The 144,179-nt window shown below is 42.4% G+C and overlaps 1 protein-coding gene across 2 annotated transcripts; it reads right to left on the bottom strand.

Annotated features, from left to right (window-relative positions):
• Nucleotides 1–34,455: 34,455 nt before the first annotated feature.
• fat4 (FAT atypical cadherin 4) lies at nt 34,456–131,295 on the bottom strand. Of its 2 annotated transcripts, XM_067518221.1 has the most exons (17): nt 125,701–131,295; nt 80,815–80,946; nt 75,920–76,181; nt 74,799–75,146; nt 70,916–71,838; nt 69,546–69,720; nt 56,793–56,973; nt 53,964–54,214; nt 49,475–53,824; nt 47,949–48,053; nt 47,305–47,612; nt 44,170–44,255; nt 42,444–42,623; nt 41,892–42,016; nt 40,905–41,122; nt 38,710–38,971; nt 34,456–36,766 (listed from the first exon to the last, which is right to left on the bottom strand). In XM_067518221.1, exons 1-17 carry the CDS (start codon nt 130,801–130,803, stop codon nt 34,860–34,862), a joined length of 14,916 nt encoding a protein of 4,971 aa, XP_067374322.1. In that variant the 5' UTR covers nt 130,804–131,295; the 3' UTR covers nt 34,456–34,859. The 2 variants fall into 2 exon arrangements, with proteins under 2 accessions (XP_067374322.1, XP_067374323.1); XM_067518222.1 differs by lacking the exon at nt 47,949–48,053.
• Nucleotides 131,296–144,179: the final 12,884 nt, after the last annotated feature.

Genomic DNA, 144,179 nt, shown 5'->3' with positions numbered 1-144,179 from the left:
GGATATTCTTTGTTTAAAGTCTTAATTTCATGTTTCAAATTTGAAAAGATACAGAAAACCATCCTCCAAAACTCTGGTCCTGCAGCATCTACAGTTCCAGGGTCGAGTTGGAGCACATCTGTTTCAGATGCAGAGCTAAAAGTATGGCAAATCATTGCTTGTTATGATTTAAATTAAATTTATAGTGAACCATATTTATTATGTATTCAGCATGTTTATTTCTATATCATAAATAAAATGTGAATTGTTCAACTCCAAAATAAATAAGGACTGAAAATGGCCCTGTTGTTATGCCTGTGAATATTGAGACACACACACACACACACACACACACACACTGCAGTGTTCATTTGCATATCAGAAAACCATTTTGTGTATTTTTGTCCCACAGCATAGTCTGCATTACATCAGCTAATTTCTAAATTGTAGCAGGCCATCTTAAAAAGGTTCTTAAAAATGGGGCACCTTCTCTAAAATAAAGTACAACTCTCTCTTAAACTTAAAGGTGACTTAAGGGAGAAACTTTTCAGTGAATGTAGTCATGTGCAGCCACACCAGCTTGTAATTTTGCAACAACGTGCATCTGTATTGCTTTGCTATGAAAAGTGGCCATAGTGGATTTGTTTGTTTTTTTATAACAATGGCTGACATGATAATGTGAAAACCCGACGCCGGATCAGACACTCAAAAGAGAATTATCCTCTAAATCTACGGCCTCTGATTGTACAGAGCTGTTTTAGAAACGCTAAGAAGCCCACAGTAAACTTACAGGGCAACGCTTTACAGGCAGCAGCAGCAACAGTGACAATCTGTCACTAGATCCTCAAATTACTGTATTTCAGGAAAAAACTCCCCCGCAAACATTTAACTGATGGGAAATGGAACAATTTGTTTCACATACCAACTTAAAGTGGATAAAATGCTAGAATTGTGTTTACAAGTACTCGACCGACTAAAGATGAATGGATGAGTTTTGTTATTGAAAAACTCCAGACTGATATTCAATGTTTAAGTCTGTCTCTCAATACCACCAATGCCCACTGCTTCCTACATTTCAAAACTAAATGTCTTCAATCAAAATAAACTGCAGCGCAAAGTTTGATTAGAACGGAACTTGCAGCACAGAGCACCAGTCTGATTTTCTTTCATTCTGAACGACAATAGAGCTCAGGCTAAATCAGGCTTTGGATACAGAAACATATTCGCTGAGGAGATCAACTTGTTTTCGTATTTTCATGGGATTTTGCTGAATTTTTCCAGACTTGTTTTTAAACTTGTATTAAAAGTCAGATGGTAATGAACAGGTGGTGTGGTAACCCGCAGTCTGCATCGCTTCCTCTTTGGTTCAGGCTGTTCAGTGTCACAGCAAAATAGCACAGCCAGTGCATGTGAATAATTCAGATGACTCATCTCCCATTTTATTTTTTTTCAGTCGCTAATTGGAAGAAGAAAAAGCCCTAAAATGTGTCGTTTATGAGTTCCAGTAGTGCAGACTTTAATTTCTGCCTAGTTGACACGTCTGTTTGAGTTAGACATCAGTGCACAGTTCAGAGGACATGCACAGTGGGACGGCTTGTGCCACAACAGAGCCCTGCCTTTGAAAGCATTAGGAACACTTCAGATGACACAAAGGGGGCAGGAAGTACAATGGTGATGTTAATGCTCTCCAATACTGTAATCCCATTGTCAATGTCAAAGATTAGCGTATTTTTCTTCATTATCAATGTTTAATATATGCATGTTTGCACAGTGAGTGCAGGAAGAGGTGTGCTGGCAGTTAATGGCTGAACCAAAACAAGAGGCCCACAGTCAATTACAGATCAGCCACTCTGAACTTGTGGCAGCACCCGTTGCTGTGTGGTTTTTGTAGCAACAACACTCTAAAAAAAAAGGGACACAACAGGGAAGTGCAGAACATTCGTTCTCAAGCATAGATAAGAGATCTTGTTTATATTGGATTCAAAATAATTCATCGTCATTTATTATAATGCAGGCCTGAGTTGATTGTAATACTTTTCTCCAAAAAATAGTGTCAAACCATGAAAAATAAATATGCAAATATGGATGCCATTAGATGTATAATGCAGTACATAGAATCCCTTTACAAATGGTCTGTGTAGAGGCCCACAGAAAGGGGGAAAGCTGACACTGAAACCAGGTCACACAAGGTCAGATTGCTGTCACAGTGCCACAGCTGGAGCAGAATCGTAAGGCAAAGCAAAGAAAGCAAGAAGAAGAAGAAATGCTCCAAAGTTTGGCCCTAAGCTGCTTTAAAAATACATTTCTTGCAATTTTCTTCCTGTTTGTGAAATGTAATCAATATCCTGCTATACTGCTTTAATCTCAATACTATTTGCTCAAATATTGTTTATACATGGTTTCTTGCAGTAGTTGGATTAATTTACAGTCATTTAGCTTTTAAAATCATATGAAAAGCAGCAAGAATATGCTTGGAACTTCTTCTTCATGGTCAGGTTTTTTTGGTCCACACCAGAGTTGGACTGAGATTTCACACCAACCCAAATGAACTTAATAATAATTGACTGTCCACAGACAGGAAATTATGGGATGAGAAAAGGGACATCACATGCAATAAGTGTCCTCAGCTGGACCCAAAGTGTGGACATTGCAGGAATATTGTCTTTCAGTAACCTTTACAGCACTACAACAACCCAATAATTGTGGTCAATTTCCCTAATTAAGGACCAAGGTATGAACGGTTAGGGACAAGAAATTGAACACAGAGCGTTTATCATCTAAGCAGTCACATACTGCATTTTCATTAACATTTTGCACAAACTAAAAACAAAACTAAAAAACACTCTTTGCTCTCTTTATCAGGTGGACACAAGCACAAATATTGTATTACTCCACAACTGTTGGATGTTTAGCTAACTCTAGTCCTATAAAGGCTGTACGGAAAAGGTTACTGTAACAAATTTGGTTTGGGATCTTAATGCAATTCTTAATAAACTAGATCACATACTGACTGACCACTTTATTAGGTACACCTGTACAATGTAATGCAGCCCAATACAGAAGCACTGCTATGAACTCTACTTTTACCATGTTATAATTTATCCATTTTTAAGTTTAAACTGGCACAAAGGTGATCATTCTACTATGTTTTATTATTTAGGTCAAGGTCGATGGTGGAATTGTGCTGTATTCTAAGAAGAGGGGGTTTCTAATGTTTTGCCCACCCCATTTAAAATTAAGGAGGTGGCCAAAGCTTTAGAACCCTTTAGTATTCTGATCATGTATTTGGTCAAGTGTTGAGATATACTAGTCCAACTAGTCCCCCCTTCATCAATTAAAACTATTCAAATTCAAAACGACAGTCTGCAAGCTTTTTATACACAAGCTCCTTCTTTAAAGTGACTGAGTCATTAGTTTGGCCAGCAGGTCAAAAGTCAAAAGTGTGAGAAAATAAAAAAATTCCAAACATAAAAAGGGTAAAATAACAGCAATTGTACGTAAGATGAAGCAGGTGAAAGAAAAATATATATACATTTTATTTCAATACATTTCTGGAACACTTTACTCCTATGGTAAAGAAATAGAGAAAGTCCTTCATGTTACAGTTGTATTCATCCTCTAATAATAGCTTTGGTTTCAAAGCTCAAGTAGCCAGTGATTATTCAGCGATTCAAGGGGGCTGGGAAATTATTGCCTGTGTGTGTGTGTCGGAGGGGGGGGAGAGAGAAGAGTTTGTTAAAGTGAACTTGCTATGATGAGCACTGCACAGATGAAAGAGGAGGGAAGTGTTGTCCTGAAATGAACAGGTGGAAACATTAACGGCAGGTTGTGCTAACAAGCCAGAGGGCATTTGTAAGCCTTCTGGGATGTGTGTGTCTGCACTATGGCTAATTAATCGCAGAGTACTGACACAGTTAAAATGAGGCAAATGACTGCGCTTCTCCAGGAACACAAAAATAAATGGGTGTGCGCGCTGTAATTGATTCCTCATTTTCACAGACTTCAAAAGCAATGGAGACTTTTAATCAGATTGCAGTTCTGGATGATTCCAAATTTAATGTGTTACATTTACTTCTGAGGATCACAGATTCTCCCATAGACAATGCTGAGAATATAATGACCTTGTGATAATAATACCCTTTAAAAAAAAAATTATAGAAAGACAGATAAAACACTCCCCTCAGGGTTTATATGTTCTTTTATGTCTTTGAGTTTGTTTCACATTTACCAAAAGTAACTTTTGGAGACTGGAATAGTCTCACTGAGTCATATAACAATAACCAAAAATTCAAAGACAGGATTATTTTAGAGCACATATTGAATGCCCACTTAATGTTTTCCACAGTAAGCATCTGACATCCATTTCAACTGCTTGGTTAACAGTGATTGAAGCCTAAACAAAGGCTGTTGTACAAAGATGGAGACTAGATGTCAAAGATAGTTTTGGATGTATGAACTACCAACCCTGTCTCCTAAAATTATTGCAATCAAAAGTCCGTATGTTAATGAACATAATTTCAACCTGATTACTTTTCTGTTAACATGATGAGAATATGTTAACAATCACGTGTATATAAAGGGCAGGAAACAAATACGCTGTTAAAGGGCATATTTAAATGTAGTGAAACAACAGATGAGTTTATTAGCAAAATTTGCTGTGCTTTAGGATATGAACTATCACTTTACTGCATTGAGGAGAGATGTACATTAAGCCTCAAATTCTCAAAAAACAAATAACAAAAAAAACTGCAGAAACATGCAATGTCCAGACAATATGGCCACAATGAATGAAATGCCCTAGAATCCTAATGAGTATAAGGGGCCAGTGTTCAATTTTCTAGAATATCTAATCTGCCAAACAAAAAAAAATTTTAGTTCAGTGAGTGAATGTTTATTCTTGAAATGCACATATGTTTTTATGTACACTATTATGTCCATGTCATTCTTAACAACTGGGATCCATCAAATCGACAACACGTCTTTAGCTAGGCTAATAATTACCAATAAGTAAATTCATGTTCGGGACATAGCTTTGAAATCTGAATAAGAATTTGTTTTTCCTTTGCAGCCAGTAATTTTGACCCTCTTGGCCACGGTTTGATCACTATGAGTGACAGGAGCTCCATGTTCACACATGTCAGCCATTGGGGATGGAGACACTGTAACCCTGCTGAACTTGGACTCCGAAATTCGTAATTTATATAATTTGTTTAGTCTCTCACACACACACACACTTTGCTCCCAGACCAATGATAACTAACAGGCTACATTAAGTGTTTCTCTTGGTGCCCACAAGCATCCGCACTAACATTGGAATGCGTTTTTAATCCAAAACAAAGAGGCAAACAAAGGTCCGTGTCTGATAAAACTGACACTTATTATGAGCTGTTTGATGGCTGCCTTAAGGCTTGAGATGAGGCTGTTAATTGAAATGCCAGGTGTTTGAACCCTCAGAATATGGACTCTGGAATGCTATACAGCTGACAGCCGTAATGAAACATCTTTACAGTCTGTACTTTCCTATTATCTGTGGTAAGTTTAACAACCACCAGGCCAACAGCAATTTGGTGGCTGTTCAAACGTAATTTTTGAGCTGAGTTCTATTTTTTTTTCCACCAAACATTTCTAGTGATTAAGTTCGGAATCCGAAAAGATCCAAAAGGCATAAAATAACCACATCATAAAATTTAAAAACTGCATAATATTCCATGTAAATTCAGTGTATTCCCATAAGAAAGTGGGATTACTGTAATAACACATATAGTACAACGTCTGTTAATGTCAGATGACATGATACTACTCATACTAAGTAATTCTGGAACTTTTGGCATTTATGTCTGCAGTTTCAGGGCCCAAGCACCCACAGCCTCCATTAAATCTAGAGCTCTAACCAGTTTACTGGAGCTAACTCATGGTAATTGTGAAGTAATGGGTAAGAATCAGCCCCGAGATGCTGAACATTTTGCAATTTAAAGACTGCACTGAATAAGATTACACATATAGATCTCTCCCTTCGGTTCCTCCAAGACTTGGTATCTGGTGCCAAGGTATGTTTGACAACACAACACAACAAAAAAAGTATCTGTCCCACTTATAATGTTATTGTCAAATTGCTCTGTCATTTCTTTGCTCTGTTGCTCACCTTCCGTAAAGTAATTGCTAACAAAATTACCGTACGGAGTGTGTGTGTGGGTATTTATATCCATCTATCTATCTATATAGATACATATGTACACATATATCTCTATATATCTATCTCTATATATCTATCTATATCTATCTATATATCTATTTTTTTTTCCAGTAGTTTTCCCTTTGCTAGTTTCAAGTAAAGTTATAGAGAATGGGAGATGGAGGGGGTATCTATAAATTATATTAAAAAGTGAGAATTTTTTTTCATTTGCTGTAAGATACTGTACATGCAGAACTTGCATTGTTATCACAACCAAGTAACCAAGTCGCCACAACATCTGAACCATTCAGAACAAATCAAATACTTTGAAAGTGTTCTGTGGATCATGAGCCACATTATGATCTTTAGTTAACAACTACATCCTTTAATGTTAATTTTGGGATACACTGATTGTTTAGACTTTAGATGGAACGATGAATCAGCTCTACAGCCACCAGTAGAACATGTGACTCTACCCAGGATACAGGAAATTTAAATGTGCAGTCTTTAATGACACAAGAGCTAGTTTGTATTAAAATCACACATCTACCAGAAACTATAGGAATAAGTTTTGGTCAGAAAGGTTACATTTACCAAAATAGAGCCCTGTATTTGCCCTACAAGTTTGATTTGAATGGTTAGGGGTTGATAGGCTATGATTCATAAATGGTCACACTGTACAGATGTTTCACATACAGTACAGCATGCAGACTGTACATTCTTTATACTCTATTCCTGCCAAGTGATACCACGTTTGGGTAAAAACCTCTCCCTTACACTAAGGAGCTCCTTCCCCTGGGCAAGATCTAATTATAACCCAGCTTGAGATCACTTCCACATCTAACATAAAACGTGGCTGCAGCCCAGTTACGATCATATCTTGCCCCTTTTTCCACAATTTTTTGCCATCATGAACCAATCTAAACCAAGCTGGGGAATGTTCGCTGGAATGACAATTAAACGAACAAAGAACAACCTACGCAATGAACCGAAACAAATGGAAAAAGCAAGTCATTGCCAAAATCTATAACTGTGTTGCAGCATTTCATGCACACAACAATGTCTCGGTTTAACATAATAGTAAAGGTTTTTTTTTTTTACTCTTTCATGATGCAATCCAATGTGACACTGTTGTGATTTCCCAAGATGAACAAACCTGTATCCTTCCCAACAGGTCAATCAGCAATGTGACAACCCAGTTCTTGTTTTGTCTCTAATATTGCTGAGACTTTAATGAAATAATCCAAATGGGATTAGTATGAAGGTCTTTGAAGTCCTGTGTTCTTTGCCTTTGGTGAAAAATTGAGACACGGTGCCTCATTTGATCAGTGCAATCAAAATCAACTTTGGAGTGGTCCCTGCTGTGCCGGATCCAGTCCAGGAACAGAAGCTCTGCATGGCTTCATTTCTGCTGTGGACACCAAGGACACCTTTATTTTCCAAAATATGTGTTATGTGCTTATAATTTAACTTATAATTTTAACATTAAAACTGTTCAGATGGTGCTACAGCACATGGAGTACTTTTTTTAATGACCACATTTAGGTGAATTAACTGAGGTAAATTTTTTTTGCAAAGCTTTTGTTAAAGCCTCCCTTCTTAGATCTTTAGGAACAACGTCTTATTTTCTCCATCGCCTAGGGTGCATCGGCGTGTGTACTTTTCTGGACATCTGAGCTAATTAGCACTTTCTTCCGGGGTGGGGGCTGTTCGGGTTCTCAATCTATGGCTCGATTCAGAAATTTCACCTCTGGGGCTGTCGTGTGTGAGAACCCGCGTTTGGAACTTGTTTTGAGGCAAGTTCAAAGTTATTGAGAGAAGACGGTCCTTTGTGTCTCTTTTCATTGCGCTGAAGAGACTGAAAGGAGTGAAAAGCGTCACCATGACGAGCGCAGTCATCTGTGAAAACAAGTGCCAGTGTATTTTCACTATAATTAACATGTAGCCTCATATTATGATGCAGTAAGGTATTTTAACAGGAGAGAATGATTCTCTAACTTTTTTAATTTTCTCAATATGTTTAAAAAAAAAAGTGTTTTAATAATAAATTAACTTGTGTATTTTCATGATTTAAGTGAAAAAGCCTAAGTGACATCTTCAAAAATCTTGTCTGTTCAACAGTTTAAAGCCCAAAAATATTCGTCTAATGATATGAAGCAGCACTTCTAACCTTTATATAGAAATAGGTTGCAAATGTGGACTAGTTGCTAATTTAAGGTGTTTATGTGCAATCTCATTGGGTGCTACACAACAGAATATACAGATTAACACCTTTGTCTGTCACTGTGTCAAACTTTTTCCACTCATTTAATTTTACTCCGTTTGGAAATAAGTGAGAATTCAGAACAGATGGGGACTGAAAGTATAGCAGTGTAACATAACATTTTGATTTTAGTTTTATGAAAGAAATGTCAGGCACAAAATGAAACAATAAAGAAATGACAAAGAGAACTCTGGTATAATGAAACACCATGGGCCTAATCAACTTTTATACAAGCACATGCCCAGGTTAAGTAATGAGCAATGCACTAAAATGAGACTAGAGTGCTCACACATGGTGGAGTAACTGCGGTAGTTTTTGATGTCCTGAACCCCTTAAAAGCTGATTAAACACAAGGCCTGTGAAACACTGGAGATGTCTCTCCAAAAACCAAGCAGCATGTGGTGTTGCAGTAATTAAGTTATTAAGTCCTTAGCTGAATATCCATCCTCTGTGCAAGCTGTTGCGAGGCAAATTTATGGCTCAAATTAGATCCACAGCTTATTACAGCCTGAGTAGTAAGGAGCCAATTTTGCATGGCAACTATGAAGTTGACCAGAATCTTCTCAACAAGTGTTTTTGTCCATATGGTGCTGTTTAAGAGTGAAATGTGTTCGTTACATAGCACTCACCGCTACAGTGCTCAGAGAGTTATGAATTAGCCTGTGACATGCAAACAGGTGCAGAAATATCCAGCGGCTAGGCTAACGTTTACTCTGAATGACGCATAATGATTATCATTCCACAACCTGTCCAAGGTTCCTCATACTGCATTAGTAACATCCATTACCGTGTCACACTATGTGTGTTGATGTCCAATCAGCTAATCTGAACAGCACCAAGATTTGTTGATCCCAGATGTGAGGAGAAAGAGGCTGAGGTTCTCGGTAAACAAGGTAGATTAAAATCTGAACTTCGTGGATTTTACCTCATCTTTGATTGTGTTCCTTTAGCACACTGTAAAAATTAAGCACCGCCTCTTATTTTGAGTAATCATTCATTTTTTGTCTTTATTGCTCAGGCAATTTGGGTCAAAACACGTTTTATAAATCAAACACAGGTGGTTGTAAAATACAATTGAGCAACGGTGCTTGCAAGAGACATTTCTTTCTGGCTCATCCTGTCATTTACTATTAAGACATCATTTGTTTGCACGGTAGAGAATTGGAAGGTTTCATTACTACAGCACTGCAGATTATGCTTATTTTTAAAAGTTAAAAAGCTGCATAGAATTTATTTTTCAGGAGTTGCCGTTAGGACTTGGACTGCATCCTTCATAAAAGGATGGTCACATGCACACTTACTTAGGTCACCCATGAACACACTGTTACTAACCTCTGTGCTGCATATTAATACAATGATTTGACTCTACTCACAATTAGTGTCCATCACCCAGCTACGTAGACTAGCTTATTCCTTTGTGCTGTTACGACCTCTGTTGTTGAAAAAAATAACAGCGCTTCACTTGTTTCTGTATTGCAAAATGGTTAGACTGACGATTAGCAACGTTTTTTAAACTTGTGACTTGATGCCTGCTCAATACAGCACTGAATTCTTGAATTTTTGAGTTTGAACAGTTTTCTGAATTGGTCAGACATTGTTAATTATTTTCTTAAAAGTCTATCATGGGGGATCAGAAAATAAGGTTTCACTATATGCAGATGACATGTTGCTGTTCATATCTGATCCCTTGCATTCTCTGCCAAAACTTTTGGAGCTACTAAAAGATTTTAGTGAGATATCTGGCTACAAAGTCAATCCTGCTTAAATGGAAAGAACCATATCTATCCCAGACGTGCCCTTGGTGTGACTTTAGCTACTGGTAAGATTTACCACAGCCGGAAACTGGCAAGAGCTTCCAGCTAAAAGACCAGATCACATCTCTCTAGTCAGAGAAAAATACAATGAGTGGTTATGAATTATTCTGAAAAGATAAGTACCTGAAAAGATTTTTCAGATATTTTGATAAATCATACATGTTAACATTGATAGGGGGCGGCAGTGGGTCAGTTGGTAGAGTGGCTGCCAACCAACCATAGGGTCGGAGGTTCGCTCCCCGCTCTTCCAGACGACATGCCCTCTGACCTCCAAACCTATGACCCCGGGCAAGACACTGAACCCCCAACAACCCATCCCAATCCACGAAGCCCCACAGCGTCGGTCCCAAGCCAAAGCCCCAAAACTGTGCCAAATCAACATGCGGACAAACGATCTGCTATGGCGACTCAGAACTCACAGGATAAGCCGAAAGGACAAAAAAAAAATTATAATTATAATTCATGTTTGATTCATTGATATTTTAAGACGACTTCAATTCTCTAGAGTGCTTGTATATTTAAACAGAAAACTAAATTCAGAAAAGAAAAAACACAAAAACTCCAGTTAGTGCTGGAAAAACAGCATTACATGTTCCAAAGATAATGTATGGATGCTTGAATATCCATCTGATCATAAAGGACCACATGCAAAAAAATGCTTCCATGTGTCTTACTATTTGCTTTTGACCTTATCTGTCATGGCAGCATCTTTATTCACTTCTGCACAGCTGGGGGAACTGTTTTTATTGCATAGTAGTACACAGCTTCCCTGGAGAGCTAGTCCAATATCGCTTTTCAACTGAAGTGAGAAAATCTGACTTAAAGATTTAGCTTTAATGCACAATTACTTGGTTGTCATACAGCAATTTGATATAATATGCTTCTGCTGCAGAGGAATGCAAGCAGCACTACTTTACCAGCTAGTTTTCTTGCAAGCCTAAATAATTTGGCACCACAAATGTGTTGTTGAGCTTCACGGGAGGGAAGTGAATTGTAAAATGCATGGAAATGAGGAAGTTACCATGATTTATTTTGACAAAGTCTGAGGTGGAATAGTCATAGAGGAATGTGAAACAAATACCGACTTAAGTGTCAAGAACATGTCAAAGTTTGAAGCCAGAGAGTGCACTGTAAGGGATCTATTATCTCTGCTGTCTGGTTCAGAGGGCAGAAGGTTAATCCACATCATGGAGTTTTAAAGATTGTTGTCCAAACATCAGCCTCTTAACCCGATTTGCTCTTTATCTTAAGGAATATCTGCCCACACAATCTGAGCCTTCACTCTGTGGTAAAACAAATAGTATTGTGGGGTATGTGCTGTATTTGTTCTTACACTTTGCATTCAATTCAACTACAAATGCATCATATTTATCTGAAATATAAAGTAATGTACTTCTGTGACTAAAACAGATGACTACTCATTTTTGCCGTCTTGCTGTACCTCCCCCCCTCCTCCTCCTTGCATGCTCTTCTAAGTAAAGTTACCCTTGACATTTTGGGGGAGGTAGTGAAGTTTTCATGGACTCCTGGGAAAGAGCCACACAGCACTGGACAGACAGGGCTTCTCCAATGTGAGGGACATAATGAGTTCTCCAGAAGTGATGAACTTTAAACTAAATAACAGAAATGCTGACATGCATTAGGAGCTACAACCGACTGCAGTTTACCTGTAAATTAACAGCATGAAAGTGAGATTTTAACTGCATGATATTTACATCTTTGTTCTTTACACCATTTTTTTTTTTTAAACTTTGAGTACTTTCTCTGCTACTGCAGTGACTCCATTCTCCCTTAGGTATAGTTTTTATTGTGACTGAACTCATCTGCAGATCTGTATAAAAAATAGTGCTTTATGTCAGCAGTCTACAGCCCAAACTCAAGTTAACTGTGTTATTCTGAACAGTATAAATGCAGTTTTCAAGGAAATTTAGCCCACACAAGATCTTAACAGTCCTAGAATAGGCTCTTCTTAACTTCTGCATGAAATATAGGAAATTTTCTGAGTGTTAATTTAACTTCTAGATGGCTGTTGTGTGGATGCTGAACTTTGCAACAGTGAACTATCATCAATATATGAACAGAAAGTCCTCAAAAGGAATACACTGACCTTTAATGGAATCACAAGTGAGGGTTTAGATGGATAGTAGTTACTTTAGCACAAAGGCTGGAAGCAGCAGCTAGACAGAACATGACCAAAAATCACAAACATTTTCAAATTTTAAAACCTTTTAAAACCACTACAGCTAATATGAACAGGGAGACAAGTAGGAGGGTAAAAGGCCAAACAAAGAGCATATGAGGACTTGTATGGACAGTAATGAGGGAATGGTGGATTTATACAGGGTGGCGTGGCAAAGAGATAGAGACACGAAGGATGTGCAGCAAGTTACTTTGAGTTGATGAATGAGGAAACTAAAAGAACAAACAGTCGAAGAGGTGACTGGTGTGGAGCAGGAAGTAGCAACGATTAGTAAGAGTGAAGTGAGGAGGACGTTTGAGAGGATAAAGATTGAAAAGGCAGATGACCACTTCCATACATCCACAGGAGGTATGGAAGTGTCTAGGAGAGGTGGCAATAGAGTTTCTGACTAGTTTGTTTAACAAGACCTTGGAGAGTGAGAGGATGCTGAGGACTGGAGGAGAAGTGTACTGGTGCCCATTTTTAAGAACAAGGGAGATGTGCAGAGCTGTGGCAACTACAGAGGAATAAGGCTGATGAGCCAAACAATAAAGTTATGGGAAAGAGCAGTGGAAGCTCAGCTGAGGGCAGAGGTGAACATTTGTGAGCAGCAGTATGGTTTCATGCCTAGAAAGAGTCCAACAGATACAGTATTTGTTTTGAGGATGCTGATGGAGAAGTACAGAGAAGGTCATAGGGAGTTGCAAATGTGTCTTTGTAGATTTAGAGAAAGCGTATGAAAGGGTGCAGAGAGAGGAACTGTGGTATTGTATGAGGACGTCTAGAGTGGCAGTGAGGTATGTTAGAGTGGTGCAGGACATGTGTGAGAGCTGTAAGACAGTGGTGAGGTGTGCTGTAGGTGTGACAGAGGAGTTCAAGGTGGTCTGCATCAAGGATAAACTCTGAGCCCCTTCTTGTTTCCTCCGTTGATGGACAGGCTGACAGATGAGGATAGACAGGAATCTCCATGGACTATGATGTTTGCAGATGACATTGTGATCTGTAGAGAGAGCAGGGAGAAGGTGGAGGGAAATCTAGAGAGGTGGAGGTCTGCTCTGGGAAGCAGATGAATGTGGAACGGTGAGGTTACAGGGAGCAGAGGTGAAGAAGGGGCAGGACGGAGAGTTTGGAAATTGAGAGTGTGGAAAAGATGAATGCAAGCAGGTTGGGAGAGGTGTGTTGTGCGATAGAAGAGTATCAGCAAGAATGAAAGGAAAGATTCAAGACGGTGGTGAGACCAGAGATGTTGTTCAGTTTAGAGACAGTGGCACTGAACAAAAGACGTTGAGGTTCTCTTTGGGAGGGACGAGGATGGACAGTATCAGGAATGAGGACATCAGAGGGACAGCTCATGTTAGATGTGTTGGAGATAAAGTCAGAGAGGCCCGATTGAGGTGGTTTGGACATGTTCAGAGGAGAAACTGTGAATATATCGGTAGAAAGATGCTGAGGTTGGAGCTGCCAGGCAGGAGGATGTAGTGAGAGAGGACATGAAGTTAGGTCGATATGAGAGAAGAGGACATCCAAAGCTGGATGTAATTGTGACAATTTCTGGTTCTAAGCTGACAACAAGTGGGGTCCCTCAAGGGAGTGTGCTTGGGTCCTTTCTTAAACTTTATATCAATGATCTAACACATGCCTGTGCATTTAGTCACTTTATGTGGCTAATGCTGCTGTTTGTGAAAAATATAGTTCTGGTTATACACTCTTTCACGTAATAACTGGGACTATTCCTTTTTACCTTTTTTTACTTGCAGTTAAGTTAGGTCAGCAACAACAGGTAAAATACAAAAGTCATTTAGGATCTCTCCCTCACCACAATGTCATTCAGATAGATAGATCGATCGATCTAGGATAGAGATCTCAAACATTTTAGTCAGTACACCAGAGGGAAAAAAAAAATCTGGTTGAGGCTTTAGGACAATGCCATTGTGACTATGCTGTTACCTTTTGGCACAGCAGCAACTCATTAAAAGGAGGCTGCAAACTGGCAAGTTAATTAGGGTAATATATACATTTCTCCTATAGTATTTCAAATTTAACATACTTCAAATTATTTATTTTTTCTTCTTCTTCAGATATTAAAATTTAATCTCACATTCGATAAATAAAGTTCCCCAGGACATTTAAAGCAACATTCAACCAAGAGGAGATTTAAGTTTTTGTTAAAGGACTGGTTGGTGTCTGAGCAAACTGGACAATAACCCAACAGCAGCACAGTAGCAAGTGTAATTTTTACATATGGTGTAAAATGTTATCAAGTAAAACTTTCAAAGATAAGACTAGTGCTGCTGTGGCAGTAATGAGACCTTATTTTAATTGTTAATTTTTGCCAATTTATTAAAAAAAAGGTAAAAATGCTCTACCTAAGTGCTGTTATTTCACCCACAAAAACAACAACATTCGCTTGTAAATTATCATTGATATCTTTTCCATGTTTCCATCAAGAATGACATTTGGGATGAAACAATAAATCCCCAGAACGTCTGTGAAAGTTCACAGCAGAAAGTGGTCAACATTATACAGTTCTGGCACCTATTATCTGCTATTGGAAGCTTCAGACCTGAGCTATCACTGTCAACATCAGCTTTCAAAAGTCATTGGTCACATAATAACACACGCTGGCTTGTAGAAACAACTTTCCTGGTATTCTAGTTAGTTCCATTATCACAGTTTGAATGTTGGAAAAAGAGTAGAGAAGCATATAAATCTTAGTGGCTGGTGGCAGAAAGACCTTGTTGACTGAGTTTTGCCACGATTTCAGCTTCCATTTATAGTGTGGCAGTGCTTCCTGCTATTGTGTGCCAGGAAAACCCAGGCCCTCTTGGCTGCTCTCTAATGTCCTGCCTCTGTTATCCAGCCTAGAACTCCTCACAGATGTATTAAAAAAAAAAAAAAAAGACGCACACATACACACAACCACACACACTCATGGTGAAGTGCCTCTTACCACTAAGCAGTGTGTGAAGAGGGCTCCTGCCTGGACACAGCTCACAAAATGTCAATAAAATCTGATGTTGAACTACTCAAAACCAAACCAGCAACCAAAGGACCTCCACGAGGAAAGGCTCTGGATCGAGGAGGTCACTTGAGACTATAATTGGGATTGGAAAGATTCTCAATTGGGAGAAATCCTGTCTCTGGATATCACAAACAGGCAGCGCTGTCAGACACACTATAGAGGAAGCATTTCATTGTTGCACCTCATCACTGAGCCGCACAGAGTGCAGATTACAGATGTAGACTCCAGGCTTCACTCCTTTGCAGCTTTATTCACATCTGATCCATCTAAGCGAATGGCAGCACAGACTGCTTTTGTCTCTGACGCCAGGGTCCTGGAGTTGGGAAAACCATCACAACACTGTAAATCATCTCAGAGGTTGAGCGTCAGCCAAAGTATCCTCAATTACTGGACCACATCTCTGTAGATCACAGTTGTGGTGGACCTCTAACTCTGCATGTCTTTTAACATCTCTCTCATGTATAGGTAGGAGGTTAGACTTCTCAGCTCGAAAATGTGTTTTTGGAGATGATCTAATCACTTTCTCAGACAGCTGATACTGACTGCAGAGTGAAAAGGAGCAATGGCTGAGATGACAGTGGACAGAGTCCTTAGCGTAGCTTGATAATAACTGCTGACAGAAAAAAAGACAAAGTATAGCTGAAATCCTAAATCACTTAAGTTGATCAACAGAAAACGTTTTACATTTCATAACTAATTCCCCATTTGGAACCCGTTTTCCAAATACCCGTGAAGGTATTTGCTTCATCACTTTGTCTTATGTGATGGAGAAATGGGTGTAGGATTGATGGTCAGACAAAACAAGATATTTGACGAGGTCATGTTGGACCACGGGGATGCGTTGTAGGTAGAGCGGTCGTCCACCTATCCCACAGTTGTTGGCTCAATCCCCGGCTCCTCCGGTCACTTTGAGCAAGAGTGTGTGCGACCGACTGCGAGTGCGAATAGGTGAATGAGTAGCAGTGTAAAGCGCTTTGATTACCAATAGGTAGAAAAGACCAGACCATTTACTTTAGACCCTTATTTCTGAAACTGCTCAAGTACATGTATTGTTGAGTTGAAATATTTCATACTGCTCCGATTTTGACCAAGGTCATCTTAATTACTCCCTTCCTTTCTGCAAAGAACCACAGTTGCCCTACACAGTTACAAAAATGGCCTAAATTCAAGCCATTAGTGGACACATTTCATTAGTTCAGGCAGTGTTTGCATCCACAGAGAGCTGCAAGTTGCCGTTTTGTGCAAAATTAAGTCCTCAGATCATTAAAACATCAAAGTAAAGCAGATGCTTGAGAGGATTACTATGGGATCAGACACCATGAACAGGTGCCGTTGCTTGGCTTTTTCCACATAATGTCCAGGACACATGAGAACTGCTAAAGCAGCAAAACATCTTTATGACCTCACAAAGCCACAGAAGGCCGAATTGCAAAGAAGCAACATTTCTGTTCCAAAATGGGAGACGTTAAGAAATAACCAGATTTAAGGGGTGAAACAACAAAAAGCTTGGGAGGCAGTAGCTACCCCAGACCACAGTGCTATTGTTGTTAACCCAGCAAAGGACTTGATAGTCCACAGCCAGCTGAGACATCTTAGCTACAGTATGAGCAGCATAAGGTCATTAGAATCCTGAGCACAAGTTTACATGATCCAAATACTTTTGAAGCATAAACAATTATGAAATGATTGTTAGAATGACAAGTGTACAAGAGCATCTTAGAATAAATCAAGTATACTCATCACGTACAACATCCCTAAAGCTATTAACAAATTAGACAGTAGACATCAGGTACATTTGCATAAATGCTCGAAAACGGCAACTGTGTGGGAATATGCAAAGGCTGCATAATCCAATTAATGCCAACTCAAAACCCAAAAGGCATCAAAATCCGGATCCCAACCACGAAGCAAGAGGAAAAAAAAAAATGGAGGACAGTTGGAAACAAGAGGACAGCACCTGCCAACAAGCTAATTTCAAGCTTCAACCACCTCAGGAGAGGACGGGAGCCCCGCAACCAACGTGTGTCAAAGGGTGCATTAGCATAAAATGGCAAACTTACCTTAAAGAAGTAGCATTTTAGCAGGGAACAATGTTAAGTCTACATCCTTTAGGTCCACCGGAAACTCTTGATCCCCATTTGAAGATGTGTCCAGCAACAGCAGTTAGAAAACAACCCTCCACAAGACCATCTGCAAGGAACACGACAAAATCTTTTAGCTAGCTAGCTAGCAGCGGCGGCTAACATTGGCAACTGATGCCTGCGCGCGAGCAGCACGGAACAACGTAATCGGGACAGGTGCGTTGGATTCGTGTCGAAACTGCTGGATTCTCATGTGGGTGGAGCAACGAACTCCCGGTTTATCATCATTACAAAAGCATGCAAAAGAAAAAATAAAATAAATAAATAAATGAACTGCTTTCTAAAGTAAAACTTTAGAGAAAAATTTAAATACCTTGGTTTTACATTTGTGCATTTTTTTTTCTGAGGTTATGAATGATATTTTGTGCTCTTCAAAATAGATTTTTAATCTAATTATACTTTTACAATATCAGTATATACAACATGTTGCTAGGCTGTAGGAAAAAACAAATATTATCAGTGAACAATCAGTGTTTTTGTGAATATTAATGCAGATGTCAACCACGTCACTCAAACTTGCATCCTTCCTAAAGGCAAAGTGAATAAAAAAAATAACATTTCTAAGTTCTAACCCTGTGTTCTGTTTCCTCAAATCAAATATAAAGAAAAATTGCAATTTCTACATCCTTATATCTGCGACTCCACAGGCTGTATTCCCATGTCCTGTATGCAGTAGACACCTGAAGTAGCATAGTGTACTTGGATTTGAAAAACAGCCTTATGTTTGGTAAGCATTCTAAAATGTCAGTCCAGAAGGAACTGCATGGTCCTTTTATTTTTGGCTTTGTAATCCATTCATTATCTATATCATTTATGTGACTGATGGTTTCTCCCGCTGAAACCATGTCTCCTCCCCTCTTTTAAATACAGCACTGTTTACTAAGACTGGGTTGATAGAAAGCCGGTTCCAGGTTGGAAATACATGGATCCAGACTTGTTGGTGAACACGGGCCATGCATGCTAAGCAAAACTCTTTTTGGATCAATGGTTATGGCTAAAAAAAAACGGTTCTGTCAGCTTGCTGGTTCTGCAGAATTTCAAGTTGTAATGCTGACTCCAGCACCTACGGTCTCCAACTTTGATTACTTGAAAATCTTCATGTCTCTGATAAATTATTTTGTTTTTGCCAGCAAAAGTAGCTTTCCATTCTTAAAGCCAGGGAGGACTTTGGAGGACCTGTAAACCTATCATGATCCATTAGATGTGCCCTTACTCAACGTATAGGCACGAAGTACGGGAATTTACTGCTATCTATTAACCTAGGAGCCATCTCCATTTGCGAAGTAGTAAAAAGCTAAATGCAGACCATCCTGACTGTGGGACAGATGGAAATTCAGGCCTGTGTTTTTGCATCTATAAGGCATCCATCTGATCAGATGATGTGCTTGCTGACACTGTTCAGCAAAGACAGGAACCATCTGAAGGACATTCGCTGCCTTAAGTCCTTTGAACCATGTCATAAAAGTACCCAGACAGCATCCAAGATTCACTTGTTCATATGTGGGTACCAAAAAAGCATTAAAAGATCCCATAATTGTTGCTAGATAGATTGTGCGGCTTCCCGTCTCATTCAGAACTTTTTAACAGTCCCCACCCTGCTGCCAATTCTCAATAAATCTTTTTTCCAAATTGCTCTGAAAGCCCTTTTCTCCACCTCCCCACGCCACCACCAAAGACAGTTTTTAAGTATCAGAGTGTATTTTATATCTCAAAGACCTGAAATCAAATAAGAGGAAGATGTGGTGTCCAAAGAAAGCAGATTGTGAGAATGGAATACAAACCAGGTGCAGAGCTTGGAGGGTCTTCACAAGACTCTCACCACTGAATTTAATCACCTCGAAATATTCAGACAAAGCCTGTTGAACTTTTAGATGCTTCCTCTGAAGCTCTGTTCTCAGAGCACTTGTGAGAATATCTGACATACATTTTGCACAGTAGAATTAAATTATGCTATTACTATGACTGCATACTCATGCACATAGTTTAAAATCAATCACAGAGCACATATAAATATTCAGCAGCGGTAAAAGAAACAATGTGCTGTGCTTTGTTTTTAGACAATAATAATGTTCTAATAATCACCTTCAGCTACAGTGTGCAACACATGTACAGCAATATGCAATACTCTGGCAAATACATCAGTGTGTAATTTTTTTAGATTTGACTGTCTCCAAAATTCCAAAATGTTCTGATTTACTGCTGTTATTGCAGCACACGTGCCTCAATTACAACTGTCAAACCTGTAGGAAAAACCCAACTTTTAGGGTATGGATGTTTTTGCTCAAAGGTCAAAGGTCAGATGAAAGGTAAAAGACACAACAGTGATACAGCAAAATAGTTGTGTCCGAACAATGACACTGTGTTCTCATATATATATATATATATATATATATATAATATATATATATATATATATATATATATATATATAAAATCCAGTTTCAGGTATATGCTTTCATATGTGTTGACATAACAGGGTTGAGTGGTTTAGAAATGTTTGGTATTAGAAAGCACCTCATTTAATTATTATCAAATTAAGTCTGCCACATAAAAAGTATGTTTATTTATGAATAACCACACCTTAATGAGCCTAGTGGCTCACAAAGAAACACAAGCTTCATAGATGTTAGAAAGGTTTGCACATACAGTACAGAGGGGTCCAGATTCTGCACTAGTAGTAAGTCAGAAATTCATTTTAAGTAAATAAGAGGCTTATTCATGTAAGTCAGTTGTTCAGAGGTTAAACTGTAGTTTTCCCGTAACGGAGAAACAACTAACAAAACTGATCAACTCTAAACCTGCTCAGGATTAAGTTAAAAGGATGGGACCTCAAAGGTTGTGCAGCTGTGTACATTAAAAGCAAGAAAAATCTCCTCAGCTCAATAGACTAAACCAACACAAAAAGAAGAAAAAAACACTAGAGGAGATGAATGTGTTACATTTCACTGCTTTCATATACAATATGTGTCCAACACAACATATTGGTAAAATAGTCACTTATATAGCACTTTTATCCAAAGTGCTTTACAATATCACCCATTCACACACTGATGGCAGTGGCTGCCATGCAAGGTGCTCATCTCACCCACTGGGTGGCAACTTGGGATTCAGTGTCTTGCCCAAGGACACTTCAACATGTAACCGGGAGCTGGGATTGAACCACTGACCCCTGTGGTCTATAGTCAACTGCCTTACCAACTGAGCTACAGCCGCCCAGTGCAGATGTGTCGCGAATACATATTAAATGGTTAATGGAGCACATTGTTATGCGCAGCACTTTACATTAGTTTAACAGTTGGGAGCAATTATGGAGTTCGGTATCCTGCTAAAGTACATTTGACATGTGGACAGCAGGATTCCTGTGATTAATGGACAATCCATCACAAGGGCCGTTTCACAGAAGATCACACAAAAAGTAAAACGACGCAACAATTGCACAGTAACATGAAAACCAAACGGACAAGGTAATTCCATTAAAAGAACTTCTATTTTTACTCCCCCAGGAACTGATGGGAACCACATGATCAATGAAGTCAAGCTTATTTTATTGTTTATGAAATGGGATAATGTGTCCTAATTACTCGGTTGTGTACATACCTCTGTCTCCCTCACCTGTTAACAGATGCTAGCAGAATATGTTGTTCAGCCGGTTTCCAAGAAAACATCTCATGGCTCATCAAATCAGCCTCCCAGAGCTGGATCACGTATCATGGTTTTGTTTACAACCTGAATGACTGTGTTGATTCTCAAACTATGGACGTAGCCATTGATTAAAACATTACTGCACAAGTACAACTTTTTGATTTATGGTTGACTAAACGTTGGAGGATGAATAGTATCTGGTTGCGGGATTTAAAGAGACTGGTGCCTTCTTCCAAATTGTAGAAAGTTGCATTATGTAGCTCTGGAGCATGAGACGGAGAATCAAGGAGGGAGGTTTTTTTTAATATGGATGTCATTTTATAGGTCTTTCCAAAAGCTTCCCCCGCTCGTGGAGTTTAGAGAAGTGAGCCTTCCCAGCTGGAGATATAAAAGGCTCAATCCGGCAGGACCTGCAGTATTTGAGCTAAAGCCGTTGTGGCAAACTGTGTGGGCTCGGAGTGGATGCTCAGCAGAGGTGAGTGTATCAGCGGAAAACCTGGGTGGTACACTGTGAAGGAAGAGGAGTGCTTGTTTAGCATGAATTCCATTAGTTATTGACTCTTCCCTCTCTTGCAGTATCACATGCAGGATAGCATTATCATCCCATGCATAAATAAGAGACCGAAAGCGAACCCTGAAGAGGCATCTGCTTACATTGGCAGTGAGTGCGAGACAGAGCCGAGGGGTTCAGTGGTGGGTCAGCCATGATAGGAGCTTTTGAAAAGCAGGCTGAACTTCAGCATCTGTTGAGACAGTGGAGAATATTTTCCCTCTGTATGCATGATTTCATGGTGGCTGATGTGAAGGGAGGGCAATGTTTGGTTTTCTTTGATTGATCAACATGGAGCGGTGGTCTGGATTCATCGTCCTAGACGCAGTTACAATTGACCTCCATACAAACTCTTACTCACAGTGACTTCAGTGTTGGGAAGCAGACAAAGACAACTCTCTGCCATTGTTTTCCATCTCACATAATGAAGGGAAACAGTTGTCCAAGGGTTAATCTAATCATGTGCACATTTGGGTGTTAATCGCTGCTAAAAGTGCTTCTGGCAAATGACTGAATACTTTAAACTCTGAAACCTTTTAATCATTGTATGGTTTTATCTTTTAGATATCGTCTTTAGACCTGGACTAATGTTATTCTCAGTCTAAAATGTCACAACATACACTAAAAGTACAGCAAACACAAAGTTCATCATAGTGCAGTGGTACGTAGCATCACATCCGTGGTCACAGACACATCAGAAAAAGTTGTGGGTTTGACGTACGGAGTTGGGTGCAAAAGTTTGCATCCCCATATGTTGAAAGAGCAAAAAGAGTTAATACAAAAGTTCCTTCATCAAAAGTAATGAATAGAATTTATTTAATGACTTTATCAAGGGCGAAGCAAACTGTTACACTGATATATCATTTTACCAAGTTTTTTTTAACACCATTTTTGTTATTTCTAATGATAAAGGGAATATTTTGGGGCCAGAAGTGCATTGTTCTTATGTTAGAGTTAGAGTTAACATACAGCACCATTTCATAATAAGTGGATGCAAACTTTTGCACCCAACTGTATTGATAGACATACAGTATGCTGAAATCAGAAAATCCAAGGAACCCGACTAAACGTGACAATTTTGGATCAAAATCAAATGTGGCCGCTCCACACATCAACAGTAGTGAAAGGTTTAGTAATGTATATTCTATATATTATTATTATTATTCATTACTACTGTAGACATAGTTCTGTCCAGCATTTATCTGTGGACACTGTGGACACAATGTGCAAAAAAGAAGGAGTGCATTACAATATAAACTGATTTTGCAAACCGTGGTTAGTTTGGTTTTGAGAAAAGCCCAGTTCTTGGTTCTATTTCTTGGTGTACTGCTTTATGATTGTAATTATTTACTGGGCTTGGTTGGTTGGGTTTTAATTACTCTCATCAACCCCAGATAAACCCACTGTGTCTCCCATTCAAAATCTTGATTTGTATTTGTTTAACAGCTAAATAAACTTTAAACCAAATGCAGTCACAGTCATTTTTAAAAAAGATTTTAGAGGGTTTTTTTGTTTGGATGAATCATTTTTTGTCTTTCCTGTTCGCTTATGCCTGAAAAGGTCCTTAAAACAGCATTTTTTTAACACAACCAAACCAGGCCGCACAACAGACATATACTTTTTCTATAACCGCATAACCTGCACCACCCAAGACAACCCCAAGCAGTAATCTATAGAGACACTTATTGGAAATCAGTGCGCTTTGCCTCCACAACTTGAATGGAAATTACAATTAAGTCATTCTTTGGCATTTTAAAAGCTCAATGACATCAATACTGACCAAGGAAAACATTCAAACTGGAGGGAAGTTTTTGGCTTATTATTGTAACCTTCTAAGCCTGAAACTGGCAATTAGAAATTGGCATTAGATGAATCAGAGCATGTAATAAAAACTGAACTAAAGACCACGAGAGAACAAAAGATGTCTCAAAGTCAAACGGCAGGACCGACCTCAGGCCCGACGTGTTGAAACTGCGTGGGAAAAGACAGCAGAGTATCACTGGGTGTTGAGGTTTTGAACACAGAGGTGACAAAGAAGGAGAAGAGGGTAGTGTTCGTGTTGCGTGGGAACACCATCTTTAAACCTCATTATGATCATGGTCTGCTGGTCGGAGAGACGAAACTGTAACCACCCAGGGCAGGTTTAATTCCCAGCAGGCAGCGCGCTGAATTCTTAGACACAAATGAAACACAGTAGATGTCTTAAATCTGAACTCGTTAAGGCGTACGGGGTGAGATCCTGGTTCATCTGGTCATAAACAGTGTTTCAGAAGATGCTGGGAAAGAACTAGGATCCAACCTGATCCTCACCGCATTGTTTCTGTATTCAGAAGTGACTTCATAACCCAAACCAGACAGGGCAGACAGGCTGCCCTTTATGAACAGCATCACACAGGAAGACTTGGAAACAGAACCCTTTCAGGCAGACGTGTGAAAGTAATTCTAGCCACTGTGTTTCAGAACTTTCCCTCAGTCTGTTTCTAATTTTAGAAAAAGCAAAATCAATTCTAATTTATTTGGCGGCTGCAAGTCAAAGGAGAGACTTGATGGCTACAAAACTGCTGACGTTCATTACGGTGACATCAGAGGTAAAGTCATTAATTTGACGTGTTGCAGATGCTGAGTTGACAGATTTGCGATACGGATCAAAACGCCGCTTTGTTGATATCAGGATCAGCTCGTATCTGAAGTAACAAAAAAAAACAACCAAAAAAAGCTTTGCTGCGCTTCCAAACAAAAGCACATGTGGAGCCTTCGCAAAAAGCAAATATTTATCCACCAGCTTTCATTAGCAGAGCAATTTCACTATGAAATTAAGCATCTCCATCATAACTCAAGCACTCGAACACACACACACACACACACACACACACACACACACACACACACACACACACACACACAACTCCACAAATTGAGAAGAAGAAATGATGTAAAAATAGCAACAATGTGGAAGCAATTGATGCTAATTAGGCGTTTTTTTATGGTGCAATAATTGGGCACATTTGAATTGTTGATGATGTTTTTTCTCCTTATTTGTCTCCCCCTTGTGCTCCCCCGTTGGACTCCCCTCTCAGAGAAGATCAAAGCTCGTGCACTTGAATCGACGGTAATGGTGCATGGCTGTCATCTCGGTCCTGAGTGGCTGAGATCTCTGTGGTGAAAGAAAAACAGCCCCACTTTGGAGTCGACGTGGACACAATTAGCACAATTTATGTGCGGCTTCCATGACAGTGCTGCTGTTTAACCCTGCAAGAACTGCTCAGCGATTCGTGTCATAAATATCATCATAATAACACCGCCCCCCCCCCCTTTTTTTCATTGCATCTGAGAACTATAGATCAAACTGTTGGCAGACGCAGCAGAAGCCCGCGAATTGAAAGTGAAACAAATTCAAAAATAACGTGCATGGATCGGAAGTGCTGCTGCACGACACGATGGGCTGTGGGATGAAATGTTGGCATGGAGAACTTGTATTTGTTTATTTGTTTCTAACACACCAGCGATCACATGCAACTCATCCGTCAGAACGTCCCGGCGACCGGCCCACCCACAGAAAATGTCCTCCAAAAGCAACAGCAAATCACTTTTTCTTTCTTTTGCTTTCGGTAGTTGCTTTGCTTTGCTTTGCATCGCTGTAGCCCGAGGCATTGCATTTACAGTCCTTCTCCCTCCTGAATTTGAATGAGCCAAAACGTCGCAGCTCAGACTTGAGCGGAGGAAACAAGGTGCATTATGTAGGTGGGAGGTAACCGTGCCATTGAGAGACAATTAGCATGAAGCCCAGACCTTTGGAAATGGTGCGGAGGCTGCCGAGAGTGGGCCTGACAGAATGAAAAGATTAAGACTTGAGAAAAGATAGCAGGGCATGGGAAAATCCAAAGGGAACCGGGCGACTGAAGTAGCCAATGAGCAATAAAGGGACAATAAGACAATGAGCATTTCCCTCTCTCTCTTTTTTTGGGGGGAAAATTAATGTGCACTCCCATCAGCTGCCAAGTGTGTGCACATTCCTCCGTACCTAAAAAGTGGCATTTGTTTGTACGTGACCTTTGTTTCCCGTAGCATATACGTGTGAGCCTGTCAGGAAAATGAAAGACATGCAAAGCGGAGGCTTTTGCAGCTATTCAGTGGCGAATTCCACCAGGTGTTCGCAGAAGCGGAATGTGTTATTGGATGTCAGCTAAATGCCCGTCATGTGCCACTGAGCTTCCCAGTGTGTTAACGGTTTTAATGAGTCGTCCTTTTCACACGTTGCTCCATTTTCTTTCTGGAATTCCAGCTTGGAGGACAGATAAATTCAATCTGGAGCATAATGACGGGAGCAGCTCCGTGGAAACGCTGCCAACTTCCAAGCTACCCAGCGCAGCCAATTTCAAATTTAGGAGACAGATTGTCCAAAGCTGGTATTTTTGCCTTTGCCATTTCCCACAGGCATCACGACTAATAACCATCCAGGGTTACAGCCAGTCAAACTGAGCAGTGAGACCAGGAACAGAGGAAGCAACAGAAAGGTCAAAAGGAGCTGTTCCAGTCTGTGTGCTGTTTGCTGCAGTGGAGGTGCCTACACCTGTCAGCGTCACGTTTCTCTTCACGCTTCGCATTCATTCACATTCACTGGCAGATTCCCTAAATCTGCAGGCTGCAGAGAAATATATGGGAATGACATATAGTGCAGAGCAGCTGTGCGTGTGTTTCAGAATAAGCTGTCGTGCCCACACTAATGAAAGCTCTACAAGCATGAGCAGTTTTCACAAAGTAGGAAAAAGGAAAGTTTGAAGCATAACTTTGTGACGCTCACTACCTTCACCTTGTACCGGACCCTTAGCTTCTCTTAGCTTGTCCTGTGTATTCATCTTGTAGGAATCTGTAACATTTGTACATAGTCAGCGTTTCCCGAATGATGAGCCGTGAGCCAAACTATTTGAAAACTTATTGCAAAATATAAATGTTGGAAAAGTTTTACCACAGGTCTTTGAATCTTTATAATCAGAGACTTCGATTTTAAAATCTGGGAAATAGTGTAAACTGGGTGGATTTAATAGTGGGGAGCGCGGTGGCGGAGTGGTTAGCACTGGTGCCTCGCTGTTAGAAGGTTGTCGGGTTGAATCCCTGGCTGGCTGCAGCCTTTCTGTGCAGAGTGTGCGTGTTTTCCCTGTGATTGTGTGGGTTTCCTGTGCTCCGGTTTCCTCCCACGGGCCAAAGACGTGCGTGTTAGGTTAATTGGTGACGTTAAATTGCCCGTAGGTGTGAATCTGAGTGGTTGTCCTGAGCGGTCCAGGGTGTCCCCCCCCGCCTCTTGACAAATAACAGCTGCGACTGACTCCAGCTTCCCACAACCCCGAATAGGATAAGCAGTTACAGATAATGGATCGATGACCAAATCCAAAGCTGCTGATTATCAGATTTGCCAAGTCCAGGTTTATTTTTCTCATCTACAGATTTTACAATCTGGCCCAGCTGCCTTCTCGATTTCCCCTGAAGATAACAGGATTCAGGAAGAAAAATACTAGCGGTAATTTACCTGATGACTGTAAGCCAAAGACAAACCCATATCTCTTTAGGGAACAAATGTTATTTTATTTCAGTGATATTAGCTGCATTCCACCATAGTTTTCACGATTTTCAGCTGCAGCGGTTAAAGTGTAACGCACAGTAACCGAAGAGGAGACGAGGAGGGAACTTGTTAAGCTGTGATCGCCTTAGAAAGTTTGAGGGTGTAAGGTTGGTAAGAAACTGCAGAGGATAATTCAGAGAGAGAGAACAACAACAGAAGAGGAGGAGGGAGAGTGTGTGTGTGTGTGTGTGTGTGTGTGTGTGTGGGAGCCAAGTGATAAATGTTATATATTTGTTTGCTCAGATAATAAGGAATAAAATTTTAACTTGTTTGCACTTTGATTTTTCCTGTAAACCATTCTAAACGTTTTTTAAGGACATTTATGGGGAAACACTTTTTTATTTTAACAGTAACTAATTGCAAACAATGCAGTTTAAAATAAATATTGCTAGAAACTCGTTCAACCCTAAAGGACGTCAGAAGTCAATAAAAACTCCACCGGGTCCCTTTAACAAGCAGCTGAATCCCTGCTCCCTCCTGCCACCGTGTTTCTGTGCTCGGATCCTCTTATTTTCGATTCCCCCTCATCGTCCCTCCGGGGAAAGACCTCCATGTAGCCAGATGCATAATATACCACGTCACTGTGAAGCAGCATCACAACAAAAAAAGAATTAATAATATCCAGGTGAATAGCTTAGAATAAACAAATCAAGGAAGTAAAACTGAACAAAGTTAAACATGTCTGAGGCAGGACGCATGTGTGCATTGTGAGCAACATGGCAGTTTGATTGTTTAGATGTTATTTCAATTTGAGGTGAGGTTTCTCAGCACTTCTTTGCTGCACATGTGCATTCTGATTGTGGTTTGGATCGAACAACAACAACCTCCCTCCTTTCATTGTGGACGTTTGTTTTGCTGAAGTAAGATCTTGGCAGCTGAAACAGCATTGTTTTCGGTTCTCAGTAATCTTCTCCTCAGCACAATAAAAAAAGCTACTGTCCTGACCAAATCCACACACACACACACACACACACACACACACACACACACACACACTGCACAGTAAGCCTCATAAATCTACAGGAAATGTGTGAAATCCAGGGGAGAAACACACAACTCCGCTTAAAGGTGGAGATGTACAGTTAATAATGGAGGATCATGTGGTGCTAATGTTATTCGACAGCAATAAAAGCTGGAGAATCGCTCCAGTGAAGAACTTTTATTTATTCTTCTAAAAACAAATCAAGTTGTTTCTGTTGCCCAAATAAAAAACCCCAACCAATTTCCTCAAAGACCAGTCCAACATATGAAAAATAAAATATCTGTAACCACAATTATGGGCCATAACTGTGCCCCTTAAATATTTAAAACATAATTACTGCCTGTTTTTTAAATAATACATATGCATAAATAACCAAAACAAGCACAAAAAAAGTGGGTTTTAGGACAAAGCTGTGGCTGGAGCAACAATAAACATTCAGATACTGCAGCCAGTCCACCCACAACAGGCACATTTGACCACATGGAGACTGTGTGTGTGTGTGTGTGTGTGTGTGTGTGTGTGTGTTACATTCTGGTCCTGGGGTTTGGATCTTGCCTGAGTGATGTGCTTGTTGACCATCATTTATGCAGTGTTTTTGTGTGGAAGCCACAGATCAGGACTGAGTCCTAGCAGACCCCCCTCACATCGATTGTTAGCTGAGTTGTGGTCTAACTGAACTCGAGTGTGATTAAAGAGCAGCAGCCACAGAATTCAAAACCTCGTTGAAGGCTAAATGAAAAATGTCCACCCTCATATGTAGCCATACACACACAAACACACACACACACTGTGCTGTCATGTGTCAAAACGGCATGTCTACTCTGCAGGGGAGTGAGGACTACGAGAAGAATAAAGCTACATCCCACCGTGTGTTGCAGAAGAACAAATAAATGCACAAGCCAAAGCAGTAAAATCACAGAAATGACTGAGACAATAGGACAAAGGAGAAAATTCGACTGAGCTGTGTGATGCTTCTCAGAGCATCTTTCTGAACGGCTCTGAAGACATTTTAGTCACATTAGTCAGTTGTGTGCAATAATCAAGCTTCACTAGTTACTGAAAAAGTGAAATGAGGAAATAAATGTTGCACAGTTGTGTCCAACTTCATCTGGTGCAGTGATGTTTCCAGCAGAAAAGCTCCTTCAGCTCCTTCAGGTCCCTTGCGGACAGAATGAATTGTGGGTTTTCTTTCCTCGTCTTAGTGGGGCTAAGCTTCATTCCTCTGTTTTTGATGTCGTCCACCTGAGAGCTTCTACCTACCTCTACCTAAGAATCAGGAGCCCAGCTAAACAAATGGAGTCCTTAGCAGGTTGATGGGGAAGCCAGTGAGTGTGTGTGTGTGTGTGTGTGTCAGACCTTGATTAGGTCAGTAAGGACAGCTGTGTGTACTGTACAAAGAGGGAGAGGAGAGAAAGAGGGCACATGCCAAAAACCAGCATAGAGTCTATGTTTGAAGGTTGACTGAGAACGAAGGTGAGAAGAGAAACCATCTGCTGAACCTACTGACATGATGTGTAGCAGGTCACCTACTGAACCATTTCACCATGGGGTGATATGAATGGACCCCAGCCCACTGGATGCTGTGAGTTGCCAAGCTGATCTCGGATCTTAATTGGTTTGTTTCCAGTCATTATATTGGGAGAAGAAACCTAAAACTAACCTAAATAACAGAGGGGTGTCAAACCTTTGGAGCCAGCTGGGTGAATCCTCTCTTGCTCTGCAGTGAAGGTTCTACCTGTTGCCAAACACACAGTAAGTGAAGCAGCCATTAAATCCGCATCAGAAAACAAAACAACTGCCAGAAATTGCTGAAGCAACAGATTGTCACACATGGGATTAAAAACAGATGCAAGCCTGACGGAGCGACTCCCTGGGCCGAGGGGTCCCACGATGACGATGTTGTCTGCTTAGCATCTCTCACACGCTTCTATAAATGTTCTCAAGCTTGTGGCAACCAGAGCCGCACTTAATCCGGGCCCCACGCTGCTGGAGTAAAACCGCAGAGCTCTGCTGCGTTCTCAAAGATGGGACAGGAACCGTCTTCCTCGCACACACAAAAAACACAAACATCCATCTTCCTGTTTCATTCCCAACAGCTCCGACTCCTCGCTGACGCTTTCATGTGTGTTGAAAGGCATCGGCTGGCTGCAGTACACAGGGCATTGAGGGACACTTAGGGAAGACGAGCCTCGCAGCTTGGACGCAGATGTGGAAACTAAGACCGGGCGATAATTTGTGGCACGTTAATGTTGTCGCACATATAAACCTTCGGCGGATGAACTGGTGATTTGTCTATCAAAGCTGCAGATCCATATGAAGCCTCAGCTAATGAGGGGAGACATAGCAGCTGGTCTGGTGGGAGCAGGATGTGTGCACTGTATATACTACAGGGCGGGAGGTGTGAAAGCGACAAGCACCGTTGGATGGTGGCGTTCGCGGCTCTTTGTGTATGTGCATGTGTCTAATGTTGAAAGAAGAGCTGGGAGGTTAACGAGGCCTTTAATGACGGCTTGTTGACAGCCGTGCAAAGAGATCAGTTTACTCATCATAAAAACAGTTGTGTACTTGAGTGCGTCTGGGAGAGACGTCTACACTTTAGGAAAGTTGAGGGAACTGAACTGGCAAAAGATGTCTGCAAACAGGTCACAGCTAATGTGTTGCACTGTGGGAAATGTAGGAGCCAGTGTTGAAGCCGTGCGCATCGCTGCACCTCCATAACCTCACGGACGCCGGATTTTGAACTGGGTGCTAATAACGTGCTTCTCCCTCTTTAACATGCAGGATGCAGCTTCCATGATTTTCAATCATATAACAAACTGAACATGATGGATTCCCACAATATTTTGCTATTTTGTGTTGAGAAATATTGTTGCCTGTCCCAACATTTTCGAGACATGTTGCTGTTTGAAGGACGCCTTTCTTTTAGTTCTAGTTTCCCTCCAGATAACATCGCTCGGAGGAACCTTCAGTTCAGATTAGGTCATCTCGAAATTTTAATACAGGGAAGTTGCTGGGAAGTTGAAAAGCATTAACGTACATTCACACTCTAAACTAAAGCCACCGAGAGCCGGTTAAAGATCGGTGAAGTCGCCCTTTAAAAGAACAACGAAATATATCTCAATATTTGATATGTTCCTTTTAGAATCAAAAATAGGTTTTAAATGTTTTGAAAAATTGCTTAGTCTTCATTGGCATTTTAGAGAAGGTGCCACGGGTCTGTAAATCTATCACGACAAGACAGAAAGTTAATCACCACCAGATTTTATAATATGGCAACTTTGAGGTCAGCATCATCATCACCAGACATTTACAGACATCCAATTTCCAGCAACTTCAGGATGTGGCTGGAAAATGGCAAGATGAGTTTAATCTGGGATTATTTTGTCAACAGAGGAAGGAACACTTTTCAATAAATAGCTGAAGTCATTTGTCATTATAATTGCCAACGTGTACTGGTCCTTTTCCCTATTTATGTCGTCTGAAGTTGACTCTGGGTGTCAGTAAAACAAACTGAGACGCTAACCACGAAGAAAATCATCAGCTGCTGTCCCAGTATAAATTCAAAATGAGAACTGTCCTGCTGCGAGTGCCCTACCTCCTCATAAATAATTCATAACAAAGATTAGAAAATGAGGAGCATGTTAAACCACAACCAGGATTTTAATCCTCCTTTCCCTGAAAATGATGATCAGTAAGAGTGATTTATGCTTTTTTTGTCTGAGCTATGAATGTGCTTTTAATTATGAGCCGAGCTCAGGGAGGCACTGAGGCTCCAAATAATCAATCTTTACAAACAAGCTTTTGGGGGGTATTTTTTATTATTTTATGTTTTAAGAAAGTGACTCGCAGCTTAGTGCCACATCCCTTCGTAAGTAGCGGGGAACCCTTAAGTCAACATGGAAATCATCTTAATGGGAATCATGTTTCGATGACATTTGTGGATTCATGGGGGGAAAAAACAGAGAGTCGGCTCCATGGAAAATCTAACGGAGCCTCTTTTACACCTTCAGTCAAGATGAATCCGTTTATTGTGCAGATCTGAAAAACACGTCAGGGCGGACTTGTTAGCACATTATTGGATATCATTTAGCTTCAGTTTGTGATTTCATGAGGCACACTGCAAACAGGATTGCGGTGCTGCACGGCTCTCCAACATGAGAAGCGCAATCGTGGCACATGGTCCTCGTATTATTGTCATTAGTAACAAATAGCTTATTGCTTGCTGAAAAAACAGCTGCTCCGGTGGACAGGAATAACACATGCTGTATTTATGTGAGGGGCCATGTCCTATAATGTAACATACAATGTTAACACTTTGGATATATACTGCAATTAATCCTTAAACACATCATAAACTCCTCTGCCAGTCAGAAAATCCAGCAGCCATCTGGATAGTATCCAAAAACAGCACTCGTGGAAGAAAAAAGGCAACACCCCACCGTCGCTACCCTGCCCCCAAGAAAATCAGGAAGACAGATTCATGTCAGTCCTCATGAGTGTTTTACATCTTACTATACCACAGAACAATGTGCCCTTTGTGTACACAAGCTTCTCCCGCTCACCTACTGGGAGGAGGAGGGAAAGTTTGCTGGTTCGGACGCCGCCATTCCACATCGGCGAGGCCCAGCCAAGTTGATTTGGATTCATCTACCATTTTATACTCCAGCCGCCCTCTCGTTTTCATTGTGAGTTTTTTTTTAATATCTCAGCATCAACGAGGTGTAGTCTTCCCAAAGAGGTTTCGGTCAACGGGGTTCTCTGCAGGACCGAGCCCCCTCAGCAAAGCATGTGGTAATTTACCCATATCCGAGCTGTCACTCTTCGCCGGGTTCATGGCTCCCTGCATTTTCTCTCGTGGCCTCTCTCCCCTTGATGACGGAGAAGATAAGCATGTTGCATACCGAATCACTGAGTTATGATAAGGGACGGGGGGGGGGGGGGGGGAGGGGGGGGGTTCAGATGTAAATAACTGGTGAAAGCAATATAGGGCCCTGCATTGCATGATGTTTTGCTTGGCTATGATTGAGGAGGCTCACTTTCATTTGGGTCCTGAAATGCCTTTTTAAATGTTTTGTTCAGGCTAAATAATATTTAAAGGCAGCACAGATTGAGCCCTGGATATGAAATACTTTACCACCCAAATGATTCGGGATGGGAGGGTTCCAACCTTGAAGAGGACTATTTTTAAAACCTGCCAACGCATACATGAATCTAAATGAGTTGCTTACCTCCGCAAGAAAGAAAAAAAAAGTCTCTAAAGCAGTATTTAAATAAATACTTTTTTTATTCTGTTATTGGCTTTTTACAGGTACAAAGCATACAACATGTTATAGTTTTATCAAAAGTGGAAAATACTGATGTTACATATGTAACAAATGTAAAAAATAAGTCTTCAATCTTACCTTCCCCGAAAGTAAGAACATACATTTCAGCATATGAAAATATCCATAAAAACACAGCTTACGTAATTTAAGTTAATAAACAGTACAAAAACGTAGAAACCATACATGTCAAAACGAGGGACAAAGACACCAACAACAAATGAGTGCATGATTTCTCATGAATTAAAAAAAATGTACACAAGTTCATAGCGTTTTAGTCGGGGTGATGTTCATAGGATCCGTAACATCATTATCATTGCCCAAAAATAATTGGCTGGTCAGAAAACAACACCATCCTTCCCAAAACCTCCCCTCATTCTGTACTTAGGCCAGAAAACCCGGAGAGGAAAAATCCTCCCCTGTACTGAAATCCTCAAATGTCTGCAAGGCAGGGAGACGTGATTTGTCCTCACGCTTGGAGTGTTTAACCAGCCTTTTGCGAGAAAACACCAGGGCAAAGACAGTCAGAGGGAAAAGGGACCCTAACATTGGTGGGGTCCTACAATACTGTGTGAGCAAATTGGTGTACTTACTTATCAGCCACAGGTGCAGTCAGATCAAACACACGTGCTTCCTTCTAAGTAAATTAAAAGTTGACCCCTGAAAAAGACAGACCGGGAGTTTTCTTTTGCTCCATGGCCCATTGGAATTCTCTTCCTGTTAGTGTTAATATTATCTACCCTCTTATCTCTCGGCTGCAAATGCGACAGAACTTTTTGGAAAGAGAGAGGGAATACTGGTAATAAAGAACAGAAACCTTTTTATCAAGATAACATGAATGGAGCTTTGCAGCCACTAAATTGAATTCAGACGTGGATTTCTTTCTTTTCTTTTTATTTGCCACTCAGTGTCAATGGATGCGTTATGATGAGTGCACAATTGTACATTTGAGTTAGGACATAGAAAGAGACTGGTAAACTATCCCAAGGTGGCTGATGACAAAATCTGTCGTGGTGTCATTTTCTGCCTTACTGCAGTGAGAGTCGTCTTACTGTTTTGAATAATAAAACACGAGCGAATAAAATCACGAGCGTTCTCTCAAAATATACAGACTTCCTTTAAAAAACAAAAGAAATGGAGATCATCATCATATTCTACAGCATCACAATAAATAGACTCATACATATTGCTCAGCCTCTCCTTCATGTAGAATGGTCACCGAGCCATCCCCACTGTTCATTTCAATGTCTTTTGCTGCCGCGTTCTCGGGAAGCAAGGCTAAGTCCTTGAACACGTCTACATAATGTCCAAAGCCAGGGCCCCAGTTCAACAGATTGTCCCAGTTAAAGCCCCCAGCTTGCTGGCCCAGTTTGTGGGGCAGGGTGTAGTGCTGGTCGGCGGGGGGGGCCTGGGCAATGCCAGGCCCCCCTTCTGCCCTTCGACTTGAGTACCGCCTTTGCTTGAGCCTCACACCGTACTCCTCATCGTCAGCATCTGACTCGTTGACTTGAGAGAGCTTTGGCACCCGAGAGCTGTAAGACACTGGTTTTTCCCGGTCATACTCCATCTCGGAGCAGGTGAAGGAGTCGTGTGAGTCGCTTTCTGACGAGGACTCTGGAGCTGGGATGCCATCAGCGGGGTTGCGGACCCTTGACAAAGGCCTGCGGCAGTCCTCCTCTGAGCTGGAGCGCCCGTGGTCAGCACTGCAGATGCTGGGGTTGCGTGGGCGCGGAGTGTTAAGGCGCTCCACTTCCTCGATGGACAACCCCACAGGAGGCCCCGTCTCTAGGGGGATCTGCTCGATAGGCTGCTTCAGCCGACTGCCGGGCCTAGAGGTGTGGCCATGGCTGGCCATAGTCTGTGGGCTCTTGCTGCGCCTCCCCAGCCGGGTGGCGTAGTTAAACATGGGTGGAGGCTGGCACGCGTCGTTGTGCAGGTCCAGCGGGCTACCCTCACGGCGAGCCAGGTTGAGTTCTCTCGTTGGCGTGTTTCGGTAGAATGAGGAGGGCTTCGTGAACGGGGCTGGGGAGTGTCTGGAGAGTGGATTTGGAGTGGGGCAGGCTGAGTGGGAGTGGCTGAGAGGTGTGGACCTCAGTGCTTGCGCGTACTGAGGCTGGTAGGTGTAGCTTGTTGCTCCGAGGGGTAAGGGGGACTGCCTGGCAAAGCCCAGTGGGCTGTGTCTCTGGATGGAGAATTTGGGCGTGTGGCTGCGGAACTGCTTGTAGTGCTGGATGATATCTGCATCTGAAGGGGCGATGCTGCTGGCATTGTCTATGTCGTAGTGCTCGATGTCTGCCTCCTGGCCATTACAGGGGGCACACGGAGCACTGGGGATGGTCTCATTGTTGTGGGGAATGTCTGTTTCGTCATATATGAGATAAGGGTTCTCCCGCTCGATGATGTCCGGTTTGGGGTTCCCTTCTGGTTGTTTCCGTACCGTCATGTCATCCCCATAAGGCGGGATGTTATCTGGGTCATCAAATGCAACATTCTCACTACCCTTCTTCTTTTTCTTCTTCTTTTCCTTGGGTTTCTTCTCCTTGGGTTCTTTTGGCACTTTGGTCTTGTTGCGGCCCTTGCAGTGGTTGCACAGGATCAAGCTGAGGACCACCAAGGCAAGGACGGTGGCACAACTGCCAACAATAGCCGGCACTGCCCAGATGGGAAGGACAATTGTCTCCGTTGTGGGGCTGGGACTGCAAACAAACCCGCCGTTGTTGGCTGTTTTGCAGACAGTACCCTGAGGGCACTGGACGCCTAGACAGGCCACCAAGGTCTCACAAGTTTTTCCTGTGTAGAACTCGGAGCAGACACAAGTGAAGCCTGAGCGGGGGTCTGGCACACAGCTGCCATGGTTCTGGCAGGGATTGGAGGCGCAGTCACCGGGCGGGACGCATTGGTATGTGTACCACTGGTTGACACACATCAGTCCATCCCAGCACGGGTTGCTCTCACAAAGGTTGGGACCCCTGCAGCCAATTTTGACGGATGAGCTGGTCGGGGTTAAGGTGACGAGGCCGTGCTCTCCGGTAAACGGCAGATTCTCCCCGTTGTACTTCACGTAGGCCAAGCAGCCATCGAAACCTGCAAATGAATCAGAGAGAAAACGGGTTAAGATAACAAGAAACAGCCATCAGCAACAAGAGAGCAACAAGGACATAACAGTTGCCTGGAGAGGAATAATTTCCGATTGCCATCAGACTGATGCGTTTTCAGAATGTCTGCTGATGCTGGAACGCTTCCTTGTAAATAACAGGAACTGGGAGCTATAATCAGAGCTGAAAGAATTTTGTTTAGATGGGTAATTGGTTCAAGCTTTGGATAAAAAAAAAAAAAAAAAGTGATATCTTTTTGTGGAAGGAAAAAAAAAAATTAAATAAAAGAAAAATCATATTTTAAAACTAAAAACTCCATCTGGCCAATTTGAGAAAAGAAATATGAAAGATTTTTTTTTATTTTATAGAGAATCCATCACTGGAGCTGTTTTAGCTTCAAGACATACATCTGGGTCGGGTGAATGTCTGTGTCTAATTCAATCTTTTGCTTTGTGTATTGCCTAACAGCGCTGCCTCACCGATCTAAATAGATTTTTATTGAATTTATCCCAGTGCAGATTAAATCCATTTGGGCCTTTTCATTAGCTCTGGAAAATCGAGTACACAACACAACGAGACTGTTCAGACACACATTGAGGTAAGGGGTCGGTGAACCGGCAGTCTGCCACAGACCTGCGTGCTCACAATCTGTTTGTTTTGAAATATGCCCCAGTCCCTGTGTAAAAGAGTTCAACAAATCATTCAAATTGCTCATTTTTACCATATTAGTCCATAGTATTAGGTTCGTTTTTCCCTCCCCTGAAATTCGGAAATTTACTACGTTGCATTACCTCCCCCCCCCCTGGAAACCCTCTGTTTCACCTTTTCCAAACTGTTCTCAGCTCACGCTCAAGGACATCTTATCAGTGATTTAAGTCTAAATTAGGACGAGAGCACATGGAAATAGGACAAAAACACTAAAAGTCCTTTAAGGCAGGTGCTCCAAGACAAAGTCAAATTAAATTAATATAGTTGTTTTTGTCCGTAAACGACGCTCCGATAAAGAAACATTTATTCAACCACCGTAAATTCGTAGCGGGTAAATCTCAGCAGTGTCAAATAAGAAAAGATTTCAGGCCAGGTTTCACAGGGTCTTGTTGGACAGCCACCAAACATGGACGGCAGTGTGATCAGCGGACCGTTTATTCATTTGGAGCAAAACGAAGTTTGCGCCGGATTTATTAGGGCTCACAAGCCCGTGACTGCTGTGCTGCACAAATCCACTCTGTGTGTAGGTGCACACACACTTGTGAGCATGTAGAGGAGGTTTTCATAATAATGTGAAAACACTCCCGCATTAGTAATTTACAGCTGCTGGAGAAAGGGTGAGCTGCTTGGTCGGGCGCCAGTTTCTGAGAGCTTCAGCGCGTAAATACACATTAGCACACCTCAATGTAAATATATCTACAACATCAGACTTGGCGTTTTCGGACTTAAAGTATGACGCAATCCTCGTCCAAACATTACAAGATATCCAGTGTTTTTCAGAAATCCAATAACTTGTTTTCCTGAAAGGGTAGAAAAGCTTCTGAGACACTAAACCTGTCTGATGAATATTATAATAGTGACGTTCTTTGGAGCTGGGTAGCAGCTAGCAGCTCCTTAAAAGGAATATGACCTGTTCCCATAACAAATATTAGGCACTGCTACGTTGCAAAATGACAGTGTGTGTATTTTGTGGAAAAGATTCTTTGGACTCTACATTAAAAATCTGATTTTGTGTCTGGAGCAGCTGGGGGTTAGTAGTCTAGTGGAAAACACGCTCCATCCCCAGATTTAACCTGAACCTCACAGATCCAACCAGGGATATTCCAGTCACAGGAAAAACAAGGCTTTTAACAACATATCAAAGTCAGAAATGACTTGATCTGATGACAGACTGTTTCCTTCATTCTGGACCCAAGCACAACAAACACACAGTCAAGCTTTTACCTGCTGCAGTTTTCTGCCGGGCAGATCCGGATGGGATCCCTCCCAGGGAAAAGGTTAAAACACCAACACCACCAAAGTCCTGAGTGGCATGCTGGATGACTCTGGTGTGGCTGCTGTCCACCTGGATCACCGTGGCGGAGCCATTTTTGACCAGCTGCAATGTGTGCCACTGGCCGTCCGACAGCACTGCGTCCCCCACGGTCCGCTCCACTTTTCCTCTCACGCCCGCATCTGAGATGTAATGGATGTTGCCATTCCTCAGCTGATGGAGAGAGCAGATATGGAGGTTCATTGCAACATATCATCTGCTGTAAAGTCATGCTAGCGTCGAGTTTCACCAATTCTTGTTAGCGGTTGTTAATTGAGGAGCGTCGACATATGACGTAATGTGCTGTTTTTCAGATTAATATCAGCATCATTAACAAGCAATGAGAGGAAATCATCTTCCCACAAAACCACCACCGCACTAATTTCAGAATCTGCTGCTGAAAACAAAAATAAATCATTTTCCCACAAGGACACGCTGCACTTAATCACGTTCTCACGACTTGTGTGTGTAGCTCATGTTGTTCAGCCAGATGCAGATCAGAAGCTAGCTCACATATAAAAGAAGAACTTCCACGACAACAAATCCAGGGAAAACACGCTCATTCAAACGCCCACTGGAGGAGACCCTTTCCGGAAAACAAAGGACACAGCGCGTCTTTGAAAGAAATTAATCAAGCTCACTTTGGCACGGACAACAAATTTGCGGCTTACAACGTGAATGGTAATCTCATATGTGTGCTCCCCACTTTTATGGGAAATTAATCCGTTCTCCTCCCTTTCAAAAACCCTAAAAATCAGCCATGATAAGTAGCTTCCGGAAGAGCTGATTTAAAATGGGAAAAGCGGAAAGTCCCTCAAGCCAAAGAATACTGAGTCTCCCTAACCTGGAAAACCAATCATGAAGTTTATCTATGAAACAGCGTGTTTTTCATATCTCAGTATATAAAACCCTCTCAATGTATGTTAAGCAGTATGTTATTCCCCTGCTACTGTTCTTATTTTAGGTTTCACAGTTCTTAAACTACTTTTCTGGGCTGTAAGAGAAGCTGAGATGGCAAATAATAATTTCGACAAAAGCTGCATCACAGCCGGAAAAAAAGGAATCATAAGAGATTTAAAAAAGAAAAAAAAAGAAAAAGGAAAAAAGAAAAAGTGGTGAGGGGTTGGTGGTGGTGGTGGTGGTGGTGCGGGAATGGTCTAAAAGGAAAACTGAAGAGGATGAATGAGTGCTCGGGCCTCTTTGGGCAGCTGGGAGTCGGAGGGAGGGTATCAGAGGAGAAAACAGAGACGGGAGAGACTAAAGGCACCAGGTTGAGAAATGTCCATGTAGTTTAGTTTACAGTAGGAGAAAGTGTGTGGATTGAAGCCTGGGGGTGTTAGGGGTGAGAGGAAGTCAGCATTTACACATGTTTGTATGCTATTTAATATACCTTACATCCATTTAAAGCTAAACTACACGTGTCCGGGGACCTTTCAGTGTGTGTGCACTGTATGTTGACATGCTCATAACTGCAAATGTGTTCAGTGATGCAACATGTCACCTTAGTCCGCCATACTGCAGGACTTGGACTCCGATGTGTCGAACCGGTGGATGAGCGGATTGCTGTGCAGACAGCGACTCTGCACTGAGCTCGGTTTTATAAAGAATGTGCACATCACATAGGCCTTAACACCTGCACAGATGACCTTTCAAACCCATTTAGATATTCAGCGGGATCAGCGACTTGACCTGACCAACATCTGAGTCACATGCAATGCACAGCACCAATGGCTGAAAGTACCAGCTCCTCCTCCTGCTGCTGGGGATAAATCCACTATGTCAACACGACAGCGTTTACTGTGTCACAGCATCGTAAATTTGGATTCAAATCTACCTTAACGGACTGATCACTTCACATTATTTGCACAAAGCTGATCCTCCACTAAACCTAAAATGATCTATGAGGATTAAAGAGGCAGAACATGGGCACGTTACTGTGTGCTGTGCACTGCTGTTCCGGTTAGAACATGTTGAAATGTGAATCATAGTGAATTTATCCAGTGAACATTCAGTCTCCACATTGCACAAAGCCTGATATTTGCATTTAAGGTTCCACGTGTCAGTTCACACACTACTCTCAGGAAATCTTTCCTTTACGTCCTCTCACCTTTACTGTGGTGTAGTTGCTACTCTCCTGCACGTGCAGCAGTGTACCGCTCTTGCCGCGAGTCCTGAACTTGACCTCCAGGCTGCTGGGAGTGGCAGGGTCAGAGGTCCCGCCCTGCAATAACTGTCTCAGCAAGGTGTCGCGTCTAGGGCCCTGCTTTATCGAGTAATCCAGGCGGCCGGTGCCATCCAGGGACAGGGCAGTGTCTGCTGTCATGTCTGGGCGAGTTAAGAAAAAGAAAAGAAATTTTAATGTCCATTCTGCAGCTGGCAGTTAGGTCTAAATTCTTTTTCTTATGGGGCTGCCATGCACACAGATTGGTCCACATTTTCTCACCAGTGGTTCCAAACTCCTTCCCAGACACTGAATTCCCACGTTTACTTTACGTAATCTTTTTAGAGCTGGATTAAAAATGTAAGAGCTGACTGACACTCCTATTATTGCTGTAATCCTTTTAACCCCCATTGCAAAAGGTTTCTGCCTCTTCATCATGTTTATTTACTCTTTGTTTCCCTGACATGATGCATTGGATGCTGAGAAAGTACATTTTATGTGCTTTTTTGTTTTTTAAAAAAAAGTGCTCTAAATTTTTTTGGTACCATTCAGCGCCGGATTTCCTACAAACTCAAAGCTGATGGGAACAGAGAGAAGACTGGAATCTTACTTGATCCCAGTTGTAATATGACGTGTTCAAATTAAACGTGGTGAAGGATATTGGTGAAGCTGCTAAATATATGGTTCCACCAAACACGGTGGCTCAAACCTTTCTTCTGTCGGAGTTCTCCAGCTTTGAATGTAAGTATTTATATATTTAAACACACAAACTCTTTCAAATGAAGCTCAGAATGTTGCAGCAGCACTGTGACCTATATTAAGTACGTGGTGCAGTTTGATTCACGAGGGGGAATCATAAATAATCATGATGGAATATTCCTCACTAAGTGCAACCTCAGCAAATAAAAAGACACTTCAAAGGCTTATACTTACATTTCTCACAGAACTTGCCGGTGAAGCCATCCACACACTGGCACTGCTGCCAAGACCAGTGGTCCAAACAGGTCCCGCCATGTCTGCAGGGGCTGGTGGTGCAGGCTCCTTCCAGTCTCGGACATCTACACACAAAGTAAGACAATCAGACAGCCCATTTGACAAGTTAGCTGCACAGTCAGCAACCGGGGGGGTCTTTCAAAAAAAAAAAAGGGGGCAGATGAGCTTTGGTTTCTTTCTCCATGTGCAGCAAGACAAAACCCCCCAAAAAGAACCCCAGAGAATTAGCATATTAAAAGATACGCCCTCGCTTCACTATTCACCAGCGATTCTCCAGAATTCTGCAATTGCTTGCTCTCATCAAAAATCTGCCATTCGCATTAAAAAAAAAACATCTTTTTAAAAACTCTTGAGAGGATTTGACAGTGAGAACAGATGTCCCGCAGCGAGAGTCAAGGAGGTTACAGAAGACGGACAGATGGGAAGAAGAGGACAGAGATTGAGAGGGGGTGAGTGCGGGAGTGCGAGGGCAGTGGGGTTGGGGCTGCAGACCTGTCAAGGATGCCACGCGATGCCAGAGCCTGACTGGGCTCCAGCGGGCGGCCGTTGACTGCGAACTCCATGATGCAGCCGACAAAGTCGTGGGTGGCGACCTGATCGCGCCGATGAAGGATAGGCTCTATTGACCTGACACCTCCCACCGAGAGCCTGTTGGGCTGTACGTCCAGGATCCTGCACACACACACACACACACACAAAATCATCAGCACACAAAGACAGCATTGCCTGAACACACAACAGTACGAACAGAAATGCATTCAAGTACTCTGTGGTATGCACACGCGCACACGCTCAGTCCAAAAGACACCGTGGTTCGGTGAGTTTCACAATAACACGCTTCTGAGAACCCTACAAAATAAACCTTTTCATCTGCCAGATCAATCTCTTGCGTGAACTCTTACACACAAACACACGCACAATCTCAAGTTTCACCTCATAAGACCCTTGCTCAGAGCTGCCTTTGCATCAACGCAGTGATCACAAAGTCACTGAACGAATTTTTACATCATTTGTTATCTATTTAATAACAATCCTTGAGTTTAACTTTTAATTTTTGCATTGAAAAAAATTCAAATGAGACCTGCCTATAATATTTTCATGCAATTTGCTTTCATCTAGATAGAAAAGCATTTCAGGCTTTACAAACATCTTCAGAGCAATTGTTAACCATAACTGGTTAACAGCTTAGGTTATTCTATTCGAAATGTTTTAGGTTCTCATATTGATTTTTGTTATAGTATGAGTCATCTAACCTGACTAATAAGATTTTTAAAAGCGGCTCTGGAAAGGTGCTAAAAGTAGAAGCTGACAGCTGTTAAACTCTGACTAAGAGAACTCACATCAAACTAAAGCCCAGTTCTTTGGCAACAGCAGTGACTGATCCATTCACTTTAGTTTGCGATGACTCTGAGGGGATGCCAAATGATTAATAAGGCAGGAAAATATTAAAAAAACATTTGTGATTACCCTAATCAGACATATCTCCTCTTAATCTTTGCTTTATGCTTACTCCTCTTAACACCTCTAGAGGAGTAAAGAAAACCCTGTTTGGTTTAACCTGTCAAATCCAGTAGACATGTCACAAGTGTTGACAGGTGACCAGCGGACGCTGCTCTGTTCTAAGTGGATCACAAGCCAAAAACGTCTGATACCTCTGGTCTAATGCCCGTAATGAGAAATATTGTACTCCATGTTTAATTAACCTCCAATCTGTTGGTCAGTGTTGATTCACTGCACAAAGGCTCAGGGTGCAGTCCAACAGCTGTATACAAGAATCACTTCTGTGTTATTTTCTTTTATTTTAGCAGACGTGGAACATTTCCAGGCCTCCGAACTAAAAGTGGCAACAGTGTTTTATTATGTGCATTTCCCCGGGGGAAACATTTTAAGGAACTCGGGTTCCCTAGCTGCTTCATCCTGGGCGCTGGGGGCTTCCACCCCTCTCTGACTGCTGCGGAACTTTCATGGAGGGGGCTGCAGCACTGGTGGGTCAACTGGTAGTTTGTGCCCACCAATAACCAGGATGCAAAAGCTAAAGTCAATGTGACATTTCTTCCTGAGGCTTTGGCCTTGTTGTAGAAATGTCAATTGACAGTCCTGGATATATTAGTGGGACATTCGTTCTGGTGAAATTGACCTGGTGTAAAAGCATCTAATGTGCACAGCTGGATCATAGAGACAGAAATGCAGTGTACTTTGTGTGTGTGTGTGTTCTTACCAGTCAGTGTGTACCGCCACATTGCTAACTGCACAGTAGCCTGGCTCCTGGTCATCCCCACACAGGTCCACAGTCAGGGATGCAGCCTGCACGAAGAGCAACGGTCGTAAGTTCACATTTTATCTGTTTTGGGGGGAAACTTCCAAAAACAACCACTTTCTTTATTCTATGCAGGTGTTTTGAGTTGACAAAATGTTATTTTGTTCAATTTCCTTTGAGGCATGTGAAAGCTCTAATGAATGGCTGTAATAAATCACTTCCTGTAACAGCAACAATGCAGGCCTGTGTAGTCTGCATCATCAACTCCAGTCCCTCCAGGTCCTCATCCTGCATGTTTTCGAACCCTTCCTGACCAACCCAGTGCTTCTAGCTTCTGAGCGACTGAACACGCCAAATCCAGGTGATCAGCAGTGGGTTAGGCAGGGACAGTTGGAAAACAAGCACTGCTGCACTGCAGCATTAGCTTCGACTCCAGGATTCTGGTTCCACCCATTCATTCCTCAGTGAGTATTTGTATAAGTATGTCCTGTTCAATAGACTGTGTGAGATTTGTTCACCACAAGGCCAATTATTTTTCATCATTCCATCACAGCGGTTGATGGGAGTGTGGCATAAAAGTGCATTACGGCAAGCATTTCCTTTTTTCCCGTTAATCGCAGTAAAGCTCTTGCCCAGATGTGGCTTATTCTCTTCCTTCTCTGTGCTCTAAGAGGGAACAACCCCGCCAGGAAGAAAAGAAATGGGCTGGTGAGGAAACTGCCCGGGAAAGTGTGTGAAAGTGTTGAAAAACCAAGGCAATCACGCTCCACCTCTCCTGGATCTTGAGTAAACAAGGACCACACTGGCCCAGATCTTTGACACAAATTATCCAGGAGAGCACGACCCCCACCCCCTCCCCCTCACCACCACCCACTTTCCCATCGAATCCATGCTCACACACTCTCTTTCAAGGCGCACACATGCTCTTTTCTTCTCTTCAGTACATTTGAGTCACACTTTGTACTCTGACACGTACAAAAAACAAAATCCGAGCAAACGCAAACACGGTGACAACAGCAAGGCGACGAACAACGTGACAAATTTGTATTGAACGCGTTCGTGACTTCTCTGACAACCACAAGCACATTTTATTCATCTCTTTTCCTGCAATCAAAGGCAGCACAGTCATTCCTTAAAATACACAGTTTTTACTTTAAAGTGTCTCACATTGTCTCAGAGGAAATATTTCTGTCAAGACTGCCCCCCCCCGCCCAGCCCCTTCTTGGAAATAATAATACCGAATGTAAGACGAAAAGATGAGGAGTTGGTTTTTGTTCGTGGCTGAAGGAAAACACTGCTGGAGATCACTGCTGTCCTCATGACTAATGTAACGGAGGGACCACAGCACTGCTTTCTGTTGTGGTGCAGGCACCGAGTAACTGATGCTGTTGTGTACTTGGGATCGAGGGTAAATCATTTCAGCTAATCAAAAACGTGATGATTAGCTGCTGGTGCTAAAACAAACTGACTAAACTGTTGCTTGGCAGTTCCTGCCCCTGATCTATTCCAGTCATTGACTTACTGTGGTGTCAAACGTATAGCCGTGATAACCATTACTGACTGATTTGGCATGTCAACTACCCTCATGTCAAACTATTATTCTTGTGTTCCTGTTTCTTTTTTTCCCCTCTGATACAAACACATGGCTGCAAACAGAGCAGAAAACGCAGCCGTATCCACTAATACGTAGGTCTCTGTAATCAAATCTCACCCACAATCAATTTCATCCATTTCAAATAAGTAATTTATGACAAGTTGGTGCAGATAAAAGACTTGTTTCCATCCGATTTGGAAAAGCTGCACGAACAAAGATCCAGGAAATACATATGAGATTAAGAATGAGAATTCAAAAATACTTCCTTACATACGGAGAATAACAGTTTTGGTAACTAATGACAACCACACATGAAAAATAGTGAAAACTATTTTTGAAAAATAAATCTGTTTTTTTTTTGTTTTTTTAAAGGCAAATGCGTGGTCTGTAAATTCTGTGTGTCAGAATTTATTAAAGTTATGTGCTGATGTCTCAAAAAAAAATGGTGATTGTTTATTTGAATCATACATTCAACCAATTTTGTGCCTTGTTGTTGGCAAAGAAAAGCATCGTTTGGACTGATATTGATGTCTCGTGGGATTCACTGGACCAACTGTGTTACATCTATTGTATTTGACAATTAAACTAACTCAAGGATTGTGATTGTAACAGTATCTGTGAACTTTCGGGCCCCTCTGATTACTTGGATCCATCACGATGAAGCAGTGCATGACCACGTCTGTGGTTTTCCGTCTGCTTTTGACATTGGCTCAGAATTCAGGCACAGAAACTGAGAGCAGACCTCAAGCCTGACCACTGAAATGACCCACAGCACCTTTTGCAAACAGTGAACAAGTTCATTTTACAGCACATAAGGGAGTTGGCACTTCAGGCACGACACATGCACGTTTTCCTCTCATTCTTCAGGAGTTCTAACATGGCCACCTTCACAGAAAATTCACTGGGCACTATAGGGGGACACAATCACAGTTCTCAATGTGTGCTGTATCCCTTTCCATCTTGTCATGTCACTCTGCGCCATCTCAAAACTGACAATTTAATGATTTTACCAGCTTCCTTTGAAAGTCCCAGTGCACGGCGGGAAATGACAGATTTGAAGTCCAGCAGGAGAGCTACATTATAGCAGCTTTGACAGGGCCCGGTTGGACTTTTTCCCTTTTTCCTTTGCCACTGCATTGCTGGCACAGAGAAGCCTCTCATTCAGAGCACAGCAGACAGAATTTCAGCCTACAAGGCCATTTTGGATCCTTGTATTGTGGATCTCAACGAGCAATAAAATATAATTAGAAACCATGAAAACCATAAGCTGAGCTACCAGTAGTGTGGGGGAGTTTAATTATCATCTGATGGTGCAAAAAAGAATATGAGGCCAAATTTGGATGCAGCATTTTGCTATAAAAGGCCATTTGCTATTCACTATGCAGCACATGTCCATAGCATGTGGAATGTTTCTGCTTTTCTGCAATGTTATTAGAAAAGCTTTTAGCGAATGCATGTACGTTATGCTGTACTACCCCCGAAAAAAGAAAAGAGATTCTTACCATGCCAGCCCTCCTGGCAATGACTGTGTGGAACTGCCCATCTGAAACTTTAATCATAGTCATCAATTTATAAGTTCCACTTCCCAAGTTGAAGGAGAAGCGCATCCGTCCCTCGAAGATCTCCAGAGCCAAGAACTCCGCCTTGTCTCCGGTCTGGTTATCGTGGTTGTACATAAGCAGTGCGTTGCTCTTCAGAGTAGCAAACTTGATATAAATGTAGTTATTGTTGGGTTCCAGAGATGGAAACTCCATGTAGGAGAGCTCTTCAAAACCATAGCTGTTCAGTTCACAGTGTTTGCCGAAAACCCCTTGAGACAAAAACAGAGCAAAAAAAAGAAGAAAGAAATGAGAGGAGAAACCAACGACTAAGTCATGGTGCAACTGTGATAGAAATATCCGCACTGAAGACTGATTATGATCTTTAAATCAAGCTTTTCAATCACCCAAATCACCAGCGCATTAATGACAGCGTCAATAAAAAACATTAAAAACTGAGACAAAATGAATATGGAGACACAAACTGATAAGTGCAGAATAAAACAAAACAAAACAAAACATTATTTCTTTTTGGATATTATACATCTGAAGCTTTTCATTCTACTAGCACTCGCAAACGCCCTACGAACGTTCCTGTGATCACTTACCAAATGGACAATGACAGTAATATCCATCCACTTGATTCTGGCAGGAGCCGCCATTAAAACATGGGTTACAATCACAGTGATTGATGATGGAATCACACGTTTTGCCTGGGTTCACAGAACAACACAAATTAAAATGGATGAGGTGGCAGACAACACAGGAAGGCAGTTCACTTTCCCCACAGGCCAAGCGATGCAGGCCTTTCAGAAATGCACTGCAAAAAACAAACCTAGTAATGAGTGTTAAATGGTTTTTTTTTTTTTTTTTACCTGCTTTAGTGCAGCTTCAGTTTCCTTTAAATAAGCAATGCTAGTTTGGAAAATTTTCAATATTTTGTCAAGAAGTGGCATCATTCAATGCAAAACAACATCTTAAAGTTTTCATAGTTCAAAAAAAAGAAAAGGAAAAGACCTCAGTTAACTGGATTCTTGTCACCGATAATAATCAGATTCAAACTCGATTTTTGGGATAAGGCTGTGTTTTTGCAGTACAGAAGACACAACGTGCAGAAAAACATTCAACCATTTTGGAACATCACGATGAGAAAACTGATAATACATATAATAGCAAATGAGCATGGCACAATACAAAAAGACAATGAACTTCTAAAACACTTGAACAAATCCGGAGACATGTTGCCTAATGGAGACAGATTCTGCTGCCAAAAACCCGGCAGGGAAAACAGGAAGTTGTGAGTTCACTATGAGGGCACGCAAACTACTGTAAGTCAATAGGTGCATTACTACAGGAGGCTCATTTATCTTGATGAAATGTAAAGATTGCTGGTCATTTTTTATCGTAATAATAAAAAGGGACAGTAATGACTTGACTTGAGGTAAATCGCCTGCTTTGAAAATGCCTTTCACATGCAAGAGTCAGCAGCTGGACGCACACACAATCCAAATGACTGCACTAAGTACTTCCACTTAAAGTCCGCTCCCCTTTTATCACCGGTAATAGTGTGGCGTATTCATTTCCAAACTAAAGACCTGATTGGATCCCTTATAAAGCTACTCATTTGTCATACAACTCAAAACAGAGCCGTATGAGAAATCCTTAATTGAAAAATCCTTCTGTACACAACCGGATTAGAAATGTATCTGTGTGTGGTCAGAGCTGCATGCACATGAAGGCACACAATGAAATATGATATGGGTGAACTGTGTGTGAAGTCTACACTCGAGGCCTGACTTGGGTCAGCTTCGCATCATCCTTTTTATTAAAGCAAACATGGCAGCCTGTTATGTATCAGAGCTGATACCCCACAACTAGTAATCCGAAAACCAAACTGTTTTTGGCAGCAATGCATGTATGCTATGGCTGGAACCCCTCTTGGAAACATTCAGAAGCAAATATTTTCCTTGGACTCAAAGCTGGATGTCTGAGTATATTATTATGTGAGTGTCAATCTGTGTATATGTGTGCCCCTACATGTCTCCCCCCCCCCCCCCCGCCCCCCCCCCCCCAAGTCTATAACAAGTTACTGTGTGGTCAGACATGAATAATGTGACTCCTGCATGTGTAGTACCTGCGAACCCAGCTTTGCAGAGGCAGTTGAAGCCACCGGGGAAGTTCTGGCACAGTGCCCCATTCTTGCAGGGATTGGAAAGACATTCATTGATATCTCTCTCACAGGCCATGCCGGTGAAGCCTTCAGGACAGGTGCAGGAGAAGCCCCCCACCAGATTGTGGCAGGTGCCTCCATTGTGGCAGGGCAATGGCTGGCACTCGTCAATGTCTGTTTCACACAGAGCCCCTGTGTATCCTGGCCTGCAGCTGCAGGCGTAGGGCTGCAGGGGGTAGTTAGAAACAAGGATCACTGGGACACTTTCTTCTGTCTTCATATCAGGCCCGACACTGAGACGCCGCTTGCAGCTGCCTCCGTTCAGGCATGGGTTACGTGTGCACGGATCATGGTCCACCGCATCTATTTGCACCCCGCTCTGTCTATATAAAATGTCTTTGATACTCTGGAAGAATGTGGCCACGCCGCTGGGGTTGACATATTGTCCGTGGCCCCGTTTCACAGCTGCCATCAGGAAAGTTTGATTGTTGAGCTCAAATGCTCCATAAAGCAACACCCCTGTGCCCAGTCCTGCTAGCTGAGAGTTGGCAATTCGTAAGAAGCTGAGGTAGTGGTTGGTAAGGAAGCTTTTGATTCCTTCAGAATTGAGTCGTATGAGTATGCTGTTGTCCACTGTAGCGTTTGTGAAACTCATGAAGAGGACTCTAGCTGTATTGCTGACAGAACCATGGACACCATCGTTGCTACGGATGGTCAGTTCAAAAGTTCCATCCGTTGAGCGGGACTTAGAGTTGAGGCTGCAAGTCCCAACTGGGATAGAAAATAGACCATTGGATGGAGGGATAAGGGAGCAGTGGAACCTGTCCTCAGTGTCAGGGTCTTGGGGTCTGACATCTCCCAAAGAACCTCCAGGAAACATGTTCCCAAAGTAGTGGACAAATATCTCCATGGACCTCGGCTCAGATGGGTTGTCGTTCTGATCGTTTACTTTGACGTGGATTGTTCCTGTGGAGGACATTTGAGGCACACCAGAGTCCTTAATCACAACAGAGAGGTAGAAGTCACTAATCTGTTCTCTATCAATCTCCCGACTGGTGGTTAACACTCCAGCTGGACTAAGACTAAAGTAGCTATTGGCAGAGCCAGAACTCAGGAGGCTGTATAAGAAAGGGCCTTGATTGGGTGGTAGGTCTGGGTCAGAAGCAGTTAGTGTTGTAACTGGAGTCCCGGCTCTCTTGTTCTCCATTACCTCAGCATAAGTGGTTGTCAACGTTGGACCGTTATCATTGATATCTTCCAGATTCACAACCACGGTCGTGCTTCCGGTTGCAGGAGGTGTCCCTGTATCCACAGCAAAAACTGTGAGAGTATACACGGGAGTATTTTCTCTATCTAGCTCTGCGGCCACAGACACTTGGCCAGTTTTTGCGTTGATAGTGAAAACATTTTTATCAAACTCGGGAGCAATGGAGTAAGAAAATCTGCTCCAGCTTGGCACGGAATCTGAGTCCTCAGCGCTCACAAATGTAACAAGACCACCTGCCGCAAGACCTTCACTAACCTGCACATCATAGAGTTCTTGGGTAAAAACAGGGGGATCGTTGGCGTCAAGAATTGTGATGTTCACAAACACCTCGTCAATATCTGCCCCACGGATGCTTCCTGCGTTCTTAGCCAACACCTTCAATGAAACCTTTTCCTCTTTCTCACGGTCTAGAGTACCTGTGACATAAATCTGACCTGTCTTCCTATTAATGCCAAAGCCCTTGTCTCTGCTTTTCCCAAAAATGAGGTAGTAAACCACTCCATCACCTCCTTGGTCTCGATCACTGGCGAACACTTCCCCCACCACTGTGCCTTTTGGAGCAGCTTCAGAGATTTCAAAGTAATACTGTTTTGAGACAAAGCGGGGTACGTATTCATTGGCTCCCTTTAGCTGAATGTTGACATTGGCGAAGCTGCAGCGCTCCTCATCTGGGACATTAAAGGCCTTGACTGTTAAATGGTAAACCTGTTTGGCCTCGTAATCCAAGAAGCCCTGGGTGGTGATGGTGCCCGTGTTCGGGTCAATAACAAAGAGATCACTGTCTGATGACTGTATCACATACGCCATGACAGCGTTAGCTCCCGAATCGCGGTCTGTGGCGTTCAACTTGACCACAGTGGTGCCACTGGGAACATTTTCCTGAACAAGGGGAAAATACTCCTCAGGATCAAACACAGGAGGGTTGTCGTTCACATCAGTCACATGTATTGTTACGGAAACATAACTTGTTTTTGCAATCCATCCGCCATCAGTGGCTGAAACTCTAAGCTCATGTTGTTGCTTTTCTTCAAAGTCCAAAGGTTGTGCTAGGGATAACACTCCAGTTTTACTATTAAGTGCAAACAGACCCTTGTCATTGCCTGAAGAAATATTGTATGTGATAAGGCCATTCATATCTTTATCTTTATCTCTGGCAGACAGGGTCCTTATTGCTGTTCCCACAGCAAGGCTTTCAGGTACAGTAGCTGAGATTTGGCTTTGTGAGAACTCAGGTGTGTGGTGGTTTTCCTCTGTGACCGCAATTCGCACAGATGTTCGCGCTGACAAAGGAGGATTTCCTCTGTCACTGGCTGTGATTTCAAGGTTGAAGTTTTTATTCATGTCAGATGTAAGGAAGGAGGCAACAGTGATCCATCCACTTGTCTTATCCAGTTTGAATTTACTTGAGCTGTTTCCACCTGTTATTAAATACTCAACCTCAGAATTAAGGCCAAAGTCTTTTTTGTCATGAGCTACAACCCTAAGAAGTCTAGTGCCAACTTTGACACTTTTAGTGACAGGAGTGAAGTAGCCGGGTGAGTCAAACTCGGGAGGATTATCATTGCTGTCTACAATATTAACTATTACTGTCGTCTCACTCATCAAAGGCTTGAGGGCACGGTCGGAGGCTGTGACAATAAAGCTGTGGCGATTTATATTTATGCTACTAGCAGCTGTTGAGTTCTGATATTTTAATTGCTGTTTCACGAAAATCTCTCCGGAGCTGGCATTAATTCTGAAATACTCCGATTGTGACCGAATAAAATAGAAGATTTTGCCATTGAAACCCTCATCGGGATCTGAGGCAGACACCTGTGTAACCAGGGAGCCCACTTCAGTGAGCTCAGGGTACTCCAGATAGTAAGAGGGACGACTAAATCTGGGGGGATTATCATTGACATCGGTTATGAATACGGTGACATCAGTGCTCACTGTCCAGCCAGAGTCATGGGCAGACACTTTGACAATGTAATGATCTGTGTCTTCCCTGTTCAGAGGCCTACTTATTGTTATATCCCCTGTATTTGGATTAATACTGAACGGAAGGCTGGTATCTGCAATTGAATATCGACTTATCGCATTTGAACCAGCATCTTCATCTGTGGTTGTGACTCGGGTGACGGTGTAGCCAACTGGGGCATTTTCAGCTACCGTGGCACTAAAGATCTTGGAAAATCTAGGGGCATTGTCATTCACATCCAGCACATTGATCAGTACTTTAACTGCTGTGCTTTTGGGTGGCAACCCTCGGTCAGTAGCTTTGACTTTCAAAATGTACTGAGCCACCTTCTCCCGGTCAAGCGGTCTGGTGGTTCGTATTTCACCAGTTGCTCGGTTAATGCTGAAACTGTTGTCCTTGTTGCCATCAATTATGGCATATTCCAGCTGTCCGTTAGGCCCACTGTCTAGATCAACAGCAGAGACCATCAGCACCCGCTGCGGTGAAAGATTTTCCAGTATCTCCGCATAAAAGGGATCCTTATCAAACACTGGGTGATTGTCATTTACATCAAGCACCGTTATTTCCACTTTTTCATATGAAGAATAAGGTGGGAAGCCCTGATCTCTGGCTTCGATCCAGAGAACATACTTCTGAATGTGTTCATAATCCAGCGGGTATCTGATTGACAGTTCACCCGATAACTGGTCAATATGAAAGGCATTATCAAGGTTGCCGCTGGCGATGTAATACGACAGCGGCCCACTTCTCATATAAGACCCAGTCACCATCGTAACAATGTGGTTTGTTGGCTGGCTCTCAGGGAATGTGAATGTGTGCTCCTTCAGCTTGATGATGGGAAAGTTCCCTCCAGTGACAAAGCGGACCGTCACAGTGGTCATATCCATTTTGGGGCTAGTTCCACCGTCTTTCACCCGAACAGTGAGTGTAACTTCTGAGCTTCCAGTTAGTTTCTCATTGGCAGTAATGGCACCTCGGATGGGGTCAATCTTGAACTTCTCTGAGTTGCGCCCCATTAGCGAGTAGTGCAGCTGGGCGTTGGACCCGGAGTCCTCATCAGTGACGGTAACGGCAAAGACGAGGGACCCTGAAGATGCAAATGGAAATAAATACGTTTACTTAAACGTATTTATGTAGACAATTCCAAAGTGTGTGTGCCCTGCTTTATCAAAACAGGACAGGCACATGTTTGAAACAACACTGGCACTTTCACAGCAAAAACTAACCTGCTCCAGTAGAGGCGGGGATGTGTGTAACATAGGGGTGGTGATGGAAGCGTGGAGGGTTATCATTGATGTCAGCCACCGTCACGGACACAGTCGCGGAGCTGGACAATCCCTCGGGCTGTCCTCCATCTGTTGCCACAACCAGCAGCTGGTAATTAGCCCTGTCTTCTCGGTCCAGTAGGGAGCTGGTGATAATCTGTCCTGTAGATGGGTTGATGGAGAACTGCCCGTGTCCTCCGGACAAGCTGTAACTATAGAGATATAAAGAAGGATAAGTTTCAAAGAAAGCTTTGCAATATTTCATGAACAAGGGACTGTGGTTAGGTCAGAGAATTAACTGTATTCATGTTGGATTGCTTATTATAATAGATATCCATTCGGTCGGAATTTTAAAAAGAATTATAATAATTAGATATAATACATTTTGCTTTTGATTCTTTTTTACCTTTAACTGCCCTAGACCTTATCTATCAATATGCAAAGACACTCACATCTACTACAAGTTAATATTCTCTCCACTACCTTCAGCAGTTGTTGTTTAAGTTCAAATCTGCCCTGACCTGTGCAGGAGCCACCAGTGCTTACACAAAAAGAAAATGAAGAACAGGTGACTAATAGTTTTGGGTTTTGCACATGTAGAAGTGTATTTTTGGTATTTCAAAAATTGCATTGCATTTTTAAAAGACTCTAAATCTATGAAATTAGACACAACCACTCTCTATTTCATAAAATTCTCCTGGTTACTACTCGGTGGCTATGGAGCTACTTCAATACACGCATCATGAACCCATCGCACATTACAGGGTGATGACTGTGTTATTAAAGCTGCTTCTTAATGTAAATACAGAGTGTCAAGTGTTAAATGAGTCATTCCCTTAGTTTCTTCACAGTGTTTGGTGCACTGCCAGTGAATTTTTCTATAATGTCACATGGTGATCTATAGAGGGCAGTGTTTAAACCAAGCAAGATTTTGAAGATTTGGAGAAAAACATGCAAAATACGCTCAGTAATGGTTCACCATATTGCACCCGCATGACATCAAATCAGTGGGTAACGTTGCTGAGGCATCCAACTTTACATTCTGTCTAATGCACCCAACTGTTTCTACTTCACTGCTCACAGAGAGCCCCTGTGTTTCAGGCTGTCCCCTCTGCTGCAGATGAAAAACAAAAATCCTTTATCTCAAATCTCTAACTCAGTATTTATGTTTCTATAATTATTGTGGAGGCAGAAAAAAAAAGAACATTCATTATTAATACAGTATCATTAGATCTGGGGGACACTCTCTGTGGCTTTCAAACAAGTATCACCTTCAAGTCCGTATCTTACGAGTCTCCAGCAGGATGCAGAACCAAATGTGAACTGACACATACATGTACATTCTCGTGCATATTTTTACAAGACTCTTAGAAAAAGCATCCCCCTCAAGTGATGCGATGACAAATTACAGAACAACTTGTGAAAGCAGAAAGGATGTTTGGACATAATTAATAACATTATCATTCCACAGATGCTTGTGGCATAAGCATAGCACAGATGCAAGTCCAGGTTTCAGGCTTACACTTAATCAGCTGTGAGAATCAGAACTGATATTCGAAGGTAACCCGTTCTGGTCTCCATTGAGGGCCCCTTGGAACCCCTGATGGGCACAACTCATACTGTCATAGACAATTAACATCCTCATTACCATGTTTTGGAAAACTGGAGCGCGCGGCTGTACCCCCCAGTGTGCACCCAGTGGGGTACTGAGGAGAGAGGAGGGGTCGGACTTGTGTCAGCGTCCGACTTGAGAGAGACCGACCAGAAGCTCTTACAAGCTCCCCCGCGGAGGGGGCTGTGAGTGTGAAAAAAGTTGCCGTCCAGCCTGAGAATAGCAGCCTAAACAATGACTTCGGGTGTTGATTAAAACTCCACACTCTCTGCCTAAATTCCTGTCATCAATTGCAACATCGGCCTGGAATTTCACAAAGCTGCAGATGAGGTAAAGTGGTTCACTGAAGCCAAAACCTGGTCCAGTATGGCCTCAAAGGCTATTTTCACACCGGGGAATCAAAGCAAACTAACACTGACCCGATTACTCACAGTAGTAACTGGAACTGTACACACGTCTCTTCTGGATTATAAAAAATGTCTTCATTAGTGTTATACATACAAAAGATTTTATTACAGCATTAATCTCTCATAAAAATACATTTTAAATAAACATTCAGGGCAACATATCTACTGTTTCCTAGAGAGGGGCCTAAAAAAAAATCCACCTCTGTAACTTGTCATTTGTGTATGATTTCTATCCTTATTGTATCTGCTTATTCTGCCCTCTGGTCATTTCAAGTGGAAGCAGGCATGAAATCTGAATGTATTTTTTCTTAAAATCTTTGGGATTAGCTTTTTTAAATGAAGGACAAAACAAAAAAAATGTACATTTTGGCAATTTTAAGATTTTGTTTCGGTGACTTCATCAATAGGTGACCGAAATAACTTATTATAGTTGATGTACTAGCTGAATTTAAAAGTCCATGTACATGTAATGTGGAGACAGGATGCCTGTAGAAGCTCCAAAATAGTGATCAGTACCCAGTTATTGTCAGCCTCAGTGTGTCCCAATTTCTCTTTCACCATAATTTAAATAAGGGAATAAAAGCAACTTGTATTTAAGATAATAATAATAATAATGTAACCAGATGAAAAGAAGACAACGAGCAGGTAAATCCTGCACAGTGAGGTTATAGTGAAGACTTACTGTGTGTATGAATGATTTAAAAATACTACAAATGATCCGAAAATTAGCTAAAAAGGCGCTGGAGAAGTGCAAAGCCTTTCCATCAATACCTTATAACACCATTGAGGCCCACATCTGCATCCGAGCTATTGACCAGTAGCACATCTGTCCCTGTCGGAGCGTCCTCCATAATGGTGGTGTGGAAGGTGGAAGAGCTGAAAACCGGGACATTATCATTCACGTCGTCCACCAGAACCGTCACCGTCCCCGTTCCACTTAGGGATGGAGAACCTGGAGATGGAGCGAGGAAAGGAAAAGAGAACCGTGAGCGACAATTGCCTGTTTAATATTCACCCTCAGGAAGCACATGGTAGGGAGAAAATACCCTCAATGGTTCGTCACACTGTTGGGGTTAGGAACCCGCTTGGATTCGCATCAGCGGGGACACAGTAACACGTGAGCACCCTTAAGATCTCTCATTTTGAAACATGCTAACTTAGTGAACAGGAGACATACACAGAACCGATCCACACTCCTGTGAGGGCTCAGTCACAGTATTGCTGCTGCATCTAATTCACGTAAATGTCTCTGGCCACTGGTTTAGGTTTCAATCGGCCGTCCTGCCACATCAACACACATCAGCGCAGAACACATCAAAAGGGCTCAATGTCTATGAAACCAAATCTTTCAGGCGTCCTTCCTGGGGTCTTGGACACTCGTAGATTTAATCTCCGCAGCGAGGTATCTATTTAAAGGTGCACGGCACTGAGCAAGTTAGTCTGTGGAATCTGAGTGAGGAGAAGTGCTATTTTCAGCAAAAATCCAACCGTTTCTCTCTCAGAGCGGGTGACGGAACGGGGCTCTCTGGGCCCCGGGGGATGGATTTTAATCAATAGCAGATGAAAACGAGCCGCAATGCAGAAAAACCTGAAGAGAAAAAAAGGGAGTCAGACATCTGTCTTGCTTGCGCTGCCCTTCAGAGTCTTTTAAATGCTATTTTGAACTGCATGCTCTTCATTCTTAACATAAACACAAAATTCAGCCTCATTACTGAAAGTCACAATATGGGATTTGGGGACATCTTTAAAGGCTTGTGTTTATCCTGAGCTTGTTAATGATTTGCATATGTCTACATTGTTTATAAGTACAGCAAGACATCCGAAGATTGAGAAAAGCTGAGATCTAAAGCTGTAAGAGCCACTTTCCCCCACCTCTAACATGTACTGGTTCCCCCTGCAGCTCTCTTCAGGAATCTATGTGAATGTGTCAATAAAAAAAAAAACCCCAAAAAACAATTAACACAATTCTGTGCTTGGGCCTTCTTTGCCATGTGTACTCAGCTGCTGCAAACATCAGATGCTTGCACCACAGGGGCCTGGATTAATACGAGATAATAAAAAACATTTGGACAGTGGCCACCAAAATTCTGTCTTGATGCGGAGCTGTGCAAAATCAAAACATAACAAATCTGAGAAAGGACGGTGCTGAGGGTCACTGGGACACCGTGGCTCTGTTGCTCAGCCAGCATGGATTTTCTTATAAATATGAAAATAATCGAAGCAATTCACATTATTTTGTGCCAATTGTTCTCATTTGGAAGTCAGATGAATTATCTTCCCCTCAGATCTCTCCTGAGATGATTCATAAGCAGTTCTGATAAAATAGCTTTCTTTTGTCCTTCCGGATGTCACAGAGAGATTACAAAAGAAGAAAAGTAACCTGATGATCACAAACAAACATACGTTTTGGGTTTTTTTTGCAGGTAATAGCAATATGCATAGTTAGTAGCTAGTGAATCCTTAAATCTGCATTACGTACCTTTTAAATATGTATTTAGCAGAAACACATTCCAAAGTATAACTTACAGTAGAGAGGGGGTGTCGAGAGGGGGACTTGTTGAATTTAAAGCATTTTGATTCAGAAGCTGTACATAATTCTTATTTATCGCGAACTACGAACTTTAGCGCTGAGTCGAGGCCTGACAGAGCGTAGCAGATTGTAGCAGAGCGGGAAAAGTGGCAGCCGGTCGAAGCAGAGTGGATTAACTTTGAGCCGCATGTGGTTAACTTAAGTTAAGCAATAACCCAATACTGTGGATGAAAATGAGGAGTATTGGTAACAGGATGCTTTGACATCATTAGGTTTTTTTGAGCATATTTACATTCGCACGAGCCTCAGCTGAACTTTGTGTTTACTGAGTGTGTTGCCATTGTATCCATGTTAGCATCATGTTTTCAGCATCAATCTCACAGCAGGCCTGTGACTAAGTACAGCCTCACAGAGCTACAAGTTTTGCACTCTAATTAGGATTTGATTGCTGGTAATGTAATACCTGAGTTTCTCTGGATTACATACATATTTCACTTCACTTAGCTAAAGAAACAAACTTTTGAAATGTTAACTTTTGCCTTAATAGCCGTATTTTGCCAGAGGAACGCGGCCCCCACTTTGAAGAATTCTAAAATAAATTAGGGACAATCTGACATACAGTATTTACATACAGTATGTGCCAACTGAATAGGAAGCCGGATTGAAGCCCCCCTCTCACGGGGTTGCACCAACTGAAGTGTCCTTGAGCAAGAAATAAAATCCCCTACAAGCTCTGCAGCTGCTGTTAAGTTGCTGACACGAAACTGTGACCTCCCTGTGGGCAGAGAGGAGAAAGAGAATTCCCTTACAAAGATCAACAAATTTAAACATCATTGTGGGCTTTGGAGGCCAACGCAGCTCATTTCTGGAGGGGCAGGGGATTCCGTACAAAATGAGGTTTGCAATAGTTTACTGCAAAATCACTTCACTGGCCCGGCTTTATGATAATAAACAGACATTCGACCTTAAGCTCGTCATGTACCCAGGTTTTTTGGTCAGAACAGAAGTGGCCAACATGCGAGTTTAGGATAAACACAGCTGAATTCCAGGAGCAAAATAAATGATACAAACAGAAGTAAAAGTAAACAATTTTTTACCCCAAAAGAGACCCAGAAACCATCGCAACACAAATCACCTTAGTGATTCATTACCAAAATGAGTCATGTCCTCTGCAGTTCCAGCTTCAGGAATTCTGTGTTTGTAACCAAATACAGGCAATTTTGCATTTTGAGGCGATTATGTGTTTCCACCTTTGCAAATATTTGTGATTAGGAGAATACTGCTAACAAACATAATACCCGAAAATCATTGGCAATTTATTTGTGGACAAAAAATGTTTTGTCAAATGCGAAGAGCTAACAGCGGCAGAGACGCGAGTTGAAACCGTAAATTGCGGGAGGCTATTTAGGCAGCATCCAGTCTATAGTGTATCAGGGGGCTATTATGTAACCAGAGTACTACATCGTGTGGCTAAGAGCCCAGACAAATCTAGTCAGCAGCATTACTCAATCAGCATCATACTTAACAGCAGCTGTCCAATCTGCCTACACTCGAACCTGCAGTGTCACACGTTCAAGTGCACGACACGACGAGCCTGACATGAGTCAGCGTTCAGGGGGTTGCCATGGCAACGGATTAAACCAGCTCCTGCTTACTCCTTGACCGATCCTCTTAATTGAGGAGTGTTCCAAGTCAGCAAGGTGTGTGGATCACTAAGTCAACCACTGCAGAGCTGGTGCTGCTGGTGCTGCCGGGCAAAGTATGTTTGACAGTCGGCAGCTCACTAAGACTGCTGTTGATCAAAGATGTTCTTTGAAGGCTGGAGCTGCTCGGCTGATAAGTGGCTTTGTCTACAAAAGCCATTAGCTTCCGGCGAGGGAGTGAGTGAATGAAGAAAATATTTGTGTTTGAATATCAGGCCAGCTGCTATATTTTTCTGAACTCGGTGCTATGCTCACTCTTATACACTGCGTGGCTGTTGTTTCATTTCAATAGCATTGTTTCCTCAATAACAACGGAAGCAGGCCAAGCTACGAGGCACCCGGTGTGTGTGTGTGTGTGTGTGTGTGTGTGTATGTGGAGCACACTGCCCTGCTTCCAGGCTTTTTATGTTTGGAGAGGATGTGATGTCACAACCTGTTTACTGCCTCGGTGGAATGAACAGTCTGCTCTGCCACCATTTGTGCGCTCTTTGACCTGCAATGCCTGTGCCACCGAATCCAGGAATAACTCACGTGACTCTGTTACCCCACCTAATCCTTGTTAAGCACAGAGAAAAGACACCCCAGCTGCTTTAGAGATGGCGTAATCTCAAATACTCCTAGATGTCCCGATGCTCCTCTGTGCGACCCTGAGAAAGTGTGCTAACTCCAATGCTGCCGCTGACAGGCCCGGGTTCCAGCAGAATATTTTTTACATCTTTTTTTGGTGTATCACGTCTCACACCATCGTGCATCTCTGCAGCTTCAGGACGTGCCGTCTAAGTCTCCTGGGGCTCACTGATATCACATATCCCCTGGCAGCTGTTTCGCCCAAATCCTGCTGTTCAATGTGTAAATAGTTCAGATCTATCTTGTTACATTGTGTGGGCTGACAGATTTAGTCATCAAGGAACACAATATCCTGGCAGGTATGCAAATGTATGTAAATGACAGTTGTAGTTAGGGTGAGACATTCCTAGTATCATAGCGGCCGCTGAATAATTGTGTCAGTGTTGCAGCTGAGTCTGTTTCCGATTCTTATATTTTCTCCAAATACCACACCTGTACTAGCATGAAATGTAATGCCAGAGAACTTTGTAATGCACAAAATAGCTTCCATCTCCTCCTTCTTTTTATGGACAGAGTGACTCAACGAGGGAAAAATGCTCTCCGAGACTGTTCACAAATGCCAGGATCTCCTTAAAACAGTCCTTGCTGGAATCTGGATAAGCTCAGGAAAGAGCGTCACGTTCGATGGTATTGATGATCGCAGCCGCGGCCGGTGTCACTTCGTGTGCCTGGCCTCAAGCTGAGGAAAGGGAGTTGGCGGGGTGGGGTGAGGGGCTTTGCGGATATGGCGACGACATATGCCTAAATCTGGCAGCATGCAATCGGCCTCACCGCTATATGACAAATGACATCATTTTGCCATGGAAAGAAGGCTGGTGGAACTTTGCAGCAGGAAGTCAGCTGCCTACTGGCGGCTGCCGTGCACCGTGGTTAGAAAAATATTCTTTCCATTCCTAAATCCTGTCCCCAGACAGATTTCTTTCTGCAGAAGTTGTGTAAATTCTGCACTTTTTATGAGGCTGCAATGCAGTCCTGTTTGTAGCCTATTTTTAGATTTATCCTTACACGTACCATTTTAAGGCACATCCCTCGTGTTATTATTCGCACTGAAATATAAAACCATATTCCAATTAACAACAGAAATCACTAAATAGGATCCCAATACATGTCCAAGTTAATGCTTGGGCATTTTCAACTAGCGGATTAGCATGAGAAACTAAACTCTTACCATTAAAGCACAAAGACCTGTAAACTGTAAATCACTTGTTTGCTAAAACAGATCAGAAGTAATCAAGGCACTACCTCACCTCTATGTTAAGTTTTGCCAAGGGTATAATCTTATTCGAGGGGTTAATCTCGGGTCACTTTGGGAAGCAAACTACCACAACCTGACAGTGTTCTGTTGGTGATTATAGTCTCACATCATTGCTGTCTGTGAATCCCTGACGCCAGAAAAATGGATTTAACATTAATACGACACAGACACGGTATTCAGACATTTCTGTGTCTGACTGTCTACATTAACCAATAGATAACGTTTTGGCATGTAATGTAATTAACGCGGCCAACCCCCCGCCACAAAAAAAGTTTTTCTTTTCATATGGCCGGGAAATTGTTTTGGAAGTAAATAGCACTCATTTCATACAGTCTAGCTGAGAGTGTGTGTGTGTGTTTGATCCAAATTAATCTTGACTATTATTGCACATTTGAAGATTGGGCTTGGGTCCAAAGAAGCATGCTCTCTCAATCCGTAAGGAAAATAGTGGACCTTGCGGTGCCACGTTTCCATGAGGTGGTTTTGCCCCAGAGAGCTGTGCTGGGATTACTGAACTCTGAAGTGCTATGGACAATATAACGAATAAGTCTGAGTTCAACTGTGGCGATAACACTGTCTCCAAAACATTGTTTTCTCCATGGGAAGACATCAGACTGATGGCATTCAGATAACCATTTCTGTCCTATGAGTGGCTCTTACTATGGATAAGGCAGAACGACGGTGGCGTCAGTGCACCTCATTTCACACAAAGCAACCCAATTCTTCGCGGGGCTCAAAATGCTCCAGCCACATGAGGATTCCTCCATGCTTTAATTGAATCTAGAAACACCATTACAATTTAATTAAATGCAGCACATTTTCCTCAGATCTGTGGATGACACAGTTGGGGCAGTGACAACCAAAACAGAGCTCTCTGTTTGGTATTCGACAATAATCCCAAAGAACTTAAAGTGGCTGTTAAACTCACGGTGGGAATGACATTTAACTCTGCCTCCTAATATTTCATTATTGCATCTGAGCTCAGATCTAAGAGGTTTGTTTTAGTGTGGATTAGGTTTGGAGAAAATGGGAGAACCCGGAATAACCCCAAAGCATCAGCGTCCAAAATAACAAGCTTTTAGGACCCAGAGACTAAACAGGATCGGGTGACCATCTGTTGCCTCTGGTTCCCTCCTAAAGGTCCACAGTCACAGTTTTCTTCGTGAGCCTCTCAACCCAGGACACACTGTCTAGCGTAAGCATATGGCAGGGCCTAAGCACCTTATTAGTGTACATTACCACTAGACAAATCACATTAACCTCCAAGAAGGTGCCATGGCCATACCTTTTGAGCTGGAGAGGGTACTAATACATGTCTTAATGACAATTAAGCTATCTGTATTCTGACTGCTGCGGCTGTTATGGGGGAACAAAGTACTGTAAGAGGCTCACAGGGGGGCTGATGAAACAAATGAAAGAGCAGCACCCACCTCCTGGGAAAAGCTGCGAGTTGCCCTGAGTTGCTCAGCCTAAGCCGCGCTAAGAAGCAGGTTTGAGTGTCTCTGCTGGCACAAGAGATAATCTCGTCCTTCTATATGATTGACCCGTGTTTTATCGAAAAAAAAGAATTGAGTTGAGCTGCACACAGGAAGGATAAAGGTGGGATGTCCAAACAACCAAGTTCATTAAACTGGGGAAGTCCAGAACAGGTTGACTTAGGGGAAGATAGATGATTGTGTAAATTTATGAGACAGCCCATCTGTAGCCTGAAGCTTAAGGCTAAATGGTTAATTACGGTTTATGGACTTCAGCTAGATTGTGCTCTTAAGGGACAGCCTAAATAAAACACATCATTACTCTGAGGGAAGAGAATTGGCTGCCATCGAGGCAAAATTGACATTTTTTAGCCTCTGAGAACCTGTTGCTTTGCAACAAAGCTTCTTTTAATGCAAGCCCATCCAACGGCCATGAATGGCCTCGGTGGAGCTGAGTGCAGGGTGCGAGCTGTCCCGCTGAACAGTTTGCCAAACATAACAGAGTAAACACAGGTTTTCTCACAGTTGACAAGCAATAGAGTGATAGGGATATCTGAAAACTCAAAGCTGCTACCTGGTATTAGGGGTAAGGAATGTTTCTTCTAACGCAGGAAGCTCAGAGGCCTTCGTCTAATCAGGCCTAAAATGTTATACAGCTTTCAGGCTATTTATGCAGTGCTGCATCTGAATACTTTTGCATAATTGTTTCCCCATATGTCATGGATAGTGTTTGTGCAGTTTGCAGGCCAGGGAGGAAAGCCAAATCCATAGACACGCTGCCTTTTCTAAAATTTAATATGATTTAATGGAATTTAATGAAGTGATTTGCCTTTTGTGTTTTTATTACAATGGTGTTTCTATTCACTGTGTTGCTGAATATTTGAAAGTGCCTATTTAGCCGTGCATCTGTCGACCACTCAGGGAGAGTTTTTTTTATTTCATAGCGAACGCAGCAATACCAACAGATCATAGCCATTTTGAGAGGTTAAAAAAAAAAAAAATACACTGTCAGTATAACCGGCTCATAACACAACTCCGTAATGTTCATACATGGGCTGCATAAATCCTAAACAGAACTGGAGAAGTGCTAGCACACCTATTCACACATAAACCGCACACATAAAGTTATTCAAAAAGGAGGCAGAAACAGCTACAACTAGTTATGATAAAATTCCCTTTTGAAGAACATGATGTGCTAACCAGGGCCATAAGAGAGTGGACCTTGCCAGGCTGAAGCACTAATCATCCAACCCACGCCACCTTTTTAAACCCCCACATTACTTACCAAAGCTATTTACACAAGCACCCAGATCCAGCAATTGTTAAAGGGTTTACCAGGGAGTGGAAAAGCGAAAACAGGCGATAGGAAAAAACTCTGCAAGACCACATTGTTACTGCAAAGTTTTTTAAGAGCCGATCTAGAATGTTACTGCTCTGTTAAAGTTCATTTGAGGAACCTGATATTTCATTTGGCAAAGAATCGTGTTGCCACTAGACTGCAGACTGTCTGAAACCTTCTGAAATGAACCCTGAAGATTTCTGTGGCATGAGTTGATCAGTGATCTAGCAATATCCATTTTAGCCCAGTTTAATCAGTTCTGGACTTTATTGCTTTGTATTTCTATTTGCCTGACCTGACTAAGAAGGATAACTACTTCTGTTCAAAACCTGATGACAGCCTGAAGATTGACAGATCATTATTCAACTAAATCAAGTTCGAGGGAGAAAAAAACAAAAATCTTAAGAAGACTCCAGGGTTTACATGCCAGATTCATGGGAGCCATTTAACAGAAAAAAAGGTCCTGCTTTTAAATAGGGATGGCCATTAAAATTCTTTATCTGCTAAGCGGTTGTTTAGCCCCCCAAATCTTCCCATCGCCCAACAGCCAAAAGGCCATATACAAACAGCGTGACACTATGGAGCGATGTGTTGGAGGGATGTGAAAGACATGGATTTCTATGCCACCTATCCGCTATAATGGGCATGGGCCAAGGGATTTACTGTGCCTTCTCTTTAATAAATGTGACCAAACGTGGTGCATGTCAATGTGCCCGGAGGACTCTCTTTACCACCGCACGAAGACCCGCGCAAATTCAGATGCAGCACACATATTACACAAGTACAAACACTCACAAAATTAATTGATACACAGAGACGCAGAAGTGCAGAAAGTAGCACACGTACATACTGACTCACAGTACATAAACTAGCTCAGAAACCTGAATATCGTCTAACTTTAATCTCAATTTGTTTAACAGTTACAATATGTTAACTTTGTTAACTAATCCCAATCTTCTCATTTGATTTTGATTTTAATTATTTATAAATTTCTAAAAAACTAAATTCAGGGTCCAAGCATGATCCAAGATGCCAAAAATGAAGCCTGATTCCTTAAAACCCTAATCTTATCTGTACAAACAGACAGGGGGATATTTACCATATTCCAAATAAAAATTCCTTTGGATTGAATATTTTACATAAGTATTGGGCAAAAAAGGATCAATTAAATAAACAAACCCCATTTTCAAAAAAGTTGTATAGCGATGTATAGCGTCCATGGTTTCTAAAAAAACATTCCACTACATCTCAGTCCGTTTTAAATTAGCTTACAGTAGTATCAGAGAAGGTGGTGGTGCATCTGGGCCTTGTTTATATGTATTTTCATATATTTTTTTGCAAGGTACAGTTTGTGTGTGTTGGTGTGAAATGTTCTGCCAGATGCATTTTTGAAAAATTGCTGCAAATATAACAGGACAAAACAGGACAACGTGATGCAGCAAAAAAAAAAAAAAAAAAAAGACACTTACAAAAGACAGAAAGACATATTAAGTACATCCATTCATTCATTATCTTAACTGCTTATCCTCTTCAGGGTCATGTGGAGCTAAAGCCTATCCCAGCTGTCATTGGGGGGGGGCAGGGGTACACCCGGGACAAGTCTACAGTCTATCTCAGGGCCAATCAGTATAGTTGCAGCAGACTTTAACCTGTGGCTGTGTGTGAAAGTGTGGGTGTGTGGTGATGTGTCTTCTAAGTGACTGAGCATGTCATACATTTCAGATTAACAGTGGGCGTAGAAAGAGTAAGTTGAGGGGAGAAGAGGAGGGAAGAAGAGGAGGGGAGAAGACGAGGGTTGAGGCAAGAGAAAATAAGGGAGAAAGATAGAAGAAATAAGGAGAAGATGTACATTACCCCCATGTTCTCTTCTATTAATAATTATGAATCCATAAATAGCCTAAGATACAAAAAAAACCCAAATAATAAAAAAAGAGATTATGTTCTTAGCCCCATGCCCCTTTCCGTTGCTGCAGAGCTGTAAGATGTAAACAACTATAATTTCCAAAACCAAGGCAAAAAGGGCCAGCAGGTTCTCGAAGGCTTCCCATATATTTTTCATTTGTTGTCGCATCTTTCATAATATCCAGCATACAAATAATCTTGATGAACCTGCTGAGCGTTGACCCGATCTGCACACAAGTAAGGATATATTGCTTGTAAATCATTGTGTCTTTGCCAAATAGAGTTAGATGTTCAACCACTTTTAAAAAATGTCAACGTTATGGATCCACCGTCTTCATATAAGAATTGTTTTCAGAATGGAAAGAAGGCTAACACGTGTTTAAGCACTTAAAAAAAAAATCCAAGAACCCACACGACCACCTGCCATATGCATAAAATGATATTTTCTACAATAACAAATGTAAAGCCATTCCAACAACATTGCCTGGCAGGAGTGTTTGCTGCGTGCCTCTGTTGGAGAGCTCATTGTTTTACATTCTGCCAAACAGGCATAACTTGCATGTTGCTAAGCAGTGGCTTAAAAATCTGATTTGCCTGCAGTTAATCAAGATGTTGTCGGAGCAATAAGAACAGCCAAAGGCCCCGCAGCTCACCGAAGTCCTCCAGTATCTGCACAACAAGTTAACTCAGAAATGCTGCAAACAACTTTCCATAAACAAGTAAGTGAGAGAAAAAAATATTTGAGCTCTCTCAACAAGACGCCTTGTAAAACACCTTCGTGTAGATTGTATGGACGAAACACGTTTTAGGTGTTTGTGCTCGGATTTTCAAATCATGGCAGACGTTCGCCCAAATCCTGCTGTTCTCCAAAGCCAGAACCAGTAATGAGAACCAGCTCACCGTGGGCTCTATTGTTTCCACCCATTATATGACAGATTGCAGCCAGCACAGCAAAGAGACTCGTGAAGCCACGGTCAGTTTTTTACTTTGGCTGAAAATACTAAATATGTACAAAGGGGATGGAATACTACTGTACTCAGGGCTCACGGGCCTTGCACTATGATTTATTTATAGAAAAGTTAAAAAAGAAACAATTGCGTTAAAGCGCATTCTTTTTTGGTAACCAAGCATTTGAAGGAGCAGCTGCCACAGAACTCTGGCTTCTGCAGTGACAACAAGCGTGACGATACGGCATATTTTTGACTAATGGATAGCTGAAGTCCTTGGCTGGCAGAATCATACTTTTACAGACCGAAGACTCGGGATGATAAATCCTCTTTGGTCATTTTTTTTTTTCTCTCTCTGTTACATGGTGTTCTTGGAATAAAACTGGTTAAATACGGCAGCAAGGGACGAGAAAGGCAGCCTTTAACATGTTAAGATGAATGTCTGCGGTTGAAAATGGGTCATGCTAGACAGCCGGCTTGGAGACATGTCTGCAACCATCCACCTTCAACGTTTCCTGCCAGATAGCGCCTGGGACGACCATTTCCCCCCACTGTCTCACTCGAGGCCTCAAAAATGTGAGAAAATGCTGCTGGGTAATTTGGCCTGCACCATGATTATGGGGTTTTTGATATTTTGATATTCTACCCCAAATCCTTCTTTCTGCCTCTCACCAACATTGTACTGAAATGCCCTGTCAAAATATTTTGGAATTGTTGTCAGGGCTCTAAATATGGACTCCTTGTCAAGCGTACATAAGGAACTGAGTACGCTTGCTTGTTTATGTGGCACAAACCTCTAAACAACACATGAAGCAAGACAATCTTAAGAAAACATGCAGGAAACATACCAAGTATCAGTAACATAGACTTATTCCTATAATGAAAATGTGACTTGCAATCTATGCGTAGATGATGGATTTCACACTCAAAAGGCTCTTTTTTTAATGTATAAGACTCCAACATAACAAAGAAATAAAAAATAAAAAAAACACATGCAACAATGTCCCCATTCTCACCAAAGCCTTGCACAGTCAAAAATACTTGTTGCGTTAGGAATGGTCACATGGTCAGTGCAGGAATGAAACAGAGCCACCCGCAGACCGTGACAGCTGTGCCAGAGCAGCTCAGGGAAACATATACTTAACTGGGATACCATGTGATTTGGCTGCAACGGGGAAATGCACATACTGTAGTCCTTTAACTGCACATTAACGGGCCTCCGTGCAATAACAAGTTAACCTTTTATCTGGCTACATCAAGCCCCACCACTGTATCCAAATAAACAGGGGATGCTATTCAATCGAACCCACTGAAAGGACTTCTGGGGAATAGGTAAAAAAAAAAAAAAAAAAAAAACACCCACTATTTTGCGAGCTAAAAACTCCCGAATGTTTAGGTTAGTGTGGCACACGAAAAGAGCACCGTGCACACTGTGCACAAATCAAAATGCTGTTTGTTTACATTGCTGTTAGTTTATGAAAATATTTCTTTTCCTTTTGGTTTTGCAGGCGGATTAGACAATGCGTTTCTAGCTTTGGTAAAACTCCACGATGTCCACGTTTGGACATTACATGATGTTTAGATCACGAATTATAAGCTGAATGTGGTTTTGGTTGTGGTGGTGGGTTCAGACATAAACATATCTGAACATACACAAACATAAAGGAGCATATAGTCAGATTCTGCTTAAAACGTTGGTATCAGCTGACCTCACAGCTCCAAACGTCCATTGTGGTTGTACACTACCTGAGTCGGTGGCTGTGATCAGCAGGATGTATTTCCCCTGAGCCTCACGGTCCAGAGTCTGGGTCAGGCTTAGCTGACCGTTGGATGACAGGCTAAACACGCTCTCGTCGTTTCCACCAGTGAGCATGTAGCTCAGCTGACTGTTGGCACCTTGGTCGTCATCTCTGGCAACAACCTTGGTTAAAAAAAAAACAAAGGGCTTTTATGGAGAATTTAAGAACTTTTTCCTTACTTTTTTCTCTTTTTATAAGAAATGTGTTTCCTATTTACTGCTGCAGAACAGCTGTCTGGAACAAATAAAAGAAATAGAACTCTAGCCAGAGCTATAATTGCATTTCAAATTTTCTGTAAATAAACAAGTTACTATTCCATAAAAGCATTGCACATAAATACCACAGTATTCCCTTCTGTAGCAGAGTGGAGGACAGAAGAAGTATGAAGTAGCATAAAAGCATGTTTTAAGCTACACTTGACTTGAAATTTCAGTTTGCTGACCAAGTGGATTAACTGACATTAGCTGGACAACTGCTTTGATTTAATCAAATAATTCATGTTGAACATGGTTTAAATCTGTTTTACCGAACTCGCTGAACGGTTGATTGGCAGCATGATACTCTGCAGCACCAATAAACTGTTATTCCCTTTGTTTATTCATCGATCTTCCCCAGGAGCTCGCAACCAGCCCCCTCCCAAAAGTCACCACAGCAGCCTCTGCTCTAAGAAAACATCTAAGGTTTGTCCTAAGTATGACACTTTTTGCCAGTCCCCTCCTGCTGTGGCACTAAACTACTAACTGGTGAACCACAAAAGCATTTTGGGCTCCTCAACCCAGACAAGCACAGCCAGGTTAGTTTGCAGCTCTGCAGCCCCGTGTGGCAGAACCCTCCATGCCTGGACCTTTTCCCACCACATAACTGTACCCTCATTTCCTCGGGCGTACACAGGCGAAGGAACTGCTCCATCACTGGAAAAAAAGCAATTCCCTTCCATTTTTTTTTTTATGTATGGCTCATTTAGTCATCAGGGTTGCTAGAATGTTAATTGCCTCCTCAAGACATTTAGCCCCGTTTCATATTTCGGTGAAACCCTCTCAAACCCCAAATGTGCAGAGCAAATTGCAGTCCTCTATCATTTCTTTATCATGACATTTTACCAAAACAAGACAAATTTAGCCCACTAGTACCACTGACATACCTGCCTTTATTAAGTTAGTGTTACTACAAATTTGGTTAAAGCATTACGTTGTTTAAAGTCTCAGGACTGTCAAAACACCGCTTTCTTTTCACTCAGCAGGGCCTGTCTGTGAATGTGCTTAAAACTGCTAGCATCTCAACACACAACCACAATTGAAACAAAGCAAACATACTAACCTGAAGAATGTTTTTTGGTAGGTTCTCCAGGTTCTCTTGAACACTGACAGAGTAAGGAGAGAGCTCAAAGGCAGGTGAGCAGTCATTGACATCCAGCAACACGATGTTGACTGTTGCACGGTCCACCCTGGGGCTGCTGCCGCGGTCGGCTGCTTGGACCGCCAACGAATAAGACGAGCGTGCCTCACGATCCAGCTGCTTGGCCACTGAAATCATCCCTGTGACTGAATCAATCCTGAAATCAGAGTTGCTGTTGCCTCCGGAGATGGAAAATCGAATCTGTCCGTTGGTGCCCTCATCAGCATCGCTGGCAAACACCTGGATGACGTCCGTCCCCGTCAGGGTGTTCTCCTCGATCTCGATGTCGTAGATATTCTGTGAGAAGCTTGGTGTGTTGTCGTTAACATCCAGGACAACCATGGTCACATCCATCATTGAAGACAGAGGAGGTTCTCCTTTATCCGTAGCCACAACTGTGAGGGTATAGTTGGAAAGCTCCTCTCTGTCAAGTTCCCCAACCATCCTGACATCTCCATCAATTGTACCAATGCTGAACTTGTTTCCATAAGGTCCCCTGAGGGAGTACTCAACATAGCTGTTGGGTCCACTGTCAGCATCAGTGGCATGGGCTGTAAACACCACTGTGTCCACTGGGGTGTTTTCCTGAATGTAGGTCATCTTCTGGGAGGTGAAGGTTGGCGGGCAATCGTTGACGTCCAGGAGAATGATCGACACCTGAGCGGTGCTGGTGAAGCGGGTCATGGGAGGTGGGGCCAGGTCGTTCACGGTGATCACCAGGTTGTAAAAGGATTGGGTTTCTCTGTCCAAGGCGTTCTTGGTTTGGAGATCTCCTTCCTTGGTAAGAACAAAGTGGCCGTGGGGGTCCCCTGAGGCAATTTTGTAGAAGAGCTGGGCATTTGGGCCTGGAAAACATGCCAAAAGAGTATAAGAATGATCATTTTGACCTTCATAGCCACCAAAATCTATCACCTAATCTAGCGTCTTCGGATTTCTATGCACTAATAACCCACCTAATTTCGTGTTTTATCATGTAGAAAAACCTGATCCAACTAACACGGGCACTTTTGCCAAAATATACTAAAGATAATATTCAGCATTCAAAATTCATTGCCAATCAACTGGAGCGTCATAGAATCTCAAGTGTGGTCTGTCATGACTCACACTGTAGTTTTGTTGTTTATTCAGGTCCCTGCTTCCTCGTCCCTCTGTTCCTGCTCATTCACACTATTACCTGGCCACGCTCTGCTCAGCTGCAACTGCCCAGCAATCAAGTCACAGTGTGTGTGTGTGTGTATATATATAAAACCAGGATTTCCCTGCACTCTCTGCTTCTCTTATGTCTCAGTCACCAGCTTATGTTGACCTTGGATGAGTCTTTCTTGTTTTGCTGTAAGTTTTGGACTGAGATTTCATGTGATACTTAGCTTCTTCTCTGGTCCGAGTTTTACGATTCCTGTTCTGCCCTCATGCTCATGTTTTGTGTCCGGTAGTTTAATTTAGTTGCTTGTTGAGTTTACTTGTTCATGTCTCTCTAGCTCTATAACTACAGAATTTCCTACTTGTTAGTTTTAGATCTGTTTTATCCTAGTTTATGTTTTATGTGACTTCTATTGCATTTTTATTGCGTTGTAGTTTTCGTGGTCATTTTCTTTCACTGGGAGTGAATTTCTGTTGGTCTGTGGATTATCAGCTTTTTAATTACCTTATGTTTAGTTTAGTGCATTAAAGCCTGTATGTATCCTAATTGGTCCTGTTCTGCATGTGGGTCTAAGGTGCTTCCAACCAACCGATACTGAACAAAAACAGGATGTGAAAATGTATGTATGTATAGCAACAAATTCTAGGAACTATTTAATATAACCTTGACTTAAAACAAAAACCAAGATAACAGAAAAAACATTGCAGCACAGTAGATGTCAAACCTGGATATTTGGGACTGCTATCCATTGTTCTAGATGGGATTGTCAAATATGCTGTATGTGTCTTATTTAGGACGTATATGTGTTATCAACATCCATTTCCACATATTGTGCATATAAAACAGCTGAGGCTCAGAATGCTGCTCTTGTCCTTCGTGTGGACGCTCTATTCATGCTGTATGACAGATTGCCATCAAAAGGGCAACACAACTACAAACAACTACATAGACATTTTTGTCGGTTTGGAAAACCCCAAACAAATGAACCATTTTTTAAAATGACATAACTACAATGTGAATGAACTACCTAACCTTGAAATTTAGCCTAATCTGCAGCACTGCCCCTGGAAGAGGGGGGGGGGGGGGGGGGGTTAAGATAAGCTTAAATTGAGCATCTATAATTCAACTCAACGGGGTATTCATGTGGAAACAGCTGGCACCTTCCCACACTCCAGCGTATATTTACAGTACACAAGAAAAACCCCTCGAGTGCTACTTCCATCTGAGTTTCGGCTACACTGTCTCGGGGCGAAGTCTAGAGGTCAGGGGTCACGGCTTAGGAAGTGCTAATAATGGCTGTGTTATTTTGACAGTAGAGAACGCTAACTATATCTTAAAGGATGACACACTCAGATTATGTGGACGTTGGATGAAGAAGCCAAACTATGGTTGAGAACTGAGCAGCGTATTTCCCAGGAATGTAGGTCACTATAACCACATTAGGCCTGGGTGAAGCAGTAATTACAGCAGAGGAAAGTAGCGGCGACTGTTCAAATACCACACGGCACTTCATAAACGCGAAACCCACCACCTGAAACGCTGAAATAACTCAAGCCACTTAATGATACAGTGAAGAGGTTGTATTTCATCAAATCATTTACATGTAAGGCAAAATAAAAACAGAAATTAAAATGTAGGTTTGAGAGCTGCTGTGTAACCAAGCGTCAAAATAAAATGACAGGCCAACATTAAATTAATCTTTCCTGGACAACTCACTCGTGATTTATGCACTTTAAAAGTAGATTACTGCTTATAACATTCTCGCCTTTTTCTGACACTTGACCAGGATTTATCCCGATTTAAATACCCATTAAAATGTGTCTCAGTACACATTTTCCCTTACTTCTACCCCAAAGAGTAAATAAAACAACAAAAAACTGTTTCCATTATGACAATGTGTCTGTTAAGGTCAAAAAGTCTCTGTATGGGCAGCCATGTGGAGTCAACACAGACTCTCCACAGACAGGGGCGACTGTGCCGCAGGAAGGTAGAGCGGTTTTCCACCAATCTCACAATTGTTGGTTCAATCCCCGGCTCCTCCGGTCACATGTCGAAGTGTCCTTGAGCAAGACACTGAACCCCAACTTAGTTGCTCCCGGTGAGTGTTGGCCAGCTGCATAGCAGCTCCCCCATCGGTGTATGAGTGTGTGTGTGATTGTGAGTGTGAATGGGTAAATAAGAAGCAGTGTAAAGCGCTTTGAGTGCCAATAGGTAGAAAAGTGCTATATAAGTGCAGAACATTTACCATTTACCCTCTTGTGTCAAACAAGTAAACTAGATGCTTGTTTCATAACTTCAGCTTTTTTCATAAGGTATGCTGAGTTTATTTCAACATCCTTTATACTGTTCACGTCAAGTCATTCCACATGCTTTTTACATTTATTTTACTTTTTCATGTTTTTCTGTTAAAGAGAACAAAAGAAAGGGTGATTCTTACTCTACATTGTGTACTTAGTTGAGTACTTATGTACCTTAAGTAAATTTAAGAGCATGTATTTAGTGCTTCAACTTGAGTAAAACCTTTGAGATGATCCTTGCAGTACTTTCACTCACCTATTAAGTTTGTGTACTTCTACCACCGGTATCTCTGTGTGTTTATTTGAGTGTAATTAATGTCAGTCAGTTAATACTGGCTACTACATACGTAAGGATTTCCCAACATACCATCATCAGCATCGCTGGCACCAACTGTGACAATAGTGGATCCAGGGGGCACGCTCTCCGAGACTGATGTGCTGTACACAGTATTGTTAAAGACAGGTGCGTTGTCATTCACATCCAGGACGTTGAAATACACCCTGACTGTGCTGAACAGCCCCCCACCATCCTGTGCTTTTGCTGTCAGAATATAGTACTGCTGAGTCTCGTAGTCCAGTGGACGTGTCACATTGAAAACTCCTGTTACAGGGTTCAGGAGGAAGGTCTCATCTTTGTCCTCCTCCAGCGAGTAGGTGACCTCACCATTAACCCCTGAGTCAGAGTCGCTGGCCAGGATTGCAGCCACAATGGAGCCTGTGAGAGTCAGACAGGGTTGTAACACAGAGGCGAGAAGTTAGGTTTTATTGCACTATCCAAAAAAAAAAAAACTTTAATATATCCGCAGGTGGTTGTTAGGGCTGTGTATTAATACCACTGACTCAGTGATGGCTCTGCCAGTTGCTAAAATAATGACTAAAAAATGCCTTTTGGAACCAAATGTCTTCAATTAATTGTTATTTAAACTAATGACTTACGTATGAACATTTATGCCATAACTCAGCCAACAGCCAATGATAAAAAAAAACCTTGTAGGATTGAATATTTAGTACATTGATGTTTTCAATAAACATTCTGTGATTTCTGGTATCCTTATCAAAACGCTTTGTATTGTCGTCCACATTCTTGGAACTTAAGCAGTGTGAGGGGAGAGGGAGCTCTGCCAGACAGTTGTCAGTATTGTTGTAAATCCTGCTGGTTGCTGATAGGTTTCCATATAAATCCAATATCAGTTACTGTCCCTTTGACCTATTAAACTTAATTTCTCCCTTAGGGAAGGTACAGGAGACTTTGGAGAGCTACAGAAGTCATAAAAAACTGTAAAAAAAAAAAAAAAAAAAAGCAAAAGAAAAAGGACTCGTATAAACTACCAAAATAATAATTTGGTGCTCCTAATGACGTTAGCAGAGCTGTGTAAATCCAGCCTAAAGACCTGTGGAGGAGACACAACATTGCCTGTCTGAGACTGTAATCGTCTACTTCTGTCATCTGTCAGCTGGATGCTTGATGAGGTGACACTAAGACCTTACCAGGTGCCGTGTCTTCAGGGATATCAAAGGAATAGGTTGAACGGGAGAACTTGGGCGTGTGGTCATTGACATCCTGGACAGTAATGTTCAGCCTCATGTCAGATGACTGTTTTCCATCGTCTGCTCGCACCAGAAGGGAATATTTTGAACGACGTTCCCGGTCTAGTTTCTTGGTGGCAATCAGATCACCAGATTCAGGGTCAATTCGAAAGCTGTCATCTGCCCCGCTGATGATAGTGTACGTCACAAGTGCATTAGGACCCTGGGGTGAAGACAGAAAAGGAAATATTTTACAGTAATGTCATTCTTATTTTATTTTTATTGTATTTTATTCTATCTCTGTGTACGTACTTCATATTTGGTGTGTGTCACAACTCTGCATTTTAACTTTATATTTTAGATTGTGTATGTTTATGCACATGACACCGAAAGACGAAAGATGAAAGTTCTCAGGGCCAAAAGAAGAAGAACAGACCACAAATTCAACAGAATTTGGCATCTAACGTGGATGTGGAAAAATAAAACAGAGATTAAAAAAAGAATTATTGAAATAAAAATACACTATTACACTATACTATTTCTTAAGCAAAGTGAAAAACAACACAATATTTCCTTGTTTTAATAATATAAAACTTTTAGGACTCAAATGGTGACAAATATTAGAAAATAAGACCAGTTTGACATTTCTACTTCCTTTAAGCTCATAATTCCGTTTATTTTCCGTTACATATTCTAAAAGAAAATGTATCATTCAGAAGGCTTCTCAAAAAGAGGACTGGCCACACTGCGAGAAAAAGGGACAAGAGACAGACAAGCTGAATGGCAATGTCCTACTGAGCCTCACTCTTCTTTGAACTTTTCTGAGGCTATAGTTTTCCTCTATAAATGCAATTAATAGATCCCCTGTTACCTTAGACAAGTACAAGCGCCATGACACATGCAATAGCTATAGCACGAGGTTCTGCAATAGGAGAGGAGGACTGAATGTGATATGACAACTGAATAAGGCCGATGACAGAGCTTGACATTTATATTTGTGCTGGAGACAATAGGAGATCAGACAACTGTCCCACTCTGTGACTTCTGCCAAAAAGAAAGAGCAACATCAAACAGCTACTGCTATTCATTGAGATGAAACGAGGGATCTGGTTACGGCTGGTTAAGAGCTAAGCTTGGGGAGACTCTTTCAGCTACGCCTAATGCCGGTGTGATGCTTTTTGGTCGTGCCAGGACAATAGAAAAGCTTATAAAGCGAAGTGCTGCATTAAGCTGCTGCTGCACAGTGTTTCTCATATGACAAACTAGGTTTTAAATAAACTGCCCACATGCAAACTGAATGGGAAACATTAGCTATGCATTGTGAATCCACGTTACCTACCCCTCACCTATTCTGTAGCATCTCGGATTGTGTTTGCTACGTATGTGTATGTTACACATTCAATCCCTTCTGGACAAGTTTTTCCCTTAATTTCTTTGGTGCAAGACCAGTGATGTTTTTAGGACATTGACAAAAATGTAAGCTTCTCTCAGCTCCGTGTTATTGTGCAGCTCTTGCTGTTTAGCATCTTTGCACCTTTTGACATTTCATGACATTTTAGGCTTCTGTTGCTGCATAGTTTTGCATTTCAAGCATTCACGTGCAATGTGAAAAGGCTTGCCGCTCATCTCAAAGTAATCAGATTACTTTTTTGTTCCAGACAAAGTTTTGTTGGGGGCGCAGGAAGGTAGAGCGGTGGTCCACCAATCTGACAGTTGTTGGTTCAATCCCCGGCTCAAGTGTCCTTGAGCAAGACACTGAACCCCATCTTAGTTGCTCCCGGTGAGCGTTGGCCAGCTGCATAGCAGCTCCACCATCGGTGTGTGATTGTGAGCGCGAATAGGTGAATAAGAAGCAGCGTAAAGCACTTTCAGTGCCAATAGTGGTCTGCACTTATTTCCTGCCCCAATGCTGTGATTGCCGTTATTTTCAGACAGCTGTTTTCAGCGAAAAAGGTTTTGATAAGCAACTGTGTGGTACATGTCCAGCATCAAGCTGTTCACAGATGAAGCTTACAACTAGCTGGAGGAATTAGCATTTAGCACATCAAATTGTTCACTCGGGAGTCGGTGGAGACCAAAACATTCACCGTGCAGCCAGAGACATGACTCCAAATCAATGCTCCCAACAACACAATGCTATAAACAACACATTTTGCTGATAAAAAGTAAGTGGTATAAGGTAAAAAAATTTAGTGTACAAAAAAATAGATGTTGCAGTGTTTGCTCATTACAATGTTGCTACTGAAAAAGAAAGAAAAAAAATAAAGGAATTTAGATCCCTTCTATATTTTCACGTCTTCGTGTAACAGGCAGTCTAAACAAGACAACACACGAAGTCAATGTTGTAAGGCCCAGTTCATGACTTGTTCTTATCTCTTTCTTGTGGTCTGTTTTTACGAGGAATAAAACCTGTATCTTCTTGACCTTCTCTTCTCATTGCATTACCAGAGACCAGGCCTGAGATCCAGACCCAGAAAAAAAAAAAAAAAAAAAAGGAGAGAAATGGGGAGGACACAGTAAGACTCTTCCATTCTAAGGACCCTGCTGTCATCAATCAGTGGTTTCAGTTCTGGGAATCCCATCAGCCAGCTGGGCTCCAGTCCGGAACCAAACACCCGTGGTTTCCCAATTAACTTTCTGATAGGATTCAAAGGCAGAACAAGGAAGGTGCAAGTGACTGAGCAGGGGGTCCATCTAGGCCACAGTTCAAAACACACATATCTATACACATTATGGAAATCGGTAATCATTAAAAATAGAGTCAGTCATTTTTTTCATATCTGGCTAGGTCCATTTCTCACTGAATTAAAGTAATTAGGGTCTTAGACACACACCAACACTAGTCGCCCTTTTGACCTTCACTCAAAGCGTTTGACTTCTTTATAGCCCTTCAAAGATACAGTGGGTTGTTGGGGGCAGACAAAAGAGCACTGACCAATTATATAGCAGCACTCCAGGGAGCAAAGGGTACAAGACAGGAGCAGTAGAAAACTCATTTAGCAGATGAGTGGTTTTTGGGAGCATGCAGTTCCGAGAAGTGTGAGGTGCAAAACAGACCGTGTCGGTGGGAATAGTGAGCTTCCTGTTTGCGACAGCTCTAAGCAAGCAGTCCAGTCATAACACACACTCCTGAAAACAAGCAACATGTTGATTTAAGATAAAGCCTTTGAAAGTTAAAGGTGGCCTCAACAGCTGCACTGCTGATTTGTAAATCTGCTTCACAACTGCAAGCCCTGGATGGAAACATACTTACAACTGGATCATGGCGTTCAAAGAGCTCCTAAACCAACGACTGCTGCACCTTCATAAAGAAAGGTTGTTACCTGTGACATACTTCCCACATGAGGGTAGCATTCTAAACACTCAATCACTCAGTCAATCCAAAAGTGCGAAAGGCAGCATATTTCTCTCAATGAGGTGAGACACATTTTCAGAGACCTAGGCTGCATTAGAGAGAGAGAGAGAGAAAAAAAAAAAAAAGCTCAGTTTTATATTGATTTTCTTTCAACCTTCATGCAACCCCGTTCTTCTGAGCTTGGAAATGGGCGTAGCGAAAAACGGATGCATAGAAACAGCTTTTTAATACCCTCACACATGAATCCCACATGTAGCACTGTTAAACTGGATGGGATCATTATGATGTCTGAATTCAGCCAGTCAGCTGGCCAACAGCTTGCACTCTTGGCTACTCTGCACTGGCTCACACATGTGGCTTTCTCAACAGGGCCTCAATGCGTTCCGTACGCTTAGTGTCAGCGCAACTTAAGTTTCCTGCGTAAGGATGTGGGCAAAGGCTTGGCCGGCCTTGTATCTGGCTCCAAGTGAGCGCTGGAATGAAGTACAGGCTCCTATTTAGCAACCAATTCATGGCAGCGCTGGAGGTTAGAATAAACATCTCAAGAATCTTTAATTCCTAAAAAGGCTCCTCTACATTCTCTTTCAACGTTTCTGTGTTTTCGTTGTCTTCTGAATTCCTGACAAAAAGCAAAATATGGCGTCGCATAAAATGAATGACTATTTTTCTACAAATGACTAAACGCAGTACATTTTGGTTTATGGACCACAACACAATCTGGCAGTACCCATGACTTTACATATGAGGAAAAAATTTTGCAACTGCACAGTTTGATTTTAATACCATATGCTAAACCTTTCCAGATCAAAGCTGTGACTACTTTGGAGCTGAAAAGTAATCAAATAATGTCCCGAAAATGCTCCAACTGTGTAAATACTATTCGGATTGAGGAATACTATAGTCAGAAGTGGGACTCTGTATGACTTTTCTCACATTCAGAGAAAAGGGAAGGGGGTGCAGCAACAGCTGTGCAATAAAAAACGTGTTGCCTCATAAGTTAACATTAACCTCAAGTCCACAGTTCTTCTTTCTAATCTCTCTCTCTCCTCTATGGCCTGACTTTTTCCATTCTGTTCATCTGTGTCCTTTGGCTTGGGTGAGAGACCGCAGACCTTGGAGATGCCGGCAGTGCCTGTGATTCGCTTATTGCAGGATTTAATGTCCATATCCTGCCCATAGCAGCTAAAGACGGAGCCTTTAACTAACTGAGAGTGATGCCGGTGAAGTAATGTGAACTATACAGGGACCACAAAACTATCGGAGCGGTGGGCCGAACAATCACCCGCTGGCTGCTCTTGTTCAAGCTCTGTAACACCGGTGGCCAGTCATTAAAATCCTGACGGCTGTGGCCTCAGAACGCGTTTGCGTGTGCTGTGCATTGATTTGTAGCATATTTTCAATCACTCCAGGGATTTCCAACCTGAAAGCAGTGGAGTGGAAAACGGGCACAGAAAATGACAAAAACACTGTTAGACAAACAAAAAACCCGGGGAGCCATTACCTCGTCTGCATCCGTGGCTGTTATCTGCATTATCTTGAAGCCATCCCCAATGTTCTCCTCAATGGACACATCAAGAATATCATTAGGGAAAACTGGCGGGTTGTCATTGACGTCCTGGAGTGTGATCTCCACCTGCAGGGGGGAAAAAGAAACACCACAATTTCCATTAAAGCGGCGCCAAACCCGCCCTGCTACAGCTGTTAGGATTGGTGCAAAGAAAAAAAAAATGGAGGGTCCATTTCCCTGAATTTCACGTGATGAAAAGCTGCAGAAGATGGGGAAAGTTATCATTCACTGAGTCCAGAGAGGTTTGGAAAAACTGGGAAAGATGAACTGTTGTACGTGCGCTTGAAAGCTCAAAAACCGAGGAGGCTGAATTCCTGTTTTAACTAAGAGATCGTAGATCTATTTGTGGAGCTTGCCGGCCCTACAAGGCCAAAATACAGCATCGGTGTACGACATTAGATACAGTACAATTATGTAAAAAGCAGCAAATATAACGGATAAGAACTACCAAAAAAAAAATACCCCAACCATGTAGTGACTGTGCGTCAGCTAGCTCAGCTAATGTTAGCGCTTCAAACGGCTGAAGCTAATTTTGATTAAACAATCTTGGCGCTACAACATCTTAGAGTTTGTGAAATGACGACAGCTGATGCTAATCGTCATCACGACTAGCTTAGCTTAGCAGGGTGTGAGTAACAGTGAAGTAATGAGTGAAATGGACGTCATTTTAAGGGGTTAAGTTACTTTTTAATCACATTTTAAAATATATACCGATTTGAAAATGAGCGTTAATCCATTGAATTAGCGTTTTAGTTTTAAGGGACAATAATATTAAAGTATTAAATTTTACTGTAAAAGTATACCGTAGAATTGTTCAATTCTCAGAGAAAGCAACTTGATAAAAGTGATTTCACTAGTAAAAGTGCAACCGGACAGCGTTAGCTAAAGCTTATTTTCTAATAACTAATTTGGTAATGGGGGTGATTCATATCACATGAATAATAATACTCAAGAAACAATAGAGAACAGTAAAAGTAACAAACGAGTCGCTGGCATCATTTCATTTAAAGCAGTTCTTTGTATCACACATTTAAACACGTGCAATTAAACTGCACTTAATTGTTCCATGGGCAAAAAGCTGACGATGAAACAAGAATTACCTGTGGAAGCAGAAGCACTAACATTTCTTGAGAGCCCCCCTGTGGCTCTTCACTAGACCTCATAGACCCTACGGTCACCGGAGCTGATGGAAATTGTACAATACACTCTTTTCCTCACACACTCCCAGTGAGTGTAACAGTAAAACAAACTAACTGTAGCTCAGGGATTTTCACTTTCATGTCTTAAAACCAAAATAAACCCACATTACTGTTCGCCACAGACCCCCCATGCAGATAAACTCTGTCCCATATAGTGCTCTGATAAGTGAAATTCAATACAGATGCAGCAGTGGTGTGATTCCCACCATACTTGGAAGACCCTCTTTCAACGCCATTGTTTACATGCTAAATGGCAAAAAGGATATGGACTCCCTCTATTTAATGAGATTTTTTTTTTAAGGGAGACGTTAATGCTACATCATATGATATTTCAGACATTGGATACCCAAAGAGAGAAGAAGCCAGCTGAACGTAAAGGCATCACTTAGAGTCCTTATGAACAAAGTCGGGTCCCTAAAAGCTGCTTTCGAAAACGTAGTTTCTGGAGAAGCCTGACCTCAACATCGTCCGACGCCTTTCAGATAAACTGGTGATCACCCAGCATAAGCGGACCAACCTCACGCCTTCAGAATAGCGGACATTTAAAAAAAAAAAAAAAAAAATCAAACAACAACTACAACTCAGACGAAAAAATATGATAAATAAAAATAATTGTGGCTCCAATGGGGGAACTAAACAAACAACTATTGCAGTTGCATAAGGTCAACTTTGCGAATATGTCTGTGGGAAAAAAAAACCCTGGTGACAGTGAGAGTGAGACATTTACCGTTTCGGGTGTTGTGTTTCTAGTGTGGCGATATTACATTTCACTCGTATCCCACAACTTAAACTGCGATCTCCTCGGCGTTATCCGCTAACCTAAATATGCATTTCAAAGCCAGTAAACACGCCTCGCTTTTGAATCATAACAGACATTTTGCTGCACATTCTTTGTTTATTGCTTCTATAAATATGGAAAAGCTATGTTTAAATTCTCCAGTGATAGGATCTCTATTAATGTTGACAGTGATTATGGTAATTCTTGTGCTAGGCAACACAAGATGTCCCCTCGTCTCTTTCACAACCCTCTGAAACACATACAGATGAAGCTATATATGTGTTAGTGAGAAAAGGGAAATACGTTTAAAAAAAAAAAAAGAGTTGTCAAAAATCTACAATGGGTTGAGCTTTTTTTTAAAAGAGCAAACAATGGACCTCAAGGTCGTACAAACACAAAGTGTGTGTGGGGGGGGGGGGGGGGGGGGGGGGGGGGGGTCAGATGGCAGTCTATTCATACCTGGCTACTGACAGGAAAAGCAGACTTTACCAGTCACAATGCAGTGCAACCAACAGTAGCAGGAAACTCTTTGTAACAGCGGCCACAGGCTCCTTTTTGGGAAGAAATAACAATTTTGGTTCATTAAAGATGACCCAGAACCCAAAGCTTCAGGGAGACATGGCTGAAATGGTGTCACTGAATCGAATACGCTTCTTCCTGTTTACTACTTTAACAACAAGTGCAGCAGTGCAAGTGTGGCTAAGTCACAATTACAGCAAATCTCACCCCTGAACACTTATTTATTTGATCTCCTTGTGCCCGAATGAGGATGGTGTCCACCTATTAACAACGCTCTCAGTTGGTGTCTGCATGAGTGGAGATAATTACAGAAGAACAAGACAGATTATGTCCCGGGCACCAGCGATGCAGAAGTCGCATAAACAAGCCGCGGTGGCACCGGCTCTCGACTCAACGTGTGCCTGAGCCGCGGGGACCGGGGCAAAGTCAACAAACAATGAATATTTATCTGCCTTCCTGTGTGTCCCCTTGATGTGTAAATAATGCAAGGCCCACTTCTGAGGAGCGAGCTAATTAGAGTAGAAGTGCAGTTTTGAGAAATAATTGCGCCTCCCGCTTTCAGTTTGCATTACTGAAGTTCCCCTGGGACCAGAATATATCAAAGAGCTTTGGTGAAAAATTCAGTGGAGGAGAAGGGAAGCAAGGTCAAAAAAACGGGGGTAGGGGGGTCTGCGAGAAGCCGAGTTGGGCAGGAGGAGAGATTTTCGTTCCCCTGTACCTTATCTGCAGCCGAGTCCGGCGCCCTGGCCAAGGCAGGTGAAACACATTAGTTTACAAGGTGAAATATTGTGTTTCACGAACTACTGTTTCAAGTTGCAGGTGCTGCTAACTGGCTGCCAGGGTTTTATTATTTATGGGTAGGTATGAATGATTCACGCATCACGTGGTTCCTGAGCACTGGCGATTATGAGACCTTAAGGTAATGCCAGGTATTAGTCCGAGAAGTTGAGACCAGAGCTCAACAGTGATAAATTCATTCCAAGACCGTATAGTGTCTGAGCTCAACTTATGTCCTCCACTCTTCTTTCTCACTTATAATATAAGTTCAAGGCCTAGTGCCACACAAAATATATTTTCATTAACCTGTGGTAGCATGTAGCCCTGAAGACACAGGTACATTTGAGTTGAGTTTGAAGATAAGGAACCGAAGTCCGCAGTGGCTCCAATATACAGTAGATAAGGAACCGAAGTCCGCAGTGGCTCCAATATACAGTAACACTGGTGAATGACATTTAATTTGTGCAGCATTCATATTAATTTATATATCTCATCAACCTTATTGCAACGGTTGTTTGTCCTTATAAAATTGCTGATCAGCGGTCGGTGGCACATGATATCAAAACTGGGCAAAAGGGCGGGTGATCATTGGTAATCTGGGTGACCTGACTACATTTTGCTGCACCATTCACCAGCAGTCCCCACTCTTTGCTGAAACGTGAAAGTAGCACCAGATTTCATATGTTTTCCACTCAAAACGTCTCACGCTTATGACTCTGCCAAGTCGTCTGCAGACAGTCGGGGAGAAAAGTCGCTGCACGAGCAAGAGATCTATTATTTGAGCACAATTCCATGTAGGCTGCACACATATTTTGTCAGTTACTGACTCAGTTGTTTCTAATAACCGGTGCAGGGTCTGTTTGATTAGTTAAATGATGGTTTGCCTAACAGATGAGTAATACAGTTCATGCTACAGTTTGTGCTCCACCGAGCACCGTGAACCTCTAAGAGCAAAGGGAAAATTCACATCATTACCACAAACATATCTCCCAAAAAGACCTTGCTATAAACCTCTTAGCGCAACTGATGCAACAGTTGGGCTGTAAATGTTGAGCTCATCTGATCGTAAAAACTGGAGCAGGGTGCGCCTCCTGCAGGAAATAATCATTTCAAAATGATTAAAAGTCTCATTAGATGTTGTTGACGAGTTGGGGTCAAGGGTTAGGGGAAGCACCGACTTCCAGCCCTCGTTATACTTGGCCTGTGTGAGGAAACAGTTCGACTTTGCATCACCCATTTTTCATGGATGTGCACATGAAGCTGGATCTAATGTGTCATAAGCTGGGATCACAGAGAAATTCCAAATATAACACTTCGTCATCGAGCCAGAATCGTGCTTAAAAGAGAACTTTGTCAGGTTCTTGGCTCAGTACAAACAGTTAAAGGGCACAAAGGAATTTTTGCAACGCCATTAAAGAGAGTCAACATTTCAAACATGCTGATCATGGAAATGTGCAAATAAATAATCAAAACTAATCCAAAGGAAGTTATAATGTATCATTTGTGTGACTGTTGCCTAAGGTTAAATTAGTCTCAACGCCTCAGCTGGGCCTCAAAGTGACGATAGCGCTTTCAGACTGAGAGTAAGCTCCACCAGCAGAGTATTCCAACAGAAGCAGAAAAGTATGAAGGATCCAATTGCTGCGTTTCCCAAAAGGAGCCGGACAGTCATCAGTGGGACTTCTTATTTTCAGACAGAGTCACGTCCCTTCCGACCACTGCTTCTGAAATGTTCAAAGAACCGCACCCATGCAGGTCAGCAAGGATCTCCTCATTTATTCCCACAAGTGCTTGAAAGCATCACACTTTCAGGGGTTTCTACTGTAACACCCTGCATACTCGAAAATCGGACTTTTCCCAAAAGTTCCTGCATTTATGAGCCACTTATATGTTAAGAAGAACCCGTCACCCTCCCAGCTTTGAAAATGGATTTCCAACTTTTTCAAAAAAGCCCAGACATGTGTCTGTGTTTGAAAACCAACTAGGGCCATTCATGCACATTTGATGAATTCTTTGCTAAGTAGGAGAAAGAGCGAAGTGCTACTACGACGACAGCAGGCTACATTTAACATATTGCATTCACGCTGGATAAAAACTGGACCATAATTACGTCACTTCATCCTCACTTCCCTGTCTCTCTGCGTTTAAACATCACTGTCATTTGGAGAGATTTATTGAGCTCCACAACTCTGTTGGGAAACTGGTCAATGTGCCATCGTGACTCTGTCTTTTAAAAAACACAACTAATGAATTCGGACGAGGTCAAACTGCTTTCTTCCGTGTAGGCTCTTTAACACGTGTACAATCACAACTGGCTCGATCTGTCAAACAAATGCCTTCAGAGTAATTCATCTTCCAACCACAGCGATCAGGGTCGGCAAAGTGCATGCGCGCTCCAGAAACAGGAATTTGAGTTGTGCTGGAGATGGGAGCGTGCCCAGAGGAAAAGCAGACAAAGCTGGACACCAGCCAAACCTCAACACACAGTGCAAGAGAGAAGTCAGAATAGGATCATATCCCCCCCCCCCCCCCCCCCCCCTCAAGTTTCACCAAAAACTCCTGCAGTTCTACAGAAAGGGGGGAAAAAAAGGAGCAAGAGTGAGTAAGAGACAAAAGCAAAATAAAACAGGGGAGCCTGCGAACGATCATAAAGCACCTTGGCCTTATGTAACCAAACAAGGCTAGTGAGAGGAGAGACAATGTCAGACAAGTGGTTTTAATAAAGAGGATCACTGTCCTCTCAGTGGACCACTTCACCAACTGTTAAAAGATTGTTTGTCTACAGCAGGCCCCTTCAAGCCCCCTGCAAACCCTTGCCAAGCGAGGTTCCCTCTGAGCGTTTCTAGTGGGATACATAATCCAACAGAATGAATAACCCACCAGGTCATAAGTATATAGTTTTACAGAGGCTCTGGGCTCATAGACATCTCTGCACTCAGGAGAGTGGAAACAAATGATGATGGATTGCCAATTTTAATGGTCCAGCATCCGGCCGTGAGCAGAGCAAACTGGGGTTCTTCTTCACTCTAAACAGCCATAACTCTTTCCGTCCTATTCCTACCTGGGAGAGTTGGCTGGAAAGTTTAATTAGACCTTGTGCAAGATCAGAGTAGTGCTAATGGAGGCGAGACAAGATTTAGCCGGAGCACAATTCAAAACCATCATGAAAATTACCATAGCCTATTAAATGCAATGTGTTCTCCATCCCTGGATTACAAGGTTAGAAGCACATCAAAACAAGAATTTTCTCCTGCTTGTGAGATGAAAGGCAAAAAACAAAATAATTAGCCTATTTGTGAAAAGTATGCTTTGAAGATATAAGGAAAGAAATGTATCTTTTTTAAGGACTTTTGAAAAAAATGGAAGGAGACCAGAACGGAGTCAGACGTCTATCAGTCTCCATGTTGGTGCCACTGACTCTGCGTGAGTCTGCGGCCTTATCACTCCGCTCTCTACACAATTACCTCCAATTACGGCATTCAAACCACACCGAGCATGGAGAGGGGAGAATCTGAGAAACACAGCACTTTGCAGCGCTTATAAAACCCAAAGAGCTTCTGACTTTGAAAACCTTCAGATCTCAGCTGAAAAACAACATCCTATGTGGAAAATGAGCAAGAACAATTACTACAATATTATTCCAGTAAAATAACATACTGTTGGGACTTCACACGCTTGCACTACTGCATTTAAAAGCTAAAAGCTGTACTTTTACTCTTCACTCTACTTTTGTACTACTGTACACTGAGAGCCAAGTCACAGCTTTAATTTAAGTATGTTTACATCGGTAGAACTGTGTGGGAGAAATACTCAGGGTCTGGACTGTAGGTTTGACAGCTTTTTTGAAAGTAAAAAAGGTTGAATAATGGTTTTCAGCCTACACAAACATGCAATCCTTCAACTGATGTGTAAAAGAAGCAGCAAAACTGGATACACAAGCTTCAGCTTTCATCCGACAACGAACAAATATTGTTGGGGGTTAAATTCTCTGAGTATAATGAAGTAGTCAGGCTCAGTCCATCAATAATTTAACACAAAGAAAGAAGCAAATTACCTTCAACAAAAGTACTTTTAACACACAGGAGTAATTTACTATTACATCTTACCTCAAATGGAGTTTTTACTCCAAAGCAGTACGACCAGAAAGCCATATTATTTTCTATTTTGAATGCAAATTAGACTCGCTTTGTCTAGAACCATCATAGTGATACATAATATATAAAGATATTGTTCCAAATAATGTCAGTCTTTAGTGAGACTTTAAGAGGTGCATGATAAATCTAAGCCAGTGTTTTCCAAAAAGTCTGGAAGGTCTGTGAGGAGCTTTAAGGACTATTATAGTATCCATCTCATAGATACTGTCAACCAGTGATAAACGCATCGGATCCAGACAAGCTTGGGGGGAGTGTTCGGCGACGATAAATGCGTTGGTGAAGCATCTTAAGTCTTGATTTGACCTAATTATTATCAAGTGACAACTATGATGACATCCCTCCCCCCATGCAGTAACCCACTGTAGAAATCTGGGTTAAACAATCAGCCTACTGATTTGATAACCAGTTCATTAGATCAGATTTCCATCAATGGCACCAGTATGGTGAGAAGACAGAAAGCATCAAAGAGAAACATGTTTTCAGACTTTGTCATATTTGCTTTTTTGTTAGTGGCGGGTTTGTAGTTTTTAAATCTGAATCCTTTCAGTACTGAGTTCATAAAAACAATCATTTGTTTTGTTAGGATTTCTATTTATGTCACAAAATTAAATTCATGTTCCATCTTAAACTAAAACACCAGTAAAAAGGGGCTTTGAGAATGGAAAAAAGAAAGTTCTTAAGTTTACTTCATTGAACCAAATGTGCGTGGAGCAGATGATAGCGAGTCAGGAATCTGTATCTGTGTAGGCCCGTGTGTGTGTTTGTGTGGGTGTGTGTGGGATAGTGTAGAAAAAAGCTTTAATCCAAAACAGGACTTGGATTGTTGTGTGAAAAGCTCCCAGCACCCCCTGCGGCCACGGTTTATTAGAAAAATCCCTGAAAAACATTAACGTGGGGAGGAGCGCGAACGAGTAGGGGGTGTATTTTGTGTGTGTGTGTGGGTGTGTGTGTGCAGAGATGCAGTAGCTAAACTTGAGGCTGACCTACATACCCCGAAGAAACCCGACTGCCACCTAACTGACCAACATACTATAATAAGAGACTTTGACAAAGCAGTTTCACAACTGCTGTGTATTGTAGTTTTAAGTACACCAAAGCTGACAAATGTCCTTCTAAACACACACACACACACACACACAAAAAAAAAAAGGTTCTGGGAAATTTCCTACACTTTGATGGACAAACTCCACTTTGCTCATGTCTGCGTTTGTGTACTGAGTTGGACATGAAGACGTCATTTTTAATGCACCAAATATACCAGACGCAATGTGCTAATTTGGGTTTACGCTTCAAACTGCAGCAATGTTCACCTACGCTAAGCTAATTGCCACTTGAGATTCCCAGGTCTGTCCTTACCATGCAGTGTAAATTAGCGAGAGGTTTCAATCTTCTCGTCCAGCCTTCAACAAGAAAAGCAAATGAGCATGTTTGCCAAACTTTCAGACTGTATCTTTACGTTAGGCTAAATGCTTTCTTCTGACTTCTCATTTAAGAGAAGTCTCTTTTTGTCTAGATGGCATATTAACCGTATGTTCATTGTCATTACATTACAGAATCATATATGTGCTTTCTTCACACACCCTAATCAGGCTCTTAAAATGCACATATTTAAAGTCAGTTATTCCCCGTCTGTAGTTCATGCCATGAAAGCTACTGCTCTTTTTGGCACACCATACATCTGCCGCAGCCATTGAGCCCTCAGCAGGATACAGCTTGGCAAGAAAACCCCATCTGAAGACATTCTGAGGGGCAAACGAAGAGAAAAATGACAGAGAAATGTTGATGAATTTAACATGAGGTGGTGCAAAAAACAAAAAAAGACCTGCCAAATAACTCGACAATGAGGGACAGTTTCCCCCCGCTGAGGCCATTCATGGAAACAGACTGCAGGGCCTTCAGATAGCTCTGCCTCTCTTTTCTCTGTCTCACAAACAGCCTCACACATGGTAGGCCATGACATGCTCATTCATACATATGACCAAAAAGTTACCCCTCCCCCCTTTATACCCCACAAACACACACACCTCTGCACACATGCAAGGAGGTCTTACAAAGCTTCACATGTTTAACTCTCTCTTATTATGAAGAAGATGCGCCTTTTAGAAGCACCATCCATCTTAATTAACAAGCCATTTGTGTACACTTCATCCCCCAAGACAAAATAGCATGGGAAGAAATCCTGTGGCCAGAGACGAATTCTGGAGCTCTAAGACATCATTAGCAGATTAAAAAACACTTCAATGGCCTTTCCCATGTTGCCTGCACATTTCATTATCTCCCACTGTTCATGGCAATTCCCAGCTCGGTCCTTTGAGTTTTGCGGATGCGACTCAAAAGTTTCTCCATGGAGCGAGGGCCTCGCTTCCCATTCCTTTCGGGAGTTCCATATAATTTGAGGCACTCTCCTCGTGATTTACGGCTCGGCCACAACATCAATGCCTTACTGTCTGTAAAGCAAAAGCAACTGACATACAGCATGTCATTCTGCGGCCGCGGAAACGAGTAAATATAATTTCTGCCTTCAGATGTCAAGCAAGAACAAACAAATGCCCGCCTCGATACGATCTGTTTTCTCTCACCAGTCCCGTGGCTAAACGCTTCGCCATGAGAAGAGCTGCTGAAAGATCACCATTTTAAAGTGGCTCCGTTTTGGCAGATGTCTGGCTTTTAAAATGGTCGCTTTTTGCTAGGTGGTTCGCAAGTGTGTGTGTGTGAGTGCACACAAGTTTCCTGGGGTCTTCCCATAGGGCCGGTGTCCACAAAACAAAATGGAAAGGTTTCAAAAACAGCCCTATGGGTGATTCCGCCTCGCAGCCATTGCTTTCTTCTTTCCTTAATCTTTTGTTTTTTTTTGTCTCGCTGCACGCTTGAACGCAGCTGAATGGCCAAGAGACAATTCGTCTCAATTCCCCATTCAGGAAACCCTACAGAGACTATTAATTGTCAACTCATAAAAGGCCCCATAGACGCCCCATGAGAGAGGAAGCGGCCATATTCTAAGAGTGTTCTCACTCTCTCCACTACCATCCATAACACCTCTGGGTTTTCTCTGGGGTTCAGAGGGTCAGTGCACGAGGTCAAAAGGTGATGATTAGTTCCTCAGTCCGGTGGCATTGTGGGAGCGACTTGTTACTCTGGGGTCGAAACCTCAGTTTAGCACAACAGCGTCATTTGTTAGTTGACCTTCCCTGCAGCTCTGACATGTTTTTGTGGCTCAGGATAAAGAAAAGAGGAGAAAGCAGATGACTTCTGTTGTTCATTTCTATAATTTTTTTGCTTAAAAAAATAATTCGCCCAGACGTCTACCCCTAAAAAGCGGACAGGCTGTCCAGACAAAAAGACTTGTGGGTATTTGGAAATTTGACAGAAAAAAAAAAAAATACTCAGACAACAAAAGAGCAATGCCGGCTTTCTCCTCTTCTGACTTGGAAAGTGAAACCAGCAATCACTCAAACAAAGGGCTTCTCAAAACGGTGCACACCGAAGTCTGACAAAAGACGGTGTTTACTAGCAAGGAAAGTGTTTAGTCTAGCAGCATTAAAAACAACGAAAATCAAACGCCATTATCAATATCTTTGGCAAACAACGCGGGGATGAAACATAAGATATACAACGTATCCCAAACTCACTCTGCACCCAGGCAAACACACAAACACAACCCTGACAAGTGACATATTAATTCAACATTTACATAACATTTTAAACAATGTGTCCAAAGAAAAGGCGGATTGTGTTTGGAACCAAAATCTTTACAAGATATGTTTAGACTGAACGGCTTCGGAAAACACAAGTACACAAACTTTTTGTCAGGACACATGCAAAGGGGCAGGGTTTTATCCTGTCAGATGATGAAATCAGATCTGCTTTTATTTTCCTGTTAGTGTTTGGGACAGTTTGGAACAGGAAGTGAAGGATGAGTCCGCATAACAAAAACAATATTTACCCACAAACTGTCAGTACCACTTTCATGATTCTTTGGTGCACTCGGGACAAACATGCGTTGATGGACCACAAATTGTGCAAGTATCAGTACTTGTAGACAGTCGAGGACACTACGTCAAAAAAAAAAAAATCGTATCATAGTTGCACATCACCCTCGGCAGCAGGAGGGGGGGGGGGGGGGGGGAAAATGACTAATGCCTAAGCTGGGGGACGTCTGGTCTATGTCAGTCACTGCAGTGAAGAGGATTTAAGAAGAGCTGCGCCAGGGTAAAAGGGCTTACGATGTCACATATGATCTAGACACCGACAGGAGCAGTCACCACCTCCACCTCCACGGCCCAGCATGCATGGATGAAACCAACCGCTTGGTATGACAGGACAGAGGGAGAGAGACAGAGTGGAAAAGGGGAATGAGGGCAGCAATTGAGAGACAAAAACAAAACCAAAAAAAAAAGTCCTTTTCTCAGCTGCTGTCCTGCTGCTTTTCTTCCAGTGTCCCACAGAACTTGTGTGGTTACTGGCTTTTCGCTAAATATCAGATATGAATGCCGAATGCAAAAATGGAAAATATTTCCTTCCCAGTTCAGATCGTATCTAGTGCCTCTGTGTAGAATTACTATTCAGTCCTAGTTTCCCGACCACTAAAGAGAAAGTAAAGTCACATCTCACCGTGGTTACTGTTGCGAACGTGGGCGCCATCTTGTGATCTATGCCGTCTGTTTACCTTGGCCTGCTACCTGCACATATTTAGTTTGACTAAAAAGTTGTTGCTGTTGTAATTGAATTCCAGTAGCACAAAGTAGTCATTTTTAAAACCTTTCAACAATAAATACATTTTTCAACAGTTTCCCAGTGGCTCTGTTCCAGATCTGCTCAAATCAGAACAGAGCCTTAGAAAAGCAGGGGAATTCTCACAAGCCCGTTCTCACAATTCCCCCCCCCCCCACAGCAGTTAAAGGGCCAATTCACCACTTTTCAAATCACTTTCAGTGGATTTATTTTAGGGAGTAAATGTACATTAATGCTTTTAAACTTCCCTCTGAATTCCCTATATTAAAATATTTCTCTGCTTCTAGCTGAAAAACTCCTCCAGATAACATCACCCGGAGGAGTTTTTCACCATTAGGGCTTCAGATGATGTCCTCTGGAGGAGCTCTGGAAAAGCAGGTCGACCATGATCACAAACTCCATAGTGTGAGCAACAAGATGACATAAGAACTGAAAGTTTCTTTCAAGTGATGTCATCTGGAGGCGTTTTTTTACACAGAGGTAGAGAGATATTTTAATATAGGCAAGTCAGAGGGAACTTAATTGCATTCATTTACATATACTCCTCAAACGATAAAATGAATTAATCCACCCTGTTAACTCTTTTTAACAATTCCACAATGCTGCCATTGGTCAGGGTGATTCACAATTAGGAACGATTCCTTATTGTAACTACATCCTGTCAGCACATCCTGTTTCAACAGGAAATAGATCCCACTAAGGAAGTGTTGTAAGATTTCAAGGGGCACTCAATCAAACCATCTGACTGAACACAGGGTCATTTACACAGCTCTTGAAAATCTGATGATTTCATGTCTTCAAATATCTGGCAGATGAGTTGCAGGAATTAGTGTTTTTAGTCCCGGCCTAAAAGAGGGAAGGACAGGAACAGACCTATGATGATGAACATGGAAATACAACTATATCAGACACAATATCAACTACCAGTCACACTAGCTTGTCATTTTTCTAGTTCTACCTTAAGTACACATCTCTCTAGTCGCTCCCTCCTCTGGTCTTGATTCCTGCCTCTCTTTTTCCACTGCACGTGAGCACTCAGTCCTCTTTCAATTGAGATTCTGCTGACATGTAGATCAGGTTTCAAGTAAATCAAGCACTGGGCCACGGCTGTTCATTCCTATTTGTTCAAACAATGGCCGGAGAGTTTAAAAAAAAAATAAAAATAAAAAAAGGCAATCAAAATTCTAAATTCAATGCAAACAAATGGTAGTGTGCGTCTTCTCTCCCGCCAGATTGTCACACAGCGAGAGGTTTATTTTCCATTAAGTTGATATAATTTCCATCTGACGCGAGACTCAGTTCAGCAGTGGACCATTGAAATCTCATCTCCCTGCCCAGAGAAAGGTTTTGCTGAGCAGACAGTCGAGTAAAGTCTGCCTCGCATTCAAACACTTACACACATTCACACCTGGGACCGGCTCCGAGCAGAGCAACAGCCATCTGCTGTTGGCAGCTAATAAGCTGAACTCGAGGAGTCGTGGCCTGAAAGGCTGGTCAAAGGTCTTTCTCAAGGGCACCTACACATTATTAAGTGAGGAGGTGTTTCTCATTCAAGTTCTTCTGTTCATGATTTCCCAGCTGGACTGAATGGTGGACTTTGCTGTTTCTACACTGTACTTTGTAGTAGCATTTCGTCCACACTGGGCTGGTTGTGTACTAATGTCCGATTCTGGTTTGGGGAGCACATGTATGTAAAACATCCACAAGACTGTAGCTCGGTTGGTAATGTAGTCGTAGGGCAGTTCCCCACGAACCACAGGGTCAGTGGTTGCTATATGACACGGAGCCAGGAGGAACCGGGAGTCAAAGCACTGACCCTGTGGTTTGTGGACAATTTCTCTACGAACTGAGCTACTGTGTGTTTTATTCTACCTCATGTACAGTATTTGCTAATAGAACTCCAGTTAATGGGTCAGTGAAAAGTTAGAGGATGTTATTACTCATTTATAACCTATAATTGATATCGGAATCTAAGCTAAAGCTTTCCTCTCCCCACTTTACCGTTCCTTTTTCAGCGCAGTGTTGTTCTTTGTCGTTATCCACAAACCTTTAATTCGAACTAAAGTATGTTTATGAGCACTGTTTCTATAGTTAAGACTCTTTCGAACCCTTTAGCTCTCAGAATGCCTTTGCATAGCATGGTAGCCCTAAGACTTGGTAGGCCATAAAAAAAAAAAAAATCTCTGCAGGCCACGGTTTGGCCGGAAAGCTGAGCCATAGATTCCCACAAAGGACACACTGAAGTTGGAGCTTTTTCAGTTTTCAGCTTCAAGCTCCCTGCCGCACTCTGTAACATCGTGATTCAAACTCATTGGGCTGCGTGATGTTTAATTGAACCTCAAGCTGTTAATCCAAAGAAAAGAAAAATCAACTAATCCAGATTAAGGTCAGGCAGACGGGGAATGGAATGGTCACAAGCACTCCCCGGCCTGCTGGGTACCTTTAAACATCGGCCTCATTACTTAAAAGCCAAACATGCTCACGTGAAACAAACGCCAAAGAGACTGGAAGGGGGGGTTTTCTCGCGGCGTGAGAAGATTTTGGCATAATCTCACACAATGAGTGCTTGTTTGTTTGCTTTCGACTGAACTGAGGAAGCAAAGAAAAGAAAAAAAAAAAACCCAACAATCTGAGAACTAGGTTTCGGGCTTGCTGAACGTCATTTTAACAAGAGTTGTTGGATGCGAGCGTCGAGCAGACGGAGGGTTATTTGATAGTGTTAACAGATGCCAGTGGTAGACATACTGTATCAGTTTCTCTCCATCTTCTGCATATAATCAAACATGCTTTCTCACTCAGAGCTTTCTCCTACAAACACACCCCCGTCTAAGTGCTTTCACCATCCTTCTTATCTTCTCCCACTATGGGAGTGACCAGGCCAACAACGTATCTTTATGAGCGCGGCGCTGACAGGCTAAATTTCTAAATAGTTCTCCGTTGCTCGGGTGACAGTTCCATTCTCTGCGAAAACCGCAAGATTGTGTCATTTCTGTTTATCACATCAATGCATCAGCGGGACATTGGTGGAGCTCACACAATATTCGCAGAATAATGATAAAGTGAGTGGAAGCATAAGTAAGTGAAGACATTAATACAGCTGGACCTTTCTTATTCACTTAAAATGGAGGAATTAAATAAAACATTTTTAATTGCACAAAAAAAGGAATGAGCGTTTTAATCACGAACACGTTACCATGACAGCCCCCAATAATCATTAATAAGAAGTGTAAAAACACGTAATAAATGGTTTATAACACATTATGGTGTAGTTGTAAACATGTAGAGAGACACTTAAGTGGACACTTAATCAATGTGCAGTATTTTTCTTCAGTTATAAATTATCCTCTAAAGGTATAAACTACAACCGTTATATTATCATTCATTTCTACTTACAGTGCTCAGATGTGCACTGAACACTAAAACTGTGATTAGGGCCAAAGTCCAAAGTCCTTCATCCGTGCAAAATGTTTTTTCAAAGTTTATCTGAAAACCATAAAAGGTTTCAACCTTCCAAATTCTTCACATTAAGGCAATATTTTCCAAAAGATGCAGCATTTTGTTTTCCACTGCACCTTCACGAGTAAACTCTGTCATAACACCTAACCCTAACCCTCTTTCACTGTTTTACTTTTAAAAATATGAACATGTCCTTCACGCTAAGTGCCTTTTCACTTTGTCGTTGTCTTTGTGGTGATAGTGAAGTATACGTCTCACAGTTTTTTTCATTTGTATTTCCCTTTAATGCCTGAGGAATGCCGATGATAAACTAATGGTCAGGTTAGCCGGGTAATCGATCGCCCCCCAATGTCCGGCAGGCATGTGATCTGTGGGCCACAGAGCTACAATATGCCACTTTAAGAAATCAATCCACAATCCACTCCTGCCCTCCCTTCTCCCTGCTCCGCTGCAGCTCTGCTTCGCTCTCTATGCCCCAGCACGATCTGCACAAATGTGTTTACCCTCACGTTGCCATGATGACTAGATGCTACGTGGCAGTTGAGAAGGAGGGCATCCCTCCATGGGAGGGGACAGTGTCTGAAACGAGGTCTATGGGCTTCCAAGACAGACACACACACACACACACCTCATCCTCTTTGTGAAAGTTTTTTTCAAATGCAAAAAGTACGTTTTTAATATTTGGATTTATTTAATTCTAACCTTATATACTGTTTTAATTTAAGAGCATGGGCTGAAGTTCCTTGATTTTTTTGTATGTACTTACAAACCCCCACCCAGTTTAAAAATGACCCGATCCATGACCCTGGAACCATGATTTGATCCAGTGCGTGACTTTTGTGATGTATTGGTCCCCTAATTTATTTTATGAATGAAAAAACATGATTTAATGCATGTTTGTGTCGATGTGGCCACACGTAGTCATTAGATGATTAAAGTGTATAGTGCACACTGCCAGGTTTATAAAGGTCTCGTGGCACAGTGAGGTGCTTGGGATTAATCTCTCAAACAATGACAAATGGCACCAAGTGCCAAGTACTTTACATTCTGTGGCTATTACTGCATACCAGAGGGGACCAACAAGTAAAACAAAGGTAAGTAGCGTCCTGTATGTGGATGTACTACGGAGGAATCCCACACCAAATGTAGACCCTCAAACGTAAGATCTGTGAACTGTTGCTTGCTTTGTGCAACACTGGTTCATATTAAATACTGTAACTGAAGGTGTAAACTGACACATCTGAACTGACACATCTCTAAATGTTGTCACGTTTCTCTCAGACAACAATTTTAAGGCTATAAAGCCTGTAAGCTGATAAAATTACTGCTCTAATATTTCCAGTTGAGAACAGTCAAACTGTCTTCCAGAGGTGGACGTGGATAAGGGAACCCATGCAGGACTTGTCAATGCACTGCTGATATTATTATTTTAGGTAAGACTGGACACTAACATTTATCCACAATGTCTTCGTTTTTTTCAGCAGTGAAGATATGTGACTTGTCAGCTGTGTTTGGGAAATGAAACCATTTATCAAAAAATGGGGGAGGGGGGGGGAATAAGTTCTGTCCTCTCTGTGCTAACCTGAACTCTGGGAGCGCCGGTTCATCTGCGGCTGTTCTTTTCTGCAACTGTTCTCCGAGATCCATCACAGCCTCAGAGACACACACGCAGAGTAAGGCCTCTGCAATTAGTACATCAACAGCTGGGGAGGCCATTAGACACTCCTGGGTGTTTGCTTCATCCCCCTTTGTTTAGAAAAGAAAGAACAGCGTGGACAAATACGGGACACTAATGATCGGCGTCTGTCACTGTGAGTCCGAGCGCCTGGGTGAGAGCTGGCGAAAGTTTTTGCGCACGCCGTGACTTCTTGGGGTAAAAATGGCAGCATTAGGGGGGGTGAAGTGACGTCACACATAATGTGGAGAGCCATTTGGAAAATGTTATTAAGATGTGTAATTTTTGCAGATGTTCATTATGCTTTGGCCCAGGTTAAGAAAATAAGTGGTAATACAGTTTTGCCATTTGTCTTTGGAGAACAGATCATTGGCTGAAGCCCTGACTATGAGCCATTTGAGGCCATTGTAGCATACGCAAGGCAATCAAACCCAAATGTGAACATAATGCTGGACTAAGAACATTTTATGCTCCGTGTCTGGTCAGTCTCACTTCAGAGAATTTAATTCACTGAGTGGATCACGATACTCTGTGTGTGGCCGCTTACAGCACTCTTCAGCCCAATTATCGGTATCAATACCAAATTCCCATGGCTGACATTCATTTATATTCGTGGAGACCACAGTTAAGATCCAAAGTGGTGACTATGGCGAAACAGCAAGAGCGTGGGAGTCTCGGAACTGTCCACCTTATCTAAAAGAATTAAGATAACCCAGGAGTGAATCAGTCAACATGGTCTGAACCTAATCTAAGCACTGGCTGACGTATTCTGCATTATCTCACCTGCACACACACGCACACACACGCACACACACACACACACACACACAGACATATAAAAACAAACACAGATTAGAGATGCTGTTTATCCTCTATAAGTCACGCTGAGGGTGGGGTGCAGGACATGCACGAATGATAGAACCCTTACCCCAAATGACCCAAGTGTGGTTAAGTATGCTTTCAGGACAATGTTTGCGCCATGCTGTCATCGCTTCCAAAGGAGTGACAGTGTTCTTTTTCTTTTCTTTCTTCTTGGGCACTGTTCAACAAAGGTTGCAAATGTAATCCATCCATAAAGCAGTGCACTCGTCTTTGCAACACACTCCCCTTGATATTGTTGGCAAACGCCCTGGGGCTGGCAATTGAAAAGAGTGATGCTATTTTCTTTCTTTCTTTCTTTGGGATTCTTTTGGGATTTTTTCCTAATCTATTTCTGAATTGTTATACAGTAAATATGTTGATTCTTTGGTCGAGTGTGGGCTAGAAAATGAAGGCCTGTAATCAGTTTTCCAAACCTCTCCGCCTGTGCTCGGCCAGCCCGTTTATTTCTATCTTGATCATTTTGTCCAAAGTTCATTCCCGCTTTAAGTATAAAACATCAGGACTCTCCGATCCATGTTGCTGCATTATCATTAGAAACTGTCAGAACAGGCCTGCTTTCTGTTAAAAATAAATAAGTAGAGACTATGAAGGCTAACATTCTCTCCTAGTATGAGCAATGTGGGAATGTCAGACGTTATGGTGTCTGGGTAACGGTCATTTTACTGCAACACAAAGGCATTTATCCGGTGCACCCTGCTGTCCATAACATATATCATGTAAATAATGTGAATACTTAAACCACTATTGACTCAAATTTAACATGCTTCAGCATCCAAATTTAGACAATGAACAGAGCTGAGCCATTTTTTATTCACACTCTAACTAAATGTGGCCATCATGTGTGTAAATTAGCTTTACGACCAGTCCAGTAAGGGCGATTTACAACCACTGTTTGCAAATGTAAGACCTGACAATAAAAGGTTTAATGTGCACTGACACTTTTTTTTTTTTTTTTTTTTTTTTTTCTCCAAGTAAATTATTTTTCAAATTCGTTTTGAGCCTGGAGACAACAGCTGGCTCAAATATCCATCACAGCACTGTTTATAAGAGACAAAGGAAGCTCTGAACTCATTCGTTTACAGTGATTTCAAGAGTAATTTAGTCATAGGAAATGTAGCAGTATTCAAATGGCGGATTTCTCCATTTCAGAACAAGAAACTTCAAAAGAAGAAAAGCTTTTAGTGGACCACTTCTACAAATTACTTGGAAGGACACTTCATGGAAAAAAAAAATATGCCTCTTCTAAAACGAGGAAGATCTGAGATGGCACACAAAGTTTCCAAGTCAAATTCTACTACTGCAGTAAGAATAAGCAGCACACATGCATAAAAATACAATCAGAGGCTGAAACACTGCAAAATAAACCAATACTACTGCAACAATTATTTTGTATAAATTCTCTGCAATCAGGAACTTGTAGACCTACAGAAACTCCTTTGGTCTTTGCGTCTAAAACAAAACTGGACCAACAAAGAATCCCTGAGTCACAATGTGATCGGAACAGTACCCAGCGCCATGGCTTAGTGTCAAAGCCATTTGGCCAAGAGCTGACCAGGGCAACACGAGACGGAAAGAGGTCATAAAGTTAAGTCAGCAGCAGTAGGAAAGGAACGAAACACAAGGGTGGGGATTGTTGGAATTCTCCAGCACTGCAAGCGCAGCTTCCTGTTATTTGTTTTATAGTAAATGCTACGTCTCAGGGGGGACATGAGTGACCAGGCTGCTGGATACAAGTCGCCGTTAGTCATCTCAGTGCCTCTGTTGCCTGCACGACTTACTGTGTGTTTCCATTTCTGTGTGTCTGGACTTATTTCATGTCTCCGAGTTGGTTTCTTTGATGTCTTTTCAAAATAAAGTAAAACGCAACCTTAATTGAAGTCATTGCAGAGTCATATTGAATCCAATATTGCTGTCTATCTGAGGTGCAGAGTGGTTCTTCTATACGAGTCATCATATCTACATGTTTACCAGGGAATGATTTGACTCAACTGACTCGACACCATAAAAACACGAGACTACAAATCTGCTGCTTCCCTCCATTGGAAGCTAATGGGCCGGGGCCTTTCCTCGCCTCATTATCTGGTTCTGCTCCTTCTCAGCAAAATAAGAGAGAACGGGGAGAAAAAGAATTAACGTTGGAGGCAAAAAAAAAAAAAGAAAAGAAAAGGCACCAAGAGAGACAAAGATAGAGAGTAAAGCAAAGCAAAACAAGTTACATTAAGAGCAGGTTGTAGGTCAGAGGAAAAATGAAAAAGAAAATGAGCAAATCTTCAGAGGAAAACAAAACAAAAGCGTTACAGAACGGAATGACAAAAAAAAATTGAAAAAACAAAGTAGAACAGCGCGAGCAAGCCTTGAGGAAGTGAGCAGACTCCGCGGCGTGAGTTTTATCGTCTAACTGCTTAATTGTAAATAACAGGCCTCGGCCATGTGAACGACCATTCATCGGCCCAGACAGAGTGATTAATCCATGCTGGGCTTTGGGAGAGTATGCAATGTGTGTGCGAAAGAAAGAGCCAGAAAAAGAGTGGGGTCTTTCTTTGCCTTTCTTGTCTCCATCGCACTGCCTTGCAGGTCTTAATTGGTTAACTTCATAAAGTTCTCAAAGGGGTGCTCACGGAGACCCTGCCTCCCTTTTGTTAAGGTTTACCATTGCTACCTGCAGCTACTCTGGTTTTTGTTGCGGAGTGGGGGGGGGTGAGTCAGACGGCGACCATGGGGGTTCCTTCCCCCAATGCAGCAGGAGATAATGGGCACATCACCCTAACCCAGACGGGGAGGGAGTTCTGAGTCTGGCTTGAAGCTGGCCACTTCCCAGCGTTTTGTCCACAGGGAGAGTCTATGACCCGCTCATTAATTTATTCTGGGGGGCTGCTATCATATCATAGATAACACGCTGGACGGGGAAATGAATAAATCAGATGTGGAGCCTGGAAAGGTGTTTTTCAAGAATACACGTTTAATGATGATGAATGCGTTTGATACCAACCGTTACCACACTTAGTAGCTGCACCAGCTCTCGCTAAGATCTAACTTAGCCTATATTCTTTTTTTATATAAGCTTCTCTTAATGTGGAGAGTTGCCTCCTGTGACCCAGACCCAGAAACAACGGAGGCAGGGCAGGGATTAATAGTGATGCTCGCCCTTCTAGCCAATCGGAGAATTTCCATGATTTCTGGAAGTTTTGGACCATTGTCATTTATTGTCCTTCGATACAAGAGGCTACCTGAAGGGCTGCCAGCTTAGCAGAGCAGAGCAGGGAGAGGGAGGGCTGAGTGGAGCAGAATGAATTGATTTAGAGTCTTATTAAGGCAATAGATTAAAATGCAGAAAAATTGCTATGGAGATGATATTAACACTCAACATTTTCTCTTCAGAGTGGCAATTGCTTTTGATTGTCCAGCGTTTAAAATGTTTGCAAGAGCCACATTTACACAAATATTTGTAAAAGCTTATTAGTGTAAACTACTAAAACGTAAAGATGCGATATGCAACCCTTCAGGGTTAAAGACTAAAACTCTCTCCATCCACGATACATTCATATTGTGGCTATTTTTCTTGGTAGCTGAAGTGACTCACATTCTAATTTTGGCCTAACTGCATGGTTTCATGCAACCGAGTCATTTGGCTGCATGCACAAAAGTGTTAATGTTTGTTTGCCAGCCGACCAGAGAAGTTGTTTCTGCTATATGAGGCTGAAAATAGATTTGATACGCTTGAAGAAATATTCAATGAATGGGCCATAATTGCGTATTACCAAAACAGTCAATAATCACTTAATAATTGCATTAAATGGCTGCCTTCGAAATTGGTGCAGCCAGACACTGAAATGTCTACATCAGTTACTCTGCCCACAGGACTCGCCATGAAAATGCTGCCGTGTTGAACGAAAGGCATTGTGGAAACCTCCATATCAAAGCTCTTGATCGGAGTCTTTTAAAGCGTTTTACCCCAAAAACGAGCAATTGAGCCGAGGCCCCTGGGCCGTGTTTACGCTCCCCCTCCACAGCAAAGTGGACCCTGCATGTACTGTATGCCTGGTCCGGGGGGAGGAGATACAATCAAAGCCCCTTTGTGTTGCATGTGACGGGCATGCTGCGACCTTTCCACCCACCTTGACTGATTATTCCTTTCATTTATTTATTTATGTGATTTTTCACTGCGGTATCAAGATTTTTACGAGAGGAATTCCAATCTTTGTATGGTAGAGGGCCTTTTAAAGCAGATAAAAACTCAAAGTATAAACACGCTCCTATTAGGGAACTGGCGGCCAACCAGCCTTTACCTCAAAGGGATGTGTGTTATCTGCAAGGCGGCCTCAGTCTGACTCTGAGTGATTCACCACAGGGACCGCTGCAGAAGACTTTGAGATGAGCCAGGTCTAGGTGCAGCCGCGGTCTAAAGGCCAATCAGTCTCCATAAAAGTGACTTATTCGCCCGAAATGAAAGAACAAAAAGTGTCGGCAGTGTTGGGATTCATGCATATCGTCTCTCAAAGCAGCCTTCACACTTGGCTACATGTGAACTTTTGTGTCTTCAAATGTGCATTAAATCAACACGTATGAGCCTCGTGGACCGTTAAGAGGATTCTCATGAAACTGCAACACACGCACCTGAAGAGAATGACTATCCATCAGGTGGCATTTGTCTTTGGATCGTATCGCCTAAAATAATCACTTGGGAATTTAAATATGCCTCCCTGCAGCATGATTATGTGTAGACACTAGAGGTAAGTAATGTATGGCTCTTGCCATCCATCAGCATCCCGGGGGCAGTTTACAGTTCAATAAAAGTGTTACTTTATCTATGCCTATCTGTAAATCAGGTGGGAAACATAAAACTAACAATCCAGCAACTAGATCTTTGTGAGTTCCATAAATAACATACTGTATATATAAGAAGGAGATATGGCAATGGGGACCGGTTCACCATGGGAATGCTGCTGAGGTATTTTTCTATCCTCATAGGATCTTGTGAAAAGATATGAAAAGATTTCATAACGCACAAGTTTGAGAGGAGACAAAGTTTGAGATTAAGTTGGAACATGACCTGTAAAATTAGAAAAAAAAATTTAAAAAAAATTGTTGCAGGATGTGCTTTAGTGCTGGAGCAGAAACACAAACATTCACATCTGCAACTTTCTTTCATCTCAACTTTCCGTGCCGTTAGCCATGACCGCTCTTCACATTTGCATTTACATATAAGACTCTGCAAAAGCCATCTTATTTTTTGCTTATTGAGGCCGCTTATCAGTTGCCGTTCCCAACCCGGCATAAATCCAAAGGATTAAAGAACTTCAAAAAAAAAAAGAAGAAGTTTTTGAGGGTGTAGGGGGTGGTGGGGAGGAAAAAAAAGTGGGGGTTTTTGGGGGAAAAAGCCGACAGGATGAAAAGGAGTTGGGGGCCCATAGAAATGCTAAGGAAGTGGCCTTCTTTTTTACCCCCAAGTCGCTCAGGGGTAGGAAGTTCCCAGCTTCGCCACTTCATTAATTCATGCTATTTAACAAGCAGGATTGTGGTGGGGCTTCTTCGGCCCCCTTCACACTGGAAGCAACAACAGTACCATCAGTAACTGACAACCCCCCGGGCGGAGGGGCTATGGCCTCCGGGGTCCACGCTGCAAACAGAGCCACGGGAAGCAGAACCTTGCCATTCAAGAGTTCAGCCTTTATTTGTCATCCCTGGTTTCTCCCCACCATACACATCCCCAATCATGGGCCTCCAGGGGTGGATGGCGGATTGGACGATGAATCTCCCGTTTCCTATTAGGAAAGAATAGAGAAAGGGGGGGGTTGGGGGTGGGGGGCTTGCTCATCTGAGGAATCAGTATGCTCATCCATAATTTCTTAACGTTCGCTGACCACAGGGTTTGTGGGACCCTGGGAGAGGAGGAAGAGGAGGAGGAGACGAGTCGAGGTGGCAAGTGCCAGAGAGAAGGAAGAAAAGAAACAAAGTGTGCTAACAGACCAGATCATCTCCACTTTGCAGCTAGATCTTGCTATGTTTTTGTGGGTAAATGATTCACTGGGTGTTTTCTCTTCCAGGAGCAATAAAGCAACCAGAGCTCGGTCCAAAAGATATTTACAGTCAGTGAAAAAAAAGTGCAACAGCGGGAGCTCATTAATTCTTCACATATACAGCTGATCCACACGCATTCATGTGTTCAGAAAAACAGCAATACTGACTACTTGTTCGATTACTAGTTTCTTTATGAAAAGCCACAACTAGTTCTGCAAACATGGAACTACAACAACAACCATGCTCTAAATCACTGTCCCCCTAGATGCCTCCAAACAGTCTGGTGACTATTCCAGATTCTGGATTTTATGTCATTTTCCTTAAAATGAATATAAAGTTTGTCAACAATTGAGTGGCACAGAGAAATGAGCACCTGGCACATTTGATAATGAAATCTTATATTTATTAAAAGTCTTCAAAGTCGGCCAATTGATTGTGTTGGGTGTGTAACTGCTAGCTCCAGCTATGCATTCAATTTAAACTGTAAAATGTGTGCACCCAGGATTGTGCTGTACATGTGGCTTTTGTCAAACAACAGCTCCGTGCAAACCCTCAGAGGAGCCTCGTAAGGACGTGAGCTGACAAATCATTGTGCCTGTGTGTGAGGCAAAGCTTGAAATTTAGCCCAGAGAAACATGCACGCGAGGTTTACTATGATTATGGAGTAAAAGCTGGGTTATCCGCTTGGTGTATTAGTCAAATTGAAATTACATTAATGACTGTGTGAAAGAATGTTTACCCACGACCCCTCAGGAGATCCTGCCTGGGCCCCACATCAGTCACTGTGCACAAAGGTGTTGAAATCGGGGCTGAAATTCCCATATCTGTAACCTCAGCCTCTAAATTTCAGTCACCCTCAGCTGTTCCACGATCTTCTCATTTATTAGCCTGCACAACCACAGAAGGATGGCGATTGAAAATAAACACAGTGCATGGTGTCATTTTGTCAAAAGACATTATCTTGAGTCTGTTATCTATTATGGTGAGACCATAATGAACCAGGGTTAAAGAGTACATGGATCATGGCTTACTCATAGCCCATTAAGCCTAAGATGAGGGAAGAAGAGACAAGAATCGGTGCCGGCAGCCGCCCTCGTCTCTTACTTGCTAATATAGTTATTAAGGGATACCAGTGGGGAGACCACCGGGGTAGATCGCCCCCTGAATTATCACAGTTGCCTTTCCGGGCTGGAAAACCTCTAAAGACCACAAATGTAGGCTTTTCACATCTTTTCTTTGGGGCCCAGGAGGATCCCCACTAAGACCTACAAAGCACCACACGAAGCACAAACACACACACACACACACAAGTGTAAGAATCCACTGATAAACAGAACCTGTGGTGATCAGTGACAGTGTCATTATGGGTCAGTGATCTTTCATAGCTGTGTCCCCACTTCATGCAACATAGTGAGGTCAGGAAACGTCTACTGATGTGTTTAAAGCCGAGGCTGACAGAAATGTAACTACAGTATTAACACGAGCTAGTGGTTTTAATGTTGTGGTGGACAGGAGTCAGCATGAACAAAAAGATGTAGTTCTGGTTATTATCAGCGGGAAAGCACAGTGCATCAAAGACTGCTGCGTACAGGCCGACCCCTGTCCGCCAGGACATTAAAACTGGTGTTAATATTGTGGCAGATTTGTGTATTTTTTTACAACAACAATAATATACAATCATATTTCATGCAACGTAAAAACAAAGCCTTTAATTGTCTAATGTAATTGCAAACTGAATATTGATGATGCCAATGACACTAAAAGTTAGAGTGTCACAGTTTGATCTGTGCACATCTTGTAACACTTACACTTATTAATAACAGAAAAAGCACAATGATTTCTTGTTTGGTTCCATTGGCTCAGTAAATAGCAATTCAGTCTCTTAATCACAAGTTCACGGGTTCAATTCCTGCTCTGCCTGATGCATGTTGTTGACAAGGCTGGTTCTCTTTAATGTAGCTTATTCCTAGGCAGCTGTGTCTCAGTTAGAGCAGTCGTCCTGGTTCCTCCTGGCCACATGTCGTGTCGTATCCTCAAGACAGTGAACCTCCAAGCTGTGTGCGTGTGTCTTATTAAGGCGCTTTGGATAAAACTTCAATCTCCAAGACCGAAAATATTACAAAAGTTAGTAGCAATACTGCAGTGTATACTCTGAGTGCAGAGTACTTTCTCCTTCTGAAAGTGAAGGGACGGTACAATGGGAAAGGGTTTAGTTACAAACAGAAATGCCACAGAGATCAAGAAGTGTCTAACAAGCCACACCATCAGAGCTTCATACAAACAAAACTCGGATCTGTCTCAAGAGAAGACGGCTAAAATTAATGGCACAGCTTCATTTTTAAGAGAGCTTATGTTTTAGCTGAAATGGATCTGAGCAGAATCAAAAGTGCTGTTTATTCCTTAGATGTACACAGAACTGAATGGAAACCCTGGCAATTAATACATACACATCTCCTGCTTGAGTAAACTTTATTCCCATTACCAGGAGCTAAATGTATTGTGACACATGTAAAATAGAATGTAGCACTTGGACGACACGACTCTTCTCTCCCTTTTTTTCCCCCTTCACGTCTCGGTTTTTAAACCTTTCCCAGGATGGGGCGCATCTTGTCTGAATGAAGTAATGAACATTAAGGACGCCACTGAACTACTTTTTGTCACTGATGACTTTAACATACATGGAAGGGCAAAATGGGTAGATGCTACTCTTTCCCCCCTAAGCCAAACAGGGGGAAATGCCTGGGAATTACCTGCTGGACCCAAGAGATCTTGGCAAGCCCCATGCTTGGGCTAAAGGGGCTGAAGTGAAAACACTCATTTTAACAAACAAAGACAGAGCCAGCTCGGGTCTCGAGGGCAAAATTTGCTCATTAATTCCACTTAGCTCAATTTTGCACGCTTTTCAATGAGAACTGACGGACAGAAGTTTCCGACAAAGGCGGCATTGAGACATCTTCACTTCTATGGAGAGAACTGTGGAAGTTTGATAAGGCTACTGTGATGCTGTTGGAGCAGAGAAAACTGCCACTTCGGCACTGAGAAGATTTCTGATCCGCCTCGCCTTAAAACAACTGAGGCCGAAAGAAAGAAGCCCCAACCACACTTTTTCCAAACTAAATGCAAAATGCCGTTACATCTGATTGCTGCAGCAAACTTGGCTCAGCTGGATCAAGTTAACCATGAAAATAGGTCAGTGCTTTTAATATAGCTTTGTTGCCAGGCAGGACAGCAGCCCTCAATTAATTGTCAAAGGGAAAAGCGGAAATCCTGCAGTGAGAATTTCTAGGATGGTCCTGTCAAAAGGTAGTAAAATGGGACGGAAAAAGAAATAGAGGGAAAAGAACTTGGCTGAGCAGATGTGTCACAGTTCAGGACTCTTTTCCACTCTTTCTGCCCTTTATTGTTTCATCCGAGTCAGTTTGATAAGTAATGGTGGAAAAGACTGACCAGGCGTCCCTTTGAAGGCAACAAAAGCCCCGTGGGCTTGTGACATCTCGGCCTGGTAACGTGTAATCTCAGCGGTCCCAGGCTGTGCCACAATTAGCATGGCAGCAGCAGTGTGCCGAGAGCCAGTCAGCCCCTGTGCTTACTCAAACCTTAGCTAAATCTGTCTGATTCTCATCAAACATGGGGGGAGGGAGAGAAAAAAAAAAAAAAACTCAAGCCTAAACTCAGTACAGACTGCACCACACAACTCGCCTGGCAGCCTAAGCTGTCACCATTTAGTTTACTCCAGTCCTCCAAAGAGACAAGCCAGCTACAAAAACAGTCTGGTGGTGCCTTGAATGATGAGTGAGGGTACAGAAAGGGGAGAGAGGCTGAAGTGAGGTAATCTCAAGTTAATGGAACATGATAAGGAGAGAAGTGTCTTTACTGAGTCGGGGTGGCAACTGAAAGGTTAGTTTTTATGGGGTTATCTAAATTTATTTTAAGGTGGAGACCTTGGGATTAGTGGATGTTAGGAATCCTTGACCTCAGTTTCTGCAAAGTTTCACATCTTCTCAAGTGGGACAATATATTTTTTCCACCTTTCGCGTGACCCATTTTACCACCACTATCCATTCACTATAGTCACTCCAACTGTTTTGTATTTTTTTTTTTTTTTTACCTTTCCATGGGTTTAACCTTGGGTCACCACCAGCTTCTAAATCAGTTCAGCACATGACCATTCCTTTCAATCCCCTCATACCAGGAGAGAAGCACTCCCTGATACAGTAAATTACGATAAAGAGCTCACAAACCCAAACTGGGGGACCATATCCCCTATGAAAGCCAGGACCCTGATACATCAATAGACAGATTTGGGTGTGGGGTGGTGGGGAGAGCCCGCGAAGCACTTCTCCAGAAAATCCACACATCAAAAGAAGCCAGTATTAGATTGGGGGGAAGGGGGGAAGATGAAGAGGGGAAGGGTGTAGTATGTGAGGAGGATAGAGTCCCTCTACAAAAGTCTGCAATGCCAATTCACTGTGGTCACCAAGAGAAAAGAAAAAAAATCTGAACGTGTGAGTTCCTGAAATTCTTTTAAGGATATGGGCCCAACGCTCAAATAGCATAATGGTTACCAGTTGCGTTATCACCATTGCAGTGTTTAAAGACCAAATGCCAAGGAGTGATTTTGAAACCGTCACGCTGAATGATTTCCGAGTTTCAGACTCTCTATTGTGTTCTCGTTGTGGCTCTTTCTCCAAATGTCGGAAAGACTCGAGGAAGGAGTCACGGCAGTGCTGACTTGCTGTCTATGGAGCTGGGGCAATTTCCTGGGTTAACCAAAGAGCCCAAAGGTCACAGGTCAAAAAGTGCTTTAAAACATTGGAAGCCAAGTCAGGAAGGGGTCAGAGTTCAGCCTTCATGGTTGTATGTCTTTTTCGAGCACATAAAACTGACAGGATCAACCCCTTAATTCAACCACAGCCAACATCATCTCTACTCCCGTCTGTTTAGTATGATATCTTAATCTGTCTGCAAGATTACACGCGTGTTTGTGATCTGATAAATAAGCCTGATTTGTCATTTCATGCTGATGTCAATCCGGTAGGATTCTGTAAGGTAGGTATGAAGAAACGGCGTGAAAATAACGATGCTCTGAGGACAAATCTGCTACGAGGTTGCGCCCAGCAATTCAGGACGCCATTCCTCAGCATCAAATCATGTTCAAAATTATTTTTGGCAAAGCTCTGCAATATATTAGTTAGTGCTTTGGAACACAAACGCGCAAAACCTGAAATTATTCCATCCTTTACACAATCTGGACGTCAGCCCAGACTCAGCCCACATACAGTATTTATCAGGAGTGAAACGGAGCCAGGGTTTACTTCAAAGAGAGACTTTGATAAGAGTGACTCGATAACCTTAAACCTAGACCAGTGTACTACGCTCTCTGATGAGTGTCCAGGGCTCTTTGGCTGACACGGACTTGTGAAAACAAGAACAAGAGCTTGAAAGCAGGATTTACTGGTTTTGAGCTTTGTTTAATACAAATGGTTTTGGACAAAAACTACCAGTATGTGATTTTTTTGTGCCCTTATTTAGCATTGATTCGATTCACCCAGTGGACGTGTGAATTGTAGTAGAATTGCAGATTTTTCTGGTTTTCATCTACAAATCTGTCAAGCAGGATTTACATCCCCATAATCACAGAAAGTCAAGTACTGATGTCGGATCAGTCAACTTACAGAGTCCAGTGTATGTGCGACGGTATTGGAAGGAGGAATTGACACCAATAGGATATTGTTATGACAGTGATATCTCCACAAGTGAAAGTCCAGGACCACTTGCTGTTCTGTGATCCACAGTAAATAAAAGTGAAGAGCACTCTGCTGTAAATGAAGATGACAAACAACCCCTGAGCCCGGAGGCAACGGAACATAGAGGGAGGGTGTCAAGGGTCAGAGAATAGAACGGCAACACCTCTGCAGCCACTTGACAGGATGAAAAAAAAAAAAGAGCAGGAGACAGGGGGTGACGGGGGGTTTGAGAGAGGGTGGGAGCAGCACTTGAGGCCAGAATGGAAGACACAAGCCTCAGAGCAGCAGCAGTCAGAGGCAGGGGGACACAGGGGCTACTGTTCCCATTGAGGCCTTTGTCTCCCAAGCGCTCTCTTGTTTTTCCTCAGCAAACCATGGGCACAATGAAGGCGGCATGCTCCCCTCCCCTCCCGCAAGGGGCTGTCAATACTGGACCTATCAGACCCTGAATGGCCGAATCAGCCTTCCCATGAAAATCAAGTCAATGACCTGCTTCCCCTGGCTCTTCTCCTTGTGAAGTGGGTGACAGCTATAATTTCAATAAGTAAAATAGAGAAGGAAAGAGACGGCGAGGGAGAGAGTAGAGACGGGAGACGGACCGAGGGAGAAGGTTTTCTCACGACGTTGCTGCGGCGATTTTGCCTCGGACTCCACCATCCTCATAAAATGCATTAACCCGTTCGCCGTGAGCTCACCATAAATGATGTGATTGTGGCCCATTCGACATAGTTTTCCGAGCGCCATAAAAAATAGAAAGACAGAATGAAATAACATGGCGCTGGGAATGCTAAGACAATTTTGAAGCAAACATTTAACTTCAGCCTTCTGACCCAATCAAGTGGAAGAGAAGACAGGCTTTGTCCACCTTGGCCCATCCGAGAAAAGTTGGGAGAAAGCAGGAAAAGAAATGTAAAGATTTTGCCAAGCTTTTGTCACGCCTTAAGGACTGGCTTAGTCAATTGCTGTCAGATCAAGAAGACAGAAAGAAAAACAGCCATGCTTGCCTTATATAAAAAAACACTTTCTCTCACAGCCAAGTCGGGAGAGTCCCCATAGACAGAATTACACAGTTACTTTTAAAGGATTTGCATTTAAAAGATTGCGTAGAGGCCTGAATGCGGGTCGTTTCCCCGTGACCATAGAAACACTAGAAAAGGTGGAAAATTCAGTCCGCTGAACTTTAAACGACTTTATTAAAGTGTCACTAATCAGATGTGAAAGACACAAGGTTTTAGTGTTTGGGCAAAGTTACAGAAAAAAAAAAAGTAAAAAAAAAAAAAAAAAGCTTAATGACCTGTTAAGAGCATTACTTTGAAAAGCCTTGTTGATGTCCCAATCCATAATAAAGAAAGCACAACTGCTCATGTCGAGAATTTGTACCCGAAATATTCCGAGAATTTGACTTCAGCACTGCGTTGAGAAACTCCGATATCATGGAGTTGGAGTTTTTTGAACCGATTTAACTTTCATTCGGAGTTTTTGCCTTCACATTTCAATACAAGATATCAGCATCTCCATCAAAACAACTTTTTTTCCCACTTTGCATCCAGAAGACAATTCAGGGAGTCAGCAACCGTGTGAATATAATTTTCAAATTTTTACAAATTACAGATGATAAATGCTTGATTCAAAAACATTCTGGCGTGTATTTCCCCAGAAAATGCCAAATTCCTAAGCAGAAAATTGCTACCATTACAGGGTAATGGGATAACAACCCAAAGAATAATCCCTCACTAACAATAGTGAAGTTTGAAAAGACTCCTGTGAGTCCTGTTTTGTGTCTGCCAGCAAAGTGCTGCATTTTACAGCCACCAACTGGCGACGTAATCTTTGTTCAATGGGGAGAGATCCACCACACTGGGGTCTCTATCCTCTGCATCCATCCGCTCATTGATCTCTCCATCCTATGTGGAAAGAAACGGCAGACCTCATTTCCATCCGAGAGAAAACTGCACGAGCAGGTCGGGGGTCTTATGATCAGAAAGAATAAAAACCTCAACAAGACAGGAAAGGGTTGAGAGGAGGGGGATTTTGGGTGGGTTGGTAAATGAATTAGCATCGGTGCTACAGAATAAAAAGAGCCTCTGATCTTCCAGGCTGGTCCTAATCATATACACCCTAAATGAATCATCGTGGGACTTCTCCCAAGTTAATCTCAGTGCAAGAATTAATTAAGGCAAAAGTGAATTGATGTATGCGGAGCGGCGGAAAAAACAACAATGTAAACAGCACCAACAATGGGGGGATTGCAGGGGGCTAATTTGTGTCATAATGATATGAATCTGATTTCGTGAGACGTGCAGGATTAATGAGGGGAACAAAAACATTTTATTTTTTTTTTTCCTTTTTGAAGATGGTGTGGAAGAGACGTTGACACTCATTTCATCTTCTTAGCATAAATGCAGAATAATGCGCCCGGGATCACGAACCACTGCAAGAAACAACAGAAGTTGTTTTGCCGCTATGAATTATGAACAGTTTGAAGCAACATCAACCTTTTTACTCTGCATTTTATAAATATAAGTCAGCGACGTTTTGGGGTTTTGCGAGCTATTTGTTAACAGTAGGTTGTGGTAAACTTTTTTTTTTTTTGATGAATGATACAGTCATCGTCTTACATTTATATTATATTTCTATATTTCTATATTATTACTCATTAGTAGTAGTAGTAGTACTATTAGTTATTACCTCTTACAGTGCTGACATTTACTGAAAATGTCTAAACATAGCTAATTATTGATTATGGCTGGGAATGATTTTTAGTAAATGGACAAAAATTGCAAATTGTTTATTCCAAATACGGGGTTCAAAGTTATCACAGCATTTTACAATTAGCATCCGCATTTGGAAAATAGTCCAACCTCACCCCTGTTAAACTCAGCTAACCTTAAAGACCGAGCATAGTTGATTAAATGCAAAGGAAATAAATGTGTTGGCACAGCAATGACAACAGTACCAGGCAAATCCAGCAGATTTAAGAAAAAAATAAATTCGCTGTCAATATCCAAATCCTCTTAGTCAACAAAAAGTCACGTGGGGAAAGAAGAATCTAAAAAGTATTTTGACATTTGGAGTTGTATGCTGAGGGCAAACGGGGTATTTGACAGTCGGGGACTGAAACTGTTTCCATATGGCTACAGCTGGCATTACTGCAGGCCTGGGGCAACTGCAGATTCCTCACAGCCTAAGAACTGGGATTGTGCACAGTCAATGGCGAATGAATCTTCAAAGATGACTAGAAATCCGATCTCTCACTTATTTCCATTTGGACAATTTCAGTCCCGAAGAGGAAAAGACGGCAACAAAAACGATTATTTACATTTTTATTAGATCTTTTTTTTTTTTTTTTTTTTTTTTACATTTTCTTAAATAATAAATATTTTATCTTAAGAGATTTAGGACCAATGCTGTTTGTGTATTAGAATCTGTGCTTTATTAGGGGTCTGAGCATCTTCTCATAGATATGACCATTGAGGACACTAGTCATTGAGACTAAGATTTTTTCTTACATATAAATACATTTGACATAATAACGGTTTAGAACATGAAACTTCAGCATGGTCATTTTAGTTATTAAATCCTCCCACGCTGCTACAATATCCATATACTGCTCGGCACAGCCCCCCTGCTCCCTGCTCTGTGACGCCCCCCATGCTGTGCACAGCACTGCAAGGAGTCACTGAGAATATAAATATAAGAACATTCCACAACTTACTAATGAGGAAGAAATTAAAAAATGAGATACATTTTCTGGCTGGTTAGAAGACTGAGCCTCACTCATAAACTTTTATAGTGTAAGTGAAAATTTTTGCACAGCAGCCTGTTGTTCAGTGGGTCTGGATCCTAGGAGGCGTCAACAGCGCCTCCCATTTTCAACCACATTTCTAGAAAAATTACACATTAAAGTTACAAAAAGTCACATGCTGTGACTTCGAGTGTGTGTGACATATGAAATACTAACCCAAATCCCAAATCCCACGAGACACAAGACAAAAAGTGACATTTTCATCTTTGACAAGATAATGTGTAACAACTGCACTTCGAGCTGGACAACATTGTTGGGAATGAGGTCCCAAGTGTCCCAACAGTGTAAAAACGCCTCATGAAAGAGCAGCGAAGTGCTGCGAGGACGGCCGGCAAGGGACAGAGAGAACGTACCGCGCTGTTTTACGGCCCGGCCTGCAGCGAGGCATGATGGGAAGTAATAACCACATCATTACCAACAGCGCCTCAGCCTTGTCAGATGTCAGAGGAATAAAGGAAGCACGCAGAGTTCACGCTCAGGCTGCTAGTCCACCGCACTCTAGGACTCTGTCCCACATGTGAGCGTACTCACACAGACATTTACACAAACCTTTCTCCAGCTGATGAAACACAATCACACTTTCTAAGAGGATATCCACACACACACACACACACACACACACACACACACACTGTTGCTAGCTGTTTAGCTGCCAAGACAAGAGCCTTTGCTTCCGCCCCAGTTCTGCCAAGTCAGGTCAAAGGTCGCATGATTCACTGGGAAGAGTCCTGAGAGTGTTGCTTTCCAGGGGATCACCCGCTCATTATCAAATAGCCGCATCAAATGGGATGAAACCTCTGCGGGTTCACGTGCGAATCTGCGAGAGGAAGGATTAGCACCCTAGCAGCTGGCGTGCCTGAAGACTGCGGTGGTTTTAGGGCAAGATGCAAACACTTACAGTATGCGCAGACACGTTTGCTTCCTGGCTCACACACGCATGTAAAAGCTCTTTCTTGTGCTCGCTCTCTCATCATTCAAACTATGATGGGTCCTTTCTTGTTTCATGCTGCAGATGATTGCAGAAAATTCTTGGAGGTAACTTTCCCTACTCTAATATACACACTGGCTTCTGCTCTCAGTTTGCAGGCCTCAATGTAAGTGAATCCCCAATAGCAGAAGCCCCCTGGAGCAGATAGAGACATAATGTAATATCTGATCACCCTCCGTGTAATACCGTAAGAACACAATGTCCTGGAAGGGAGATTTCATTACGACCTGTCCGTCAAAAGCAGGCCAGCCAAGTTTAGACGAAGGTTTGAATGATTCATTTTTCAGCAGGCTTCTTTTTCTTCATCTCAGCGAGCTAAGTGTCGGTGCCAGGCGGGATAACTGCAGAAAAATCAGCGGCGGGTGCCAAGGTTTGGAAGATTGTGCAAAAAGTGCACTTGAGAAAAGCAGGCGCACATATTCACACGTGCACAAACACACACATGCAATGCACACACGTTCAAAATAGCCTTGTGTTTGAAAGGAGAGATCATAGAGTCAACTTTAAGAGCAGTACTTTGTTAAATTACACCTCAACATCCCCACACAATAGAGCCTGGTGAAATTAGGCCACTTCATCCATTTGCATAGGAAAATCACAGAGTGGGCAAAAAAAAGAAAAAAAGAGAAGAAATAAAAAGAGTAAAAATAGCACATTGTCAACGATGGTAATCGAAACCAGAGCCACAGCTTTTTCTTTTACCCTTCAAGAGCTCAGAGCAGTCAGACTTTTTTTTTTTTTTGTTATTTAGCTTGAGATATGACCAACTTTAATAAAAACATAACTTTTATCTGACAACAGAGTCAGGGAGGGCAGCTCAGGTACCCCAGTTGTGAACAAGAGCCTAAGTCACGTTGACTAGACCCATACGTCGCTGCCCAGAACCCTCACCAGCTGGTTTCAATTAAATAGGCCCAACTGGAAAGAGGAGAGGAAGGCCGCATTCACCAAAATGGTTCGCTTTTTCAAGCCAGGGGTTCTTTCTGCTTTCTGTTTCTGACAGCAGATCGGCTGTTCGAAATTTGTGTAAACACAGTGTTTTGTTTGTTATCGAGGGCCAGCCATTCCCCAACTGCCCCTGCAGGGCCGTGCGGTGTGCCGTGCAACATGCAAATGTTGGAAGGCAAAACTCCCGTCCAATGTGCTCCGCGATATCTCACTGAAGAAAGATGTTTTAGGTTTATTGCATTGGGAATAGAGAATAGCAGCACGAGCACACAACCATCTCTTATCCAAAAATCTCCTTGAATGAGATAATAACCCCCCCAAAGGGAGGCTCACTCTCCGCACTTATTGTTTTGGTGACCACAAGCTCTTTCCCCCGAGACGTTCCACTTGGCTACGTGCTTAAGCAGCCACAGCCTTTCTGCAAAGTGACCCACGGGAGGATGATGTGTACGGGCGATTTAACGAGTGAGGACCTATTGTGTGTTCTGGAGGGTTAAAAGGTGACTCTGAGTTAACAATACTGCACGGAAACACCGGACAGGTAGGCACCTGTCAGCTCAGCAATAACCTATAGGCCAACGTCACATTTGGCTTTATATGGCTCTGCCAAAGACCGACCTGACAAAGGCCAAAACTATGTGCCCGCGTGCCTTATAATTTAGATCAACTAACCCTTTAATTCAGCCTGACACTGTATATTTGGTAAATTTGCAAATGTTTTTAGATGATGTTTGGCTGCACAGCGTGAATATGAAATTAGCTGCTCGCGACTCGGAAGGGTACAAATAATGTCGGAAAAGAAAAAGAACAAAAGCGTTACGCTGCGCAAGTACCGTGGGGGACGGCCCGGATGATCACACACGAAGGGTCGAGGTCCAAGTCAAGGCCAACCAGCTGTAAACCCGAGTGCATGAACAGACCCTCACACCCTCTTCTGCATGATTTAAAAAATTTTTTTTTTAACAAGTTGCATATATCAATTGAGCGCCGCAAAAGTTACACAGAGACATTTTAGGAGCTGAAATATTGCATTTCCAAAATTGGAAACAGCTGCAAATTGACTGTGGCTTGGCTTATTTTTATTTGTTTCTTCTTTCGAGTTAAGACCTGCATAGCCGAGGAAGCAAGTAGAGACACCCGATTTTGCAAGCTTGAAAAGCAATAATCACAACAACACAGCGAGAAAACCTAAAAAAATCAGTTCTGTACAAATTCTAAATCACAACATGGTTAACCTCCTAATAAAGTTAGAGTGCGTGCTGCACACAGAGCAGAGCAGAGCTACAGTGGATCTACTGATGGAAAACTCATAAAATAAGAGAGGAGATAACAATAACATGGCTCTCGCTCTCTGGTGCCAGTCTATCTTTGCTTGTCTCTTGACTCTGACACTAAAGCCCTGCTCCGGCCTCCCTCCTTTTCCTCCCAGCTCAAACCTCACTGGCCTCCCTCCACTCCACCCCCCCCCTTCCTTACTTCTCTCTTTTTCCTCCCTCCATCTCCCATCTAGCTCTTAAATTATCTGTGCAGGCTTTGGGAGATACCCCTTCCTGCACCAGGGTCACTCGTCTTACCACAAGATGGGGAGATGAGGTGTGTGTGTGTGTGTGTGTGTGTGTGTGCATGCGAGAACACTGCATACTAGGCAGAAATGCATGCTTTTCATTTGATGCCCCCGGAGGTGGGAGGCGACCGCACAAAAATGTCACTTTGGAGGTGCCAGTGATGGATGGCCAGCAGGGAAGTGAGATGTGCAAGAGATTAGGAGCAAGCTCCTTTTTTTTTTCCCTCCTCTTATTTTTGTGAGACAGAAAGCAGAGAGACAGGTCAGCCAGGCAGCACAGTGCAGCCTGAGCTCTGAAAACAATGGAAATTTGCAGTGTGTATTTCTGCATGTGGATGTGTTTGAGTGTTTGTTGATGCGAGAGAGCTTCGGTAAGTCACGTGTAAGAACAAATCATTCTGTAGCTGGGATCCATTATTACCGCAGAGAATCAAGCCAAAATCAACCCTCCGCTCTCCCTCTTTCTCTCTAACTCCCTGTGTTTTACAAGTGAAAGTAGTGGAACTTTTTTTTTTTTTTTTTTTCCAAATCTGCACAGACTTGGGCATATTTTATGGTCCCTCCACAGTGCAGAGAAAAGTGATGAAGAAACCTCGGGGATGTAGTCATACTTCGTGCAGAGATTTATCTCCGCTTGCTCGAGGAAAAAGTACAACCCAAAATCTTTACCTGATCATCCCCACGTCGGCTACCTCCCAATCAACCTTGCTGTGGTCCAGTGACTATAAAGCCAGGAAACTTTAGATCACAGCTTCTAATGGGCCTTTCTGATTGCACAAAACCTTAACTGGTCCCTTTTGATCACGCTCGACTCTGCAGACCAAAAGGAGAAAGCCAACCCCAGCGGAGATTAATACTATTTCAGTCACACATTTGGTCCGAGCGTGTGTGCTCAAGACGAGGGGAATGACCCCTCCCAAATGAGGCATGACAATCAAAGTCACACAACGAGAGAAATGTATCTCTGATGTGAAAATAAACCTGATGCAAAACTCTGTGAAGCATGCACAGCTCTGGCCACATTCATTTATTATTGTAACCCAAGGCTTTGCGTCGACTTTGAATGCGACACGAAAAAAGACTTGCAGACAGTGAACCGCAGAGTTGAAAGACTTCTCTTTTAATACATATGTGCATTCCCTTTATAAACATAATTTAGCGGCAAACCAAGTTTTAAAAATAGACTGTGTAAATAATTTTTGTTTTAACCTGTTTAGAGTAGCAGCAGGGTGGGGTTACCACACCAGGACAATTCAGTTTGCCACAAAAGACAACACAATGAGTGCTACAAAGTGAAAACAATGCCATAGAAATCTAAAGGTAATTTTCAGTACTTGTACATAGTTTACCCAATGTAACAATATCCCAAATACACTGAAACTAGTCCAGATTCAGGCCTGGCTATTGAACCTCACTGCTTGTTTGGTATAGACCAGTTTTTGTCTGTAGTAGCATCAAAGAGAAGGATCACATGGCTGGTCAGATATACAATCTTGTACAAGTACAGTGTTCTTTTCTACTCATACTTCATGACTCAAACCCCTTTTTTACTGATTTTAAACCTTTTGGCCAAGTGAAATTGATAAATGATATATTTGACAAGATAGAGGATTTGAAGAAATCTTTTCAACCAAACATAATCCCCCCTATTGATGCTGGCTGTTCCTATGTTTCCACTGTAATTTGTCGGGGGGGATACAAATGTACAGGCTCACAACCATGAAAGCAAAATCTTACAACAAATTACAAAGATTTTACAAACTAACTCAAACTACTAGATGGTTCATATTAACTTCGGATTAACCTCAGTTTACTAAGTCTCCATCACTTCTTCTGGAACAATCGAAGGGGTTTGTGAGTTATTAAGAAGTTGAAAAGTTTCCCTTTAGCATCTGTACTGACTCAAATGTATCATTCTAATGGAACCGAGCTCACAACAGACTAAAACTACAGGTTTATCGAAGTCTTCATGTAGCTATATTCAGACTTTCACCCTCATGCCCCCTCTCAGATTTAAGCCATTTTCCATTTTCCGGTGAAAAGCTGGGCCTGCCTCCATTATTCTCTATTATTTGTTCCGTTGCAGTGTTACATCAAACAGCTGTATTTGCATTACATTAAGATGCGTTCACACCTGCCTTATTTGGCCCAGGTGTGAAATATGCCTTGGATCCGATCCAAAAACATGAACCACTGTTTGAATGCAGTTTTTTGGATGGTTCATACCTTCAAATCCATTACAATCAATATGAGGTGTGAAAAAGCTCTAAGTGACTGTGAATGAGGCGACAGAAGAAGAGGAGGAGGAGAGTCAACAGAAACGTGGAGAAAGAAGCTAAACGGAAAGAAATGTTCATGTAAAACCTTGAATGTACAAATGTTTTAAAAATCATTATTCCACTAAACTCTATGCAACAATGATTTCAAACAGTACGGACAGAGACTATATGGATGAGAGCCAAAAAAGGTACAGTCGAGGGCTCAACACAAACCCCAGACTCAGACGGTGCAGCAGCCTTTAGCTCATTTTGTCAGACGCTTAGCTGAAAATATGCTCCATCATGATATGTATATAAGATGTTGGTTGTCGGCCACAGGCCCACTATGAAGGATGGATTAGATGATGAATTCTTCACACTTGAGCGATAAGTGACTGAAGAGCAACAACTGAACGACTAAAATCAGCTTACTTGATAAAAGTCCTGAACTTCATTGGTGACTGAACAGCATTTTGTGGCTCGTGGCCCAAAGAGGTTTGTAATGACTTATAAGAGGCCTAACTTTGGAGATCACAGCACAGCACAACAGCACGACCCCTGTGTCTGACCGCTCACCGCTCACGAGTCTTAAATCTGTCGGGCCTCTAAAGAAAAACACACATCACTATAACTTCAATAATCATCTGAAGTGATCAAGTGACTAGTGCTTTTCCAACCTGTGCCACAAACGAAATGGAACCAGACATACATTAACAAACTGTTTCCAGTAATAAAAAGAGGACATAAAGTGCTCAATTAGAATCTGCAGAATAAAAGTGTCACAATGATTATATTTGACAATCATAATAAATGAAATGGAAAGCGTTTTTGGGCTGTGTGTTTTCAACTTATGCAGCAGATTGTCCCATGGAGAGGACAGGCGCCCTGAGACGACCCGGCACCGGTTCACTCGGACCCGACCAGCGTGCTCAACCTCTTCAAAAACGCGTGTCGGCCCAGATTACTGCGTGACTCGCAACCTCGCGTACGGCCAGGGACACGTGCACGTGGAAAGATCCATCCAAAAATACTGCAATTAGACCATGAGTTATAATACACAAGGATTTAGTTTGTTCTGCATCGTTCCCCGTCCAGTTCTTGTAAAATGCGCCTTCTGAGGAACATAAAGTTTTAAGGCAAAGTTTGTAAGAAATGTTTTTTCCCTTTTTTTTTTTTCAGTTCAGTTTGATTCAACGGAAAACACTAAATGCATGGCTGGGGGGGAATATCTGTTACACTGCTCTCTGAGAGACTGCAGTCATCATTATTTCAACATTTATTAATACTGCGACACACAGACAGAAATACACAAACAAAACCCGGCCTCTGTATCACATTGCTCAGCTGTACATGACCTTCTCTTCCCTGCCTTGTTGACCTGGCTGACTTTGTAGGTTTTATATTTCATGGAGGCTTTTTTTCCTTCCTTCTTATTGCCCTCCATCTTTTTTTACAACCCCCAGCCTCGCCTCTGATGCCCTAATCATATTTCCCTCTGTGTTTGAGAAGGTTCAGCATCACCAAAACACGGAGAAAGCAAAACGAGGGAATAAGCAAAGACAGTTTAAAGTTTGTTGCCAACATGATTTACAAAGCCGACTGATCCACAACACAGAGGGAGACACAAACACTTTCCCAGCGACACAAAACAGGCGGCCGATCACAAAGGAGATGCAAAGACAACTTAACAGAGAAGGGGATGACTCTGTTGGAGCTGGGACTATGCATAGCAACACAGTAACACTTATTTCTATATCTGACTCCAGCCATCTGCATTCCTCCACTGTGAAGTCTCAAAAGCTCGAGTGATCATTCTCCCACCTGCTCAGGACACAACCCGCAGCTCTGCCCTTGACTCTCGCTACCCATGATTCCTGTGTCTGGCACTTCCAGCTGAACCTTTCACTCCACCCCTCCTCTTCCGTCATTCCCACAACTCCCAGTAACACTCGTACGCACGCCTAAATCTGCCAAGTGAAGATACTGGCGCAGATAACAACAGAAACCTTGCAAATCGCAGCCAAGGCAGCGTAACACTTTATCTGAGAAGGCAAAACAAAGGAAGGCCTGCTGAACACTCCGACTACGTTTCCTCTCAAAGGGGAACAATGCCTTTAAGAGGAGGGGGCAAGGACTTATGTGTCACGGACGGGCCTCTCTGAGGGAAAGAAAAAAAAAACACTTCATTTTGATTCACAGCAAGTTTAAGAAAATAGTTGTAGCGCTCTAAGGGTATGAGGGTGAGGAGGAGGCAGATGAAGCAAGAGAGCAAAGAGGACGAGAAACAGACTGCCGAGGTGACAGGAAGATCTATGTGGCGTCTTTATTGTTCTTAGTATTAAGGCTTTTCTTTAAAGGAATATTCCAACAAAACATGGCCATGAGTGCTCTGCAGTGAATGCATTTAGTTGAAAGCTATGTAAGAAATGTACTTTTTTGTCATGGTCCCTAAAAAAAAACAAGAACAGAGATTTAGATTCTTAGTCTTGGCAAAGTATAAACTGCATGAAAATGAAAACAAAAAGACTTTATAGCCACGGTTGGTGATTAATAGTTCTAAAGTATTACATATACCTGTGGACTAAAACATATTTTTATGACTTTTTATGGTCATACTTTACTTTATTTCTTTTTGTTTCCCATGTTTCCCAATTAAAACAAACCCTGTGGAGTTTTCTTGTAAACAATGTTAACATACAGACACTCACCGTAATGCACACAGTGTATCGCTGAGCTCTAACAAACATCTTGAAGGCATTTGCCTCTTCCTCACCAGCACTTGATGCACTCACCAATAATTACCATTAAATAAAAACGAGAATATTTTTAGTCTCGGGTTTTTATTAAGCCTCTGCTGCAGGATTCAGTGGGAATTTCTTCAGTATTTGAGGAAGGAGCTCTCTCCATCGCTAAACAAGGACAGTGCAGGATGTGAGAAATTACATCACAATGAGGGAAATAAGGAAAACCTCCTCCTAAAAAAACTATGAGTGGAATGTGGATTGACCAAACATGGATGAACCTGCTGCCAGGAGATCTTTGTTTTCAGCACTGTTCTCTCGCTGAGCTTCCAAGAGGAAGAAACAAAGATTTCTGGGTAATGAAGTCATTTGTGTCATATATCAAATTGCAGCTGCTAAAGTAGAACAACCCAGTTCAGCCTCTAAAATTCTGTGAGTCATTGCACAACTGCTGTTTGGCTTTAAGAGCTGCCCACTGCACATCACACAACCCAGATGTGAAACAAAAGGCACATGCAGTCGTACTCACTAACAAAAGTGACAGATCAACTAAACAATCCCCGACAATCAAATTTTCTAAGATGCCAACAAGAAGAAAAATAAAAGAAAAAGAAAAAAGAACCCGTGTGTTGCAAAGCAGGCCCAAAGGTGTCCGAACATATTTATCATCACAATCAAGACGGTTGATAAAGTTAAATTCTCTGGGAGTGTTTCCAAAACATCACACATGGTGCAAAGAAGAGTGAAAAATGCCAGCTTCCCCTCATGCATCCAATCACTGGGGGAGAAAGGGAAATGGAGAATGTGAAAAGGGTCACAACCCAGGGGATGGAAATGATCCCCCAGTTGCTACCGGGTATCTGGTGTATAAACACTGCACTGGAAAAACATTAGTCTAAGTCTGAAGGTTTACACTATTTTAACACACTGAGCTTTGAGGTCTCATTGACAGAGGAGACACAAATTGTCTGAATGTGACCTGTTCATTTGGGCTGTTAAAAGTATAGCCAGAAAATTCACTGCCTTTGCATTTCAGCAAAAGAAAGAAAAAAAAAAAGAAGCTATGTTTCCAAATGTGGAAGGTCATTTGAATTCCTCCAAGTTATTAGATCTCACGCTTCTCAAAGGGGAGAGACTGACTATTCGGCCAGGTGGTGTGGTAAAATCATCTCTGAGAGGGGTGAGAAAGTTCAAGCTTAGCATGAAACCAATCTAGAGTTTAAACTTTGGGAACTATATTCTCTCATTAGCCCCACAGTAAAGACTTGCAGGAACGCAGATTGCCATCTTCCCCTGCAGACAATGTGAGAGAACATTTGATATTCCCATTTGGCCTGAGCAAACCTTTAAGTTAACTTAGCTAACGCGATTTTGCCAAGTAATCCTCGATGTCAGTGATACGTGTGTTTGCCTGCACACATCTGATTGCCGTACTGGATTTCAGTTTCACTATCGGCAGTGGTTGAAAGGGCATCAATAACAACTGTCAAAGGCATCGAGCTAAAGTTTAACTCTTCATTCATTTGATATCAGGAAAACAAAACACTTTGCTGATTTTGTTCCACAGGCTCTGATTTATATAAAGTGTGTGTGTGTGTGTGTGTGTCATATAACCTGTAATAACACAATTTTTAGGTCCTGGTTAAGATTTAATAACACACATAGAACCACATTTGCTTTTCATTAACTAGCAGCTCAGCCACCCAAAACTGGGTTTAGGGGTCCCTCATTACACTTCAGAGAAGTTAACTCGATATTTAAAAAAAAAGAAAAAGAAAAAGTGCATCACGTAATGCAAAGTCAGTGGACAGCTTAAGTTTCACTCTCTCTGCCCCCAGCATCTTTTCAAAGAGTCTTAAGAGGTCGCCCAATTTTAATGGTCACTTACTGCCTGTGGAGCCGTTTTTTCCAAAGACCACCCCAGTGCCAAAACAAGCCTAAGGCTCGAACGCTCAAGGTAGTACTGGCACTGATGATGCAAACCTGTACTGGAAATGAATTGCTCTCTCTTCCACTTCTACTTGAAACACTTGAGAGGAAGCCATCCTGGGCCTTGAACCTGAAACAGCAACCTGAACCGAAGATTCATGTCTTCGGTGGAAAAAGTAAAAATGGACTTTTCTTTTTTTTTTTTGTGCAGTTCATTTCACTGATAAGAATAATGCTGAAACATGCAGCACTCATTTCCCTTTTCCAGACTGCTCAAATATTTGAGGAGGCACATTAAAGATTAATTGTAAAGGATAGAATGTTTTTGGACACGGAAAAAATAAAGTTATCATGCCAAAGAACAAAGGCCTTCATACTCATGTCCAAAGAAATTTATGATTTAATATAATGCAGAGCTGAGCGTAAAAAATACATTTAATAAACGAGCACACAAATGCAATAGGTGGCTCTGTTTTATGTGCAACTTGGACAGTCTAAATCCCATTAATCCAGTTCAAATTGACCTCATTACACTTATTCTTTCCAAATGTGGCGATTCATGTCCTTCCCCTGCCAAACACATCAAAAAGACCAATTTTAAGGTGGCTTCATGCTACCTGTAAAGAACAGAAGAGTCAGCAGTCTACTAACCTCAGCACGTTGTGTTCTCGGCTGGCTGGCGTCTGTCTCGATAGCATACACATCCACCAGGTAGAGGTCAGAGCCTCGTTCTCGGTCCAACTCTGCAGCTGTCTGTATCACTCCGGTGTGGCGGCCGATAGTGAAAAGGCGCCCCGCGGCTTTTCCACCGCAGCGGACCGCCACAATGAAATACTCCACTTTGCTCGCAGAGCCTCGTGGGCTGGAGGCATCCAGGGAGATGACATTGGTTCCCGGCGGCAGTCCCTCTTTGAGGATGGTGATGTACTTGGGCTGGGAGAACACAGGACCATCCATCCCTTGGAGGATGATGGTTAGCTCAGTTCTGGAGGTCTTGCGGTCGGTGCCGTGGTCAGTGGCTGATACTGTGAGGGTGTACATTAGCCGGGACTGAATCAGCTGCGAAGCCAGACGAATATCCCCACTGTACCTGTCCATGATGAAAGTGCCCGAGTCCCCTTCCACAAGCTCATATTCCACTTCCCCGTTGGCCCCGTCGTCTGGGTCGACGGCCACCACGGTCGTCAGGATAGAGCCAATGACTATGTTGGGCTCTGCCACAAGTGCATTCTGGGTCATAAAAGTGGGAACATTATCATTTTGGTCTGTGACCCATATTGTGACATTTTTCAGGGCAAAACGACGGAATTCAACTGGAACTGCCTGGTCTGTGGCTTTGATCGTCAGCTCAAAAATGCTGGCGAACTCCCTGTCGATTTCCCTGTTGGTGCATATAAGCCCAGTGCTCTGGTCAATGGTGAAGTGCTTTCCTCTGGGAATCTGCTGAACAATGGAGTACTCCAGCTGCCCATTGATGTCTGCATCTGTGTCGTGAGCTGTAATAGTCATGACTGAGGTTGCGATGGGAAGGTTTTCGGAGATGGATTTTAAAATGTCACCGGGGGCAAACACGGGAGGGTTGTCGTTAAAATCCCTGACGTGAATAACCACAGGTATGGATGAGGAGCGTGGCGGTCTGCCATTGTCTTTAGCAGTGATGTTGAGTTTGTACAGAGACTGCGTCTCAAAGTCCAGCTTTTTAACCAAGAAGATGCTGCCGGTGTTGGGGCTAATGCTGAATGTGCCATGGTTGTTTGTAGCTGTGATGCTGTAGGTTATGTCGGCATTTTGCCCTGAATCTGCATCGGTGGCGGTCACAGAGGCTACGAGCTCCCCTATTCTCATGTTTTCCAGGACATCCACAGACAGGGAGGATTTAGGGAAGGAGGGAGCGTTGTCATTTTCATCCAGAATGCTAATGCTAAGCATACAAGAGGAGGACAAGGACACAGCACCTGCATCAATGGCTATAATTTTCAGTGAATAGGAAGATGTGGATTCATAGTCCAGCTTTCCAACTAGAGTAATTTGTCCAGAGCTGCTATCAATGGTGAACTGTCCTTCCTCGTTTCCCTCAGCAACGTGATAACGAACCAGTCCATTCTTGTTCTCATCTACATCCGAGGCCGAGACCCGCAGCAGCTGCGTCATGTTTTGTGCTGACTCTGAGATAGAGGCCTGGTAAATGTCTTTGGTGAATTTAGGTGGGTTGTCATTGATGTCTTGAATGTAAACTTGCACTTTGGCCTGGTCTCTGAGGGGCTTGGGGAGACCCTGGTCCGATGACACAACCACAAAGCTGAACACAGCGGCGCCTCTTTGTCTCATAAGAGACTCTCGGTCCAACTGCAGCGTGCTGGTCAACTCCCCGGTGATGGCATTTAGCTCAAAGTTGGGCTGCGGAGTCTCAAATGCATATCTGACCTCACTGTTAGGGCCAAAGTCCTTATCCTCAGCATGAACCCTCCCAACCACTGACCCCCTCTTCTGCTCTTCCTCAAAATGAAACACATAATTGGTGCTGTTAAAGAGGGGGCGGTTATCATTTACATCATCTAGAATCACACTGACATTGACGGTGGCACTCAGCGGTTCCACTGCTCTGTCTCTGGCCACAACCACTAAATTATATCTGTCCTGTATCTCTCTGTCCAGCTCTGCTTTGATGTATAGCTGCCCATCTGGGAAAATACCAAACACATCACCCGTGTTGCCACCAACGATGTCGTACATAATCTCCCCGTTGAGACCCGAGTCTTTGTCGGTGGCCACCACCTTGAAAAAGCGGCTATTGACAGCCTCAGACTCCAGGATGATGGCCTCATAAGAAAGCTGGTCAAACATCGGCGAGTTGTCGTTGACATCATACACGCTCACGATGAGGACGAGGCTGGAGGTGTGCTGAGGAACCCCCATGTCTGATGCAATGACCTCCACCTCGTAGGAACTTGTAGTGACCTCCAGAGGCCCGGTTAGTGTGATGAGGCCGTGCTTCTCGTGAATAAGAAACAGGCCTTTGGGGTTTTGTTTGAGGCTGTAGACCACCATGCCATTTGTGCCTTCATCTGGATCTGAAGCTTTGGCCTGGAATATGACATGACCTGTGTTCCAGTTTTCCACTGCACTCACGTGCTCCACAGCATGAATAAAATGAGGCGCGTTGTCATTTAAGTCCTTCACAGTGATGTTAGCCCAGGCCTCCCCTGTGATCTCTCCAGCCCTGGCTACAACTTTTAGCTGATAAAAACCCTGCTCCTCTCTGTCTATCTGACTTGATGTTGTGATCTGACCTGCACTGTTCAGAGAAAAAAGCCCCCTGTGGTCCCCTGCGGTAATTAAATATGAGATATTTGTGTTCAAATCTACAGTGGTGGCGGAGACGGTGCCTACAGCTGTCCCAATGGCAACATTTTCAAACATGACAAAGTTGTAGACTTTCTGGCTGAAAACCGGCGGATTATCCTGTGTGTCTATAACAGTGACAGTCACAATGGCCTGAGTGTGGGAGCGCAGGCCACTACCATCTGCTGCCGTCACCTGCAGCTGGTATGCAGTTTTCTCCTCTCTATCCAGGGGCACAAGGGTGGTGATTTTCCCGGTGTTGCTATTAATGTGGAATTTGGCAGCGTCTCCAGCCGTGATTATATATTTGACTGTACCATTTCGACCCAAGTCCGGGTCTGAGGCCGAAACTGCGGTCACATAAGAACCTGGGGGCTCGTTCTCTTTAACATTGGCAAAATACTGCACAGGGTAGAAAACCGGCCTATTGTCATTGACATCCCTCAGGGTGATGTTGACTTTCCCTACAGAGTGCAAAGGGGGGCTGCCTGCATCTGCTGCCTGGATGTGAAGTAAGTAGGAGGCCTGATCCTCCCTGTCTAGCTCCACGGCTGTGCTTAATCGGCCTGACACGGCATCCAGGCGAAACAGCTCCTGGATGCTGGCTGCAGTCTCTGCATCAAATGAAAACCGGATAGTTCCATTGGCCCCGAGGTCGTCATCTGAGGCAGACAGCACCACCAGCTCGGTGCCAGCCGGAGCATGCTCCACCAGGGAAACATGATACGTACTCTGTGTAAACGTGGGCACTTGGTCATTCACATCGGTGATGTTGACAATCAGTTGTGTGTAAGAAATCTTGGGCTGCAGCCCCTGGTCTTTGGCACTAATGTTGAGCACAATTTCGGAGGCTATTTCCCGATCCAGCAAAGCGGCGCTGGTAACCAGGCCACTGTTTTCACTGATGGAGAACCAGCCCAAAGCATTTCCAGACACCACAGAGTAGCGCAGGTTGGCATTCTGCCCAGAGTCACCATCTGTTGCAGAAACCCCTTTAATGTAGCTGCCTTTTGGTATGTCCTCACTGATATCCACTCTGTACAGCGTTTCCTGAAATATGGGTGGGTGATCATTGATATCATTGACAAAAATGACCAGACTGGCGAAAGAGGAGCGGGCCATGGGCTTTCCATTGTCTGACACAGACACAGTCAGGTTGTACGAGGAAATTCTCTCCCTGTCTAACACACTGGCCACTTTGATCAGACTTAAATTGGGCACAGGAGACGTGTGCACTTCAAAGTGTCTCTGCTCATTGCCCCCTAAGATCGAAACCGATATGTTACCGTTAGCCGTGGGGGAGTCCGAATCTGAAACGGTCAGTAAAGCCACAACTGTGCCAATCTGTGCGTTTTCATCAACAGAAGCAAACTTGGAAGTGGTGGGGAAATACCTAAACTTCACCACCGGGTCGTTGTCGTTCACATCTAAAAGTTTTATTGTAGCCTCTGCTCTGCCGGACAGTGAGGGCACCCCATTGTCCACAGCATGGATAGTCAGGGAATACTCTTTCTTACTTTCATAATCTAAACCCTCTTTTATAACAATAGTGCCTGCTTTGGAGTCAATCTGGAAAGGTGTCCCCTCATCTAAAAAGTACTTGATTTCAGCATTGGCTCCCTCATCCTGATCGGATGCTGTTATCTGCAGAATACTAGAACCTATGGCCGCGTCCTCAAAAACACTCGTTTGATAGTGATCTTGCTCGAACATAGGGGGGTTGTCGTTTATGTCTTGGATGGTGACGTTTACTTGCAGGTAGCCAAACTTTTTCGGGTCTCCTTTGTCCTCCACTTCAATTAGAAGCTGGTAAAAGGGAGTGACTTCTCTGTCCAAGCCTCCAGTGGAAACGAGGTGCAAGAATGCCCCCTCCCCACTAGGATTGACTGTAATATCCAAGCGGAATTTCCTCTGCTCGTTGCCCTTCACTATTCTGTACGTGGTGTGATCAACTCCGTTGCTGCCAATGTCTGAGTCGGTGGCAGTGTCCAGGATCACTTGTCTGCCGCTGCTCGCGTCCTCTTTGAAAGACACAACGATGGACGCGTCCGGAAACACCGGGGAGTTATCATTAATGTCCAACACTACTATCCTGACCTCTGTGGGGTAGGTGGGCTGGCTGGACAGCACCACGACGTTTATGACATCGCTTTGCAAAATCTCCCGGTCGATCACCGTCGAAGTGTGAATGACTCCGGTGGTGCCGTTAATTGCAAAAAGTTTGTGGTTCTCGCTGAAGCGGTACGTGAAGCTGGGCTTGGTGTCTATAGTGCCCACGTAGGTGCCGACAGGCTGCTCCTCCAGGACCTGAAACTCTTGACGGACTTGGCTGGATGCTGAGGACCGCGACAGAGTCCATAACATTAGTAAAATCACATGAAACCGGCCTGAGCCCCTACCTGTGAGCGCCATGGTCAGTTAGCCAGTCCACCTTTCTCAGACAGAGTCCATGCCTATGATGCATCAACTTTACTGAGGTTGGGCGAGTCACTAAAGCATTGTATTCCAGCGAAAGTGCAGAGAAAAGTCAATGGGAAAGCCAGCAACGCCTCTTTCCACACTTCTTCAGCGGTCCAAAGTTCTCCACGAGCGTTGGTCTATGTTGCGCAGCGCACTCGCTCAACGCACCAAAATCCGCTGAATGAACCGAATGAATCCTGCAGATCAGGGAAGTTTCACTTCAACTCCTTAGATGCAAAATTTCCCCCAAAACAGAAAACAAAAACAGAATCTGAAAATCCCTTGAAAGAATAAACAATACAAAAGCCGCAGGCTCTTGCTAGACGCGTAAAAAGTTTATCCAAAGTCTGCGCGCAACTCTGCGGGGTTGAGTGTGTGTGCGGGCACCTCAGCCTGCGCGCAGTCCCGTCGAGTAACGGTGCAAGCACTTCAGTCATATTGTGCTCAGGAGTCCCAGTAAGTTAGGACAAAGCTGGAGTTCGGCAAACTCCCTCCCATCACGGATCCCATTGGATAGCGGCGCTCCTGTCCGCCCTCCCACCGTCTTGTCCTTTTCCATTGTGCGGCGCGGCGCGGCGCGGCGCGGCCCCGCTTGTGCAGGAAAATGTCAATCAAATAGGACAGGTAATGATGAGGCGAGCGATAAGAGATGAACGTGTGTCCACGCTGTCCTCACCGTCATCTTCACAAGATGAAAGTCCCTACATTTGAGGAAAAAGACGCGAAGAAACACTGTGATCGTGTGATACATTAACTTTAGAAAAGAGCAAAGCTCCATCACCATAGTGGGATATTTTTAAATACTAGACATAGTTGGAGACATAAGAAATTGTTAAAAGTACCTTAAAATAATACCGTTTCATCAAAAAGTCATATTTGACATGTTTCAGCATTGAGAAGTATGTTAGTACCCCAACATATTTCAAATATAATAATCATATAATAAACAAATATCATTGTTGTCATGCAATTGTAAATTATTTCTTAGAAGAAAAATGATGTTAACTGTATATTGTTTCAGTTTATTTCTAATTTGAAAAGCCATAATAATATTATGTGTAAAATAATGGTGAAGGAAGCGTGTCAAAAATGGGTACATGTCTCCATCTAGTGGGCAAATGATGGTAGAGTCAGAAACTGAAGAAAAACACCCATCTGTGATGCTGTGTGACAACCAATGTTAATCAGGCGTCCATTTTGCCTAAGACAGATCATACCAGAATAAAAGTGTCTCCAGTTATTTCTTTAAAAGTCTACTCACACAAAACTGGTCGTTGTCCCTGCACGTGCAGCAGCATCAACATGGGAAAGATGTTCTTCACGTATCAGATTATACACACAGCATTTACACCCTGGCTCCCTTCTCTCTGCACATGCATCCTGGATTACACTTTTCCAACTTTGCACTTTAGTATTAAACAACCGCTTTTTTTTCCCCCTGCTGTTGGACTTTTTGTAAGAACAAGATATGGAACATTCTAAAACCCATTGATGCAGACTTTTTGATCTTTATTGGCTACATGTTGAGTGACATTTAAACACATAACGCAGAAAAGACACTGAGCCAGGATGATACCAAACTATGTGCTGGTCAAAGCACAATTGTGATAATTTAAGCATTCTCCAAGTTACAAACTAAGTGAAGAGCAGTCATAGGAAATTGAACAGTATTACTCTAATTTATTCTTAATGCATTTCTGACTTTTAAATGGAAATGCTTTTTTGCCGTTTATGGTTAGTTAGCGTTACTTTTCAACACATTCTTAATATACTTATTATTATTATTATTATATATAAAGAAATAGATAAATACCACCGTAAGGTACATAAAATATTTATCTGTTTTCCATTTCCGTATCTGTCACAAAGTCGTGTTCTAGAGAAAATTTTAGAATAATCTACCGTAAATAATCCAACTAGTTTTAGGTCTAGTGTCAAAGTATAACAAAGATACTTTCAATGTAATTTTTATGTCCATAACAGGCACTTTATGAATTATTGTACAGATAAGTCCCCCTTCAGTAGGAACTAGGTGGCGGTGACGAGGAAAAACTTTGAAGAAACCTGTAACTGAGCCAGACTCCGAACTTCAAGAACAAATAAACTTCAGTCATCAGTCATGTCTAAATGAAACATGTACACGCTGGTTAAAATACATCCTGTAGAACAGAAGAAACATCCATTTAATGACTGTCTGTAGTGTCCCGACAAAAGGTTGTGTCGAGGTCACACGAGTTCACTGAATAGCGTAATTACAGGAGCGACTGAATTTCTGTGTAGGTGACCTGGGAAGTGGAGCCTGCAGCTGAACCCCTGCGCTGCACTTCATCCGTCCTGTGAAATAACATTACAGAGGATAATTATAACCCTCATGGTTTTGAAAGACATAAATGTTTATTCAGCTTTGCTATTTGACAATTTGTGGCTTCCGTAATCAGGCCGTTGGCTGCATGGACTTTAAGTAGGACATGAGTCAACAAATGTAATTGAATTACAGGGGGTGGGGCAGGGCTGCTGGTGGCTGCTCGCTCTGCGCAGCCTGACACAGGCTCCGTGTTTTGGTAGCAGACGGAGCATCAAAGTAGATTACTTCCTCACAGGAGACGTTTAGCTAACCTGATTACGCCGACTAAGCCAGGAGCTCTCGGGAGAATGTTTGAGCTATAATTCCTACATGCTGACACTGATCCCAGCCCTAATGTGGACACGGAGGAGATGCTGATGCGACAGACATGCAGATACAGTAGCACAGTGAAAGCGGAGACACCTGTCTTAGCAAGGTTGGCATCGAATGTGCACCTTGTTGGATTCATGTACTGAGGGAGACATTGTGCTCTGTGCTCTTCCGAGTTAGATGTTTGCTCTGAAAATTAGAAAGCCCTGCCACTTTGGTCCAATACAAGTCACGTGGATACAGTCAAGATGTAGCTTCCCCATAATTTTGCTAAACCGTCTATTTGTCTGACAAAAAAAGTGACTGAAAGTTGTTTTTGGTTTTTTTCAGTGTGCAAAATTCCTAATTCCATTTGGAAATTGTGCTATTTATTTTAACATCTTTATCTTTGTCATTTCTTCTGTCCCACGTCAACAAAACTTCCAATTATTCATTACTGTCGTCCCCTTAACTCCCCAAATGTGTCAACTGCCATGTTCCCTTTTCCCTTTCTAGGTTTCCACCACCACCATCACATCTCTTTCTGTGCCTTTCTGCACAGGCCTACGTGTTTTGAAGGTACAGATACCAACCGAGCCTAGTTGGTAAAGTCCTAAAGTGGTCAACAACAACAAACGCTCATCATTTGTAATTTATCAAAGGGTCTTTGAGCTTCCGTGCCAGCTTTGACATCTGTTGCTGACCCCAAAAGTCTCTATCGACGCAATCGATAAAGTGTCTAATTATCATAATGTATGTGTATTTAAACGTACAGCAGTGAACCTGCAGTGGTTTTTTCTCATACATCAAGCTACTTTGGGCTCAGTCTCTTAATGAAAAATGGGAACAGGACCAGTAGGAGGCCAAACTGCAAACCCTTCAAAAAAAAAAAAAATTGACCTTTTCTGCCATCTGTGCTACAACCACTTTCCACAAAATGAGGCTTTTTTTCCTGCAAACTTGGCTCTGCTGATAACCGCAATGTGCAGCCGGCACACAGATGTCACATTATAAAGTGAAAACCCTTCAATAAGATTAATTCAGAGCATCAAAGGCTGTTTCATACACTACAAAAAAAAAAAGCCCAAAGCAAGTGCAGTGCCTACACTCAAAATCTATTAGCTTATTGTAAAGTAAAAGCTCGGTCACAAAGATCAAAATGCAGGAGCCAATGAGAAGATGAAGACCTGCAGTGAGCCGTTCGTTAGGCATCTTTTGTCTCCTTCTGGAGTGTGAGGACATGGGATCTGACTTTAAATGAAGTAACGCAAAAAAAAAGAAAAGGGAAAACAGGGTTTGAACATGATTTAAATTAAATTAAATATGAGGATGAGATGCTAATCTTGTTAATTTCATTCAGTGACACTCGAGCGCAGATTTCAGGGTCAATCTCATGTCATTCTTTGAGAGTGGAAGGGAAACAATTGTTAATACGAGCATAAACTTTTTTTTTTTTTGTTGGTTTCAGTCTGAGGCAACAACAGCCGTTTTTAAAATTGAGCTACAAAAAGGTTATGGTACCGTTTGCTTCAGGGAAGTGACAACAGTGACAACATTGCCCCGTTGACCAATAACAAGTGTGTGAATGGCAAAGCAGTAACACAGACAGTGGATCTACGGGACGTCTACTTGTTTTACACGCGTCTGAGTTTTACATCGCCGCAGTGGTTTTCTGCTGCAGTTTTCTCAGTGACCTCATGTTGTCGACTCTAATACGAGGCCACATTCATCTGCTCACGCATGGAACGCTCACTGCGTGGCAAACATCATTAAGGTCCACTGTAGAGCGCACATCACACGGGTGCTGCATGAGATGTTTGCTGTTGCATTTGCAACAAACCAGTCATTAATTTCAAAGCGGACGGACAGAAACCGCAGACATGAAGTGTGGAATTGCAGTATACAAATGCTATGATGAAATATTTAGTATTTCATGCTATAGTGACCCCAAAGCAGGAACGGAGTCAGGTGCCCAGCCAGGTACAAAAACTGCAGCTAACTCACTAGTGATGCTGCTGTTAATGCTGTTAAATATAAAGTATTATACAGGGACATGTCTATAGATACCTGGTCTATTGCATATTTCACAGACGTCCGACTCTGTCCCATCCAACATGCTTTTGTTTGTATAGAGTGGGATGCTGCTTTCGGACATATGTACACACATGGATATGTGCTCTTTAATAAGAATGCGTGCCTGTTATGGTTTTCACACAGAAAAAAGTTCAAATCTTCAAATCACATCGGCTCATTCTCGCCAGCTTTTATGAATTGAAAAAAGTCTCCTAGTGTCAAACTGTGCACATACTGCATAGAATTCTGCACATTACTCTGAACTATCCCAGGCACATAAGAAAAAAACCTAAATATTAAATACCTATAAAGGGATTTGTGGTTGAAAACACAAGAAGATACATGCAGTATTATGCCGAGAAAAGCAGGAGCTATAAACACTTGCTGCAATGCTGCAGCTCACCTACAGGTATCACTGCTGGATCATAAAACACTCCACACTAACAATGAAGTCATTGCCAGGCACATATACATATTTCAAATGATTTTCCCCACAAATCTGTTTTCCTCGGGACACAGGCCTGTTTATAACGAAATCATGCTGATGGAAATCCGATAAAGCCAAAATGTTTATTGCAACAGCCTTCCATCGCACAAACTCCTCCAAAACAATATTTACTAAAAGCTCCACCACAGCCAAAAAGACTAAATATCTCTAAATTAATTAGTTAATGAAATGGCATTTTTCACACAAATAGTTAGGCTAGTTAAGCAGCAGATCCATTTCGTTTTATTTATTTATTTTTATTTATTGCTTACCTGTTTCCACATTGTTACAGGCTTATTCCAAAATGGATCAAATTCATTATTTTCCTCAAAATTCTATGAACAATACCCCAGAATTGTAATAATCTAGTTTTAGGGTTGGACCCAATAAAAAGGCACGTGACACAACTACTCAGTTTAAATAAGGTTTATTATAAAATATAGTAGTTGTGTAGTAAGTCCTCCGAGTCGCCAGATGGTGCTGAAGTCCGGGCTATGGGAGACGGCACGAGGATGAGAATCTTGACAGTGAATTGTGGGAAATGGTGTCTGAACATGGAGCTGAAAAAAAAAAAAACTTACTAAAGTCAGTGGGAGGATGAGCGGAGTCTAGAGGAGACGCGAGGTTCTTATGTGGAACAGTAGAGCAGAAGAATCCTGACATGCGGCGGGGTTGAGTAACTTGCAGATAGGGTCGGGAAATGGGTGGGGGGAGGGGGACACTGGGGAAGATGTAGTGGTCTGGACCCGCAACACAGAGGCAGGCCTGATAGTGAGCGTGTGGGACGTAGCCGTGGTGAGTCTCCGATCCTGGATAGTGAAGAAAACTCCAAAATCCCATTGGTGATATAATATGCAAACTCCATAATCCCCCTCGTGACTCAGTGCAACAGTGTCATAGTTCTGGATTCCATAAATCTCTTACATGGTTCTTAACATGAGAATTCTTATAGCGGATATTTACTTGACGGAGTCCTTGATACTTGATAATGTCTTGGTCAACAAATGGTGCATGAAAAACCTTCAGTGGACATTCATTGATTAAGTCCTTGATACAGGTAACTTGAACACATGACGGATACTTCCGGTAATCACTTAACTTGGTAAAAACGTAGACATGACGTGGCAAATCTTCAATTTATAATCACGTGGTTACAAGGGCTTGTGAAAAACATAATCCCTCATGGGCAGATAACAGTTCTCATAATCCTGGTCATTCGTTAGATTAGCAACAGAGAGTAAATGGGGAGCAGTTACTCACAAAACCAAAGTAGCAGGCGGAGTCAGGTCGAAAACGTAGATCGTAAAGATGATTTAGTTGAAAGCTGCGGTGAGAAAGCAGACGATCTGGCACCTTGGTGAGGAAACTCATGAGCAGAGCAGGTGAAAGTAATTGCCGGTGATTAGTAAAGCGGGGGAAAATGTGACGGGACCAGGAAGTGGCTGCAAAATAAAAGTCTTGAAGCGGGAAGTGAAGTTGGGGAGCCTGAGAATAATGACTTTTTTTGGGGTTTAAACTGTGTTTAAAATCTATGCATTAATTAAGAACATAATACGAAAAAAAACCCCATGTACATCGAAATTGAGCTCTGGTGTGTCGTGTTTCCCCTGATCATCCTTGACATGTTTCAACAACTTGCTTAAAGTCCACCTCTGGTAAATTCAGTCGATTGGACGTGATTTGGTAAAGAATATACCTGTCTACATAAGGTCCCACAGTTAAAAGCGCACGTCAGAGCACAAACCAAGCCATGAAGTCCAAGGAAGTGTCTGCAGACCTTAGAGACAGGATTGTATCCAGGCACAGATCTGGGGAAGGGTACAGAAAAAAAGCATTGAGGGTCCCAATGAGCACAGTGGACTTGGCGTTATTTAAGGAGGTGAGCAGGAACCTGATGCTCCACATCCAACCTGATCTTGAGAGGTGCTGCAAAGAAGAATGGGAGAAACTGCCCAAAATTAGGTGGCAAGCTTGTAGCATCATACTCAAAAAGACTTGAGGCTGTAATTGGTGCTAAAGGTGCTTCAACAAAGAATTTAGCAAAGGCGGCGAATACTTACGTCCATGTGACTTTGATTTTTAATAAATTTGCAAAGATTTCAAACAAACGTCTTTCGCATTGTCATTATGGAGTATGTTTTGTAGAATTTTGAGGAAAATAACACATTGAATTCATTCTGAAATAAGGCTGTAGCGTAACAAAATGTGGAAAAAGGTTAAAGGCTGTGAACACTGTGTATGCACTGTATATGAAAATGTATTATGAAATAGTGCTCATTCACATTCCAGCACTGCCAGAGCTTATTTATGCAATACCTGCCAGGAGAGATTCACATCTTCTGATGCAGGAATAAAGAAAACAATTTGAAGCCATTTTAATAATAATGTGACTTTCGATAGATACTGTATAGATGGAGCTGACACAGCAGGCTTCCATACACACACACCCCCACACACACACACACACTGCAAATCGCTTGGCTTAAACAGTCGATCCTGATTCAGATAGGAAAACGAGGAAGTCACTGATATCCGATTCCTTTTGGAACTAATATGAAAGTCTACGCTGAGGCTGCAGAGGAGTAAGGTGGACAGTGACAAATTGCAGCGAGTGGAGTGTGGTGCTGTTCATTAGAGCCCTCATCCCATTTCACCCCTGCACCGGACCCAGATGTTTGGATGCCCTTTAGAAGCACAGTCTTTCAGAGTTTCTTCAAACACCCTGAGGTCCAGAAGACAAATTCATACAACTGTGAAATCCGTAGCTCTGTTTTGGACTAGATCTCACTGTCAGATATTATTAAAGTGAGAGTTGTACGGTGACTAGAAGCATGAATATTGAATGAACTAACACATCAGGGCTACAGCAGCCTCTGGGACATCATGTTAAGAGGCGTTTCCCACAAAATCGGAGGTTGTTCAGACCGGAAACCACGTAAATCCAGCTGAATTAAAAGTCATCTTCTCCTCAACAGTGACACTCTGCTAGTTGTGTTGATGGGCAACATTTGAATCTAAACTACGAATCAACATCCACGCTGGGACTTCTTTTCAACGGAGAAGAACCCAGCTTCTCTGATCCTGGTTAATTTCCTAACTTTTAAATTGATTGACATCCCGACTGTAACCTGGTTACAGAGATATTAGCTGTCTGTCAGGTTATTCGCTGGGAAGATGCTACCGAGTAACTTAATGCTCACAGTTAAAACAAAAGTGACTACAGACTGAACTGCTACCAAATAAACTTTGAACACAGTTTTTTTTTTTTTTTTTTCTCTTGTGAGCAGCCATGGTTTAGTCTTAGTCAGGCTTAGTCCCTGTAGTCTGTCTAAATTAGGAAATGCAAACAGACATGTTTCAGGCAGTTCCTTCTCCTCTGTGGTGTTCAGGCTGTACCTCATATCGTAAACCAACTCCCTCATCACAAATAAAGGTAATGACTTGGCAAAAACTGAAATGAAGATGTGATGCACCTCAGCAGGGGCATCATTTTCTCAAATCATGAAAACATTCCTGTTGCAGGAAACTGCACTTACGAGGGCTTATGATGTTGGTTTGATGACACTGGCTAATAGGAGATCTGAACGCCACACTGGGTTTGTTGTCAGACTGATGGCATCTTGGGTTAAGTACTAACTGGAATTCCTTTCCAATACTCGGGTATTTCACCTGAGCCTGGTCTGACTGCCCTTTGAGAGGAGCTCACATTTGAATTGTCCTCAGGAGTATTGCACCGCTTGAAAGGTCAATGCATGTAGCCTGGACTTTAGATAATACGATGTTTCCTCCAGGACCGAGCCTTCTCAAAAGGGGTCTGAGGGACTACAATTCACTCAAACATAAGGCTGTATGTAGCTTTTACTTATACAATTTTATCCTATTATACATTTTAAATATAAGCATATTTACATTTCACCTCCTAATCATAACCGACTGTTTTTGCACACAAATCTTGGCTAAGTGGAGGTTTGGGTGGATGGATGGGTCATGAAGCAGAGAACTTTCTGACAGGAGACCGGAGTCCAGTGTGAAACTACCACCTTGGCTTTTCTTAAAACCCAAATCATTGGCAGCTCTGGTCCCAGAGCAGACAACGTCCATTCGAACATCCCACCACCAGCAGTTACTGTACAACAATAACACCACCTGGTGGTTTACATATAAAAATCTTATGTTCTATTATGAAACATCACAGACTGTTGGATGCGTTTGTATCTTTATGGGTTAACCACGTGTCAGCACACGAAGTGATTAAAATCACCTCTGACCTTTACCATCAATGCCCTTTGACCCTTATTTTTAATTAATTTCTGCACTACTCTTTTGCCATAATTGTTTAAAATAAATGTTTTTCTTACAGGAGTCATTTTACTTTGGAATTTTAGGTAAAGTGTGTATGATCCCCCTGCACTTGCACCTCTGAGTGTAGAATTTGTGCAATTCTACCACCTCTGCACACAGCGTATGGGGCTGTGTAGCCGCAGACTGCTGAGGGGGGCTGACCCTGGTCCTCCATGACATTATTAAGACCACCAGCATTACATGTTATGGCTGATCGGCGTACAACACTGATCTACTGTATAAAATCAAATCAGTTAGCTGCAATTGAGGACCTCAAGCTGCCACAGAGCCTCAAGTCAGGTCAGGTGGCTCCTGCTGGTCAAATGAAAACTGGTCGGGCTGAAGTGAGGCCGGATTCTAAAATCAGTCCAGCGTGAGCGAATCGGGGCTAAAAATCGAGCGGAATGCGAACAGTGTCTGGCCTGTGCAGTGCAGAATCCAAACACTTCATCCCACTTTTTGCTATATTTGGTAAGGCAGATGCCATATGCATCAGACATTATAAAGCAATTGTCTATTTACTCAAATGTGAGACATGCAGCTAGTATGTACAGTGCACTCCATGGCCATGTGAGAGCTGCATATCCCACACAGATAAAAGCCTGAAGCCATCGGAGGAGTAGCGTATAAATCTTTACTGTATATTGAGACACCTCTTTAGAATCTCTCCCGCAGTTCTATTATTACCAGGGGATAGATTTCATGTTTGTTAAGGCAGAAAATAATAGCTTTGAAAGTGTTGTGTTCATCCACGAAAAATGCGGAGAGGAAAAAAAGCTCCGTGCAAATGTGCTGACTGTGGGTGAGCTCGCACTGTACTGAACCTCCCACAAGGGAGAGCGGATCCCTCGACTCAGTGATCACATGTCATGCGTAGTGTCGCGATGGCGGGGGGGGGGGCCGAAAAAAAAAGAGCAGAGGTGCAGATGGATCCCTGAGGCACCCCATTAAGCTAAGTTTAACTTTGTCAGCATTTCTTGAGTTACAGCAGTATCAAATGAACTGCTGCCTATAGGGACATTTTTCAAGTGCGAATCCACAACATTCAGACTTGTGCCTCGAAGCTATAGATGGCAAAACAGTTAAGTAAGGATAAAATCTATTTATACCATCACCGTTTGCATGCTCAGTATGAAGCAAAATAAACATCCATCTCCTGTATGATACGCTGGAAACAACGTTTGGGCAGGACGGCGTGTTTAGTCAGCTTGTAAGGGAAACGGCATCTTCATCACACTGCAGGAAGCTGGTCCTGAACGTTGGCAAGCTCCTGAAGAGAGTTCCACTGAGGTCGGGAGATGGTCTGTAATTTCCCACCCCGAGCTTATCAGGCTGCTGTGTGGTGAGAGCAGGGGCGTGATGGATTCGCTGCGTTTGAACTCCCTCGTGTTCTCCTTGTCAAGCCTGTAATTAAAATATGTGCTCCCTGGGAGACGGTGGGGTTCTTGGTAACAAAACGCCTGGTTTTTTCACTTCCTCCCTCTTGCTTTCTTCTACTGTTTTAGCGTGTTTGTCGGCATAGTGACAAACCCCCAGAGGCCTTTATGCTTGAAAAGTTTATCTTTATATCTGCCAGGAACTACAGTAGATCTGCTCAAACCCGGCATCTGGAGCATTTAACAATCATAATTCTGACTGTTACAGAAACCTTCCATAAAACTCTCGATGCAAAGAAAGTTGGAAAAATGATATTCTTTGTTTACAGCGGATTGGTTTGAGTACTCCGTGTGCTGATGATATTTTACTACCGCATGTCCTTTTAAATCACTTTGCTATAGCTAAAAATTATAATATAGCAAAGCCGTTGTTGTATTTCACATAATATTTACTTCGACTACAATTACATTCATGTTTATTTTAAGCGTTTCCCATGCCCACGAAGTACACCAACAGGAAGACTTCCTTAAGCTGGCCAATCAGAACAGCCAGGGCTAAGGGGGCCTTAAGAGGTTGGACGACGGCGATAAAGAGCCATTATAATATAAATTGACATCCATCTTCAGTCTATTTCAGGGCCAACACAGAGAGACATATGCAGACAGAACCATTCACAACTACAGGCAAATTTGGAGTCACTGATTAACCTAACATGCATGTCTTTGGACTAAGCCCTAGTTTATTTATTTATATATATTTTTATTTAACTACTCTTTTTAATTGGTCTAGTAATATCCAGATGTCTTCACTGGAAGTGTAGTGCAAGCAGCATGAAGAGACTTGTGTTTGTGTCCATACTGGATGTTTCATGGGGCACAGTACACAGAGAGGCACAAACCATTATTCAAAACTCTCACAGAACAATAATGTTACCACTGGGTAGGATAGCTGTGTTTTTTATCTGACCATTAAAACCTTCTTTAAAAATCGTTTACACGGTTTACGCAGCTTGGGGACGCATTAGTATTAGTGTTGTTGCCTAACTGGGCAGAATTAATAGGACACAATAAATGTGACATGAAAGCATAGTGAAACATGCAGCAGCAACATGTTGTTTTCCAAATTGAATCTTTGGGACACAGCACTTTAAATGCGGACACCGACTACAAACAGTCTGTTACATTAAGTTAACTTAACTAGCTTGATCATTTCCCAAGTCTGGTAGTTTTTTCCTCTTTGACCTATGACCTGCAGTTAGCTGAGGTGATCCTTGATTACTTGATCCAAGAGGGGCAGTTTCTCACATTTAAAAAAAAAAGAGTGTGTATATATAAATAAACATCATTTACATAGCATTTCATTTGAAAGATACATAATAACTAATAATAATTAATTTGTAAATAAATGTGGCGCAATGAGTGAAATATCCTTATGTGTTAACAATAAAAGTTAATTAAGTTTGAACAAAGTGGGCCTTTCACTGCCCCTAGCATATCGTAGCTGGCCATAAATCCAGTTTTATCGCTCCTGCATTCCTTAAGATGAATGTCCTCTCTACAAAGCAGTATTAAGTATCACTGTGCAAACATAAAACTGATGATATCTACTTCATTGCTCACACATGCAGGGCTTATACAGTATCTCCATATCAGTATGTGATCAGGGCTGAGGGGTCGTTGTTAGCATTTATCTAATATTTAATCTGTGAGAAGCAGCTGGTTTTGGATTTGTCCTCATGCTTCAGTGATGCAGGTTTATCATTTTTCTTTTGTCAGCGGTTTCATGAATTTGTAAAAAGCCATGTTCAGCTGTTGCATGAATTACTGTAAAGAATGTGCCTTTTTCTCCCAGTTTTCACTGCATATTTATTAAATCTTCCTTTTCAGCCTTTCCAAGCTCCTATTTCAGGTCCTACATGCACCACGTTATAGAATAGATGACTATACAGTATGGGCAACGAACTGGGATACATTCCCCCGCAAACTGGCCATGCCGGCACCGTATCTCAGCTTTCATCAGACTGGATAATGCACCGTGGTTCCACTCGACTGCTGTCGAGATTGCAGTTTGGCCAAAAAAAACCCATCAGAGGGAAATGCAGTGTTTATCAAATCTGCCCTGATGCCTGCTGTGTCACATCGTGGATCCCGTGTTTTTCTGTACACAAGCTCAGGCAGTTTATCAAAGTTGTTATGATGGACTTGGGTTTGTGGTGTCAGCCTATAGCAAATGATCTGTGACTGGCTGTCTCAGAGCCCTGAACATGCAGATAAGCATTTTTTAGTACCTCTCTTTTGTGAATTTATCTTTTGACTATTTATTTATCTTTCTGGAAAGTCTTTTTTTTTCCCACTTTTTGCAGTCATGAATTTTAAACTGGTGCTGCTCCGGTTTACA

The sequence above is a fragment of the Channa argus genome, chromosome 10, assembly GCF_033026475.1.
Source record: "Channa argus isolate prfri chromosome 10, Channa argus male v1.0, whole genome shotgun sequence".
In the NCBI taxonomy this organism is placed as follows: domain Eukaryota; kingdom Metazoa; phylum Chordata; class Actinopteri; order Anabantiformes; family Channidae; genus Channa; species Channa argus.
This window is presented reverse-complemented; position numbering and strand designations above follow the sequence as displayed.

Excerpts from the sequence above, each read along its gene's own strand:
- fat4 (XM_067518221.1), bottom strand. The coding sequence starts at position 130,803 with ATGGCGCTCACAGGTAGGGGCTCAGGCCGGTTTCATGTGATTTTACTA. Across the intron at positions 54,215-56,792 it reads GGCCTCAATGGTGTTATAAG|TTACAGCTTGTCCGGAGGAC; the intron begins GTATTGATGGAA and ends ATATCTCTATAG. Across the intron at positions 42,017-42,443 it reads TCGCGTGGCATCCTTGACAG|ATGTCCGAGACTGGAAGGAG; the intron begins GTCTGCAGCCCC and ends CTTTGTGTGTAG.